The 121,896-nt window shown below is 40.0% G+C and overlaps 1 protein-coding gene across 1 annotated transcript; it reads right to left on the bottom strand.

Moving 5' to 3' along the window:
- Window positions 1-483: 483 nt before the first annotated feature.
- Rc3h1 (ring finger and CCCH-type domains 1) lies at window positions 484-74,091 on the bottom strand. The gene is made up of 20 exons (XM_021656754.2): window positions 73,954-74,091; window positions 48,491-48,898; window positions 42,644-42,764; window positions 40,678-40,917; window positions 39,877-40,052; window positions 33,997-34,197; window positions 28,102-28,234; window positions 23,274-23,392; window positions 20,078-20,190; window positions 18,856-19,134; window positions 18,159-18,373; window positions 17,106-17,473; window positions 16,011-16,175; window positions 11,997-12,149; window positions 9,250-9,463; window positions 8,209-8,299; window positions 7,936-8,068; window positions 6,841-7,002; window positions 6,127-6,242; window positions 484-4,048 (listed from the first exon to the last, which is right to left on the bottom strand). The coding sequence occupies exons 2-20, from the start codon at window positions 48,719-48,721 to the stop codon at window positions 3,898-3,900; spliced, it is 3,381 nt and encodes a 1,126-aa protein (XP_021512429.1). The 5' UTR covers window positions 48,722-48,898; window positions 73,954-74,091; the 3' UTR covers window positions 484-3,897.
- Window positions 74,092-121,896: the final 47,805 nt, after the last annotated feature.

The following is a 121,896-nucleotide window of genomic DNA, read 5'->3' as shown; positions in this document are numbered from 1 at the left end:
AAGTCAAGGGGAAACTGCAGAATGTCAAGGGGTCAGGAAGAAAAGAAAAAAGACAATTATGGGAAACTTAGGAACTAAATTTCAAGCTCCCACACTGAAGCTCATGGGAGTCTGATGAGATCATGTATCCAAGTAGCAAGTGAGAATTGAATCAATCTTCTGCTTTTAGGCAAAAAATAAATATGTGGGGGGAAAAAAAAAGAAGGGAAAGAAGATGAGAGAAGGGAATGGCCCACATTAATGCCGTACCAAACAAGTTCTTATACATTCTGAGTAGTTGAATATTTGCAATTATTATTAAGAGTCCTGTTATTTGAACATTGTTACTAGAAACCTATGCTACAAGTTTTGTTTAATTAGAAAAGTGATAAGGAATGGTTCTTTGGTCACATCAGAATCAGTAAGTTATCCGGGAGAGGGTAGCTACTAGACTTATCTTTTGTCTATAAATTAGGAAAGTGAGTCTAGATATTTCATTCTCAGTTTTGTTTTGTTTTTTTTTTTTTTTTTTTTTTTTACCATTTTCCAGAGACTCATTGAAAACAGAATGAACCAAAGTGCTTTCATATTCACTACAGTAACATGCTGGCTTTGTTTCTGAACAAGTGTGAACAAAATGCTCCTTAACACTTCCAGAATTTTCTGTGTTCATCTGAGATGATTCTCGAAAAAAGTCATCTTCAGAAGAAACCATTTATGTGAAAAAACACATATTGTTGAGCATGCTGAGCACAGCAGCATATGCCTGAAATCCCATTGGAGGCTGAAAGAGAAGGGTCTTGAATCCACCAGTTTGGGCTACATGGTTAAGACTCTGTCTTAAAAGGGGTGCGGTGGCAGTGGTGCAAAAGCTCCACTTCCTGTTGGATGGTTTCATTTTTTAATGTCTCTAAAGACACAAACAAAAATCAATGCTTTTCAGATTTTGACAAAAACAGCAGTTAGTCATGAGTTATGCCTCAATTTATTGTTGCCTTATAACACAAAGTTTGTTAAAGGGAGGAGAAAAAAAAACCCTCAAAGTTGTGGGGAGTTTTATTGAATCCCTAAACTTGGCAGTGGGCACAAACAAATACTCCCCACCCCCCCCAAAAAAAACACACCCAAGAATTGATAAGGGAAAATGACCAAATAACAAATAGCAGAATTGTAGGCACACCATCTTCCACTCTCTACCCAACCCAGATAGGCTATAGAGACTGGGGCTTGGGGAACTCATGCTACCATTTAAGAGACTAATTTTCTCCCTATGTAAGAATACACCTAAAGGGATGCTAGTGCACCGCAGCACAGTGTGCCTTTTAGGGGCTTCACACACATCACAATGGAAATTTACTTTTATTCTTAAATCCAACAAAACCAATACACAGGATTTTTTTCCCTAGCCATTCTAATTTCCAAAATAAACCATCTGCTTCTAAGACTTAAGAATTATCTGACATGTCCAGAGGAGGTAAGATCTGCCCAAAATCTGTCTACTGAAGGCAAGAGGCCAATAATGTGGCATTTTATAGATGTGCAGAAAAATAAAAATCCTGTCAGACATAACAGTTCTTTCCTTCTCTCAATAAATAATGAGTAACGTATAAATGTAAGACATTTTATCCTAAAAAAAAAAAAGGCCAAAAAAGCAAACACACAAATGTATAATATTTAAAATTAAAAGGAAAATGTATGCATCAACTGAGAAATGCCTCACCGTCATTCGGTGCCTCTACCTCCCAATCAGTCATTTTATTGCAACAGCTGCGCTTATGCGAAGAAATCTTTAAAACATACCCGATATATATACAGATATAGCCATGTATATATGTATATATATAATATATATATAAATTTTCATTTAAATAAAAAAGAAAGCTCGAATCCCAAGCCAATATGTGTATATCAAATCCTTGACCAGCCAGGTCTGTAGGGCATAATCAAATTCAATGTGAAATAGTATATAAACACGGTGCCTTGACTGGGCAAATTAAATAATTGCTACTCAAATGAGTGTTCTGTTTGGATTTCCTACTGGTAGGCAATGGCAGGACTATTTTTCCCTTCCCACCCCTATCCCATCCCTACCCCATCCCCACCCACTTGTTTCAATAACAATATGAAATGGACACAGAGCTTAGACTGAGGTAGCTCTGACCTCAGCAGGAGTTAAGGGTTAAGAATATAAGAAATAAGAAAAATATAAACTTTTGCTTTTACCCAACCAAAGCAATGCAGTAACTTATTACATAACCAGTGCTTTCTTGTTTAGAAGTATTATCTAGAAAGGGAAACTGACATCAGACAGTAAGAGGGATGGAGTGATTTTATGAAAATAGTCCCCCACCGAACTCATTTTACAGAGGTTTAGTAAATTAAGCATATAGTGGTAGCATTAGAATATGTGCAGCAGAACTAAATAAAAATCCTTCCTTACTCTTCAACGTTTTCATAAACGTTTCTAATGTCAGAAAAACGAAGTCTACGAAACCTCACTTCAAGTCATTTATTACTAGTTATGCTAGTAATTCTGAGTGGCAACAAGTAATCGATGCATAAACTATCCTGAAGACTCAGGCAGTTTCTATCTGCCAAATCTCTTATGCTTTTGAAAAGAAAATAAAAATTCTACTGAAATAATGTCCCTCTTTATTGCAGTTCATATCAAGTGTTAAGGTTTATTTAATTTTAAAATTTTATTTATATGTGTTTTGTCTGTGTGTATGCACATGCACTCACGTGTGCCTGATGCCCACAAGGGCCAGAAGAGGATTTGAGATCCCTTGGAAGTGAAGTTACTAGCAGCTGTAAGCCTCCCTGTGGGTGCTGGGAAGAACCTGGGTCCTCTGGGAGAACAGCCAATGCTCTTTTGCTGAGCCATCTCACCAAGTTTTAGGACATGGTTCATTGTCCTGGTTTTTCCATTCTAGAGTTTCAAAAGAAGTTTAATTTGTACGCACAGCTCCAATTTTCCAACATGAGCTTAACACAGGAGAACAGGAATTATTTATTTTTATTATTAACAATTTGAAGCTCATTTCTTTTTCTTATTTTGGTTTTCTCCTGCCTCAACATCTTGAGTTCTGGGATTACAGGAATGAGCTATCATGTCCAGTTTAGAGTTCATTCTTAAAGTAATCTTCACTTATATCTAATTAAACACCGTAAGTACTAAATAGGCTTTCAGATTTTGAGGCGAGAATGCAAGGAATCCTTAACATGGAAATGTGTAGCTCAAAATAATCAACTGCCTGTTGATATCTCTAAAAAGTTGAAATTAAAACCCTCAAATAAGTTTTACTGTTGTAAAAAAAAAAAAAAAGTGTCTACCCACAAAGCCAGTGATCCAGAAACAGGGTGGGTATGAGCGGGGTTAAAGAATTGCTCTAATAAAATCAGTTTGCTGCACAGTTTCTAATAACCCAATCTATTACCACAGAATTCTTGGAAACGGTGCTTTTTTGTCTATTTTAGTTTACAGTTGTGAGAGTTGGAAGGACTGGGAGAAAGGAATTATACACTGGGTATGTAATAATACCAAAATACAAGAAAAACCTACTTCATTAAGATCATACAATTAATCAAACAGAGTGTATATATAATATCTTCTTTTTTTTAAAGCCCTGGATCCAAGGCGTCCAAAGTTATTAAAATAAAGTTCATTCACAGAACAAAAACAAATTTAATCTGAATTGCTTGCAGATACTGCTAATTTTCTTTTCTTTAAATTAAAAAAATGCATTAATGTGAACTATGTGCAGGTTTGTTTAGTTGTGGTATTTGTGCACATTGCCTCGGCTGCTTTTCCTGGATTTTGCTGAGCACTCAGAAAGAAAGTTTAGAAGTTATCCATTCTTCTATCTCTATGCCCCACAAACTGATCAGGAGCAGAAGGTAGAAGCAGGCGCCCATATCCTAGGGAGCAGAACTGGAAGTAACTCCTGATCTCTGGGAATCACTGTTATCTCCTCCTCCCTCAGGATCTTCTGACAGGTTCATAGAGCTGGTCTTGTCTGACAGGAGGTTGAGATTCTCTTGTGTCAAAGCTGATCCATTTGGTACATCACTGTTAATTACATGAAAAACAGTCAGAATTTTTAAAAGAAAAAGAGCAATTACTCTGAATAAAATTCAATCAATAGGACATATCATTTAGTACTGTAGAAAAATATAAGCCAGGAGTAGTGGCACATGCCTTTAGTTCAAGCAGGAAGCAGAGACAGGCTGATCTCTTTCAGTTTTAGTCTAGCTTGGTTCCAGGCCAACCAAGGCTACACAATGAGACTGCTTCAAACAACCAAAACAAAGGAAACTATATAAATAGCTTCCAAATTTTGGTTATTAACTCCTCATCCACATTGTAGCATATAGACAATAAACTAAAACTGACAAGCTTCCTGTTCTGGATATACAGGTTTGTCAGAACACAACCTGTCTATTTGCTTATATATCTATTGCCACTTACACTGAGCTAAGGAGTTTACTTGGGAGGCAGGAGTAGATAGTGAGACTCCTTCCCTGCAATTGCCAATATCTCAAAACACCCATACCTTAAAATACTGGCTGCCTGGCATTTAAGAAAAAGTACTAACCTCCAATGTACCAAGTTTATTTGTATGGGAATTTATTTTGAACCTAGGCTAGCATATATTTAAAATAGCCAAAAGCCAAGAAGATAGTAACAGGAACAATTAGAAATTCTTTGTGTTTATTTTGATTTTTTTGTTGTTGTTGAGACAGGGTCTTTCTACATAGCCCTGGCTATCCTAGGACTCACAATGAGTGCTAATATTAAAGGCATGTGCCACCATGCCCGGCAATATTATATGGTCTCATTACAGGTAAAAGTTGGCATAGGACTATGCATTCAAATGCCTCAAATGTGTCAAAGAAAATAAATAAGAATACACAAGCGAATTAAATACCATATTATGGGAGGGATCAAATAAAAACATGGCTAGGGACAGCCTAGAGATGGTCCAATCCCACCTTGTCTCAAAAGACCAAAAAGACAAAAACAAAACAACAACAAAAAGCCAAAAACAAAAAAAACAAAAACAAAAAAAAACAACAACAATTTAACCCCACAATACTAAGCAAGGCTAAATGCTAAACTAAATGACATTAAAAAGACAGGTAAGATATAAATGATGAGAAATGGAAAACACTGGTGTTTAAAAAAGTACATATCTTTAATCTCAGAACTCTGGAGGCAGAAGCAGGTGGATCTCTGTAAATTCAAGGCCAGCCTGGTCTACAAAGTGAGTCCAGAACAATCAGGGCTCTGCTACACAAAGAAACCCTGCCTCAAAAAGTAAAGCAATGCAAAACAAACAAACAAACAAACAAACAAAAAAACTGTCTCAAAAGCAAAGCAAAATAAAACAAAATCAAAAAAGTTCCTATCTTTATAAAAATTCTATCACCCATGGCGTGCATATTTTTGTAACAAAACTGAAATGGGGGAGGAGGAGACAGCTTAGTTTTTGTTAAAATACATGCACAGTATTTTTGTGAGGTTCTGAGTCAAATAGCCAGTATGAAAACAAAATAAAAACAATAACAATAAGAAGGGGATGAGTGAGCTTTTTATCACTTATTAATTTTTATAGTGAGCATATATTCAAAATCATAAGGTTACACTTAAAGCAGTGAGAAGAAGGAAATGTAACCAGAAAATATATTTGTTAGGAATTAACAGATAATTGAACCCTGGTTAAGTGCTAAGTTTTGTGTTGCAAGTGTTTGCCCAGACGAGTCTCAAATTCCCATCTTCCTACCTCAACTTCTTTAGTGCCCACAGCTATATCCCACCCTAGCTCCTGAGGTAAATTTTATAACTGCTAGATTTAGTAAAAACATATTCTTTTCTCCTGCTGAGCAGTGGTAGCATACATCTTGAGTTCAAGGCCAACCTGGTCTATAGAGTGAGTTCCAGGAGAGCCAGGACTACACAGAGAAACCCTGTCTCAAAAAACCAATGTATATATTCATATTATTTTTTCTTTTTATACGAAAACAAACAAACAAACAAAAAACAAAAAAAAAATTTTCATAAAGTCACTTTGGGTATGGTCAGATAATATAATTATTTCTCTTTCATGTATGGTTAAATAGGACTATAAAAGCGTCCCTTTCCTTTACCTGAATGTCAATGTAAGGTCTTCAGCTGGGACCTTGTTTTGTGGTTCTGGCTGTCCATTTTCTGCTTGTTTACTTGTAGCCAATTTGCTTTTCATGTCGACAGAACACTGGTTCTCCTTTAGAAGAAGAAGAAATAAGTCAGTAATCTGTGGTGTAATGGCATATACCAAAATCAGACATGAAGTAATGATCCAAAAAAATCATTCTTGGGTCATTGAGAATTACAACAACAAGGCAGATGATAGAGTATACACAAAAGCATAACAGCACAACCTATCTTCTCACTACCTTTGGAAAATGCCACAAACCAACATGAAAAAAGAGCACAGAGAACAGTGTATGGACTACATTTACTTAATGAAAACAGGCCAATATCGTAAAGGTCATAAGACCTAGCATTTTATTATGTAAACATATCTTAATATTAAAGTCCAAAAGATTAAGCTTCATCCCATCTGCTTTCCTAATGAGTATGTTAAACAAAAACTTTAAAATTTCCAATTAATTGCCTCACCCCCCCCAAAGTCTATGAAAAAGGGCAAACCCAAAACAACAGGTACTAAGAATAATGATATAACCAGGTAACAAATCAAGTTTATAAGAACTACTCTAAATATTAGCCACTCTTCAGGATACCTGGAACGGACTCCAGATGATTCGAAACTCTAAAGGCATACAGAATTTATCTCACCTTCCCTCCCTTTTCCTACTTACCATACTCAATTCCCGGGTTCTCTTCCCAATTTCCCTTTCCACCTGATGTAGTTCCAAGCTTAGCTGCTCACTTGAGATCATTCCAGGCCATTTTGGAGGGGGCTGTGGCTGGCCCGCCAGGGTGTTCACCTCCCTCTGTACCACTAGCCGGTTACTAACAGCCTGGTGCGCAAAGACAAGCACAGGCGTAACTCAGCACACCTCATGCCACAGAAAGAATACTTTATCCCAAGTATTTACCACTAAACTAACCAAGTTTACTATAAAAACAATCCAACTATAAATTAGTTATCTCTTTTTTTAGTAGCACTTGAATAAAAATGGTTTTATTTTCAAGAATGTGTCCTATGTGTTAGCATGTAAGTGCAGGTGCCTATGGATGTGAAAAGAGGGTACTGGATCCCCAGGAGCTGGAGTTACAGGCAATTGCAAAATAGGAGTCAAACTTTGATCCTCTGTAAGAACAGTAGCCATATTTTTAGCACCAAAATTATTATTATTTTTTTTTACATTTCAAGAAGAAGCCAATTATAAATACGTATCTTTCTTACTGTTATAACTCCTATATTTTATCTATGAAAAACTCAATGATAGCAAGTATCCCTCCCCCCCAGGTACTCAGACAATATTCTTTTTTTATTAGTCAAGAACCAAATCTAGTTCTGAGTTCTCTGAAGAATGGATATCTAACACTTAGACGAAGGTTTTAAAATTCTGTGCTTACTGTATCCCGAAAATTACTATTTAAGGGGGCTGGAGAGGTGGTTTGGTGGCTAAGATCACATACTGCTCTGTTTGCAGCATCCATGTCAGGAGGTCTACAATTGCCTGTAACTGCAGTACCAGGCAGATCCAATTATCCTCCAACACCTGTATTCTTGTACAAATATAGGCACATAATGAAACCATTTTTTAAATCAAATTTTAAATCCTTGGGAACTTCAAAACTAGAGCACAAAATAGTTGCAGTGCTAAACAGGTGTATCTCAGTGTAAGCATTAAGAGAGGATCGTGAGTTTGAGGTTAGCTGGGCTTCACAGTGATACTCTATATCAAAACTCCCAACACAATAAAAAGTTATCTGTAGGTATGTACCTCTAGTCCACGTAACTGGGTCTGCTGGCTGATCTGATGATTCAGTTGCTGCAATTCTAGCCGTAGTTGTTCTCTTTCAGCAGACAGAAGGGGTTTTCCATGACTGGCCACTTCTGCCATGGACAATTTCTCTCTTTGGTAAGAAAGAAATAAATCATGAGGTGACTTTTGTGTAAAGTTTTATTTAGTAAAATCACTACTGACTAGAAAAACAAAGCAAAGAAAGCTGAATGCTTTCAAGTATTTATAGCAAGTAAAAAGAATGACTTGTACCTCTCAATGAAGTGTCCCTGAGGAGGTATGTTTGCATGAGGTGAATATGGAGAATCTCCCCAGCCACCATGAGCTCCATATGGACTATAATCTGTAAGGGAACAGTTTATTGTGGCAGGATGTAATTCACAAGTTTGAGTCATCTAAGGTACTGTAATCAAAAAAAAGGCAAACGCACTCTGTTTCTGTAGATCTCTCTAAGACAGTTATCTGCCAAAATGATCATATTGTTACTTGTTTCTTCCCCACTGAACCTTCAGTTTCATATTTTCTTCTCAGTGTGTGCACACTGAGTGTTTGAATGTAGAGGTGATAGCTGATGTCAGGTTATCCTCCCAAAGCACTGGGCTTATAGATACACATGTCTACATTTTATGTGTATACTGGGGATACAAATTCAGATCTTTATCCAATCAGTCATCTCCCCAGACTCCAAGAATTTATTATTTTAATAAACAAGAGCCATTTAAAGATAAAATCCATAGGCATCTTGTTTTTCTTTTGAGACAGGGTCTCTAACCCAGCATAGCCTCCAAATAGTGTACTATGTACTCAAGGCTAAACTTGAACATTCTGATCTTTCTACCTCCATCTTCCCAGTGTTAGGATCAATGGCTCGTACCCTAACACCTGGTTTATGTGGTTCTGGGTATTGAATCTAGGGTTTCATGTATATTAGACATACACTCTGCCAACTGAGCTCCACCCCAGCCCCTCAGGGAATCTTAATATAGAAACAGTTAATTTTAGTTTAAGCTCCTAAAATTCCCTGAGGTATAATTCTTTATGTTTGTTTGTGTTTTGAGACAGAGTTTCTCTGTATAACTGCTCTGGCTGTCCTGGAACTTGCTTTGTAGACCAGGCTGGCCTCAATTGAGAGATCCCCCTGCCTCTGTCTCCTGAGTGCTGGGATTAGGTGGGTGCTACCACACCCAGCTTTGCAATTGCTTTCTTACAGGAAAGAGTTTAAAAATCAGTGCATTTAAGATTTTTAGAATTATATTATATTGAGAGTCATGACTACTATTCTGGGATTCTTACCTGAAATACTAATAGATTTTGTGGGTGCTCCCTGAGGTGCCATAGCCTGCATTGGGCCAGCACCCTGATACAGCGTTTTGGATGTTCGAGAGATGGCACCAAACCGAGATACTGTCGGTCGGTCTCCAAATGGGATGAGGTCATCATCACTAGTTTCCACTGCTCTTCTCTGAAGATCCAATCGCTGGTCTCTCATTCCTTTACTTTCTACATTCTGACAAAAAGCAAAACTGAGATTATGGCTAGTCTCCACTAGCCTTATAGAGAGATTAATAAGAGTATGATGCTCTTATTAAAAAATCTTCACTGTCTTTGGATGTCACATAAACATTGCTTTTAGATGACAGTAGAAAATATATGACCAACTTTAAGTACAGGTGACAGAAGATGATAGATCCACCCGTTCCTAAACAGTATGTATGAACATTAACTTGTTAGGCAAGCACTTTACCTCTGAGCTATATGCCTAGCCCACATATCAATGCTTGAGAGACACTGAGTTATGACTTCTTTCACATATTTGGAAAACTTTTAATGGCATCTATACTATGTTAGCAATTTTGTTATTGTTTACTGATTTAAGGAAATTCATTTTACTTTGCTAATGTTACTTCAGTGTGATAACTTTTTTGAAAGCACCTTACATTACTATTTTATTTCAGCTCATTCTAATGAAAGGTGTCCTATCGTGTAGAAACATACATTTTGCTCATCATTACACAGAAAGTTTGGTTACAATTTAATTTTACCTTATTTGATGGTAGGGACTGAGCCCAGGGCCTCTCTGTGTGTCACACTTCCAGTTCCCTTGCAGTTTGTTTTTTATTTAATTTTTTCCCCCTTTGGCCTGTCATCTACTTGAGTTGGTCTTATCTTAAATCAGCTATGTAAACGTTATCTATGAAACCCTACACAAATCAGTAGGGAACCTTTTTAGAGTCAACAGGAAAAATGATGTCAAGCAATACCTCTCATGCCAGCAATATCTTTTTTTTTTTCTTCTTCTTCTTTTATTGGGGACAGGGTCTCACTATGTCACCCTGGTAGACTAGAACTCACTAAGGAGACCAAACTGGCCTTGAAGTCAGGCATCCACCATCTCTGCCTCCCTAGTGCTAGGATTAAAGGTGTGCACCACCAAATCCAGACTTAAACAAAACAAAACATAGTTCAAGCTGGCTATGATGTCATTGCCCTTTCGCCCCATTCTCTTAAGCGCTGGAATTCTAGGAATGAGTTATCTGGCCAGGAATACATATCTAAGTATAACTTTCAGGGATTGTGCACAAGGAGTCTCTAGAAAGTGTCCATTGACAATATACATAAGGGGCTAGGGAGATAGCTCAGCGCTTAAGAGTGCTTGTTCTTACAAAGGACCCAGCACTCATGTAGCTGACATCCATCCCTAACTCTAGTTCCTGGGTATCTTTTGATTTCTGAGGACACAAGGCATACCTGTCAAACACTGACATGCATGTGAGCAAAACACTTATACACATAAACTAAATAAATAACCCTAAAAAAAAATCTTCAAAAAAATGAAGTTCAAAAATTATACATAATAGTAAAGGATCAGGTTACACTGATCTAACATTGTAGCTATGAGAAAGGCTAAGACAAGAGTATCACAAGTCTGAAGTTAGCCTGTGCTATACACAGTGATTTCAAAGCCAACCCAAAAACTTAAGTGAGGTGCTGTCTCAAAAGGAAAAAGCATTAGCTGGGCACAGTTGTACCTGCCCATAATTCTAGCTACTCTATAGGCCAGGACAAGAGGGATACTTTATCCAAACAATAGGCATTAAACTCAGGGTAGAGGTTACTTTCTAACAGGGAGGAGTGAGGAAGAAAAGGAGTGAGGGGGTTAACTACTTTTATGAAGTTTTATTTCTACCAAAGGGGGGCAATAAATATGTAAAATAATGATATGTAAATACAGAAACATTAAACCTTAGCTAACTAGCTAGTTATTATATTTTCATTTTAAAAAAAATAAAAAAAATTTTTTGTTAAAAAAAAAAAAAAGGATTTCTTTACCAAATAAATTAACCAAGTTGGTTGTTTAAACTTCACACTTGTAAAAAGAGTTTTAATTGTAATTAATAATAAAAAAAGGAAAAAAAAAGTTTTAATTTATTTGGTAAAGAAATCCAAAATCTTTTTTAAAATTATTATCTTGGTTTTCTGAGACAGTGTCTCTATATATAGTCTTAGCTGTTCCGAAACTCACTATGTAGACCAGGCTGGTCTTGAACTCATAGAGATCCACCTGCCTCTGGCTCACAGGTGTTGGGATTAAAGTTTGGTAGTACCACTCCAGGGCAAATTCTTTTAGTTATGTGTCTTTGTACATCTGTGTGAGTATATGCACTGAGTGTGGGTGCTCACGCAGGCCAGAGGAGAGCACTGGATCATCTGGAGCCAGAGTTAAACGTGGTTGTGAACTGCCCAACATGGGAGCTGGGAACTCAGGTCCTTTGCAATGGCAATATGCTCTCTTAATCACTGAGCCATCTCTCCAGCCCTGAAATCTAGGCTATTGATTAAATACTTAAAATTACTTAATTTGGGCTCTGAAAAATTATTGGGAAATTGCTACCTGAAATGATATACAATACATTCTTCTTTGTCAAGATAATAAAACACTTCATACTTAAATGAAACAAAAGCAAAGCTCAATTAGTTGTCCCTAAACTTGAATAGATAAAAATCTATGTATCTAGACTTATATTCACCATTACACATACCATCATTTCCACACTCCCTGCTGCCACAACATCTTTGGGTTTTGCATCTTTGGTTCCAATGTAGGAGCCGATGGTATCACATGACCAAGGAGAATATTGGCTATAATCATTTGCTTTGTATTTTCCAGCTATCTTCAGTTCTTCATCCAAAAACTATAGATAAAAGGGGGGAGGGGATAGAAAATGGGTCTATGAGTAAGCAAAACAGAAAAAGCAGGCACATTTTTTTTGAATTTCGAGACAGGGTTTCTCTGTGAGTCCTGTTTGTCCTGGACTCACTCTGTAGACCAAGCTAGCCTTGAACTCACAGAGATCTAAGAGATCTACCCACCTCTGCCTCCCAAGTGCTGAGATTAAAGGCATGCACTACCACCACCAGGCTGTAAACTTTGTTTGTTTGTTTTGAGGCAAGGTTCCTCTGTGTAGCCTTGGCTGTCCTGGACTCACTTTTGTAGACCAGGCTGGCCTCAAACTCAACAGAGATCTGCCTGCTTCTGCCAGGATTACAGGCATGTGCCCCTGTACCTGGCTCCCTATAAAACATATTCTTACACATATTATTTGACTTGAGAAAAAAAACAAAACAAAACCTACACTCCAATTAGACTCATTATATATAACGAATGAATAAAGTTTGAGACAAGGTTTCATGTATCTCAGGTAGGCCTCAAAGTTGACCTAGAACTTTTGGATCTTCCTGCCTCCATACCCAATTTTCAGTTATGGACTGAACCCAGAGATTTGTGCGTGCTAGGCAAGTACTCTACCAACTGAGCTATATTCTTAGCTTACATTCTCTAATTAAAGAACAAATAAAATCCCTAGCAAAACTAACCAATGAAAAATATTAGTATAGAAATGGAAAAGGAAGGACAACACACATTCATGAGAGCTATAAGCAATATTATGCTGGGCATAGTAACCCACACCTATAATTCCCAGCACTTGGGAAGCTGAGGCAGGAGACACTGACTTTGAGGCCAGCTTGAGTGAATTTAAGATGAATCTGGCTACAATGTGAGATTCTGTTTCAAAAAACTCCAAACCAAAACAAATATATTAGCACTACTTTATAGAAACATAAATCTAGTACTCAGAATTATGGCATTATGTCACATAAACCAAGTATGACCTTGATTTTACTATCTCTCCATATTTGCACTTTTTTAACTACACTACTGGTTTCTTCATTACTGAACTAAAAACACATCTTAATTTATATGTCTCAATTAATTAAAAATTATGCAAATAGGAACAGATAGACTTTTTATTTGTTGCTTTTCTGGTTTTTCAAGTTAGGAGTTTCTCTTGTGTAGTCCTGGTTGTGCTGAAACTCACTCTGTATATAGCACTGGCCTCAAACCCTGCCTGTCTCTGCCTCCTCAGTGCTGGGATTAAAGGTTCAAGGTCAGCCTGTTCTATAGTGAGTTCCAGGATAGCCAAGGCCGCACAGAGAAGCCCTGACTAAAAACAAAAACAAAACAAAATAAACAGAAAAAGTAGAAGAAACAGGTGTAGTACAGAAAGATCACCAAGGTATGTAATCCCAATACTTAGGAAGCTGTAGCAGGACTGCCTTGAGTTTGAGGTCAGCCTAACTCCAAAAAAGACCCCATCTCTAAAAATAAGCCAGCCAGCAAGCAAACAAGGAAAAACTTGGTAAAATTTAATTTTAATACACTTCATTTAACCTATCATATCCAAGATATTAAAAACAAAGACCAGGTTTGATATCACATATTGTTAATCCAAGCACTCAGGAAACAGAGGTAGATATATCTCTATAAATTCCAAGTCAATCTGGTCTATATAAACGAGTTTCAGTGGGGCTGGAGAGATGGCTCAGAGGTTAAGAACACTGGCTTTTTTCCCAAAGGTCCTGAGTTCAATTTCCAGCAACCACATGGTAGCTCACAACCATCCATACTGAGACCTGGTACGCAGGCAAAACATGCAGGCAGAATGCTATATAAATAATAAATAAATCTTAAAAAAAATTTTTAAATGAGTTTCAGGCCAGCCAGGGGTTATAAAGTAAGTCCCTACCTCAAAAGGCAAAACAAAACAAAAAATTGAATGTTAAGATTTTAGTTTTTGGTACTGAATCATTAGATTCAGTGTATATTTTATGTTTATAGCATATCACCCCAGCCACATTTCCTGTACTCAACAACTACATGTGGCTAGTGGCTACCATACTGGTCAGTATGGAGTAATCTAGAGAGTTAATAAATCCTAATAAAACTGAAGCAGATGCTTTTCTTTTGTTTTTTGAGACAGAGTTTCTCTGTGTAGCCTTGGCTGTCTTGGACTGCCTTTGTAGACCAGGCTGGCCTTGAAGTCACAGAGATCTGTCTGCCTCCGCCTCCCTGAGTATACTGGGATTAAAGGTGTGCTGTGAAGCAGATTTTTTTTTTTAATGAAAATTAACATACTGATTCTTTTGTGGGTCTCTGTCTGGCTTTAATGGTGCTGGGAACTGAAACCCAGGTTTCACATACTCTTGTCAAGTCATTAATATTGAACCAACACCCCCCCCCCCCAGCTCACAACTGTTTATGTACTTTAATTCAATACTAGAAAACCTTTATCAGTGAGTCAAGACTTAGGTAAACTACATTAATTGAATGAGGGGTCAGCCAGGTGTGGTACACATATCTGTAATCTCAGCACTCAGGAAGGCAGAGGTAGGAGGATCTCTGCAAATTTGAGTCCAGCCTGATCTACAAAGGGTGTTTAGGACAGCAACGCTACACAGAGAAACCCTGCCTCAAAACAAACAAATAAAAAATTTAAAAAAAAAAAAAGAAAAGGGGGTCACCCAGATGGCTCAAGTGATGCATGTGCTGTGCAAATCTGATGACCTAAGTTTGGAGCCTTGGAACCAAAGAACTGATTCCTATCCTACAAGCAGTCCTCTCACCTCGATGCATGCCCCTCCCGCAACATACACAAAATGAATAGATGATTAAAGGCAGTTCTGGTAAAAAGACAGAAACAGATCAATGAAACAGAAGAGCTCAGAATCATAGTTGGTTATCTATCATTTTTTCAAGACAGGATCTTTCTCTGTCTCTCTATGTAGTGCAGGCTGGCCTCAAAGGTATAATCATTTTTCGTCAACATCCTACTGTGCTAGAATTACAGGTCATCACACCCACCCTCGTTAACTAATTGTAGGATACTGAAAAAAGGATGCTCAAATCATTAAGTGGTGTTAGACCAATAAGCTATCACTACAGAGAAAAAAAACAGACTTTGATTCTAATAGTTCACATAACTAAATTATTACATATATAATGCTCTATCTGCATGTTCACCTGCATGCCAGAAGAGGGCACCAGATCTCATTGTAGATGGTTGTGAGCCACCATGTGGTTGCTGGGAATTGAATTGGGGTCCTCTGGAAAAGCAGCCAGTGTTCTTAACCTCTGAGCCATCTCTCTAGCCCCCTCACATAACTCAATTCTAAATGGATTATGGATCTAAATATATAATACAACAATGAATCTGGGGAGGGAGGGACTGGGAGGGAATGAGGGATCGGGACATGGCTGGGATACAGAGTTAATAAAATGTAACTGATAAAAAAAAAAAAAAAACACACACACACAAAAACAAAACAATGAATCTGGAAGAAAACCAGAAAATAGTCTCTTAATTTTGAAACTTGATGAACATCATAATTTGAAACCTGATAATGAAATCTTAGGAACAGATTTCTCTTTTTCTTTCTTTCCTTCTTCTCCTTCCTTCCTTCCTTCCTTCCTTCCTTCCTTCCTTCCTTCCTTCCTTCTTTCTTCTTCAAAACAGGGTTTCTCTGTGTAATCCTGGCTGTCTTGGAAGTCACTCTGAAGACCAGGCTGGCCTCAAACTCAAGAGACCCATCTGCCTCTGCTTCTGCCTCCTGGGATTAAAGGCATATACCAAAACCACCTGGCTCTCATAATTTCTTAAACAGGCTACAAAAAATGATAATGGTTAAACTACTAAGCAGGATTGAAAATGACATACTTCTTCTTGATGGAATGCAGGAGGCAATGTTGGTGAAGGTGCAAAAGGAGGTGGAGAGATAACCTTTCTTTCTTCTAACTGGGCCATTATTTCCTTCCGTCTGCGATGTAGCTCATCCAGACTAGGATGGGGTTGGGGAGGAGGAAGCCGACTATAGGGAGGCTCCTGGAAATTGAAAGATTATTTAAAATTGACAAAGAATTCCAGAGCACATTAATTAAGCATATATATTTAACTCAGGAGCACATTAATTAAGCATATATATTTAACTCAGAACATATATGTATCTTAACATCTAGAAATATCAACACTAGACAGAATAAAGAAAAACAAAGAAAGCCAATCCAAACTCTCAAGATCTTCCAAATTTTCTAGCTCATATGGGGCTAATACACAAACTAAGAATGTTCAGATTTATGTTTATTTGTTTTTATTTTAGAACCATGAAGATGGCTCAACAGGTGTAAGCATTGACTTGATTGTAAGCCTGACAACCCAGGCTGCAATCTCTGGAAATCACATGACACATATGTAATCCCAGGATGCTTATGGTGATATGGGAGGAATAGACAGAAGAATCAGCTGGAAGTTTGCAGACTAGCTAACCTGAAGTATGCTGATCAGCAGCAGCAACAACAAAGACCTCATCTAACAAATGGGAAAGTAAGAACTTACCCTCAAGGGTTATCCTCTGACCCATATGTGGTATGGCAAACGCGCACCTGTACTCTCTCTCACACCAATTATAAATACATATATATAAAAAATTAAAAAGTTTTAAAAGTCATTTAAGGGGCTGGAGAGATGGCTCAGTGGTCGAGGGCACTGACTGCTCCTCCAGAGGAACTGGGTTCAAATCCCAGCATCCACAGGGCAGTTCACAACTCTCTGTAACTCCAAAATCTGACACCTTTACATAGACATACATGCAGGTAAAACACCAATACACATAAAATGAAAATAATTAAAAAATTATTTATGAAATAAAGATGCTTTCATATAAAAAGAATCAATCAAAAAGGTTATTACCATAGCAAAATAAGAACGTTCATAAATATAAATTAAGTTGAAGTAGTAAGATAAAATATAGCATACCCTGGGGTATGAAGGTCTGATCTGAGCTGGATGAGGGGCCACTGGATAGTAACCCTCTACCTGCTGGTATCGTTCTCTGGACTCGGGAACATAGGATGGCACTGCTGCAGATGGAATCTCAATGGGTATAGGGCTTTCCCGGAAAATCTCCTCTCTTGTATAAGACTGAGCAGGGTATACACGGCGGCCATCATAGTGAGGTGGGTATATAGGTGGGTACTGTTGTGGCTGTGTGCCATACTGAGAGTTTATGACACGATCTTGGAGGTAGGGTGGATAATGATCCAAGTATGGAGGACCAGGTTCAGGAGCAGATGGTGGAGGCCGGACAAAGCGGGATACACATGGTGTTGGAGTATAGTACATACCTGTACAATATAAAAGAGGAACCAAAACAATAATGAGCACTTGTTTTTCTATATAAACTTTTTTCTTTGAAACCATTAAAATACAACGGGGCAGTGGTACATGCCTGTAATCCCAGTAGAGGCAGACGGATCTCTGAGAGTTTGAGGGCAGCCTGGTCTAAAAGTGAGTGCACAGCAGCCAAGGCTACATGAAGAAACCCTATCTCGAAAAGCCCCCCCCCAAAAAAAAAGAAGAGAGGAAAAGAAAGAAAAGAAGAGAAAAGAAGACAAAAGAAAAGAAAAGAAAAGGAAAGGAAAGGAAAGGAAAGGAAAGGAAAGGAAAGGAAAGGAAAGGAAAGGAAAGGAAAGAAAAGAAAAGAAAGGATACTTTTGATGGGCGGTAGTGGCTCAGGCCTTTAATCCCAACATTGGGAGGTGGAGATGGGCGGATCTCTGTGAACTTGAGGCCAGCCTGGTCTACAGAATGAGTTCTAGTCGAGCCAGGATTAAATCATAGAAACCTTATCTCAAAAACAAAACAAAACAAAACAAAAACAAACAAAAAATCAAAACAAAAATAAATAAATAAAACCCAACACTTTTTTTTTTTTCTTCTAAAAGAAGCTACTATGTAAATGATCAATCTTAACTGTATAATCTCATTCGGCTTAAGGAAAAGTGAGTGACATAAATGAAAGATCATTACCCTGCTGATAAGGTGCTGGCTCAAATGCTGGGGCAGTTCCTCGAGGATCCTGATAATAAACATCTGCTTGTTGTGCTGGATATAACTGAGAACCTCGAGGTACCATCTGAATTGGTTTGGTGACTGGCATAGGAGGCAGATCTGTTGGTCCTCTTGAAGGTACAGGATGTGGATTCACAGGTAAGGCAGAAATACTCTTAGGGGCAGATTCCAGCCTAAGGGAACAAAATTATACAAGACAACTTTAAAACCTCTATAATATCTTTAATGTACATTAAATGTTTTATATAAAAGAACTGCCAGTACTTTGAAAACTGATAATTGAATGTTAATCCCTTCTACAAATTTAAAGAAATTACTCTTCCTTAAAAAAATCATTAGTGCAGGAAAAAGAAGTAAAAGGCAACAAAACAAAGGCACAATTTTTATTTTCTGGACCAGGATGTAGCTCAGTTGGTAGGTTCAATCCCTAGCACAACATAGCTGGGCATGGCACTGTAGGCTTGCAATCCCAGTATCCGGGAGGTGGAGGCAGGAGGCTCCAATGTTCAAGGTCATCTTTGGCTACAAAGTGAACTAAAAGACAGACTTTGATTCAAAACAGAAGAACAAACAACAAACCCCAGAGCATTGTGGTTTGAACCAAACATTTCTTTTCCCTCTACTTAGTTTTACAAGGAAGAGACTGAAGACGTACAGGTCAGGAGGGGATCCAGGAGCACTGCTGCTCAGGTGGTCTAGCTTTCCTGGTTTCAGACTAGAATCAAAGCTGGGGTCTGTCCCTCGTGGAATCAGCTGTGTCACTGTGCTCCCTGCCGATACAATTCCATTTGGTAGTGCAGGAGGTTTCCTGCTGGACAAATCCACTGCACTTTCATCAGGAAGTATAGGTGAAGGCAGGCCCACCTCATTAAGTTGACCCAAAGAGGCACTCAGGGGTCTTCTGGGAACCAGACGTTTGTTCATTTTACGAAATCTGTATGAAAAGCAAATGTTTCAACTAAGAATACATTATACAATTAGTAAGAATCAGTTAAAATTGTTAAAGGGGACTAGGATTTTATGTGGAAATGACTCATTTTGACATCTAGCTAATGATGAAACAAAGTTTCCCTTTTATATAAACAATGTAATAAAAACTTAAACTTTTTTTAAATTTATTTATTTATTCAACATTTATTTATTATTGCAACATTCTACCCGCACACCAGATCTTATTATAAATGGTTGTGGGCCACCATGTGGTTGCTGGAGATTGAACTCAGGACCTTTGGAAGAACAGCAAGTGTTCTTAACCCTTGAGCTATCTCTCCAGCCCCAAAAACTTAAACTTTTTATTTTTTTTATTTTTTTTTATTTTTTTTTATTTATTTATTTTTTTTAAACTTAAACTTTTAAGAAAGTACTTCCTATGTGCTTATGAGAATTTGATGATTCTTTTTTGTATTTCTTTTTTTTTTTAAAGATTTATTTACTGATTATGTATACAGTGTTCTGTCTGCATGTACATCTGCACACCAGATCTCATTATAGATGGTTGTGAGCCCCCATGTGGTTGCTGGGAAATGAACTCAGGACCTTTGGAACAACAGCCAGTGCTCTTAACCTCTGAGCCTTCTCTCCAGCCCCTGTATTTCTATTTTTTTATTTTTAAATTTATTTACCTTTATTTTATGTGTACTGGTGTTTTGTCTGCAGATATGTCTATCTGCAGAACTATCTGTGAGAGTGTCAGAACTTGGAGTTACAAACAGTTGTGAGCTATCAATGTGGGTACTGGGATTTGAACCTGGGTCCCCTAGAAGATTGGTCAGTGTACTTAACCAATGAGCCTTCTCTCCAACCCCTTTTTTGTATTTCTTAAAGCCAACAAATTATTCCTTATTCCAAAGCCTGTGTCTCATGGTTTTCATACTTACTTTTCCAGTTCTTCCTGCGAGTGTGCAAATGTACAGCTGGCCCCACGAGGGCATCCTCCCCTCTGCTTCATATCTCGACACATGTATGTTTTGTATTTGCTATGCTGTGGAGGCTAGGACCAAGATCAAAAACCAAACATAAAACAAAGCACACAGTAACAAATGTAAATTTTCTGTTTTCAGCTTATGACTCTAATAGCACAGAATTTAAGCTAATTCCCGTACTTACCTAAACTACCCAGAGCAAAAGTATTACATTTTAATTATTATTATTAGAGAGAGGTACGAGCAGCAGGGGAATGTGGTGAAAGTTCAGAGAATGATTCTGTGGAGTTGGTTCTTTGCTTATACTTTTACCTGGGTTACAGGTATTGAATGTATGTTGCCTAGCTTGCATAAAAGCTTTTGCCTGCTGAGAGATCTTACCAGATCCAAAATTAAAATTTAAAAGAGCTCTAAAAGGGGCTCAGAGTTAAGAACACTGGCTGCTCTTCCAGAAGACCTGGGTTCAATTTCCAGGGCCCATATGGCAGCTCATAACTATCTAGAACTCCAGGTCCAGGGAGTTAGACACCTTCTTCTGGCTTCCACAGGTACCAAGCACATTACATACATGCAGACAAAACACCTATGCACAATGTATAAAAAAAAAAAAAAAAAAAAAAAAGGCGTAGCCACTAAAGCAACACAACCCAAAGGTTGGAGCAGCTCTCTCTCAGACCACATCAGAGAAGTTTCTCAGTGCAGTGGAGGGGACTAACACAGAAACTCACAACTGTGCAGAGAACAGGTGACTATGAAGTGCTCAGTTATAAACAGGACATCTACATGTTATGCACGCATATCCACACGTGTGCGCGCGTGTACGTACACACGTACACACACACACACACACACACACACACACACACACACACTTTCACCAAGGCTTAGAGACCATCATGGAGGAGAGGTCTGGCAGAAAGACTGTAAAAGCCAAAGGTCAGGGAAGACAGAGCAAAACAGTGTCTTTTGAACGTGGCAAGACAAATACACTCAAAATGTCCAGCAGACGTGCGCTCACTTGCATAAGGGGAGTCAGTGAACATTCTGCCATGGAGTGGAAAGAGGCTCGTGAGCCCTCTCCTCCAAGTGAGGAGCTTTGAATAAACAGTTGATGGGTCGTGAAGGAAGAAGACTTAGGGTATGTTGACCATGCTCCAGTAGCTGGCCCCACCACACTCAGAAGTACATACAGAGTAAACTTATAGTTGATGGGTTATTAAATTTGAATTTAAAAAGAAAAAAACATTAAGTCAGAGGTGCAGGTGAGTCTGGAAAGAGTTAAAGAGAGGAGTTGGGCAATGAACATGATCAAAATAAATTGTATAAATTTCTCAAAAAAAAAAAAAGTGAAGTCCTCATTTTTTCTAACATTCAGGAATTCTCAAATATATGTGGCACTAAAACTTAATAATGAGCCAGAGATGCCTCAGTGAGTGGTTAAGAGTACTCATTGTTACTGTAGAGGACTAGGGTTCAGCTCAGTTCCCTGCATATATATGGTGACTTGCAGCCATTTGTAACTTGAGTTCCAGGGGAGCCAATGCCCTCTTCTGAGGGGGCCCCAGGACTGCACATGGTGCACACACACACCAAAAAAAAAAAAAAAAAAAAAATCAGTTTGTTCTTTTTTTCAATAAACTTCAAGGTTCTCTTTTCTTATATAGAGTTTTAAGACTTTAAAATGTATACATCAGACATGGTGGTACATACAAGTAGTCCCAGAATCTAGGGGTAGAGGCAGGAAAATCAAGGAATTAAAAATCTTTATCAACTATACAGTGAGCTCATGGCTGACTCCATCATAAGATTAAAAGCCATCTTATTACAAGGTCAAAATAAGTTCATTCCCATTTTCAAACACTTGGGTTTGACCATGTTTTGACACATTTCCTGGAATTCGGCCTTATGTCCTGATCTCCATGAGATGAAGATAAAAAATCATTGAAAACCCACTAGCCTTGCAGTTTGGGGGCTAATATAAATCCCAAATAATAAAACTGCCTGTGTTTGATGCTATTTTCCCAAACCTTGTTTTAAAGAGATAGATCTACCTGACAGAAAATAAACCCTTCATAATTTGACCAAAGAATCTGTGTAATGGTCTTTATGCCCATTCATATGTGAGGCAGAAAAAATAAAACAAAAAAGACCTTCAAAATGTATACAATTCTAATTATTTCTTTGGTGTTCATATAACATATAATTGTCTCCTAGCAAAAATCGCAAAATCTGGGTCAGCAGGACAGTTCAATGGTTGATGCTACCAAGCTTCCAGGACCAATAAACCCGACTTCTTACCTCCACATATACACGAATAAGTGTGAAAAAAATACTTATTTAAAATCGGAAGATGGTTTGGCACACTAGTGTAATAAACATTAATGAAAATCCTTAAATACTTACATAGAAAAACCATCTACAAAAATACAAAAAGTACTAGTGATACAACATTGGTACCAAAAAGTGACATTATCTAACTGAAATGTAATAGAAAATGAAGAGAGTAATTAGTTTTAAATGGAATAAGCTTTACCACCAAATCTGCTCTTCTCCATCAAATGTTGCTATATCTAATGTGAAATGACCCCAGAACAATCAATAAGAAAGAATGATTGTTGTCAAGCATGTGGCACAGGCCTTTAATCACGCCTGGTCTACAAAGTGAGGCCAGGACAGCCAGAACTGTTGCACAGAGAAACCTTATCTTGAAAACCAAAAAATAATTATTGTCAGATAAAATTACTTAAGCAAAACTAACACACTAACTGCTAGTCATGCTAACTTATAGTTTCTATAGTTAGGGTCCTTTTTTCAACAATTAAAACAGTATATGAATGGGTGTTTTGCCTGCATGTATGTCTGTGTACCAGTGCATGCTTGGTATCCACAAAGGCTGGAACAAGACATCTGATTTCCTTGGAACTGGAGTTATAGAAAGTTGTGAACCACTGTGTGAGTGCCAGGACTTGAACTGGGTTCCCTGGGAAAGCAGCCAGTTCTCTTAACAACTGAGCCTCTCTCCAGCCCCTATAGTCAGAATCTTAAAATATTCATATCATTATTATTTCGCTTTGTATCTGTATCTACAGTGGCCAGTTTCTAGGTATACCCAAAGTAGCTTATCTGAAGATTTCAAACATCAACCCCTTACCTGTTGTTGATCTGCTCCTTTTTTGCTGTGGTTCTGGATATAATCAACCAGCCCATGTACTACTGTACGTACAGCAACCAGGCCATTTTCTAGCTGTTCCCATGTTGGAGGAGGAGCATCTATAAAATTAAAAATTAAAAAACAAAACCTATAATCTTATTCAGTGTTTTATCCAATATTACACCAATGCAATCAAGTCAATTATTATGTGGCCTTCAGATACTTATTTCTCTGTTATGATTAGTGGTACCAACTTAAAAGGACCTAGAATCACCTGAGAGATGGGCCTCTGGCCGAGCTGTGGCAGATTATCTTGATTATGTTAACTTTTACAGAAAGACCCATCTTAACTGTGGCAGTCATCTGTTTCCTGATTATGAATGTGATATGTGAGCTGCTTCAAGCTTCCTCTGTCTTGACTTTGCTGCCATCATAGACTATCTATACCTTGAACTATGAGCTAAAATAACCCTTTCTTATTAAACTGCCCCCAACACACATACACATAATACACTAAAACATACTAAAAATACACAAAATGAAGTGAGAAGACATTTTCATAGATGAATTCTATATAAGACCACTGTTGATGGCATTTGAACTGGGTTTTAAAACACAGATGGCATTTCAACTCTAGGAAGGAGATTCAGGTTTGAAAATACAGGAAAGCCAACAGTCACACGAAAAGACCACTTTTGAATCACTAACACTATCTGGTGTATTATTTTTCTAGTTGCTGGAGAAGTAATGATAATCAAAACAAATTCCCCCATTATACTCAAGATTAAGAGCTAGACAATATGACAAATAAAAAAACGTAAGAGCACTTAGATAACGATGAACTGAAAAAACTGAGCAAAGAAAAGTGGAGCAAATATTTATCGACTATTTAGACAGGGATGGTCTCCTTGAAAATAAGAATGAGGGCTATAGTACAGTGGTACAGTGTTGACTAATAGGCTCCAAGGAACCTTAAACATAAAACTAGAGAGAAAACAAAAAACAAACAAACAAACAAACAAACAAACAAAAACGTTAAACATAGTTAAGGACCTGAAAGACAGGTTTCAATGTGTTCAGTAAAGCTTAAGTGGGAATGTTCCAGTGAGAGAGAAGAACAAGTGGAAAGGCCATGGTGTGAGAGTATGGCTGGCATGTTCCATGGTAATGGAAAACGAGACCATGATCATGGAAAAGACTTTAACTTTCACTCTAAGAAATGGAAATATATTGTAGAATTCCTAAGAAGAGAAGTATCAGCATGAAGAATTGAAATCCTGTGCAAAACAGACAGTTAGTTAGTCCATAGTCTACATGAAGAGATGAGACTTATGCAGAAAAAGTAATAGGAAGTCAATGGATTTTGAATGGACTTGATGGGGTATGGAAATCTGCTGATTAATTGTACATACATAATGAGAAAAAGAAGAGTGGATCTCTCTCTCAGGATGCTGGACCAACAAATGGAAGAATGGAGTGGCTCCTAGAAGAGCAGGGATTAAGATCCCACATTTAAATTGATGAAGTCTAAAATGTTTATCAGACATGCAAGAGAACATCTAGACACTGGGACAGGAACTGGATGGACACACACAAACACAGTGCTTGTTCTGGATTAGACAGAAAAAGATCGTCAACTAACACACATGCCATTATATTTTGTGCTACCAAAAAGGGGGGTGGGTACTTTTTACCTCTGTACAAAGTACAAATTTATTTCAGTTTTAGAAAAACAGGCAACCAACCAAACAAACAAACCACATGATGGCTCACAACCACCCTTAACTCCAATTCTAGGAAATCTAACACCCTCTTTTGACCTCCACAGATACCAGGCATGAAGATAATAGTCACACACACGCAAGCAAAACCTTAATGCACAGAAAATAAAAATAAATAAATAAATAGAAATAAATCTAAAACTGGGGCTGGAGAGATGGCTCAGAGGTTTAAGAGCACTGTCTGCTCTTCCAGAGGTTCTGAGTTAAATTCCCAGTAACCACGTGGTAGCTCACAACCATCTATGAAATCTGGTGCCCTCTTCTGGCATGCATGTATACATGCAGACAGAACATTGTATATATACCAAATAAATAAATCTTTAAAAGAAAAAATCCTAAAACTGCCAGGCACAATGGCACACAACTGTAATCCCAGCACTTGGGGAGGCAGAGGCAGGAGGATCTCTGTGAGTTCGAGGCCAGCCTGGTCTACCAAGTGAGTCCAGGACAGCCAGGGCTACAAAGACAAACCCTGTCTCAAAAACAAAAAGATTCGAAGAGTGACTAATCTCAGATACCCATAGGCACATCCTACATGTACAGACACACAGACACAGTCTCTCTCTCTCTCTCTCTCTCTCTCTCTCTCTCACACACACACACACACACACACACACACACACAATGGGGGAAAGAGATTTTGACAACTGTGCATGCATACACACAGTGAGCTGTGGATTCAGGTGACAGTGGAAATGGTGATCTTGACAAAATAAGTTTGGATGGAATGGTGGAGATAAATGACTCATCAGAGTGAATTTAAGATAGTGCTATTAGAGCCAGGTGGTAGTGGCACACCTCTTTGATCCCAGCACTTGGTAGGTAGATCTCTGTGAGTCTGAGGCCAGCCTGGTATACAGAGCTCCACAACAGCCATGGCTACAAAGAGAAACCCTGTCTCAAAAAACAAAACAACAACAGCAAAAATGTGCTGTTACCACTGGGTATATGGCCCAATGTAGAGCACTTGTCAAACAGTTTATCTGCTGTTATGGAAGAACAGAACATAATGGCATAGCAACAGGAGATATGTTAATATAGAGAAAGTACTGTGGCATTCCTTTATTTTTAATATCTGTCTATCTGAGACAGGGTCTCTCTTTGTAGCATTGGCTGCCCGGGACTTGCTTTGCAGTTTAATTTCCATTCATCCATTTATTCATTCTCTTTATAGCCTTGGCTGCCCTTCACAGGCTGCCCTTGAACTTACCGAGATCCACCTGTCTCTGACTCCTTGAGTATTGGGATTAAAGGTATGTACCGCCACTATCTGGTGGCATTTCTTATTTAATTGATCTGAATGCTAACTAACAATAATGTGGAAAATAATTGTTACACACACACACACACACACACACACACACACAAATGTAAAGATTTGATTTGATTAAGCCATTTTGGGAATTGACCTATAAACATGGAGTGATGATAAGTGAAAACACTCAGATAAAAGAAACACAGCTCAAAGATCAGGCATCAAAGATGAACTCACTTTGAAACACGGAACAGATGATATTGAGTATCACAAAGCATTTATTTGGGAAATGGGTCTGGAATGATGACACTAGCGTTGACAGAACTCTTTGGAAATCTACTCTATACAGAGGTAACACATGATGCTAAGAATCAAAGGAAACAGTTCCAAGGGCACAGATAGCACTGTTGTTGATGAGGTAGGGTGCAGGGATACAAATAAAAACAAAACAGAAGCTTTTTTGTATCAAAGAAGAGTTATCAGTAATTGCTGAAAAGCCAGGAAGTAATTTAAGGACTTAGAAATCATTTCTGGAAGTAATGAGTAGGAAACTATAGTGAATAGTATGTAGATTCAGCCCTGCATTAGCAGTATACTCAAGAGAATAGCAGCTAAAGTACTGTTCACATAACAGGTCACTGGGTATATTTCTAGGTCAAGGAGGACGAGAAAGAAATGGCCAAGTAAAGGTAAGAAAGAGAATCATTAATGGAACAAGGTATTATAAGAAGATGGAATAATGGAAGCACAACCAAAGAAAAGCTGAGAAAACTTGAATTGTGACAAAGATATGAAAAGGGTAAAATACAGCATGCTCTAACAGGAGAATTATGTCAGAGAGCTGTGTGTGTATGTATGTGTACGCGTGTGTGAACGAAGCAGTATAATATAAGTATTAAATGAATTTTAGTTTTAGTGTGTAGGCATAATGCTATTGTGCACTCCTTGTCTGGCCTCAGTGGGAGAGGATGTGCTTAGTTCAGTGACTTAATGTACCAGGGAGGGGTTGATACCAATGGGGGACCTCCCCATTCTCTGAAGAAAAGGACAGGGGAAAATAGGGGGGAGGAGCTTGTGACAGAGGGGACTGGGAGAAGAGGTGGGTTGCAATCAGGATGTGAAGTGACTTATCAATCAATCAAAAACAAACAAACAAACAAACAAACAAAAAGATTCAAATGCTGATTTCTGTGTCCCCGTATCTAGTTGGGACCCTTGTTCTGAGAATCTCCTGTTTCAATGTTGTGTAAACATCACTCCCCAACTGTTCCCTGACATGTCAATAAAGAGGCTTGACAGACAATGACTGAGCAGAGAAGAGTACAGGGCTGGCTTCCTGCCTGCCGGGGAGGGGGCAGGGGAGAGTGGAAATTCAGCCATAAGCAGAAGTTCAGGAGACATCATGAGAGAGCAGCTGAGAGTAGAGAAAGTAATAAAAAGCAAGTATCTCAGGGATTTCAGCTGGGAGGAAACCAGATTAGCTTAGAGGGTTTAAAATAAAGTAATATTGCTCAGTTTTTGTGCCATAAAGCTTCATAAATAAATATAGTAGTCCAGTCTCAATTATTTGGGTGCCAGCAGGGTTAAGAGAAAAACGGCAACACATTTTTAAAACAACAATCAATAGAGATAAACTAATGAGATTAAGAGGATATAATTTGGAGCAAAACCTAAATGTCTGGGAAAGCTACTTTGGGAAACTTTAGAAGAATGTAACAAAAAAGATAACTCAAGAATCACCAAGCAGTACTGAGGTACACATAAACAGCCCACTAACTTCTCTTGGCTTTACCTGGACTAGGGTCAATATTTGCTAGTAGCTCCAAATGGGGTCTTAGTCGGTTCAAGTTTGCTGGGTCTCCAGTCCGCTGGAGAGCAATTGTTAGCTCCTGAACACTCTGTGCAAAAGAGGCAGGGGTCTGCAACTTAAAAGAAAAAGATAAACATTAATTTCCTCAAAGATCAGATAACCCTTTTTAAACACAGTTTATTTACACCTTCATTTTTGCAGTTTATTAAATTTATTTTGTATCTATCCACCAACCTATGTTTTGGCCAGAATGAATTACCTGCCACCTCAACAAGATCTTTCTGTCTAGCCACAGCTTGGTTCACTGTGTATATGACTCCGTTCCTCTGCTATCACACACTTCAAAGGTGAGGCCTTTCTCCCAATATCACCATACTAGTAGGGTTCTCTGTAGTCTGTTGGTATAAATGTTATTGTGAAATGTATATAATTTACCCTTGTTCATTCACATGTTGATTCCTCTACCCACTATCTGGTTTCAATTGGACATCATATTTTGTGTAAACATGCTACCATTTGTTCTTTGTATAGCCAATAAAACAACCAGGCAGTGCTGAGCAATGGAGAGAATAGGGTGGGACATTCTCTCCTGGACCAGAGGGGAGAAAAAAAGAAGCAAGTGAGAGGAAAGGCTGGGAGTGAGATAGGAGAGGAGAGGACCCGGAATCACCAGGAGAGATGAACCATAGCTAAGATATGACTAAAAGCAAATATAATGTGGGAAATCTGAATGGGAGGAAGCTATGTAGGCTTAGAGGTTTAGGATGGAGTAATCATTGCCCAGTATTGTGCTCTAGGTTAACTAAATATATCCTAGTCTCTGTGTGGTGATTTGGGTATATAGCTGGTTTAGGAATAACCGCTGTTCAACTAAAAGATAAATCAATAATAAATATTAATAATCAACAACAGCAGTCCTTCCAAATACCTGAAATTACAAAGTATAATCTAGAGATGTCAAATAATAGTAAGAAAAATAGCACTGAATATTAAATGAGATCAAGTTCTTAAGACTAAATATCATGACACTAAATATATAAATTATATAAACTGAACTTCATATATTAAATAGTCTAAATAATATCCTGTTACAATTTGACTGGAGGACACAGAGAGGTCAAACTGGAACTGATGTGGAACCTTCCTCCTTCTTGGCTAGTTTTCATGGTGCTATACAGCTCTATATAGGCTTCTGGCAGAGACAAGTTAATAATGGTCTCACCCAGCAGTGGAAGCTGCATGCTAACTTGCCCAGGCAAGAGTTGCCATTAATGCAATGTGGGATGAAGGTTACTAGGGTAACCAAGAGGTTTAAAAACTGGAATACAAGCCTGCTCCACATCTGGCATTATAGCTTGTCAAAATCCCTTGGCCAAGATCACACACTATGGGTGAACCTACTCTTGTTTTATTAGATGGACACATCATCAAACTGCTTCAATATTTTTATTTCTACCTACATATCAATGCTTTTCTCAACCCTGTTTGGAAATACTTCTTTCTGCATAGGCAGCAGTTACTTCAGAGACTCCTAACTGGTCAAAGTTCTATAATAAATGACTCTTGAATATTCAGACCTAAACAGGACACCTCTATCACATCACCACTACCACCACCAAAACTCAGGGAATATCAAAGAAGGGAGTAAAGACTATAACAGCTGGAGGATGGAAGAAGCACTCTAAAATGTGTCTTCTAGACATGGCATTATTGTACATGACTCACAGCAACTATAGTTACCCACACAAAGACGAAGGCAGTCATCATCTATCATATCAGAGAGACTTATGAGGCTTACTGCTAGCTGAGAAGTTACTGGCAGCTGATGGCTACCAGGGAAGAAAGGGTTATTTTTCTTCAGAGATTTGCCCTGGTAGGTTGACCATGTTCCTGTTCCTGTGGACGGTCCCACACTCATGTGTTTATAGGTGTCACCAAGTGGACTTGATGGGTTATTGTGAAAAAACAAAAAGAATATGAAGCCAGAAGGAAGGCAGTATTTTGAGTGCGTGAGCAGAAAAAAGGAGAAAGGGTAGCTAGAGTAGACATGATCAAGATGAAATTGTCAAAGAATAAATGTTTTAATAATATTCTGTAAAAAAAAAAAAAAAAAAAAGAATCCTGGGGGCTGGAGAGATGGCTCAGAGGTTAAGAGCACTGGCTGCTCTTCCAGAGATCCTGAGTTCAATTCCCAGCAACCACATGGTGGCTCATACCATCAGTAATAAGATCTGGTGCCCTCTGCTGCCATCTGGCATTCAGGCACACATGCAGGCAGAACTCTGTATACGTAATAAATAAATCTTTCTTTTAAAAAAAAAAATATTCTGATTTAGTTTGGGATTCTTGGAGGTTGTATATTTCTCTGAAACTCAATGAGACATACTCTCACACAAACTCCCCTCTGTTGGCAATGTATATCTAATTTTCAGCTGGAAAAACACTGATTTTATAACAGTAACTATAAGTTCTTACTTGAAAACATTTAGCTTTTCAGCAGCTTAATACAGAGGGCAATTTTCCTCTCTCAAAAGGTCATTCTATAAAATATAACTGTTTTAAAAGCATACATTTTCTAAAAACAAAGAAATTAATATAACTACCATTAGAATCCTGACAGGGCCTTTATATTTTAGTATACTTATAATTTTAAAAATAAACTTAATCAGTATGCATATCTTAATCACTGTTTTGAATGTGAGCTCTGCATCTTCCTGAATGCGAGAAATGAGGCATGGACCACTATGCCCAGATTTAGATGTACATTCTTTATTCACTGCTGAGGCTAAATTCTTTCTTAGCAATTGGATATGCTAATGTATCTTCTTTGTGAATTGCTAACTCATGTTTCTTTTTCCATGTATTCATTAGGATTAATGATTTCCTTGTTATTTCTTATAAATTCTCAATTTCTGCTTTACAGTACAAGCTTAGCAATATTTGGTTATTTAAATTTAAATTACTTAAAAATTTCAGTTCAAAAGTTGCAAAAGATACAAGTGCTTTTTGAGAGATAGGGGGTGTATTTCAGAAGTAGAACTAACAGGCTTGAGGCCTTAGGTTTAATCTTCAGAACTGAGAAGAACAACACAAAGCAATGCTACCACAAAGATTCCTAAGAAACAAAAGCACCAAACAATCAAGTGCCTAATAGTCACTCAATAAAGTATCTCTTGTGATGGTGTACATTAAAAACATTCCCATTGTGACATTCTATCTCATATTGCCTGTATAATTACAAAAGACTTACACATGTTGCACACTTTACTTGTTTGTTTTAAAGGGTCTCTGGATATGAAACTCAACTGTGATGAGAGAAAACTACTGTAGAATACATACCTTAGTTACTGTATGAATTATTATCGCTCAACCCTAGAATCTATATAAAAAATGAACCAAATTTCTCTTCAGAGATAGAAAGCTCTTATGTTAAGATAATGTTACCAGTCAATGCCTATAATCCCAGTAGAGGCAGAGGCAGGCAGATCACTGTGAATTTGAGGCCAGCCTGGTATACAAAGTGAGTCCAGGATAGCCCAGGCTACACAAAGAAACCCTATCTCAAAAAAAAAAAAACAACAAAAAAAAAAACACAAAAGAACCTGATATTGTTACCAGGGTTTCACTAAATTAAAACCAATTAGTTGAACAGCTATAGGTATCAGCTTTTGTTCTAACCTAGGAGCTGCCAGTAATTTAGTTAAAGATTGTGATGGCTATTCTTGGTTGTCTAATTGAGTACATCTGGAATTAATTAAAACAAACAAACAAAAAAAAGTGGATGACACACCTGTGAGGGATTTTTGCTTAATTTAAAGTAGGAAGATCTACTTCTAATTTGGATCTTTGAGGAGGGAAGGCCCACCTCCAATCTGGATCATCCTGCTCTTGGTAGCCTATATAAGAACGTGGAAGAAGGAAGTTTTTGTTCTTACCTTGACAAGAAATTTTTTCCTTCACTGACATTAGAACTGACTTAAGAATTCCAGTATATACTTAAGACCAGCTGAGATAGCCAGCCTTGTAGACTGAGCAATTACTGGATTCTTGAGACTTTCCGTTCACAGCTAGCCTATAAGTCATTCTAATAAATCCCCTTTCTATATATATATATAGAGAGAGAGAGAAACGTAACTATGTCCTGTTACTCTAGAGAATCCCGACTAATACAAAGGTAGTCAAGGAACAGCTGCAAACAGTTATAGACCAAACAGAAAAACAAAATAAAACTCATGTTTCAACAATCTATCAGTTATTCAAAATGTCATGTTTGGGGACAAAGAAAGAAAGACTAGTATGGTAAAAGATTTAATGATTAAAGCCAGCATACCAAGGTTCAAATGACCTTTTTCATTCATAATTGTGGAAATCTGAATAGAAACGACCCCCACAGGCTCGTGTCTGAATGCTTAGTCATTAGGGAATGGTGCTACATGAAAGGGATTAGGAGGTATAGCCTTGTTGGAAGAAGTGTGTCACTGGGGGTGGGCTTTGTAGCTTCAGTATGCCAAGCCAGGCCCAATGGCTCTCTCTTCCTGTTACCCATAGATCTAGATGTAAAATTCTAAGCTATATGTCTGCCTCCCTAAGGATAATAAAATAACCCTCTCAAACTGTAAGTAAGCCCCCAATTAAATGCTTTCCTTTATAAGAGTTACCATGGTCATGGTGTCTCTTCAAAGGAATAGAATACTAAGACAACAACTTAGGTGATTTGCAAAGTGTACAAATTTCTCTGATTCTGTACAGAAGGAATAATATAAGGTTGCTTAAAGGAAGTGAATTACTTAAGATCATCCCATTTAGTAAATGTTAAATATTTTAAAAATACTCTTAGATTTTGACCCTATCTGTAAATTAAATGTAATATAGAGTAAGCAGTCATTTCTGAAATTATAAGCATTTAAGAAAATAGCAAAAACTAAATATTATTTAACATATTACAGTGTTTTAAGACTTTCTGTCCCACCTTCATATATTTTAGGTTGGTATGTATCAATAGTTAGAACACCACTCCAGTTGTAAGAGAAATACATATTTCTGTGTTAGATAGAAATCATAGAGATAGACCTAACAGTCACATCTACTGTAGTGGTCTTTACATCAAAACAGTCAGTCAGGCAGTGGTGGCACACCTTTAATCTAAGTACTTGGGAAGCAGAGGGAGATGGATCTCTTGTGAGTTCAAAGCCATCATGGACTACAGAGTGAGTTCCAGGACATCCAGGGTTACAACAGAGAAACACTGTCCCGAAAAACAAACAAAAAACCTCCTAAACCCCCAAACCACAGCGAATAAAATAGAAACAGGGTTACTGAAAAGTTCATCAAACTCACCATGAGAGGTTATAACTTTCGTATATGTAAAATTATTCTGAGTGAGATCACGAAGCCTCAAGGTATGCATCTAACATGTCATTCATTAGAAGGCCATTACATAAGATTAAAGGGCATTTGGAAACAGGGTTTAGGGGCTGGAGAGATAGCTCAGTAGTTTAAAAGTACTGGCTGCTCTCCCAGACATGGCTCAATTCCGAGCATTCACGTGGGGTAGTTCACAACTATCTGTAACTCCAGTTCCAGGAAATCACAAGCTCTCTGGCTTCTTCAGGCCATAGGTAAAGGAGGAGAGGTGATGACAAGGAACATGGGGAGCACTGGTTGAAACACTGTAACACTAACCCAATGTTTACAGAGTCAGTGTCATTCTGAGAAGACTAGCTACAATAAAATACCTAGCCATACTGAATCTCATTTACAGAAGCCAGACACGCACTATTTATGTTAATATTCACTTGTTGAATAAAATAATTACAAAATAATAAATTATCAAGACTCCAAAATTGTTGATAAAGTAAGAGACAATAAAGAGCCTACCTTGTCAATAATGGATTGCATATGAGATTTGTGAGACTGGTCTCCATAAAGCAAAGAGGACCACTGGTCTGGTGCAATCCTTAAGCCTGCTTCCATAGCGATTTGTACTATCTGGGAGTCATGTTCTCGTCGCAGAGCTTCATAAGTCCTAAATTCTTCTTTCAGCTGCATCAAAGAAGAGTCTTCATCACGTTTGGTGACCTAGAAAGACACACAAGCCTCATACTTTATCACATGTAGAGAAAAAAAAAAGATAACTTAAAAATAGAGTTTATTTTGTGTGTCTTGATTTGATGTGCACCAGATCTAGCACCAACCATACACAGAAGACAACTCCCAGGAATCAGTTCTTTTCTTCCACCATGTGGGTCCTAAGACCACCATTGAGCCATCTCACCAGCCTAGCAATGGAATACACCATCCTGTCTGGAAAACATCTCCCATTATAGATGTCAATATCTTATCTTTTTTATTTTAAAGACAGGGTCTCACTATATAGCTATGGCTGGCCTGAAACTCAAGAGATCTGCCTACCTCTGACCCCAGGCCCTCCAGCCCAGGCCTAAGAGAGGGGATAAAAGATGTGTACCACCACACCCAGCCATAGATGTCAAAATCTTCTTACAAAGAATGATACACGAGGGTAAAAAATTCAGACAGTATAGAATTTATCAGATACATGTGAGAACATATGCATTTTTAGAACAGAGAAAATATTTAATGAACGTAATTATTTAAAAAAACAGTATGCGTTTCTTCTTCATAAATATAGATTGTGACTCTAGGACTTGCCTAGCATTAAGTTATCTGATACTAATAACTAAAGAGCTTCTAATAAGTGTGATTTTAAATATGACTAATTTGAACTTATCTTAATTTCTCCATGGAGTTTTGTGAAACAGAACACCACCAAAAAGTATAGAGCATGAGATGCTGGACTGTAATAATAACAACAATATCTTTTAATAATAAGCCTTGCAGCTGGGTGTGGTAGTACTCACCTGCAATCTTAATACTGAGGGCGTGGAGGCAGGATATCAGAAATTCCAGCCTTGCCAAATAACAAGTTCAAGATCAGGGAGGGCTATAAAACTGTTTCAAACACAAACAACAATAAAAACAACCCTGCTTTTTGTTTGTTCTTTTAAAAGCACTTTTTAAAGGCAGGGAGGGAGCTGGAGTGGTGGCTCAGGTGGTGAAGTACTTGCCTTACAAGCACGAGGATCTGAGCGCAGAGACCCAGTACCAACTAAACAGAGGGTGGGGGCCTTGGATGTCTTTAGTCTCATGTCTATAAAGAGCACTGAGGTGACATAAATGAAATTCCTTCAGCTTGTACCCAGCTACTTGAATCAGTAAGCCCCAGGTTCAGCGAAACACCTACAGAAATTAGATCGCCACTGGGGAAGACACCTCCGTGTGTTATCTGCATGCCACACACACATTAAAAAAAAATTTTTTTTAATGCTAACTTTATCGAATACTTGGTATGTGTTAGCTGGTATGTTATATTACCTGATTAAAGCATTATTATTACTATACTAACTCACTTTAATTCTTGGAGCACATCTGATATACATGCAGTTATTATCCCAGTAACTTATTGAGTCAAACTGGACTGAATAAGGCCAAAGCTTTAAAAATTTAAAATAATTCCAGCCTAGAATCACCAGTTCCCTAAGACATTTTAAAACATATTTGGAGGTTGGAGCTGTAGCTCATGGCAGAGTGGTTAATTCCCCATACTGCCAAAAACAAAACTGTATTGTGTTAACGTTTTATTCCCATAAGAACCCATATCATTATAATAGAAAATTCCCATGTTTAAACTTTCTACCTGGAGCTGGAGCACTGACTCTTCTTCCAGAGGAACTGGGTTCAATTCCCAGCACCCACATGGCAGCTCACAACTGTCTTTAACTCCAAGATCTAACACCCTCACACAGACATACATGTAGGTAAAACACTAAAGCACATAAAATAAAAATAAATAAAATTTAAACTTTCTACTTAAAAACACTTCAAGCTATTTTAGTAAGAAATTACAGATCACACTTAAAAGATTTAAAAATGTATTCCTTTTTATTTTTTCTAAAGTAATACTGGGTTTTATTAAGCAAAAAGTATACAATCTCAGAGAAAGAATCAAGTATGGGTGTTAAAAGAAACTGTCATTTCATCTTTATAACACAGTATGGTCTAACTAAACCTTTCATTATGAAGTCAGGTGAACAAACACAAAATCAAGTACTGTGACAGAAAAACAACTATACTTTGCCATTTTCCAAAGACAAATAAACAAGTACATGAATGAAAATACTTCCTCAACATAACCCTCTTTAGAAGGTAGAATAGGCTTTCTACATGGTACAATGGCTCTCTGAATGTTTAATTTTGGGGTTGTGGATGCTCTGGATTGAACCAAGAGCCTTGGAAATACTATGAGCACTCTGTCACTGAGCTGTATATATCCCCAACACCTTCATCACCCTAACAACAATCAAGAACAATCAAGAGATCTCACATCCAAATACACAAGGCGTAGAATACTGAGAGGTCAAACAGGCCAACAACACAGCTCAGCAGGTTAAGGCATGAGCTGCATAAGCCAGACAATCTAAATTCAATCCACAGAACCCACATAAAAGTGGAAGGAGAGAACCAAGTCCACAAAATTGTTTGTGACTGTCACATTTGTGTCATGATATGGATGTGCCTACACACACCCATGCACAACACACATCCATGTGTGTGCACACGCACACGGATGTATAAACACACGCACGAGGGCATGAACATGTGGGCAAGGGCACTAGCAATAAATTTTTAATTATATATTTTTAAAAGTTTAGGAGCTGGAGAACTGGCTCAGAGGGTAAGAGCAGTTGCTAGTCTTTTGGAGAAACCAGGTTTGGTTCCCAGCATCCTTGTTAGGTGGCTTACAAATGCCTGTAACTGCAGCTTCAGGGAATATGAGACACATATGGCATTCAATCACATATACAAATAAAAGTAATAACTAAACAAAATGACCAATGAATAATTTAAATTACAATTGAATTTTAATTTTTTTTCCAGGATCAGCAATATGGGTCAGTGGATAAAAAGATGCTATTGCCAAGCCTGATGACTTGAGCTCAATTTCTGGGATCTACATGGGGAAAGGAGAGAACCAACACCCACAAGCTGTCCTCTGACTTCCAAATGCACAGTGACACATGCATAACCATCTACCTTTGAATCATCACATTATACAAAATAAATAAAATTTAAGTATATATATATATATATAGGTATAAATACATAATTTTATACCTAGACACAGTGGAATTTATATATATATATATAGGTATAAATATATAAATTTATATATATATATAGGTATAAATACATAATTTTATACCTAGACACAGTGGAATTTAACTATAACTAAGGCAGAAATATTGCTGAGTTATCTATTTCAACCAAACTATACAGTAAGTCTGTCTCAAAAAACAACAGCAAAACAAAATTCCATTTAACAGCTTGTTAATGTTTTATTGGTTGACTGCGACACCAGGAACCCCTCCAGAGCATCGCGCGCTAGGAGAAGACCCCACTTCAGAAAGTCTTATAATTTGCATCTGACTGTTTTTGCTAGTAGAGAACATGTAAAATGGAAAGCACACAGACACTCTGGAATATATTCAAATTGTATTCAGTGAAGAGTTATATTTCGATGTCCATCCCGTTTGCCTTTCTGAATGAAGATTGAGCATTTTACCGTTCTTGATTACTTACTCCTTCTTGATTAGCTTCCTTAGGTGTACAGATTTTAGTATGATTATCCTATATTATATGTCTAATATCCACTTATGAGTGAGTATATACCATGCGTGTCTTTCTGCTTCTAGTATACCTCACTTAGGACGATCTTCTCTAGTTCCCATCATTTGCCTGCAAATTTTATGATTTCCTTGTTTTTAATTACTGAGTAGTATTCCACTGTGTAAATGTATCACAATTTCTGCATCCATTCCTCAACTGAGAGACATCTGGGTTTTTTTCCAGCTTCTGGCTATTACAAACAAAGCTCCTACAAACATTAGTGAGCAAATGTCCTTGTATACTTGAGCATCAGAAAGGCAAATGGGATGGACAGAGGAAGAGGGAGAAAACAGGGAACAGGACAGGAGCCTACCACAGAGGGCCTCTGAAAGACTCTACCCTGCAGTGTATCAAAGCAGATACGGAGAATCATAGCCAAACTTTGGGCAGAGTGCAGGGAATCTTATGAAAGAAGGGGGAGGGGGAGATAGAAACACCTGGAGGGGATAGGAGCTCCAAAAGGAGAACAACAGAACCAAAAAATCTAGGCACAGGGGTCTTTCCTGAGACTGATATTCCAGCCAAGGACCATTCATGGATATAACCTAGAACCCCTACACAGTGTCCATAGCAGCTCAGTGTCCAGCTGGTTTCTCTAGAAAGGGAAACAGAGACTGTCTCTGCCTTGAACTCAGTAGCTAGCTCTTTGATCATCTCTCCTTGAAGAGGGAGCACCCTTACCAGGCCACAGAGGAAGACAATGCAGCCAGTCCTAATAAGGGTCAAATGGAAGGGGAGGAGGACCTCCCCTATCAGTGTACTGGGGGAAGGGCATAGGAGAAGAGGGGAAGGGAGGGTGGGATTGGGAGGGGATGAGAGAGGGGGACACAGCTAGGATACGAAGTGAGTAAATTATAACTAATAAAAAAAAAAAGAATTATATTATTCTTTTTAACCATCACAATAAATGTGAAAAATCTATATTTAGAAACACTGAACTGGAGAGAGTAATTTTGGTTACAAGTCCATATGAAAAGCTGAGACCCCTTTTCAGTACAGTATCAGTTGAATTATAGTGATTTCAGGAATGGATTTCTTTATAGCTAGCAGGACTAGCAGATTACAGGCTACATCAGAAGAAAGAACATTTTATTTTAAGACGACAGGAAATAAATCAGGATGAACAAAAAGTGACACCTGGTGAGTATCAGTGTTTGGGGCAGTCAAGATTCAACTTGGAATACAAGAGAGTATGTTCACAATTATCATTTACACCAAAGCCAAATGGTATGTCTGGGACTGTACAAGTACAATTACATAAGGAAAGAACTCTTAAAAACCTTATTCCTGCTTCAGTGACTCTATTTGGACCAATTTTGCTTAAGGTCTTGGTGGGTGTGCTGGCAGTTTTTTGTCAACTAGATTCAAGACAGTCATTCTGGAAGATGGAACTTCAATTGGGAGAATGCTCCCAGTAGACTGGTGTGTAGGCAAGCCTGTGGTACACTTCCTTGATTAAGAATTAATGTGAGAGGGCCCAGCTCACTGTAGGCAGTGTCACCCCCAGGCTGGTGGTCTTCGGACTTTAAGGTATCAGGCTGAGTAAACTCCTCTATGGACTCTGCTTCAACTCCTACCTTGAATTCCTTTAAGGATGCATTGCTGTGGAATTATATTCAAAATAAACCCTTTCTTACCCAAGTTGCTTTGGGCCTTTGGGCCGTGGTGTTTTATGATAGCAACAGAAACCCTAAGCAGAAATCCTAACTAAGGCAATGGGAAATAACAGATGTTTAATCTATCATGTAAATCTCAGGGTTGAAACTATATTTCAGTAACAGAGTACTTGTCTAACATGTGCAAGGTTCAATCTCCACCAGTGCAAACAGACAAACCAAACAATCCAAACCCAACAATACAACAGGATTTAAATAGAATATTCCACCATCTGCCTTCTTTAAAACGGAAAAATGCTGGTATTTTTTGAAAAGTACAGGCAATTTTATTAATGTTCAAGTTTAATGTTAAGTTTGGAGAAAGGGCAATGCTTCAAGTTGGAGTTTAGGTTCATACCTTGAAGCAGGAGGCTCTGTAGAGGAGCTGAACAACATGTCCAATACTGGTTTTCGATGCTTGAGGAAAACGTGGCTCTAGTCTTTGTACCACAAAGAGAACCAACACTTTCCGTGACAACGCAGAACCATCTTCCAAGGCCAGCAAGACTAGCTTCAGAGCTTCTTCCTGCATTGCTAGGAAAAATGGTACAATCAAAATGTACTTGGAGCAAAGGTGACATAAGTCCACTATCTGAAGAGCGACATAATACCATGGCATTAACAAGCAATACAGTAAGGACGGTAGTGCACATCTTTACTCCAGCACTCTGAACTGGCGCTGAACTCCAGCCTGGCCTACAGAGTGAGTTCCAGAACAGACAACAGACAGGGTTACACAGTAAAACCCTGTCTCAAAAATCAAAACAAAACAAAAAAACAAACAACAACAACAACAACAAAAACCCAAACCACCGACAACCCAAACAATAAAAACCCAAACAATACTATGCATTTAGAACTATGTTTTTAAGCCATGCTTATGGGAAATTCTGCCTTATATAAGAAGATAAGTGATTAATATAGAAAAAAACATTTCAATGAATAACAATAAAATAAACTTTTATTATCAATATAAAAATCTGAATTTTCTGAAAAATTAACACCAAGCCAGAACTGTCAAACTGAATGGTGCTTGAAACAAAAATATAACAAAAGATGAGGATCTGTACATTACTTAAGTTTTTTACCCTATATTTTAAGAATACTTAGCAAGGGGAATGAGCAGACAAAAATCAACAAACAAATTTTAATTACATACCTGGTCCAAGGAACTGGCATCCCCTAGCTCTGACTGCTGCCCAGAGATTAGAGGAGAGTTGCTGAGGATTCTGGTGCTGGAGAATGAGCTCTGTAACTGTGCGCTCACCTAAAGATCGAGCAGCCCTCATAGCACGTATCCTGCCTTCTTCTTCCACTAGCTGGCAGTGGACCAGAGTCACAAGCTTCCTCTGCATTGGACGACTCAGAACACTCTGAGTAGTGCTATTCAGACCTACTCCTGTAGAGAACAAAGAAGCTATTTCTAGGTTTACAACACAACATTATAATCCAGGAGCACTTCCTTTGGAGTGGTTGATTTGTGGGCTAGTTCCCAGTCCTATTATTGGTGGCACACCCCTTTAATCTCAGCACTTGGGAGGCAGAGGCAGGCAGATCTCTGTGAGTTCAAGGCAGGCGTGGTCTACAGAGTGAGTTCCAGGGCAGTCAGATCTACATAGAGAAACCCTACCATGAAACACCAAAACAAGCAAATAAATAAAACTATATAAGACTAGCACTTAAAAATAAATACCCTCCACACCCCCACCCCACCCCCAGTGAGGAACAGCCTTGCTAGGTCACAGAGGAGGACATGGCAGTTAGTCCTGAAGATACCTGATAAGCTAGGGTCAGATGGAAGGGAAGGAGGACCTCCCCTAACAGTGGACTTGGAAAGGGCCAGAGAGGAGATGAGGGAGGAAAGGTGGGGTAAAAACAAAGCTGTCTAAAGATGAAAGTCCGAGCCGGATGTGGTGGCTCAAGCTTTTAATCCCAGCACTTGGGGAAGCAGAGGCAGATCTCTGTAGAGGCCAGCCTGGTCTACAAAAAGAGTCTAGGACAGCCAAGGCTACACAGAGAAACTCTGTCTCAAAAAACCAAACACCAAAATAAAAACACAAAAACAAAAAACTTCTAAATTACTATTGTATACAGTCATTTTTACAGTCATTTATATTTTATCTCTTCATTTGTTTGTTTTTCAAGACAGGGTTTCTCTGTGTAACAGCCCTGGCTATCCTGGACTTGCTTTGTAGGCCTCAAACTCAAAGAGATCCACCTGCCTCTACCTCCCAGTCATTCATATTTCTTTTTTTTAATTTATTTATTTTTATTAATTACAGTTTATTCACTTTGTATCCCCCCCATAAGGCCCTCCCTCTTCCCCTCTTGGTCCCATCCTCCCTCCCCCTTCTTCACACATGCCCTTCCCCAAGTCCACTGATAGGGGAGGTCCTTTTCTCCTTCCTTCTGATCTTAGTTTATCAGATCACATCAGGAGTGGTTGCAATGTCATCTTCTGTGGCCTGGTAAGGCTGCTCTCCCCTCATGGGGAGGTGATAAAAAAACAGGCCAATCAGATTATGTCAGAGGCAGTCCCTCTTCCCATTATTATGTAACCCATTTGGACACTAAGATGCCATGGACTACATTTGTGCAGGGGTTCTAGGTTATCTCCATACCTGGTACTTGGTTGGAGTATGAGTCTCTGGGAAGACCCCTGTGTTCAAATTTTCTGGTTCTGTTGCTCTCCTTGTGGGGTTCCTGTCCTCTCCAGATCTTACTATCTCCCACTTCTTACATAAGATTCCCTGACATTCATATTTCTAATGCCACATAAACTCTGGATTTAGTACTACTTTATTTGTTGTGGTTTATAATAGTATTTAGCATGAAGAAGGTTTGGTTTACAATGAATAAATAAATTTCATTAGCCTTGAGTAGGGCTGCAGTATAGATAGCTCAGTGACAGAATGCTTGCCTAACACTGAAAACTAAGTGGGGGAGAGTGGAAAAGAAGAGGGCATGAGAATCCCAGCACTTGAGAAGCAGAGGTAGATGAATCTTTGTGAATGTGGCCAGCCTGGTCTACATAGAGTTCCAGGCCAACCAGGGCAACATAGTGAAACCCTGTCTCAACAAAGAAACAGTTGTTTGTTTAGCATGGGTTTTATAATTACATTTACCTCTAGCACTGCTAAGTGGCTTCAGGTACAATGCTAATTCTTCTACGCATTTCTTGGCTTCCTCATAATGCTTTGTATCTTCAACCCCACTACACAAAGTAATGGGCTGTTGCTCAGGGATCTAGAGACCAAAAGAAAAGTTTTGAGTGTTTCATTAATTTATTAAACATTTTATTGAGTACAATTTATCCACTGATATTCCTGGTGCTTGCAACATTAAAACTACTAAATTTGCTAAATGCTTTAAAAAAATTTTATATATTTATATACACTTTTATATATACACACACATATATAAAACATATATTTTATAACATCCACTTTTATTTCCATAACAGCCTTATTAAAAAGAGAATTCAAATACCATTTAATACTAGATAGCTTATACAATTCAATGATCTGTAGTATTAGTAAATTTACACTTGACTAACAATAACAACAAAGCTGAAAAATATTTCCTCACCCCCCCCAAAGAAATCTCAAACCTTCCCCCACCCCCCGAGACAGAGTCTCAAGTACACAGCCCTGGCTGACCTAGAACTTGCTGTGTAGACCGTGCTGGCTGTCTGCCTTTGAAATACTGGGATTAAAGATGTGTACCACCACATATAACAACATCATATTTTCAAGGGTCAACCAAGTTATGGTATGTACCCATTCTTTCTTTTTGGGGGGATGGTGGACCAGAGGAAAACCTCAGTGGTCATTTCTTATACACCTAGAGATAGGGTTTTCCACTGGTTTAGAATTTACCAAGTAGGCTAGGCTGGGTTTCCAATAAATCCCAAGGATCTTCAGCCTTGACATTATAAGTGTCACCATACTCATATCTTTTTTATAACATTTACTTAATGTTTATTGTTGTTTTGTCTTTATATATGTCTACATACCATATGCACGAGTTACAGATGGTTGTGAGCTGCCATGTGGGTGCTGGGAATCAAGCCTGGGTCCCTTGGAATATCAGTCAGAGCTTTTAACCACTAAGTCATCGCTCTAGCCTCCCACTTCTATTTGAATTTTGGGAATTAAATTCAAGATTCTATGCTTGCAAGGAAAGTGCTTTACCAATTGAACTATTTCCTCAGTCCTCAAGAGCTTGTTCTCTCTGCTTAAACAATAATAAAAGTGTATATGTATATAAGAAATGTTTTGAGACTTGCTAGATGTGTATGTACTTAATCCTTTGACAACTCAACCTGATTTTAAAAATGGCATAGAGGATTAAGAGTTTAGAATCTTCAATGAAAGAGAATGAAAAATGCTTGAACTGAAACATGCAGTTGGCAAAAAGCAAAGCTTTTTTTCAGCATTGTAGACAACACCAAAGCTAAGTATTTTGGATTAAGCTGTACATAATTTAAACATTTAAAGCTTTATTATAAAGAACTTGTAAACAAGCATCACACATTGAAATGAACAGGTTAATTGTTTAAAGTCTTAAACTTCCTTATGTGTATGGGATCGCTAGTAAGCATGCATGCCAGATGACAGCACTGGATCCCCTGTACCTGTATTTACTGGTTATTGTGAGCAGCACTGCCAGATGTGAGAGCTGAGAACTCAGGTCAGCAGCAAGCATTTGTAACTACTCAACTATCTTTTCCAGTCCCTAATCTGTAAAATTCGATGGATTGCCTCCAGGCCTTTGTTTTTCAAGAAGCTTGTGTATGTGTGGTGTATGGTACCAGGTAGGAGGAAAGAATTTAATAATTTAAGGGGTAGGGATATTTTTTTGTGCCACTGGAGAGAGCTTATACAACAAAGAAATAGAACAGCCAACTGGAAGCTGTGCGGGAATATATACCTCAATCTGTCATACAAATCAGTATTTTCTAAGAAAAACCTGTGTTTTCAGGGTCAAATGTATTATTCAAATATAAATGCAAGCTCAAGATTTAGTAGTTTGAGTTAAAACATCTATACCTGGAAAATTTTTCAGATAAGGTTGAGGCCTAGGAAATGTTCTTCCATTCAACTACAATACCCTCTGGGAGGACGTTCTGATGAGAACATCTATCAGTATAAACACATTTAAGATATCCTGGCATGAAAGATTCAGATTCTAGAGCTCAGTGGCTTTGGTGGAAAAGATGTCATTTTGTCTATGCTTTTCCTGCTAAGTGCCTTCTTGAGATGGTATTATGAGTTCCCCTTGACTCTTCACATTTCCCATTATTAATATACATATTAACAATCCTTGAATATCTAGTCATGTGTATGTTAATTTAAAGAAATTACTGGTATGCTAGACTTTGTCACTGTATTTTTTTTTTCAGGTCTATTTGTTTTGTTTTTGAGACAGAGTCTCAAAACATCCAGAGTTCTGGATGTCCTAGAACTCACTATGTAGACCAGGCTGGTCTCAAACTTGTGGAGATCTGCCTGCCTCTGCCTCCCAAATTGTCTTTGGCTCTTAAAATCAATTTGAGGGCTAGGATGTGGCTCAGCAGAGTGTTTCTTCATATGTAAAAAGCCCTGAATAGCACCACAAAACCCAGTTGTGGCAGCACATGCCTGTAATCAGGAGGTCAAGGTCATACTTGGTTACCCAATGAGTTTACACCAGTCTGGAATACATAAAATCCTGTTTTAAGAAACAAATATTCTTGGGAGGGAATGAAAGAGGGGGCTACAAATGGGATACAAAGTGAATAAACTGTAATTAATATAAAAAATAAAAAGTTAATTAAAAAAAGAAGCAAATATTTGTTTTGTTTTTTACATAAATTTGTGAGGATTTAGGAAATTTCTGCAAATGCACAGTATTCTGTGGAACAGCCTGCACAGTGAGTCAGCTCCCATGTTAGGATATTTGTAATCTGACACTTTTCCAAACTGCAGTGACATCCCTCTGCAGCTCTCCCTTGTAAAACCATCTGCTATAGTTACAGGGTTTTGTGTATTTTCCATTTTCTTTCTTTTTTTTTTTTTTTTCTTTTTGATTTTGGAGATAGCCGAGACAAGTTTTCTCTGTGTAGAGAGCTGGCTGTCCTGGACTCACCTTGTAGACCAGGCTGGTTTTGAACTCACAGAGATGGGCCTGCCTCTGCCTCCCGAGTACTAGAATTAACAGTGTGTGCTACCATGCCCAACCCATTTTTATTTTCTAGAGCCTACCAGTTTGCACTCGCCCTAGCATGCGCAAGAACCTTGCACTTTCAGGTCCATGACCACTACCAGTCAGACACTGGTTTGTGTCAAACTGAGAAGCTTAAAATAACAACAACAAAACCCTATTATCTAAGCCAGCATTTTTCTGATTACCAGTTAGAGGAAATATTTTTTCCTGGTTAAAAAACAAAGCAAAACAAAAAACAAATTTTTAAAAGCATTTAAATTTCAGAAAAATGGCAAAGACAGCTCAGAGAATTCTTATCACCACACAGCTCATTCTCACTGTATGAGAATGTTCTGTTGGTAGGATACATTTACAGACATTAATATGCCAATGTTAATACACTATCGTTTATGGCTTAAAATCTGGATTTTATTCAGAATGCCTTACCTTTGCCTCTTAGCCTTCCTGTGTTCCAGAATCTCATCCAGACACCTAACTTATTACTTTTTGTTAAATTCTAGAAGTTGTGACACTTTTCTAGTACTTCCTATATTTTGATGATTTTCAATTTTCTGGAGTGCTGGTGATGAATGTAGTATACTGACTTTTGACAAGATCTCATTTTTCTCATAAGGTGACTGAATTTATTTATTTTTTACAGTAAGTACACAGGAAAATAATGCCTTTGTCACCATAGCATTACAGCCAAAGATCCACTATCAGTGATTTATTTCTGTTCATATTAATCCAGTTCACCTTGATGAGACAGCATTTGCTGAATTTCTTTAACATAAATATTTATATTTGATTTAGCTACTCAAAGCTACTCTTTAACTGTAGCAAATACATGTATTATTTAAATGAACAAGTGACAAAGCCAGAGGTTATATATATTTTCAGAGCTGTGATAAAGTTTAAAGATGTAATCTGACATAGCTCAAAGGCTGAAGGTGCTTACCACCCACCGACTCTGAAAACCCGAGCTCCAGGACCCACAAAATGGAAGGAGAAAGCCAAATCTTTGCCTGTCCTCCATGTCCCCCCGTCTCACAACAAGAAATAATAAACAAAAATATAATTTTTTAAAAGAGGTATAATTTAAAAGAAAACATACTTAAAAACAAAACCATAAGAATCATTCACCACAATAGTAGTCAACTGAAAATTTTATTTTGGGGTAATTTTACATTTACAGGTTAAGAGTTTCTAACTTATTTTTCCATCTCGAATGGAAAAATAGTTTTCTTTCCATTTTTAAAATACGTGATCAGAATTTATTGGTATGGCTGTTCCTTGAAGGTCTGTTTTCGGAGTCTTTATCATGGTCTGAGTCTTGTGTTTTTGTTTTTTTTGTGTTTTGTGTGTGTGTGTGTTGGTTTGGTTTTTCAAGACAGGGTTTCTCTGTATAGCCTTGGCTGTCTTGGACTCACTTTGTAGACCTGGCTGGCCTCAAACTCACAGAGTTCTGCCTGCCTCTGCCTCCCTGAGTGCTAGGATTAAAGGCATGCCCCAACATGCCTGGCTTTCCTTCCTTCTTTCTTTTTTTGGTCATCTCTTAACATGTTTTCTGTATTCATGAATATGCTACACAAATATTTAAGGAAGGTCTATGCAGCTCTTACTGATACTTTAGATAAGAGTTACTGTGGTTTTATCAAAATGGAGGTTACACGGTCAATCCACTTTCCAATAAAACATATTTAATAACTTCTTAAAGTGTTAGGAAGATGGCTCAGCAGTTAAGAGCACTTGTTGCTTTTCTGGAAGATGCAAATTCAATTCCCAGCACCCACATCAGGTGGATCATAACTGCCTGTACCTCCAACTTCAGGGTATCCAATACCCTCTTCTGGCTTCCAAGGGTACCTGGACACAGGGTTTATAGTTAAATAAATTAAAATAAAATGTTCTCCTGCCCACCCTTTTGAGAGGTCTCACTACTGTAATCCTGTTGGCCTGGAACTCACCTGCCTGTCTCCCTAGTGTTGTGAATAAAGGCACACAACCACAATATCCAGTGAAAATAAACTTTTTAAAAGCCAAGAAAGAAAAAAACAAAACAAAAAAAAACCCAAAAAAACAGTAAATAACGACTCTCCTTAGATAAAACAAAGTGCACTTTACCTTTCTTTCTATATATTGTGCAAACTGAGTCAACCTGAGAAGAGAACTGGGTTCAAAGTCAGGCATAAACACCAGGGTTCTAGGACAATGGCTTTAAATTTCCTAAATGAAATAAAATCACAGGTGCAAAAATAAAATAGAATTATGAACACTTAAGCAAAACTATAGCTGGATCTTTGTTATTGTTCATTTAAATTTTATCTATACAGAGCCTTTGATTCTTTTTTATACTGTTACAATTCAATATTATTTTGCTCAAACCCTTCTAGCTTTGGCCACTGACAGCCCTTTCAACCAGCTCTGGTATGCCTTTGACCTGGTCCCAACACTTTGAGTATTTGCACAAGACACTTGCTTGTTTTGTGTACTTGGTGTCTTACCCTAAGAACTGACATTCCTCCCAAGAGTTCTGGTTCCTTTTATTGGAGAATCTAAACAGGACACACATACATTGCTATTGGAATTGTGGTGTCTGTCCTTAAGATTATCCTGGCCAACTGGAGAGGAAATATCCAAATATAATAATCCAGTATATAAACTTTTATAAATATTTCTATTTGCAACCACCTGTATCAATATTAAAATATACACACCCACACAGAGAAACATGTAACTACAAACTTCAATTAAAGACAATAACCAGTATTAAGTTACTATCTTACCTGAGCACCCACAAGCTGCAGTAATGCTGAGTTCACAGGAAGGAGCTCAATGTCTGTATTGATAGTGGTCTGGTCAAATGGGCAAGCCTTACGGTGGAGTTTATTCAGGCACATTTTGCAAACAGTATGGCCACAGCCCAAACTGATGGGTTTTCGAATTGTTTCGTCGAAAGTCTGAGTGCAAATTGGGCAGGAAAGGAAATCCGTCCATTGTGGAGCTTGTACAGGCATTGCTTCTGGAGTTACAATTCACTAACACACACACACACACACACACACACACACACACACACACACACACACAAATCTAAAGCAAAGATTCCACTGGAATCAAAATCTTGGAAAAAAGTTTATCTTTTTTTTAAATATCTTCTGTAGATACAGTCAGCACATAGTGTGAAATATAACCTGGAAAACAGAAAAAGGAACAAAATTAGAATAATCTGCTTTTTAAATTAAAATAGTTCAAAAGAAATAAGTCTAATCTTTCTGCTACAACACTCTACCTACATCGCTTTATGTCACAATAATCTATCTTTTTACATGCTATGATAAAAACAACCAGTCAGTCCCATCTACCATTTTAGGGCAGACATATTTCCCAGATAGATAAATTAGCTTGCCCAAAAGTGTAACCTTTGAAGGCTGTAGGTTAGAATTAGGACCTCACTTAAAGACACACACACAGTCACAGCCCTTTTTTTTTTTATTGTTTTTGCAAGTTTCTCCATGTAGTTTTGGCTGACCTGGAACATGCTAGGTAGAGAAGAATGATCTCAAACTCAGAGATCTGCCTGCCTGTGTCTCCCTAATGGTGAGATTAACCGTCACAATGTCAGGACCTCACATTTTCCTTTTTAAGAAAACTAATAACATCCCATTTCTTTTTTTCCTCCCCTCACCTACTTCTCTCTTCTTCTTTTTTTTTTGAGATAGTTTCTCTATGTAGCCCTAACTGTCCCAGAACTCTCTCTGTAGACTAGGTTAGCCTCAAACTCACAGATCTCTACCTGCCTCTGCTAGAATTAAAGACATATGCCACCATGCCCGGCTCTAGAAATACTGGGCCAGTGCAATGGCTCAGCAAGTAAAGGCATTTCCCACCAGGTCTGACAATCTGACTTCAATTTCCAGGACCCACAGGGTGGGAGAAGTTGTCCTGACCTCATACATAAATCATGGCACTTGCACATGCACATGCATACATTTACACACAAATAAATAAATGTTATAATAAAATGTTTGTAAAGTTGGTTAATTAATAAAGTATCATCTATATTATCTTTTCTGAGAATCTGATCCTGTCAGGCATGGTGGCACACGCCTTTGATCTCAGTGCTCAGGAAGGCAGAGGCAGATCTGTTCTACAAAGCAAGTCCAGAACAGGCAAGGCTACACAGGAAACCCTGTCTCGGGGCATGGGGAAATCAGATCCTATACAGATATTCTATACAAATAGTTCCTGCCTTTTTGCTACTATGGGTTTTGTAGACAACAGTGCTTTAAATGCTTTAACACTCCACAAATCCCAAACACAATTCACCTGATGGCAAATCACTTATTTTTTTTTTATCATTTATGCAGCCAAGTGCCAAACTATACTAAATGCTTCACAGAGAGCAAATTATAAAAAGTATGCACTATTGTCTCTCCACTTGATAAGAGAAATGGAAATTTAGGAAGGCTGTATATAGATACACATATACATACATTAAGAGTTAGCAACCAAGACAGTCTGGCTCAAATCCCAAAGTGTTGGGGGTGGATAGGATGGAAACATATTGTGTTAATTAAGTATATAAAACTGTCAAATAATAGATCTTAAAGATATTCTTTTAAAAATAAATTATTGCTATAAATCTTCCCTTTTAGTAAAACTAAACATTTATGCTTAACATGGTGGCTAATTCTTTAATCTCAGTACTAAAAGGCAGAGGTAGGTAGATCTCTCTAAGTTTGAGGCCAGCCAGGACTACATAAGGAGATATGGTCTTTCTTTATTTTTAAAGAGGCATTTTTAGTTTGGCTCTTTTGTTCTTTGCTATGTCCAGTACTACAATTACAGTGGCAATCAAATTAAGTCACATCTCTACATGTCTCTTGCTGCATATATAAACAATCACAAAGTTCAACTATGCAAATTGTGGTAAATCTATGAATGGATGTTACATATACAAGATGGAACTGTATCAAATTCAACAGGGATGTGTGGGATGTTATGTACTAAAGTAATATTTACAATGAAAATTAAAAGATATGGTAAAAAAAATTCCTACTATTTTAGGTAAAGGAAAAGGCATAACCATATATTTCTGAGAGTGATTGTAAAATAAGTGAAAGACTAAAGAAAAGGTAAAGCCAAAATATAGTAAACAACAAGAAAGGTTAAAAGATGGTGAGATGGGTCAGTAAGTATAGGCATTTGCCATCAAAATTTGAGAACCTAAGTTCAATCCCTGAAACCCACATGGTGGAAAAAGAAGATTTCTACAAGTTGTTATCTTGTTTCTGCTAGTACACCACAACATACACTCCACATTTAAAAGGGGTGGCGGTGCTGAGGGCACTTGCTGTCCTTCCAGAAGACCTCACCTACATGGTGGCTCACAACAGGCTATAATTCTAGATACAGGAAAGTTGACATCTTCTGGTCCCCATTAGCACCAGGCATGCATACAGTACACAATCATAAATGAAGACAAAACACCCCTCACATATATAAATATTTTTTTAACTTAAAAAGAGAGTGGTCACACAAAATAATTAGCAAAGATCAAATAACACAAGACATTCTAACTCAGGGTATTTGCTTACTTGGTAAGGAGTGGAGGAATTTCATGCATCTACAGCCAACTGATATTTTATCAAGGTGCTAATAGAGAAAGGACAGCTCATATACACATACATGAATAAAGTGGAGATAGAAGAGATGGTGCTTGCTGGTCACCAGCCTAGCTCCAGGCTCAACAAGAGACCCTATCTCAAAAGAATAGGGCAGCAAGTGATAGAGGAGGCTACCTTAAGTTCTCCTGTGATCTCAAAGCTCAAATGCACATGTACCTGGACTCATAAACCATATACATTCATATTCTCTCCCTAATTAAATTTTCTTTAAAAAACCCTTGTAAGCCACTCTTTGATACTCTATTGCAAGAACTATAAACTACAAAGTGCAGATTTTTAGATATTTTTTGGAGACTCAAAGTTTGAGCTAATTGTAGAAACTGATCCAAGAATTTCTACTTCTTCATTGTTTTTCTTTCTCCAACCACATTTAAAAAAAATATTCAAGCTTATCAAATAGTTGTTCACATCATATTTAACACACACATACACCACGGGATATATGGTTTAATAAATGTAATAAACAGTCTTCTACTTGGGCTAGAAGTAAACACATGAAATAATATTATTAAAATACCAACATCCTGATTCTTGGACAAAGGAATGACTCACCTCCCAGATGGTATATTTCATCATACTATTCAGAATAGAGTATAAGTGGAATCCTTGTTTACTATGCTGATCTACACTACATATGCTACCTGTTTGTTACTTAATAGCCACCTTGGTTGTCAAGATACCCGATTCAGAGAAACATCAAACTTCAAATTTATCAAATACCTGTTCTAAACTAGTTCTTCTGAGGCATCATTATAGCTACTTATAATGATAAACACTTGATGTTGGGCAAGGGGCTGACACAGAGGCTGACTATGTAGCCCTCACTAGTCTGGAACGCATCTTGTACCCATTTGTGTTGAGTAACCTCTCAATAAATGGTCCTAAAGTATAAAATCAGTGATGCAAAGGAGGTATCAATTATCAAAGGGCATGAATTATGTAGACAGGTTGTATACTAGCCACTATCCATTGAACAGTACTACCTACAATTTAAGGCATGTGCTGGGGGTCTTGAAATGTATCCTTCAAGGATAACGGGATTGCAATGAAATGCTATCAATGCTGTAATACAGTTATTACCCAATTAAAAAATTTAGAAGGCTTCACATAAAGAGGTACTCAGAGTAAATGGCAGGGCTATGATTCAGGGAGGCCAAACTTCTAAGTAGTTATTTTTGTTTTGTTTGGCCTTCTTTTTTGAGACATGGTTTTTCTGTGTAGCCTTGCCTGTCCTGAACTCACTTTGTAGACCAGGATGGCCTCAAACAAAGATCCTCACAAAGATCCACCCACCTCTGACTCCCCGAGTGGTGGGATTACAGGTGTGTACCACTATGTCCAGCTCTATAATGTGTGTCACCTTACAAGTGAAACTTTTTTTGGGGGGAGGGGATGTTGACACAGGGTTTCTCTGTGTAGCCTTGGCTATCCCGGACTCATTTTGTAGATCAGGCTGACCTCGAACTCAGAGATCCCCCTGCCTCTGCCTTCCCAAGTGCTGGGATTATTGACGTGCTCCATTGTGTATAAAAGAGATGGAACTTAATAGTAGTTGGTTAACATTAGGAAATTTTTGTTAATGATGAGAAATCTCAAACCAGATGATTGTGACAGTTGCACAGCTCTATAAATTAAAATCAGTTAATTCTACACTTAAGTGAACTTTATTTTCTGTAAATTTTAGACAATAAACCTGCTAAAATCATTAAAGGTCTTTTTTTTTTTTTTTTTTGCTTTATCAAAATTTAAAATGTCCACTGGTCAGGTTTTTCTATGAACACAGCAACAACCCTACTGAACAGCTAAATTATACTGCTGTGAAATGTTAACTATAACACAACCATATTACCATCTCTTACCACAAAATTATGAGTTTATTTTATATGTCCCTGATTCAAAGAAAAATAGAAACTAAAATTCATAAGTAACTGTTGTAAAAGAGTTCTTCTCCTGACATAAGTATACCTGTTTGTAGATGATAAACCCTTGATGGTGGGCAGCTTTCTCAGCCCATGGCTAATTAACTGTTGAGCTGGATTAAAACACAGGTTTTAGGTAGGTTAGATTTAGGCTGCCTTTTAGAAAACTATTAAACCAAACAAAACCTTATTATATGTAAAAGAAAAAATTCTTGGATCACTTCTCATACTGCCCCACGTGATAACTTTTTAAGAATCATTGTTCTTGACCTTAATCTAACTTGCCACTTCTCTGGAACATTTCTATTGCAACCAGCATGAAGGGACCACATCAGAGATGAGAAAATTTGTAACTACCCTGAAAAGCTAAGTAAGTAATAACACAAAGAAAACCAAAGGGTTATTATTACACTCTGTGTCATAATTCCCAGTGGAGCATCAGTAACTTACAGGGAAAATTATAGTCTAAGATTTGAAGACCAGAAGTTTTAGTAATGAGCCCTTTTGAGGAGACACAATTGTGACTATAAAAATATTTCTTCATAAAATATATGGATTGAATTCTACTTACAGCACACAACACACTACATGTAATTCCATATACTAATGTTTCTATACATGTACAATTACCTGAGACCTACATGAAGAGAAAAGGCCTGGAAGCCAGAACTTGGTTTATCAGACCCCTTAGGGGAAAAAGCTAAATGGGCTGATTCAATTGTTTTTGTTTTTGAGACAGGGTTTCTACATGTGCCCTGACTAGCCTGAAACTCCCTAAGTCAGCAGTTCTCAACCTCTGGTCTATCCTTTTAGGAGTCAAATGACCTTTCTACATGGGGTCATAAATCAGATATCCTGCATATCTAACAGTAGCAAAATTACAGTTATGAAGTACCAACAAAAATAATTTTATGGTTGGATCACAACTATACTGAGGAACTATATTAAGGGTGGCAGCATTAGGAACGTTGAGAACCACTGCCCAAAGTAAATTAGATGTTGAGCTCACAGAGATCGGCCTGCTACTGCCTCCAGCTGGCTAAGTGGCTTAATTTTACTGTGTCCAGAGGCAAAGAATCATGTTTAGATCCAACATAGACCAAACATAGGAAGAAAAGCAGTAACAAGGGATAAAAACCTGAGGAAGTGCAGTGCCCAAGAAAGTATCTAACTTTGTGTTCCTGTAGATTCAAGTCATAATAGATTATGTAAAATGTACCACACTGAAAAAGATAACAGTAGTTACTATAGAAGCGTTAGCATGAAACAGCCAGATTAAAAAACATCATCTTAAAAGGAAATTTAATTTAGCTGTAAGGAAAATTACAGATATCAAAACTGTGAAGTTATTTTATTTTTTAAGCTTTCTATGTCAGTATTTTATTATTTATTTTATTCTTTATTCCTATACCAAACAGAGGAGCACATGAAAAACAATGTTCTCTACATTTAACGGTAAGCCAGTGAGAACTAATTACTAAAATTGGTAATATTTTAAAGCATTCACTATGCATTTTTATTTATTCATTATCTTTTTTACTGCTTTTAAATAAAACATGAATTCCTAAAACTGGCTTTCTTTGTGAAAGCTGTTGTCATTTTCTTTTTAATTTTCAAAAAGATTTATTTTTAAATTATGTTTCTGTGTGTCTGTGGGTGTGTGTGCATGTGAGCTGCAAATGCTCATGGAGGCTGGAAGGGAGTGCTGGAACCCCCCCCCCCCCAGGTGCTGTGAACTGTCAGACACCAGTGCTGGAAACTGAACTTAAGTCCTTTGCAGAGCAACATAAACTATTTATTTTTGGCTTCTCAAGACAAGGTTTCTCTGTGTAGCTCTGGCTATCCTGGAACTCACTTTGTAGACTAGGCTGGCCTCCTTTGCCTCCCTGCCTGGCTATTTAACTTTTAATAGCTAACCAATCTCTCCATCACCTTTCTACTTAATTACACAGCTTTCCTAAGTCATAATATTCCAAAGTAAAAGATTCATGAACAAAGCTTGGATATTTTAACAGAGTGTTAGCAGTTCAAGTAATCTTTTAAAATCAGCCCTTCTCTGCTAAATATATTTTGTTTTTCTTAGGCAGGTCTCACTGTAGCCCAGGATAGCCTCAAATTCATACTTCTTTCCTTAGCTTCTTAAGATTTAGAAATATGTCATCATGCTTGGTTTGTGTTTGTTTTTAAGAGTCCTCCACTGTCAAAAGTTATTTTTACTCACAACGACAAATCTGATTGGCAAATAATAACTTTGAAAGTAGAGACAAATACATACAATCTAATTACAGCCAGTTCATTTTTCAAGTTGATGAACACCAGCTTTTAATTCTGTGGTGTTTCTTCAATTTGTCCCTCCTTATTCTTGCCTAACAGTGTGTATAAATGACTGCTCAGAACTGGGGGGGGGGGGGGAGATGTCTCCAACCTTTGTTTCTTATTTTAGGGGGAAAAAAAGAAAAAAGAAAGAAAAAAAAAAAAAGAAAAAGAAAAATGTCCTTGGGCAATTTCATCCCTGCACTGGGGAGACAGAGGCAGGTGATGTCTGTGATTTCCAGACCAGCTAGCACTGCATACTGAAACTTTGTCTTAGCCTAAAACAAAACCCTCCTTCAATCTCTGCCAATCTAGGCTCTGCCATTTGTCTTCTCACTGTCCATGTTCAAACTAGCATTCTACCTACTTTAACTACTAATTGTAACAACTCTTTAACACATAAAGAACTTTTCTTGTAAAATCATTATTACTCTTCAATTCTTATTTTAACTCTTTCTATACTACAAATGCTACCCATTTCTGGCTCTAATTCAAAACCCTGTCTAAGAAGATACTGAACGCCAAGGCAACTTGACTCTGGTGTTTCTTCTCTTTCCGACATTGGATTGATCCTCAAAATTTCAATTCTCTTTTCTAAATTTTCTTCAGTGGTTTAGTCTATTTTTATGCTTTCTACTACCAACTAGGTTCTGCTAACTTTGAAAACAGCATCTTAAGTGCAGGTATCTCTTGAATACCAGGACTATAGTATACATATTACAAAGCAAGGTACAGAAGGGGTTTGACCCTTCCTATGTATAAAACCACCTCATCTCTAATTAACCTGCTTTTCTTTTCTTTTTTCTTTTCTTTTCTTTTCTTTTCTTTTCTGTTCTGTTTTGTTTTTTGAGACAGAGTTTCTCTGTGGGGTCCTGGCAGGCCTGGTACTCTCTCTGTAGACTAGGCTGTCCTGGAACTCACAGAGATTTGCCCACTTGTGGCTCCCAAGTGCTGGGACTAAGGCATACGCCTTTGCTGAAGAATTACCTTTTGTTCTTGTTGTCAAAAGCACACTGACTACCTGTGACAGAAGCATAAAGAATCATTTTTGAGTACTTTTTCCTCATATCACCAGATAGCAACTTTAAGGGGTAAACCTCTCTTGCCCTTTTCCTTCCTCCTTTTTTCAGTTCTGGACATTGAATACAGAGCCTTTCACAAACCTGACAAGTCCCCCTCTATTTTTGAAACAATGTCCCATGAATGGTAGGTCACCATTCCTGACCTCGTGAAACAATTCTATCATATAAGTAAGGAAGGCAAGTGGGAAGAAACAAGAAAGAGAAGGCTCAGACTTACAATCCTTAACATATGGTAGGCTGAGTATAAAGGACTGCTGTAAATCTGAGGCTAGCCTGGGCTACATAATGGACTCCAGGCCATTTTGGGCTTCAGTGTGACACCTTGTCTCAAGAACAAGCAAAATAAAGAATAAGTTGGAGAGATGGCTCAGAGGTTAAGAGCACACTGGCTGTTCTTCCAGAGGTCCTGAGTTTGATTCCAAGCAACCACATGGTGGCTCACAACCATCAATAATGTGATCTGATGCCCTCTTCTGGCATGAAGACAGAACATTCACACATATAAATCTTTTTGAAATTTTTAGTTTTACTTATACATTTATTTATTATAATTTTTTCACTTTGTATCCCTGCTGCAGCCCCCTCCCTTGTCTCCTCCCAGATCCACCCACCCTCCCTCTACTCCCTCTATGTATGCCTTTTCCCTAGTCCCCTGACGGGGAGGACTTCCTCCTCTTCTGTTTGACCCTAGCCTATCAGGCCTCATCAAGGCTGGCTGTATCATTTTCCTCTGTGGCCTGGCAAGGCTGCACCACCCCCACCCCCCGGGAGAGATGATCAGAGAACCTGCCACTGAGTTCATGTCAGAGACAGCCTCTGTACCCCTCAATAGGGCACCCACTTGGAAACTGAGCAGCCAATGGGCTTCCTTTGAACTGAGGTAAAAATAAATAAATCTTAAAAAATGAGAAGTTGACAAACTTTTAAAGACACACTAACCAAGAAAATCGAGAGGCTATACAGATTAGTAGAATCAGAAATGTAACAGAAAGCATTATTACTAACCTTACAATAACAGAACAGGGAAGAAACATGCAATCTGAGGACGTTTAGCAGCTGGAGAGTGAATTAACAACCACAACACTCCCCAGCTGGGTGTGGGACCAACCACTTGAGACAGGAAGATTACCATGAATTCAGGGACTGCCTGTACTACATACATTTATGGGCTCCAGCCCAATCCCAGTTAGAGGGATACTCAAACAAAACAAAACTACCCACTACCCACACACACACATGTAAAACCTCAGGAGCAGATGAAGTCACTGACAAATTTTATCAAAATTTGGAACACTAATTCTTCATAAACTTAAAAAGAAATTAGAAGGTACACTATCCAGCTCATTCTCACAGACCAGTATTATCCTGATACATAATGAACTACAGAAATTTACAAGGGGAAAAAAAAAACCTTTGAATATGGATATATGTTTAAAAACAACAAGATCAAGAAAAATATAGTTTAAATATATACTATGCCCAAATTGGATTTATCCTGAAATGCAAAGTTAAATAAACAAAAAGCAACACATACACCACAACAAGAAAATAACCAAACAAAAAACAACAATCGTTTCAATAAAAATAGGACATATATTTGACAAAATTCAATGATCTTTTATAATAAAAAAGACAAAGAACTTATCAAAAGAAATGAATTCCCTCAATTTTTATTTTAAAAAATTCACCAACATCATACTCAAAAGGAAGGATTAAAGAATCCCCTTTAAGATTAGGAACCAGGGGCTAGAGAGATGGCTCAGCAGTTAAGAGCACTGACTGTTCTTCCAAATGGACCTGGGTTCAATTCCCAGCAACCACATGATGACTCACAGCCATCTGTAACTACAGTCCTGGAGGATCCCTCCTCTGTTGGTTCTGCATGTATGCTGTCCAGTCACACAGGCAGGCAAAAATGGCCATACTCATAGAAATAAATAAACATTTGAAAACAAATTAGAAATCACTAAGGATGCCTGCTTTCACCACTGCCATATAATGTATTATAAAACTTAAGAGCTATAAAAAAGAAATAAAAGGCAGCCATGAGGAATAGAAGAACCTCTCTTCTCACAGATGCCATTACCCTCCAAAAAATAAGAACTAATAATTTGACACAGTGCAAAGTTCAAAATCAATACTGAAAAACAAACTGTTTCTATGCAACAACAATGAATAATCTGAAAAGAAAATGTCTAGAATCAAGCTGGGAGGTGGTAGTGTACACCTAGGAGGCAGAGGTAGGTTGATATCAGAGTTCGAGGCCAGCCTAGTCTACAGAGCAAGTTCTAGGTCAGCCAGGGCTACACAGAGAAACCTTGTCTCAAAAAAAAAAAAAAAACAAAAATGAAAATGTCCAAATTCATCCTGGGCTGGGTGTAGTGGCACACACCTTTAATCTCATCACTGGGGAAGCAGATGCAGAGGGATCTTCATGAGTAGGAGACAAGCCTGGATAATTTCCAATTTCCTGCTTTTGGAATGTCAAGAAGCAAAACCTCTTAAAACAGTATCTTAAAGTCTATGAGTATAGCTTAATAGTAGACCACTTACACACATGATGCTTTAGGTTCAATCCCCAACATCCTCTGAAATCAAGAAAAATAAGTATCCTTACCTCAATCCCCTCTTTCCTGCTATTCCACCTCACTGAACAACAAGCTATATCACCACTACTAAAACCCAAGTTTCATAAGTACAGAGGCTCTTCAACAGGTGTGGTGGCACTTTCCTATAATTCAAGCACTTAAAATGTAGAAGCAGAAGGATCTGGAGTTCAAAATAATCTTTAGTTTCATACTGAGTAAAGGCCAGCATAAGCTACAAACCCCTTGTCTCAAAACAGTAACAAAAGATAGATGAGTACTTGCTCTGTTTAAAGAGTAACTCTAAGGCTGGGCACCTTTAATCCTAGTACTAGGGAGGCAGAGAAAAGTAGATCTTTGAGTTCCAGGACAGCCAAGGCTACATACAGAAACTGTCTTGAAAAAAAAAAAAATCAAAAAGAAAGAAAGGAAGGAATGTATTACATGCGCTATCTAATTTAATTCTTACAATTACCCTAAAAGCATTACTGTATTTTATACATAAGGAAACTGAAGCAAAGGCAATATGCTGTGGCATTTTAACATTTAAAAGCTATATGGAAATTAAACATATATTCTTCTTTATTTGGCTATTTAAGATAGGCTCTCTAGTAGCTCTGGCTGACCTTGAACTTTTGATCCTTCTGCCTCCACATCCCAACTGCTGGCAAGACAGGCCAAGTATTAACACATCCAGCCATTTTCCTTATTTTGAACAATTTTTTTTTCTTTGCTGATAACACTAGCCAGCCTATCAATGTACACTATCTGATAATCATTCCTCTCCTACTTAATTCATTTTTTCTTTGTTAGGAGAAGGGAGGGGACATTATCTCTTACATCAACATCCTTTCCCATCACTTTCCCATCCAATCATAGTTGAGAGATACTCTTATTCATAAAAAGAAAAAAAAAAAAAACCAGCAAGAACTTGAATATTTACTATGCCCAGTGCCCCAGGAACTGCTACATCCCTGAAATTCTCCACCCTGAATTTAGTGGCCTATTAACTGATCTGTATTCAATCTTAAAAAAAAAAAAGGATTTTTTTCAAATGATTAAAATATAATTAATATATCTTTATAATTCCAGGTCCTCAAAAGCAATTACAGTAGTTAAGAATACAGTTTGGAGTCATTATGATGGAGGCTAACTTGAAAAACACCTCTAGAGAGATAGAACCCCACAGTGCTATGTAAAAAGTACCCTCAAAGTGTTATTTTTTTTTTTCCACATGCAGGAAGCAAGCTGGCATGTACCCCTAGCACAGAGGAGTGGCCTCATCATGGTCAGGAAGGCAGCTCCCCAGGGCTGCATTGCCTCCCTCCCTCCCACTCTCTTGGGATGCTATCAGCCTTGTCTCCCAGCTTATGGTTTACTACAATTTTGTTCATTTCAAATACATGAACATTCTCGAAAAAGAAATCAATGCAATTTGGTTTAAATACCAGTTTCTTCAAGAACCTGCTATCTAGGTACAAATCATTCAGGCTCCTCTTAAAAAGAAAATTCAACTTCCTCATAATCAACTATTTGAAAAAGGCACTGTTACAATGGCTCAAAAACATTCTTGGAATATGTATGACAGATTCAGTCCAGCGTCTTCTAACTAGCATATATCATCCTTCCCTATGTATCTCCTCTTTCTGTGTTAACCTTGAACTTTGCCTCTTTATTGTGATACAGAAACGCATGATGAACACTAGGATAGTAAAAGTCTCGAAGAAGGTACAGACCATAACCACAAGAATGCCTTTGTAGCTGCATGCCAAAATTTGAATTCTGGAAGCCTTCAAATGAAGGTACAAAATTCCTCATTCTGTTTGGTTGGTAATTAAGAGCTATTATCTAAGTCATCCATCAAGGAATATCCTCCGGAGAAAGGAAGCTATGAAAAGGTTTAGGTGGTAAATTCCCAAGGTATAGGTTACAATGTACCAACCCTGTAACAGGTAAACTCAAATCGTATAGAACTCAGGCCCAGCATCAGAACCCACCAGATAACTGTAAAAGGGGTAGACTTCTCCGGCCAAGACTGATAAATCTGTCCAAGCTGTATGAAAAATCTATACACCACTGAGAGCTTTCCATGGGCAAAGTCTCCAACAATGTCCTCTTCCAACACTGTATAACTGGCAGATGCAGGCAAGCCACAGTCTCCCACACCTACATGGCTGAAGGAGGAGGATGGCAGGCAGGGTAGTTGTCTGCCATGGCATAGCTGGGGATCTAGGAACCTGCCGCCTCCAGCAGTCAAGAATGGATTTATTTACTTTTATATAAGTGTTTTGCTTTCAGGTACCTATGTGCACCATGAGTGTGTGTGGTACTCAAAGAGGCCAAAAGGAAGTGTACAATCCACTGAAACTAGAATTATAGATGGTTGTGAGCCTCCATGTAGATGCTGGGAATTGGACCCAGGTATTCTTGAAGAGAAGCCAGTTCTTTTAACTGCCAATAATACTTTAGCTTCAAACTTAGCTCTGCCTAGCCTGGGCCCCATTTTGAGTTTCACGGCTAGCACAATGGCTCATCAAGTTAAAAGCACTTGCCCTCAAGTCTGACAACCTGAGTTCAGTCCCTTGAACTCACATGAAAAAGAGGATTAACTCCCCAAGTTGTCCTAGACCTCCACACATGCACCATAATACACATGCAAACATACATGCCAAATATAAAAAATATTATAATGAAGGAAAAAATATAGGTGTGTGTGTTGAGGAGAACAGTGAGTTAGCCCTGAAGGCACACACCCGTAATGCAAGTACTTAAGAAGCTGAAACAAGAGAATTATGTGTTCTTGCCAGCCTAGGCTACAAGGGGACAAATGATCTCAAAATAAAACAAAAAGTATTACAGAGGAACTGAGAACATTTCTTCTAAAATCAAGAACGAGACAGGGTTGTCCACTCTCCTTTTTCTTATTTGATATAGTGCCCAAGTCATAGTTATAGCAATTAGACAAGAGAATGACATAAAGTGGATAATAGGAAGAGAAGAAGCCAAACTATCCCTATTTGCACATGAGATAGTTCTTTACTTAAAAGATCCTATTGGGTCTATTAGAAAACTCTCAGACTAACAAAATATTAACAGCAAAGATGTAGGATACAAAAATCAATGTAAAAAAGCGAAGTAGCCTTCATGTATACCAACAGTGTACTCTCAGAGAAAAAAGTCAGAAAAGATATTTTATTCATAATAATGCCAGAAAAAAATTTAAGTATTTAGGAATATATCTAACCAAAGAGGTGAAAGGGCCCCTCCCCATAACAAACTTCAAGATGTTGAAAGAGAAATTCACAGAAGATACTAGACAAGAGAAATACATTCCATGCTCCTAAATTGGCAGAACTAATATTGTGAAAATGGCTATACTACCAAAGTTAGAGTTAATATAAAATCTATCAAAATGATGTTTTGATAAGTTTAGCAAAAACAATTCAAGAATACATATGAAACCATTAAAGTCCATGAATAACTAAAAAGGAAAAAGAACACTGTTAAAGACATTACAATGTTCAACCTGAGTTTTGTAGTCATAAGTCAGCCCCTAAATTTTTTACAAAGGAGGCAAAAACATATACTAGAAAATATAGTCTGTTCAAATGGTGTTGGCAAAACTGGATTTTCTGCTGTCAGAATAAATTTAGATTCTCATCTTTCACCTTGTACAAAAAAATCTACTCAAAATTTGCCAGGTGTGGTAGCACACACCTTTAGTCCCAGCATTCGGAGAGTAGAGGCAGGTAGATCTTTCTGAGTTTGAGGTCAGCCTGGTCTACAGAGTGAGTTCCAGGACAGCCAGAGCTACAGAGAGAAACCCTGTCTAGAAATTCCCTCACCAAAATATTGGAAAATGGATAAATTAGGATATTTAATATTAAACAAGATCACATAATCTTGGAAAGAAAAATAACTCATGTTCTCCCTCATGTAGAATCTAGCCAATAATACATAATAATATATTAATATAATTAACATACTATTATATGACATGTAAATAAATATACATGTAGGTACAGTATAACATGTAGAGAACATAACAAGGCTAAATATTAAATAATGGGAAGGGATTAATGTAGGCAATGAACATGAATTATGAAAGAACTACAAAGTTAATTGTTTTTCTAGTTCTGTCATGGATTTTTTTGTTGTTGTTCATTTGTTTTGCTGGTGGATAAGCACATGAAATATATTTGCTACTTAAAGTATAAAATCCAATGTGAAAAGCCAAGCACAGTGGTGCACACCTGTGATCCTAGCACTCTGGGAGGCAAAGACAGGCAAATTTCTGTGAGTTCAAGGCCAGCCTGGTCTACAAAGTGAGTCCAAGACAACCAAGACTACATAGAGAAATCCTGTTTGTTTGTTTTGGTGGTTTTTTTTTTGTTTTTTGTTTTTTTTGGGGGGGAACCACAACCAAACATCAAACAAACAAAAACCTAAAATGGGAAAAATATGAGAATGGCAATAGTAAAAATTACTTCATTTCTGACCATTACTTCTCCAAACACAGTTATTCCTAAACTATACAAAGACTTTTTTAACTTAATAACTCAGTAGAAATTCATTGAGTTGGGTCTGGTGTGTGATTTTTTTTAATTCCTACTATTTATTATAATAAAGTTTAAAAGAAATAAGTATATATGTGTACACACACATACATGAAGTATTATCTGTTCTTTTGACACTAAAAATGGATGCCAGTTATTCTTACATGTATTTAAAAAGACTTAAACACGACATTATTTTGTCCTAATGACTTTCATACATCAAAAAATGTCAAAAAATTTTTTCTACTGATAACAAGTAAAGGGTTTCTTTTTTCTGATTTTATGAGCAAGTTCATTTTTTTTCTTAATTTTATTTTTCTTATTAGTTACATTTTGTTAACTCTGTATCCCAGCTGTATCCTGCTCCCTCATTCCCTCCCAAATCCCACCCTCCCTCCCTCCCTCATCTCCTCCCTGCCCCTTTCCAAATCAACTGACAGGGGAGGACCTCCTCCCCTTTCATCTGACCCTGTTTTATCAGGTATCTTCAGGAATGGATGCAATGTCCTCCTCTGTGGCCTAACAGGACTGCTCCTCCCTTGAGTGGTGGGAAGGTCAAAGAGCCTGCCATTGAGTTCCTGTCAGAAATAGTCCTTGTTCCCCTTACTAGGGAAAACCAATTGGTTACTGAGCTACCACGGGCCACATCCGAGCAGAGGTTCTAGGTTATATCCATTCGTGGTCTTTGGTTGAGTGCAAGTTCATTTTTTTAAAGATTCATTTTAGTTTTAAAAATTGTCTGTGTGTATCACATATGTGTACAGGTGTCCAAGGAGGCCAAAAGGTGTATCAGACTCCCTAGAGTTGGAATTACTGGCAGTTACAAGCACCAACCTGGATTCTGGGACTCAAATTGGGGTCCTCTGAGACATATTTTTAACCACAGAGCCATCTCTCCAGCCCCAATGAGCAGACTTTCATCAGCAGGAGACCTACATAATAAAATGGCATTTCCTAAAACAAAAGAAAAATCCATAACTTTTATTTTTGGAGACAGGGTCTCCCTATGCAGTCCTGGTGGGGCTGAACTCCCCATGTAGACCCGACTGGCCTTGAACTCACTTGTCTGCCTCTGCCTTTGGAGTGCTGACACTAAGCCATGTGCCGCTACACCTGGCTCAAAGCTGCAGCCACTAGCTATCTATAGCTACTAGTCCTTTGAAACATGCTGGTACAACCAAGGAACTAAATTTAAAATTGTATTTAACTGAAATGTATTTAAATGAAATAGAAACCAATTAAAGAATCTACTGTTAGGTGTAATGACACACACCTTTATTCCAGCACTAGCCAGGCAGAAGCAGGTGGATCTCTGTGAGTTTGAGGCAGCCTAATCTACATAGTGAGTTCTAGGACAGCCAGAGCTACACAGTGAGACCCTATCTCAAATCATCATCATCATCATCATCATCATAATAAATTAAAATCCATTTAAAGGTTTCAATTCAAGGTGCTGGAGAGATGGATGGCTCAGTGGTATGAGTATTTGCTGTGCTGCCATGAGGACTTGAGTTTAAATTCTCAATTCCAACATTTAAACACAAAACGAAATAAAGCCTAAGCTCTGGACACATCTGTCAACAAGCCAGGCATTCCCAGATGCAAAGGAGGCTCTGAGGAGCCTGCTTGTCAGCTAGCCATCCAGCACAAAGCAGTCAGTCAGGTTCACGTCACTGGGCAGAGAACAATAGAACAATACCCAACGTCCTCCTCTGCACATCACATTGCCTGCACTAGCACTCTCAAACGTCATGTAGCTAACAGCAGATACCGAACAACAAATTCCAAAGTAAAAGTCAAAGACTGAGGGCTGGAGAGATGTCAGCAGTTAAGACACCTGGCTGCACGCTCATCCAGAGGACCCAGGTTTGATCTGCAGCACCCACATGGTGCTTCACAACCTTCTGTAATGCTAGCTCACACAGATCTGCCTGCCTCTGCCTCCCAATACTCTTAATCACTCACTGAGTCATCTCTCCAAGTCCTATACAAAGATTTTTAAAATGTAGTTTGAATAATAATGCTTAAAATGTTCTCAAATAGTCTAGATGAGTATTCCTAAAATTATTGTATTGTCAGGATGAAGAGAGGAATATAATATTTATGGAATGGAATTGGGAACCAGGTATAGTTTAAAGATATACTTGTGCCATCTAAACTTCTAAATAATCTTTAAAAAAAAATGTATCACCATTTCTCCTTCTAAGGATGAGGGATTATAAAATGTAAGCCTTTTCTTTTTTTAATTTTATGTATATGAACACTGTTTTCATGCACAGCAGAGGACAGAATCAGATCTATTACAGAAAGCCACCAAGTGGTCGCTGGGAATTGAACTCAGGACCTTTGGAAGAACAGCCAGTGTTCTTAACCGCTGATCCATTTCTCCAGCCCCAAAATGTTAAGTCTTAAAAGATAAGCACTAAAGCTAGAGAGTTGGCTCAGGGGTTAAGAGGACTCACTTCTCTTGAAGAGGACCCAAGTTCAGATCCCAGAACCCACATCCCAGTTCTTATTAACTTCAGCTCCAGGGGATCCAATGCCTTCTTCTGAACTCCACGGGCACTTGCACCCATGTATTGTCCATTCATACCCTCAGGCACACACACACATAAAAAAATTTAAGTCATTGGAAAAAAAGGACACTTGGATAGTTTTCACTTGAATGTTCTAGCAGTTTCTGTCTATGTAGTTGAGGAGGTGATTCAGCTAGCAGCATACTTGCTTGCCTAGCATGCATAAGACTAGGGTCATGGAACATACCTGTAATCCCAGGACTTAGGAGGTAGAGGCAGAAGGATCAGATGGTGGTAGAAGGGCAAGAAGTTAGTCACACAGCAGCTTTTGAGGTCAACCTTGGCTACAGGATACTATCTCAAAGCAAAGCAAAACAAAACAAAACAAAACCTACCTCTATTTTCTGCTCTACTATACACTCCTATAATTTTTTTTATTATTCTCAACATTATAAAAGTATTTAAAAATTTCTGCAGTGAATTTATTATCAGGATTAACATATGGCAATATATAATATTCAATGGTATTCTCAAAATTCTATAGGCACCAGGCAGGGAGGTGCTGCTCTAGGATAACATGGGGGTAAAGGGTTGTTGTTGCAGGTAATTTCTTTATTTTTTATTATTCTTCTTATTTAAATTTTTTTGTTGTTGTTTGTTTGTTTGTTTTTCGAGAGAGTTTCTCTGTGTAGCCTTGACTATCCTGGACTCACTTTATAGATCACAGCAATCTGCCTGCCTCTGCCTCCCTAGTGCTAGGATCAAAGGCGTGCATCACCACACCTGGCTTTGTTAAATATCTCATCTATAGTTCTTCTACTCTCATATTTGATTGACAACTTTTATTCTGCTTTAGAACTACACAAAAAGGAGTCACATTTTGCATGATTATAAATAAGACATTTTTCAAAGAAACTTAATTAAGTCCTTTGGTCTGAACTGGCTGGAAACATTCTATATACCCTAGACAGACCCCAAACTTGTCATCCTTCTTACAGCCTCGCCAGTGCTAGGATTATAGGAATATACCAACAGGTATGGCTCCTTTGTCCACATTTCAAGATTCCTGTATGCATTAAGAAACACTGGAAGAGGGGCTGCAGGGATGATCAGCACTTAAGAGCCTTGTTGATATTCCAGGTGATCTGGGTTTGGTTCTCAGAACACATACTGGGTAATTCCAACGCAAGGGGATCTGACACCCTCTTCTGTACTGAGTACCTGCATCTTACAGGTACATACCATACGAGACAGAGACAGAGTCTTATTTTATCTTTTAAAAAGGCAGGCAAGCAGACAGACATACAGACAGAACAGGGCTTGAGGAAATGACTCAATGCCATGCAAGCATGAGAACCTAAGTTTAGGCACCCTAGAACCTGAGGGCACAGAGGCATATGACATACGAGCTGGTGGTATGAGACGGCAGAACTGCGAAGCTTATCGGCCAGCCAGTCCAGCTAATAATAAATGAGCTTCAAGCTGACTAAGAGACCCTGTCTTGGGCTGGGTGGTGGTGGATTTAATCCCAGTACTCAGGAAGGCAGAGGAAGGCGAATCTCTTGAGTCTGAGACCAGCCTAGTCTAAAGAGTGAGTTCCAGAACAGCCAGAGCTACAGAGAGAAACCCTGTCTCAAAAACAAACAAACAAAAAATGAGACCCCGTCTTAAAAATTAAAGGTGGACAGGCTGAGAGATGATGGCTTAGGGCATAAAGACCCTTGTCACCAAGCCTGACAACCTGTGCAAAACCCCTGGGAATGACAAAGTAGAAGAGAACCAATTCCTTCAAATTGTCCTCTGACCTCCACATGCATGCTGTGATATGCATACACCCCCCCCCACACAAAGGTCATAGTAATACTGGAAAGAGTCTCAATGCCTTTCTCTGGCCTTCACCTGCATGCACACACACTAACAAGTATATTTCACATAAACAAATAAATAAAAAACGCTACGTTAAAGAGCAAACATGGTCTGTAGGGCAACACTGCTGCAAACTGATAATTTCATGCCTGAATATGCAAGGAATACCTTAAGACACTCTGAAGTAAAAACAATTTCTGTATATAAACATTTGATAAAACTATTCTTATACTCTAACCTCCAAAGAGAATTCAAATCCAGCTTTGACCAAGAGATATTAAGTTGAAGCATACTGATTTTGAAATCTGAGTGTTCTAGTATAGGCCAATCTGAAAGAGAAGTCTTTCTGAACCCTATCCTGAAGAATACCTAACTCCTAAGCATAAATATAATCAGAGCCAAAGCTAAACCAGGTCAGAAAACTCTGCCAAGGAACATCTTGACCTGAGACAGTCACCAAACAGGGATCACTTAACAGTTTGTTCTTCACTTTGTGGGAGACTCATCACTTTATACATACATGAAAAATAGACTAATTAGACCCCATCAAATTCCATATTAAAGCCTTAAAGTCTTGAAGACATTGCAGAATTCTAAATGATCTATGGCATAAAGGGGTCGGGGGGGGAACTTATCAATGAAGAAGCTCAAGTATCAGGTGACCTAGTTTTAACATCATTAAATATTATTAAAGTTATTTTTAATTTTCCATAAAGTAATTCAAAGGTACAATTTAGTAATTATATAATAAACTGAATCAATGCCAAAAAAATCTGTCTTGCTAAAAATATTAATGTCTAGGGGTTGGAGAGATGGCTCAGAGGTTAAGAGCACCTGTTGCTCTTGCAGAGAACATGAGTTTGGTTCCTAGTACCTATAAAGCAGCTCACAACCATCTGAAGGATCTGAAATCCTTTTCTGACTTCTGCAGGAACCAGAACAGTGTACATAATACATATACTCAAACATAAAATAAAAACTGAAGATAAAAATATGAATGTCCATATTTTATAGCATTTGGACCTGCTAAAAGGGAAAATAAGCATTTCTTTAAGAATTCAAATTTAGCCTTGGTGCGGTGGCAAATGCCTGTAATCCCAGCACTTGGGGTAGGAGGGGCAGGCATCTCTGCATTAGAGGCCAGCCTGGTCTACAAAGGAAGTCCAGGACAGCCAGGGCTACACAGAGAAACTGTCCGGAAAAAACTAAAAACAAAAGAATTCAAATTTATACCTTCTTGATCATAGGTATTCAGCAGTGTACAAATAACAGAAAGTTAGGGGTCAAGTACAATACTATAAAACATATTTCACAATGGGAAAAAGATATGTCGATACAGAAGATGCTTCTAGGTTTGGTAATGACACACATGATGGCTGTGGTAAAGCAGCTAATTTGTGTCTCAACACCTAGATGTGAGTACATTCTTATCTATTAGTTATGTGACCTTTTTGATATACTTAGCTGCTTCTAGCCCTTGATTCTGTATATGTGAAATAAGGATAACAATGCAACCACTAATGCAACATAACTAGAAGGACTAAATAAATGTTTTTAATGAATATGCTTTGAAAAATTATACATACATATATACATACATACATTTGTTTGTTTTCTTGAGGTAAGACTTCATTCTAGTCCAGACTCATCTGGAACTTACTCTGCAGCCCAGATAAGCCTCAAACTTGCAGTGATATTCCTGCCTCTATCTCTACAATGCTAAGAGCCATTACCCAGAGCTTTGGGTTTTTTGGTTGATGATGATAATGTTTTTATGTGCTGTGGCTAGAACCCAGGCCTTCATGAATGTTAGGCAAGCACTTTAACACAGTGCCATACACTCCCTAACCCTGTAATTTTTTTAATGATATACAATATTCTCCTTTCCAATCTCTTTACAGGAATCAAGCATATCTTAACTCTTAATATTACTATGAAAATGCAAATCTGTGGTTCAGTGGTTAAGAGCACTGTCTGTTCTTCCAGAGATCCTGAGTTCAATTCCCAGCATGGTGGCTCACAACCACCACTAAGATTTGATAATCCTCTTCTGGCATGCAGGTGTACATGCAGTGTGCATTCATATATGTAAAATAAATAAATATTTAAAAAAAAAGAAAGAAAAGAAGCTGCAAATCTGAGGCACAGTGGTACAAACCTTTCATTCCAGCACTCAGGAGGCAGAGGCAGATGGTTCTCTAAGAGTTCAAAGCCAGCCTGGTGGTCTACATAGCAAGCTCCAAGAAAGTCAACCTATACAGTAAGATTCTATCTTAAAAGATAAACAAAAGGGAGCTGGAGAGATGGCTAGAACTTAAGAATACTGGTCGTTCTTCCAAAGGTCCTGAGTTAAAATTCCCAGCAACCACACGGTGGCTCACAACCATCTACAAAGAGATCTGGTGTCCTCTTCTGGCCTGCAGGTGTACACATGCAGGCAAAATACTGTATAAATAATAAATTAATCTTAGAACAAACAAACAAACAAAAATAGCCAATCCTAGCATTTGGGAGGCAGAGACAGGCAGATCTCTGAGTTTGAGACTAGCCTGATCTACAAAGTGAGTTCCAGGACAGACAGGCCTACACACAGAAAAACCGTATCTAAAAAAAAGACATAATAATAATAATAATAATAATAATAATGAAAATAAAAAATTTAAAAAGCAAACCTAACTTAACATTTTTCTTTTTTTGTCTCACCTTATAGTCCAGGATAGTCTCAAACTTGTGGCAATCCTCCTGCCTGTCTCAAATGTGAGGGTAAAGGCATGAGCCACTACACAACTGTAAATCTAATCCATAAGCTACAGTCTCAAAGCTTCGTAAAGTAAATGTTTACATATTTCTTGAAAAATATAAGCTAAAAAACAAGGATATACTGATACTGAAGATATGAAAACTGAGACATTTTAAATTGATCAATATCCAATTTCAAATTTAAAAAAATCTTAACATTTAATGATTTAAAACGATTTTAGCCTGGCAGTGGTGTGGTACCCCTTTAATCCCAGCAGAGGCAGGCAGATATCTGTGAGTTCAAGGCCAGCCTGGACAACCAAGGCTACACAAAGACCCATCTCAGACACCCCACCCCGAAAAAAAAAATTTCTAGTGTGTGTATCTATATGCAGATACATCTATGTGCTCATTGGGAAGCCACAGAAGGTCTCTGGGTGTCCTGCTCTGTCCCCCTATGCCTTATTCGAGACAGGGTCTCCGAAACCTGAAGCTAGGTTGGTAACCAGCACAATGCCAGTGATCTTCCTGTCTCTTCCCCACCATAACACTGAGATGACAGGCATGCACAGCCACACCCTGTTTCTCCACATGAGTGCTGAGGACTTGGACTTAAGTCCTCACCAGTACGCAGCAACCACTCTTGCCCACAGAGCCATCTCTCTCTGGTTCCCTCGTTCAGAAAATTTGTATCAAATGAGATTAACAAGTCCTGGATGAAACGAGGTTTTTCTCATAACTTAAAGTTTACAAACTCATAAATTAGTATTATGTAGTTGTTGTAATATATTTAGGGCCACAAGTGAACTTAAATATCATTACAATATACATGATACTCTATCTGTGCCTAATAAAATTCAATAGGAAAACAAACAAAACAACAAAAAGAAAATGTTCTGAAATCCTCAGCCACCCCCCCAAGTCACACTAGCAGAAACCGTTTCTCCAAGATTCAAAAGATCAAAGCATCCATGACAATACTATGCTAGGCATAAAATAAGTTTACAGATAATCTACTACTACTGTACTCCAAATCCTAAACAGATGTTTACATGTTTTATATAATTATTCACCATCAATTCCTGCAATAGAACTAGAATCTAGTATTGCTAATTTATTTTCATATTACTGAACAATACTTTTAACATGGCCAGAGATAATTTTTTATATGAAAGATATTTATTGGATGGAGGTAGAGAGAGAGGGAAGAAGAGAGACATGGTAGGGGGAGAGGGCACCCCGACAGAAAAAAGGGAGACGGCAAAGAGGAGGGTAAGAGAGCAAGCCAGAGATAAATTGTAATTAGGAATTTATCCTAGAAATTGGCAAAAGCTACCCACCAATCTTTTTCGTACAAGTCAACTTTCCTTTTAAGAACATGAACTCAGCCCAGCCTTCAGGATGCTAAGACAGGAAGATTGTTAATTCCTGCCCAGCCTGAGCTTACAGCAAGACCCTTTCTCCAAAACAATAAAAGGAAAGGAAAGGAAAAAATACAAAGGCCCTAGATAGATCCTACAAGTGAATATTAAGCAGTCTTTTTTAATGCATTCAAGGTTTTTAATCCAACTTTCTGTATACACAGGTAGAAACTGGAATATAATTCACCTCTTTCCCCTTCACTTGAAAATGTACGTGTTAAATGCCTTGAAAAATTACATTAGGAAAAACAGTTAACTTTTTAAGATATTACTGCAGTATAATATACTAATATAGAAGGAGGGCTGTTCTCATCCTAAGCCCTAGCTACTTAAAACAGAGTCACAACTGTTCCTTGTTTTTGAAAATTATCAGTAAAAGTTTCTATTGTTTTGGTGTTGTGGTTAGTTGAGTTGGGTTTTTTTTTGAGACTGGTCTCCTCAGCCTTGAACTCAGGATCCTTCTGTCTCAGCCTCCGGAGTGCTAGGATTCACTGGAGTGCTAGGATTCACTGGGCATGCATCACAAAGCCAGTCAAAGTTTCTGAAATCTTAGAAAGTAGGTTTTAAACATGAAATTTCGAACAGGAAAAAAAAGGGGGGGGGTTCTTCTCCAATTTTAGGGCAAATTGGAGAAAAGTAATATTAGAACATGAGACAGATACAAGAAATCCTAGGGGACAGATGAACCACTTCCCTCTCCTGAGTAAATGCTTCTAGAAGAAACACACTTTACCAGTAAGGTTATTTCCTATGTCTTACACAATTCAAAATGGCTAGTTGGAAAAGTTCTGTCTCCGCGTTGCCAGTAAGTGGCTTTGTTTCCAGTTTCACAGACTATTCTGGGATGTCAAGAGTTATATTATTGCTGCTTCAAGAGAGCCCTTGTTCACTCTCACCACAGATGTGAATACAGTGATGTTTACAAAGACCTGATGTTTAGAATGATGGTAGGAAAGGTCCACCCCTTACCACTCCATCCTTTACCAACAACCACATCTTGTGTTATTTGTTGTTGTGCCACTTAGGTCTTTTTGAAAACGGCACCTGCACATGGTTTCATCTTGGCCAATAGGGTTTATCTCCAGGAACTCCAGGGAAACCGACACCCTAAAACCCACTTGGCCAAAAGGAGGAAAGGGGCTGGGGAGGGAGCAGCCACGCCTGGCAGCTAGGCAGGAGCGACGGCTGTTTACAGGCGCCTTCTCCCTCCCCCCCACCGCACAGACAGGGGTCTAAACATTTCCTGCGAGCAACTCTCCGCCCGCTCGCCGTCCTCCGAGGAACCGCGGAACCGGCCAGGCTCGGACCTCATCCCGCCTCAGCCTCCCCAGCCTTCCCCGCGTCCGGGGCGGCGTCCGCACAGCCCCTCGGCCTACCTACCCCGGCAGGCCCTCCGGGTGGCACGCGGAGGCCTAAGGCCTAAAGGACGCCGGCCACTGACAAGCCCCGGGGCCGGTCCCGAGCGCAGGGCGGGTGAGGACAGCCCCATCCTCGCCGCCGCCGCCTATTGTTCTCGGCCGCGGCCGCTCCGCTCCCCGCACCGCCGCCCTCCACTTTCTCACCGCGCTGGTCCGAGCAGCAGCTCCTCTCAGCTCCGAGTCCCTGCGGCCGTCGCCACCGTCGCGGCAGCCGCCGTCGCCGCCGCTGCCACCATCGACTCTGACTCTGTCCCAGGCCGCCGGACCACGGCCGTCGCCGCCACCGCCAGCGCCGCCTCCAGCCCCCCACCTGCTGCTGCTGAGGCTGCTCCTGCAGCAGGGGCCATCTTGTTGGTCGGCCTCCCCTTCCTCCTCCGCGTCCTCCGCCGCCCGTCGCTCGTTGTCCTCGTCCCCTTCCTCTTCCTCAGACTCCGGCCCGCCCCGAGACTGGGGCGGAGACGAGGGCGAGGCTCCTCCTCATGGGGTGGGGCCAACGGAGCAAAGGGCGTGGCTAACGTGGCGGGGCGTGGCCGTCGGAGGGCGGGGCCCGGAGGAAAGCTCTGAGTCACTGGCCCCAACGCCCAGCCTGGGAGCGGGCGACGCGCCCCGCCCGTGTCCCGAGCGCAGTCGCGCCCCGAGCGGAGAAACTGGTCTCACCTCCTCCCCGGCCGCCCGCCGGGCCCGTGGCCACGGTGCCTTCGGTCCCGGCAGGCGAGAAGTCAGTCGATGTGCGTACGCTCGCCCCTACCGAGTCTCGCACTGCCTCTGAGCTTGTCGGTTTCTCAGGTCTGGACTAGTAGACCAGGGCCCCGAACTCAGAAGTGTGACTTCCACTGCCTTCCGAGTGTTGGGATTAAAGGCGTGCCAACCTGCATCCCACCTCTCCCCAGCCCAGAGTGTGTGTGTGTGTGTGTTTAGGCTCTGGACCCCTGCTCTACTCTTTCATCTTTTTTGCATCTTACCCCTCCCAGTACCCTATGGAGTGTGTGTGTTTGGGGCGGGGTGCGTATGCACGCGCGTGTCCAGCCTCTGCTTCCAAGGCATGTGCCGGACTTCTCCAAAATGTCTTAAGAGCTGTACGAACAGTGAGGTACTCTGTACCAAAAAAAAGTACCGAAAGGACGGAAAAAGATTTGGAGCAAAGAACTCCTAACTTCGGGCTTTTCTGCAGATGTTTTTGACTCCTACTGGAATAAAGATGCTGGTTTAGTTTGGGAAAATGGACACATCTTTGACAGAATTCCGTTTAGCCCCTCAACTTGCTCTGGAGAACTGAAATAAATGGAATTCTAATACCATGCAGTATGTACGCATTTCACATTAAAACTCTCCTCAGAGCCAGGCTGGTGGCACACACCTTTGATCTCAGCATTCAGGAGGCAGGGGCAGGTGGGTCTCTGTCAGTTCGAAGTCAGCCTGATCTACAATCAAGTCCAGGACAGCCAGAGCTTGTTACACAAAGAAACAATGTCTCGAACCACACCACCTCCTTCCCCCTCCAAAAACAAAAAAGCTGTCCTCAGATCAATAGCATTTTAATACTCCCCACTCAGATACTGTGCTTTTGCTTCTGGCTTTAGCTACAAAAGCATAGAATTGGTTGTTCTGTTCTTCCTTTTTTGTTTTGTTGGCTTTTGAGACAGGGTCTCTCTAGTATGTAGCCTTGACTGTCCTGGAACTTGCTCTGTAGATCAGTCTGGCTTTGAACTCACAGAGATCCACCTGCCTCTGCCTCTGCCTCTGCCTCTTGAGTATAGGGATTAAAGGCGAGTCCGCCATGCCCAGCCTGTCCTTTCTTCACTGTAAACTCACTAACATCTACTTAAATGAAAATGTAGAAGCACTTCTTTCTCTCACTCAATAAACAATTACTGGGAAGTTGTTGGTTTTGTTGTGGTTATGCTGGGTTTTTTGTTTGGTGGTTTGGTTTGGTTTGGGTTTGGGTTTGTTTTGTTTTTAATAACAAGGTATCCTGGAGCCCATGCTGCCCTAGAAGTCCTTATCTTCCACCTCCTAGGAGCTGAGATTATAGGTGTATGCCATCATGCCTGGCTAGGTTTTGGTTCTTGAGACAGGCTCTACACTGTAACCGGGGCTGGCCTGGAACACACAATGTAGCCTTGAGTCTGGCCTCCCACAGTTTTTTTTGTTTGTTTGTTTTTGTTTTTTGCTTTTCGAGAAAGATTTTTTTCTGTGTGTAGCTTTGGCTGTCCTGAAACTCACTCTGTAGACCAGGCTGGCCTCAAAACTCAGAGGTCTACTGCCTCTGCCTCCCAAGTGCTGGGATCAAAGGGTGCGCCACCACGGCCAGGCCAAATCTTCCCACCTCTTAACTTCCGGATCGGGGTAATAGGTGTGAGCAGGCACAGCTCAGGGGGGTTTTATATTATCTCTAAAATGTCACACATTTTCCTAAACAGGAAGAGTTCTTTGTAGTTGATTATAACTTCATGGTGCTAAGATTTTAGCTTATTTTAGACTTATTGGTGTCTTATTGACTGTGTTCGCTGCTTTGAAGTGAGCTAAATCTGTAATCTCTTTAAACTACTAAATACAGTAGTCCCTACTTATCTGAAATTCGTATGATTTCAGTTACCCCTGAACAGCTGTAAACCAAAGATATTAAGTGAAGCATTCCAGAAATAATTCATGAGTTCTCAATGAATTTCTGTAATCTGATATAATTGTTCTATTTATCATTAGTTAGCTGTGTCCAACTTGTAAATTAAACCTAATTATTCTAATGTGTAAGTAAACACATAGAAGGTTCTGTACTGTTGTCCCTCTGTTCGCTCATCTGCTGAACACCTGGGCACGTACCCCCAGATAAGAGCTCCACTCTTGCAGTAAGCCCGGACCTGATTTCCAGCAGCCATAGGGTTTAGGCCAGCATGTGCTAATCTAAACACTATCTCTTGGAAAGCCTTTCCCTCCTCACACAACCAGCCCTCTGTCCCCTGCTAGGAAAAGCAGATTAATCTATTTATCCTGCTTCTCCCGTCTCACTCCTAGGGAACTTTCCACAACAGAAGGTTTTAGCTGCTGTTGCTAGGCACACATGCCAACTTCTCTGTTTAGGTGAAAGCAGCTCAGCTCCGATTACAAACAACCTAGTGAAAGTTCCTTAAAATAGGAATAGTGATACCTGAGCTGGCAATTTTTTAAGTTACATTTGTTTCAATATTTCAACTAAGATCAAGCAAAAAACAGAGGCTTCTCAAAGTTCATTTTGATGATATGATTAAGCAAATACTTGTCAAAAAAAGAACATTTTTGAAGAAACAAGTGCTTATAATAAAGATAACCTCGATGGCCTGGCCCATTGGTGCATACCTGTAAGCCCGGCACTCAGGGAGGAGGCAGGAGGATCTCTGTGAATTCAAAGGCCAACCTGGTCTACAAAGCAAGTCCAGGACAGCTAAAGCTACACAAAGAAACTCTGTCTCAAAAAACTAAAAAAAGAAAGAAAAAAGTAAACTAATCTTTCTTCCCCTAATTTTTCTGTTTAAGTTTTAAAAACATTGCTAGGGTATTAAAATTAGTTAAGAATTAATTAAAAGATTGAATTAGTATGTTGAAGTCTATATGCATTTTTTTTTTTTTGTTGTTGTTGTTGTTGAGGCAGGGTTTCTCTGTGTAGTCCTGACTGTCCTGGACTTGCTTTATAGACCAGGCTGGCCACGAACTCTCAGAGATCCCTCTGCCTCCAGACTGCTGGGATTAAAGGCATGAGCAACCACACCAGGCTGTGTGTATAATTTATACTTCAAAACTTTAGTCACGGTGGTGCATGCTCGCCTTCAATCCAGCACTCAGGCAAAGGTAAGCATATCTCTGTGAATTATAGGCCACCTTGGTCTACATGAGCCCTGGGCCAGCCAAGGCTACCTAGTGAGACCCTGACTCATAACCAAACAAACAAACAGACAAAACTTTTAAAATTATTACATTAAAAATGTATTCATGAAGACTGTCAGGTATAGTGGCATAGGTTTTTAGTCTCTGCACTTAGGAAACTGAGGCAGAAGGGCTAAAACTTCAAGTCTGCCTGTGTAGAGTAAAAGGTCTGAGACCACTTCTGGGTTTAAAAACCTACCCAAAATCATGGATTCCTGAGCATGAAAAGAATCCATTGATCCCTGAGCTCAAAATCCCACCAATCCTGGGCTTGGCTTTGGAATCTCACCATTCCCCACCGTGGAAGTCTCCACCCTGAAAAACTCTGCCCCTAAGAAAGCCTGTCACCTGCTCAGTTCCTGCTGTTTCTTGCCCCAGTAGAGGCACCCGCCCACTCGTGTCTTCCCCAATAAATCTCTTGTGTGAGGTTTGTTTTGTGGTGTGACTTTGTGGTATTCCTTGGCTCCCAACGTCCAAGATACTTTTCCCTTCAGAGCTGCAACCCTTGTGTTAGGGAAACCTTCCCCTTGGAGCAGAACTGTGACACCTCCATTGGGGAACCTTTTCCCCTCAGAGCTATAACATGTCCACTGGGGAAGCCATTCCCTTCAGAGCTGGAACACTCTCACTGCAAATCGCCTTTCCCCTCAGAGCTGTAACACTTAACAGCCTGGGTTATAGAGTGATATTGTCTCAGAAGTTAATTAATATAAAAAAAAATATGCCTCTGCTAGGTGGTTGTGTACATCTTTCATCTCAATACTCAGGAGCCAGAGGCAGGTGGATCTTTGTAAGTTCAAGGACATCCTAAGAGTTCTAGGACAGCCAGGGTTACATTGAGAAATGCTGTCTCAAAAATAAACAGATAGATAGATAGATAGATAGATAGATAGATAGATAGATAGATAGATAAAATACCTGTTACTAAGTACATGCTTTTAATTACAGTACTCAGAAGGCAGAGGCAAGCAGATCTTGGAGGCCAGCCTGGTCATGTAACAAATTCTAGGCTACAATAGTGACACTGTCTCAAAACTTACTTAGGACAATTCAAATGTTTTATAGTCATGTTGTGATTAGAAATCTATGCCATTTAGCTTTATTTACTGTTTTATGTAACTTTAATGTAGAATGCCTAGGTTCTTCCCTCTTCTCTACTACCGACATACTACTGAACAAATCACTTTGTGTAAAGCCCTTGGTTTGCAGCATCGAGTAAAAACCCAGCAAATCCTTCTCTCTCTATTTTCCTCTATGATTTTTGTGCTTTGAGGAAGGGCCTCTCTATGCATTCCTAGTTGGCCTGAAACTCACTTTGTAGAACCAGCTAAGCTCTAACTTGCAATAATGGTCCTGCCTCTACCTCCTACATGATAGAATCTCAGCTGTGCAACGCAATATACAGCTCAATAGATACTTTCAAGAAGTCATTGTATGTGCATCATTAAAATATCTTATTGATGGAAACAAACGCAAAAAGACATGGAAGGCAGGGCGAATGACACCTTTAATCCCAGTACTCGAGAGACTGGGGTGGGAGCATTGCTCCCAGTTTGAGGCTAGCCAAGGCTGTAAAGTAAGATCCTGTCTCAAAGCAAAACAAAAAGTAAATAATGAAAAGCTGAGCAGTGGCTGGCTCGTACTATAGTCCAAGGATTCAGGAGGCGGAGGCAGAGGGATGTATAGTTGAAGACTTATCCCAGGCTAGGCACACAGCAAAACAAAACAAAACAAAACAAAACAAAACGACAAGGCAGCAACTACAGTTAGTTCTCATTGCTGTTCTTGACAGGGTTTTGTAAAACCCAGGCTGGCCTAAGGCTCGCCATGTAGCTGAGGTGACCTTTCACTCCTGAGTCCCCAGCCTCCACCTCTCAAGGACCAGATTACACAGGCTTGCAGCCCCCACCCTATTGACAGTTCTGTTCTTACCTTGGACTCTTAAAGAGATCAGTGCTATTTTTAGCCATACGAAAAATCTGTCAACGCCTTGTGAAATTTTCAGTATGTTTTCTAATATACCTGTGCTATCCCATGTTCCTTCTTTGGTTTAAGGGCTGAAAAAGAAAGATTAACTTAGGCTGCTAGTGGGGAATGTAAGATGGTATAGCCACCATGAAAACCGGGATGGAGGTGTGGTTGGTTGAATGGTAGAGATTCCCCACGGGCCGGTATTTGAACACGGATCCTCAGTTGGTGGCTCTCCGGGAGGAGGTGTAAATCACACTCTCAGGACTTTGAGAGCAAAAAGTCTCAGGCTAGTCGCTGCCCTTCCTCCTTTTTGCCCTCTCCTCTACACTCTTACCTCCTATCTTTACATCTGCTTCTCCACCAAGACAAACTCTTAATCTTCTGGAACCCTAAGCCAAAACCAGGTCACGGTGTTTTAGCATAGCAACAAAAAGCAAATCAATATAGAAGGTTACAAAAAAAAAGTCTAAAAATAGAACTACTTATATGATCCAGCGTTAATAACCTAGTTAGAGAAACACAAGATACACATTTGAACAACCAGAGCATGAAATGTAACAGGAGCGCTGGTGATCATCTAGAAGTGTACCAAACTCATTTACCAAAACAAAGAATTGAAAGTCTGGGAAAGATCTGGAAAAGGGAAAATAAAATAACGGATTTTTTCCCCCTTCAGATAGGAGGGTCCTAAGGCTGGGACTCCCAATGGGTGTTTCATAGCCCCCTCTCCCACCCCCAGAACCTCCCTTTTCCACTATTTAGATACTGGCCCCTGTGTCTTTCCACCCTTTTTCCTCGGAATGTCTTCTGAGAGCAAGAAGCTGTCATCTCGGTGGCCCCACTTTGACTTTGTCTATCCATATCTCTCTAACTCTCCCTTACAAAGTGGGAAGAATCACACAATTTTACAAGAGTTAAGAATGTTTCAGAGTCTTCTGGCCTGTGACAATACTTTGACATGCCCCTGAAGTTCTCAGTTGGAGCTTTCAGGGAGATGAGAGAGGACGAGGGAACTAGTATCAACTGAAATAACACCTCATCTTGTTCTCACTCACAGCGTCTGTGGTGTCCTAATCTTGTCTTTTGGATTAGGGACCACTCTCACGATCTCAATTTTACCTTAATTATTTATTTTTGTATTTGTTTGTTTGTTTGTTTTGATTTTGTTTGTTTGTTTGTTTGAGACTGGGTTTCTCTGTGTAGCGCTGGTTGTCCTTGAACTCAGAGATCCGCCTGCCTCTTCCTCCAAGTGCCTGGATCAAAGACGTGCGTCACCACCGCTGCCACCACCTGGCCCAAATGATATTTTGTAGCAGTAATACGTTTTCAATATCTTTTAGCCGATAATGTTCAGTTTAATTTGTTTTAGATAGCCATTTTTCTTAAAAGGACATTTGTAAGCCATTTGGGAAATAAGAATTTGGAAGAACCTGTGGTTTGAATATAGTTTAACCTTGTGTCCATACCTTGTATTGCAAGTTTGGTTTCCAATAGGAAGCTGTGAGAGAAGAACCTGTCAGAGGTAAGACCTAGACTGACCTAGAGTGAAGTGGTTCAGTCCCTGGGGTGCTGGCCTTGAAAGGGATCAGTGATGCCTCAGTTCTAAGAGGCTGAGCTGTTTTTAAGAGGCAAGCGTGGCTTTGGGCTCTTTAGCTTCCTGTCCTGCACATGACCTCTTGCTGTTGCATGTACTCACCATGATGCCTTCTGTCAGGTTGTGCCTACTGAGGGGACCCTCAGGAAATCAGAATATTCATACTGTATTTCTGTATGTCCAAAATTGTGAGCTAAGTAATTGTTCTTTCTAGTTACTCAAACCTTTCTTTTCTTTTTGCTTACTTAACTTCTGGTATTTTGTAATAGAGGAATGGAAGCTAAATTAATCCAAAATGTGCCTTTCAAATTTGGAGAGAATACTTTTATTTATTGAATGCCTTACTTTTTACATCAAAGGGAAACCTTTGATGACTTCTTATTATTTTTAAAAATTTTTTAATTTTTAAAAAAGATTTTATTTTATGCATATTAGTGTTGTGTGTGCATGCGCACCTGCACCCCAGAAGAGGGCAGCAGAGGGTATAAATGGTTGTGAGCCAACATGTGGTTGCTGGGAATTGAACTCAGGACCTCTGGAAGAGCAGACAGTGCTCTTAACCGCTGAGCCATCTCCCCAGCCCAAGTTTTTAAGAATTAAAAAAAAAAAAAAAAATTTTTTTTTTTTTTTTTGAGACAGGGTTTCTCTGTGTAGCCTTGACTATCCTGGACTCACTTTGTAGATTAGACTGGCCTCAAACTTACAGAGATCCACCTGCCTCCCCCTCCCTGGCTTCTTCTTCTAAAATTTCATTTTTAGCCAGGCATGGTGGTACACGGCTTTAATCCCCCAACTCAGGAGGCTGAGACAAGTGGATCTCCGCATTCAAGGCTAGCCTGGTGTACAAAGTGAGCTCAGGACAGCCAGGGCTCCACGGAGAAACCCTGTCTTGAAAGGCAAAAATAAAAAGAATTATTTTTATACTATGTGTACATGTGTATTCACGTGAATGTATATCTGGGAGCCCATGAGGCCAGAAAAGGGAACAAGAATTGTAGGCCGTGATTGGGAACCATGCTCTTGAAGGGCAGGAGTGCTTTTTACTGATGAGCCATCTCTCCAGCCCCTAGACCTCTTTACTGCGATTGCTGTTTCTTTATGGCAGACCATGCGCTGGGTGGGAAGACAGGCCTACAGCAGAGACCTGAAGATGGATACTCAGCTTCATGCTTACTACATATGTTTACTCCTTTCTGTTTTTCCCTTGGAGTTTGAATCAAGTTTTCTTTGAATGCTCTTCTCTCACCTGGGCTGTTTATTCTGCCAACATACCAGACCAGCCATTTTCCCTCAGACCGGAGTAGCAATGGTGACAGTAATAGCTTTACCCCCCACCCCCCAGTGCAAATCTCACAGGGGAGTCAGAGCCCTGTGCACCTTGTTTATTGTCTCTCTGTTCTCAGTCTCAACAGATGAAACGAGTCCAAACTCTTGTTCTCCTACCTATTAGTTATGTGGGTATGTGATTTTGTTTAAGTTTTTATGTTTATGTGTGTGTAGGGGAGATATTGTACATGTGTGTGCATGTCCTCGGAATCCAGAAGAGAGTGGAGGACCCCCCACAGATCTGGTAGGTGGTTCAAGCTGTCTCATGTAGGTGGAACTCTGGTCCTCTGCAACAGCCGTACATAAGCTGTACTGCTGAGCCATCTCTGTAGCCCTGCTATGTGATGGCATTGGCTGTTACTGTGATTAAGAGTTAGCTTTAGGAAAGTTGAATTATTTTATAATAAGTATTATAGTATGTGTCTTACGGATATTAAAACTTGTAGTACATTGCTTGATATCTGTTAAGTAGTTGATTGGGAGTTATTAAAATAATATAGTATCTTTACAGTTTGTAGATTTTTATGGGTGATTTTTTTAGGTAAGAGCCTCTGACATAGTGGTCACCAATCTTCTGTGACAAACGAACTTAAAGTAAATACTTTAGGCTTTGCAGGCCATATGGTCTCTGTCAGAGATACTCAGTTCTTCACTGTACTGTGGGAGAAGTATAGATAATAGGTGAATAAATAATAATGACTGTTTCCAATCAAACTTCATTGATAAAAATAGTTGTGGGCTGTATTTGGACTCCAAATCACTGTTTGTTGACGTTATGTGAAGAAAGATTTTATTTGCTATAGTTGGGGAAAGTATATTTTGTTACGTTCAGTAACATTCACAGTCTCATAGATAATGGCAAACATGGGTGCTGTGTACAGCGAATCAGGCAGACAGGGCTCTTACCATCCAAGGAATCAAAACTCTACTAAGCAATAGAGCACAGACACAATATTCATAACCCTGAGCAGATAGTTACCATATTAATATGGAAGACCAAGGTAAACTTGAGTTCATAAGACATCAGATTTTTCTTTTCCTTTCTTTCTTCTTCTTTTATTTTGTTTTGCTTTTTTTTTTGAGACAGGATTTCTCTTTATAGCCTTGGCTGTCCTAGACTAACATCGTAGACCAGGCTGGCCTCGAACTCACAGTGATCCCCCTGCCTCTGCCTACCAGAGTGCTGGGATTACAGGCCTGCACCAACAAGCCTAGATTTTTCTAATGCTCTTGGTTTCCAAATACTGGGTAATACAAAAAGAGGCTATGAGATCATCCAGGATTGTATGTGAAGAACAAAAGGAAACCTTCGCTTGCTTAAAAAAAAAAAAAAAAAAAAAAAAAAAAAGTGGCCTTAGGGAGCATTTCACAACATTTAGATACTGAAGTTCCCTCACTTTGACTTCCAGGAAAAGAGCTGAATTTGCCTTCTCTAAGTCTTAATTTAATTTCTTCTCAAATGCATTGGTATTCAATTTCTCCTCTTGAGTTTAGGGGCTATGCTATAGTTTGGCTTTAATGATGCCAATAACATAGGCTTCTTTAGTTGGAACAAAGAAATGGCAGAATTAGAAGAGGTAGCAGAATTAGAAAAAAAGGCAGTGAGTCTGTTACTGTATCTGCATATATACAAATGGGTGGCTCTGCCCGAAGTTTTACAAACTAGCAATTTAGTGACATATTATCTGCTGTTGTAGAAATGAAGTAACATTTCTCTGTTGGAAGGACAAGCTTCTCACATATTCTGGAAAGATGGGAAACCGTGAACACCAGTAAGTTTGAGACTTCCTAAATTCTGGCCCTTTCCTCCTTCCCTGAGAGCTCTCCACTTTGGAAATGCCAGCAAGTTCAGACACACGCCTGGCTTTTCCCAATCTCCATTCAACACCCAGTAGACTCTCAGCCAGCAGAGGAAAAGTGATCCATGATTGTTCAGCTTTATGTCCTTGCTTTGGACTTTGACTGAATCTGCAGTGAATTACAGGAAAATAAGTAGAAGTCCTACCAGAGCAGATGGATACCCAGAGGCTAGCAGGAAGGCCACCATAAGCCAATGGCTGCAATGCCTGGAATCATGGCTGCCATCAGTGACACCAGACCATTTCAAGGCTAAGCTTGGGCTTCTCACTTCTGGACTTTAAAAACCACCAGTTACTCCATCTTGTTCCAGAAAATTCCCCTTCTGCTTAAGTTAGACACTGGGGTGGCTTAACAAATACAAGGAAAAGTGCAAAATTCAAGAGAGTACAGAAATAATGTGTCTTTCCATGTCTTAATATAGTCCCTTTTCTCAACTTAGTGGAATTGTCTATATTTTCTTGTCTGTGCTTTGATTTTTATGACCTTAGCCGTCAGCCCTAAAACTTAGAGCTTCATCTGGATTCCTGTCATTGTAACTGAAATGAAGGTATTCAGAATAACATGTTCCCTCCTGTCAACTTAGCTGATTGACTATCTCTAAATATAATAACTGCTTTTCTCACAATTTGATTTGGATTTTTAATTCATCAGCCAAGACTATCCAGTCTCTAATTTAGAAACCAACATTGCAGATTTCTCAAAGGGGAGAGAGCCGTCTGCACCTCTTGCTGAAGATCATTGCAAGCACAGTGCGCTTTTTATTCCTTTTGCCAACAAGGAATCTCTTAATCAAGCACTTCATCTGGGCCAATCAAACGTTCCTCACTAAAATTACATGTGAAAAGGTTCGTTTTTAAGTTTTTGCAAAAATATTTAAATTACCGAATTGAAATGTTTGTCTACAGTGTGTGTGTGTGTGTGTGTGTGTGCGTGCAGAGATTCTTAACCTTGTTTCTGTAGTATCTAATCAAAGCCATAATTGTTCTCTAGTGAATGCATTTAAAAAAATCATAGAAATTGAGACATGGTCTTGCTATGTAGCCCAGGCTGGTCCAAAGCTCATGAGAGTCCTCCCTCAGACTCCGAAGTGCAGAGATCGAAGCCTTATGTCACCACGTGTCTTAGTTATTTTTCTACTGCCCTGACAAAGCACCATGCCCAAGGCAACTTATTTTTAAAAAGCATTAAGTCTGGGGACAAATTAACAGATACAGAGGGTTAAAGGTCCATGACCATCATGACCGTCATGACAGCAGCCCAGCAGGAATGGCGCCGGAGACTAGCTGAGATCTTATGTCTTCATCCAAGGCAGAGGAAGCTACTGCCCAAAGCCCACCTCCAGGGACACACCTCCTCCAGAAAGTCCCCCCCCCAATCCTTCTCAAGCAGCCATGGGAGGTTTGAGAGAGGAGGAGGGACAGTGATGAGATTTGCTTGTTGAGGGAAATTACTTTGTAACTAAAGAGTGGGAAATGAACTGGAGGCAAATGAGTATGTGAGAAGATCTTTATCACCACATTTCTCGAAAATCTTTCTTCCTTTGACTCAGGAAATTGCACCTTTTTTTTTTTTTTTTGTTCTGCCTCTTGGCCAACTACTTTTCTTTAAGGGAATCCATCTCAATTAGACATTTAAATCTTTGTGGTCTAACACTGGCCACACAGGAAGTTGCAGAGATGGGGAGCCTCTAGCTCTCTTAGGAATTGTTAGTGGGGAGTGAAGTGCTTTGAAAAAGACTCTTGTAGCAGGGCTTTGTTCTGTTTTGCTTTTTGACTTTGATTTATTGTTGTTGGGAGACGTGGTATTGTATAGTCAAACAAGGCTTAAAACTCTTGATCCTCAGATTATAAGTCTGAACCATCACATTCAGCTCCTATCTATCTATCAATCTAGCTAGCTAGCTAGCTATGTAATTTTCTGTGTAGTTTTAGCTCATGGAACTTGTTCTGTAGACCAGGCTGTACTCAAACTGAGATCCGCCTGCCTCTGCCTCCCTAGTGCTGAGATTAAAGGTGTGCACCACCATCATGGATCATGGCCAACATTTTTTTTTTTTTAATAAAAATAAAGCATCGGAGCTTAATGGAAGTGGCACACACCTATAATCCCAGCACTCTGGGAGGAAGAGGCAGGTGGATCTCTATGAGTTCAAGGCCAGCCTGATCTACAAAGTGAGGCCAGGACAGCCAAGGCTGACAGAGAAACCCTGTCTTGAAAAACAAAAACAAATAAGCTAAAATAGTAAATATTAAAGCATCAGGTACTGGAGAGATGGCTCTGGAGTTAGAAAAGTGTACTTGCAGAGAACACAACTTTGTTTAGAGAATCTATATGAGGCAACTATACAACTGAACCATACACTTAAAATGATTAGGATGATGAATTTATTTCTTTGTTTGTTGGACACAGGGTCTCACTCTGTAGTCCAGTCTGGCTTGGAACTCTCTGCGTTAGACCAGGCTGGCCTTGAACTCACAGAGATCCACCTGCCTCTGCCTCTGCCTTCTGAGTGCTGGAACTAAAGGTATACACCACCATGTACAGCAGGATGGTGAATTTTGTTCCTTGATTTGTTAGTGCTAACATTAAAGAAATACCAGTGTAAGGTATTGTAAGGGGTCTGAGCTTGAGGCGAGCCTAGTCTACAGTTTCACATCAGCCTAGTCTCTCTCTCTCTCTCTCTCTCTCTCTCTCTCTCTCTCTATATATATATATATATATATATATATATATATATAAAGTTCTAGGCTAGCCAGAGTTCCATCCTGTGACACCCAATCAAACAAACAAGCCAACAAAAGAAAACAAACAAAAGACTGTTGAATGATCCCCATATTCTGGTCACACAAGGGACTTCCTTCACTCCTTTGGACCTGATCGCCATATCATGTAGAGAACCTTACTGTGTCAGCTGTCTTCCTGACAAGTCTGACTGATGGAATGAGTTTAGAGAGCAGCAGGAAAATGCATCCAGGTTCTTCCCTATCTGATCCCCTCCCCACATTGAGGTGCTATCAAGACACCATCTATAACCTCCATAACAGTCCACAGGTAATCTTCAGCCATCAGCTCTTTTCATTCTTCTTTCCTGTGTCCCTTTAGCCTGGTGTTGTTAGTGGCTAACCTCTGGGTTGCCTTTTCTAACTCATATCCTTTGGAAGCCTGTTTGTTTTTGATATTTAGGTTACCTTCTAAACTTGATAGGGTTCCACCTAGTATAAACATTATGTTGGCCAGCATATCTCACAGATAAGATATTGATAGTTTGAATTGAAGGTTTCCCTCTTCTCATCCTGCTGGGGAGAGCCTAAAATTATTATTATGATTGCAATTTGTGTGTGTGTGTGTATGTGTGTGTGTGTGTGTGTGTGTATTGTGGGTCTGTGTTTGGATGGACTTGAGGGTGGAGTATATGTGTGTACACACGGCTGCAGAGGCCAGAAACCAACTCTGGATGTTATTTCTTGGGTCCTGTCCTGTTCCGTCCATCTGTCTGTCTATCCACCTATGTATTTATTTAGGCAGGATCTCTTTTTAGCCTGGAGCTCAGCAAGTAGGCTCAGCTGATTGGCCAGGAAGACCCAGGACTCTACCCGTGTATAAATTGACAACATGACTGCTCCATGTTACGGTTAAGGGGGAGGTTTTCATTGTAAATATCAGAAAGAGAGAGAGGGGAGAGCAAAAGAGACAGGGAGAGAACATGTCCATATGGAGAGAAATAACAGGGTTGTTAGGAGAATGAGTAGCTGTGGGGCAGGAAGCCCATGAGCTGGAGAAGTGAGAAGGGCTAGGATGCTAGCACAGACTTTGAAGAGTGTAACAGGTCCTTGTGGTACTGAGGGAGCCTGGAGGCCAGCATGAGCTTTGGTATGCTACCAGGCACCACAGATAGCCAACCGTTTGGAGCGTGAAGGAATGGAGTTAGTTTCCTTTGGATCTGACAGCCTGTCTCTACCTCTCCAGCTCTGGGGTTCCAAGCACACTGTACCACAGCTGACCTGTTACCTAGGTTCTGGGGATCAAACTCTAGTCAAACCCTCGTGCCTGCTGAGCGAGCCCTTTGCTGGCAGAGTGATCTTCCTACCAACATTGCTGTTATCTTTTCAGCTTAAATTCTTGAAATTCCATCTTAAAAGCTTGGAATTCTGCCATTAATAGTAATACAACCAAACCCCCCCCCCTTTTTTTTTTTCCTGTGCATAGGTGTTTTGCCTGCATGAATGTCCATGTACCATGTTTCTGCAACTGTCCACAGAGGCCTGAGAGGGTGCCACATCCATTGGAACTGGAGTCACAGACAGTTTGACAGCCACCACGTGGGTCCTGGGAATTGTACCCTGGTCCTCTGGAAGAATGGTCAGTCCTCTTACTCAATGAGCCCTCCAGCTTTGTACCAAAATATTTTTTTACACATTCCAAATGTACTGAAGAACAATCAGTTTCACTTGAAGTAAAAGTTGTGCCCATATTCTGTCCATCTGTTTGACTATGTCTTTAAAATTTTCTTTTTGAAAGACTATTTTATTTGTATGTGTATGAATGTTTTGCCTGTATATAAGTCTGTGTTCCTTGTGAGTGCCTGGTGCTCTTGGGAGCCAGAAGATGGCTTCAGATCCCTTAGTTCTGGAGTTACAGCCAGTTGTGGGTCTCCATGTGGGGGCTGGAAATCAAACCCCTGAAAGAACAGCCAGTGCTAGTGGGGCATCTCTCCAGCCTTCATCCTAATCTCTTCCTTAAAATCTTTCTCGAAGTCTGCTGCGGAGAGAGCCTGGGGCAGGGCAATCAGTGGGTGTGTGCACCTTTGACTCATCATGGCTACCACAAGACAAGACCTCTGCCGCCTTATTTCACTCAGCCTGAATCTGGTAGGAGGGCTTTGCTGTCAAGCCCATAGCAACAATCTGTCTCATGTTTAAGCTGTAGATTTCGAAGACCAATTAGCTGGCAGTTAGAACAAGGGTAGTCAGTCTGAGAGAAATTGATGCAGAGAGAAAAGACACAATGTCGGTAGCTGAATATTCAAGAAAATATAGGCAAATGCCTAGAGTAAGGTTTATGTGTGCTGAGCCCCAAAGGAACTTTTAGGTCAGAACCACAGTACAGACTACTTGGTTGGCTGTACTCAGGCTTTTTTGTTTGTTTGTTTTAATTATTTTATTTCTAATTATTTTAATTATTTCCTGCCCCAGTGCTCAGGATTCTCCTGCAGGATGCGATAATCTAGCCATTTCTTGTTTTCCTGGCTGGCTGAAACCTGTGGCTAAGGCTTTACTTTTCTTTGTGAACGTTTCCATGTAGCCAAATGACTTTCACAAAGTCATTGACTAAGTACCCAGAATGAGACTAAGGCAAGCTAGGAAGGCAGGGACTTGTATTCCTTTATACAGGAATATAAAGAAGTCCCCATTTGGGAATGTGGCTGGAAGCCAGAAACTGCCACACAAATGCCCTCATTGAAATTGCCCACAGAGATAATGCTGTCTTCCAGAAGACATCGCAAACCGTGGCACACAGCAATTAAATATACTTTCCAAGGGCCACAATGTGTGTGGCCTTGGGTCCAGAGATTAGCATTTCTCTCTCTTCGCCTAAATAATTTGCCTCAGAAAACCTTACAGCTTCGTTTACAAAAGAAATCCTTAATATTAAAAAAAAAAAAAAGTGTACCAATTCCTCCATTGTAGCATTAGGGTGAAGGTGTCAGACCCCTTGGAACTGGTGTTACAGACAGTTGTGAGCTGCCATGTGGGTGCTAGGAATTGAACCTGGGTCCTTTGGAAGAGCAGACAGTGCTCTTAACCACTGAGCCATCTTCACAGCCCCCATTATTAGCATTTTAAAGCTTAATTTGAAAACTTTGCTTAATAGTTAATTATTAATTAATTAATTAAAAAAATTTTTTTGAGACAGGGTCTTTTCAGATAGCTTTGGAATCTCTGGAATCTCTGCTTAGACCAAGCTGGCCTTGAACTCACAAAGACCTGTCTACCTCTGCCTCTGTAGTGCTGGGAATAAAGGTATGTGTCACCACCATTGGCTTTTTAAATTTTTTTTATACAATATGTTTTGTTCAGATTTTGTCTCTTCCCCCAACTTCTAATTTTTTTTTTTTTTCTGAGACTGGGTTTCTCTGTGTAGCCTTGGCTGTCCTGGATTTTGTAGACCAGGCTGGCCTTGAGCTCACAGAGATCTGCCTGCCTCTGCCTCTCTGAGTGCTGGGATTACAGGGGTGTGCCACTGTACCCGGCTGCGTATCATTCTTTAAATGCCCAAACTTGTAGCTATCTGAAACATCTCTGCTTAATTAACTTGTTATCTTTGCTTCACTCTGACTCCTCCTGAATTTCTTTTCTTCAGGGTAGTCAAGGGTCTGGCTTTACCTGAATGGAGGCCCCTAACGGGAAAACACTCCTCAGGCTGCTAGGGGCAGTGCTAGGCTGCATCTTCCCGTTGCCTTCCACAGAACCACAGCTCAGATGCTCTGCCACTGGTCTGTAATTCCCGTGAGCACACAGGCATATACTACCATCCATGGTTCACACAGTAGGAAAATAGATGTTCAGGTACGGTAAGTGCCAGACATTCACCATTAAGTAGCCAGGTATCTTTTGAAATCATGGAAATTTTACATTTTTTGACATCTTTTATGATCTGTTGTTGAACACAGGAAAGATCAAGTTAAGTTAGATATTCTACAAGTGGGCCACATGCATCTGTTGAATCTATTTCAGAAACATTTATTGGAAAAATATTCTGCGGTAAGAATTTCTTAAGTGTTGAGAATACAGAGACGAATGAAACATCCTTGCCCACAGGAATTTTCATCTCAAAGCAGGACTCAGGCTAGCCCGGTGTATAAAGGAAGTCCAGGACAGCCAAGATTATTACAGGGCAACCTTGTCTCAAAAAACAAAACCAAACAAAAGGTTCCTTGAGAATTTTATATAATATGTCCTGATTATATTTATCCCAACTCTTCTCTTTAACTCCTCTGAGGTCCACCCTACCTCCCTGCCCCAATGTCCCAGCCTCATATCTATTATCATTATTATTATTATTATTATTATTACTACTACTACTACTACTACTATATAATCCATCTACTCAAGTTTGTTCTGTCCATATCCTTCTGGGTATTGGGCCATCCACTGTAGTGTGGTCCCTTTACCAAGAGTCACAGCCATAAAACATACACTCACACACACACACACACACACACACACACACCTGACTCTCCAACCCCCAGAAGTCATAACCAGCCCATAGTTCCTTCCATCGATGGGGCTTATAAACTCCTTCCCGGCTCATGCTAGAATGCTGACTGGCTTGGTTTTTATGCAGGTCTGAAGCAGGCAGCGATAGCTGTGACTTCGTGAATGCAGGAGGCACAGTTTGGCTCTGATCCTCTCTGAACTCTGGCTCTTACAACCTTTCTGCTCTCCTCGCTGAGGTGGCCCCAGAGCTGTGGGGAGAGGTTATGATACAGATGTCCCTTCTGTGGCTAAGCACTCCACACACTTATTCTCTGCACTGTGACCAGTTAGTTGTAAGTGTCTACATTAACATCCACTGCACAAAGAAACTTCTCTGATGAGGTCGAAGAGCAACCCTGGCTTGGAACTGTCCACCCCGACGGTGCACAGAAACTGATGGGGCTGCTGACAGATGTGGAACTTCCCAGGTGCCTGTGGGTCTAAACAAGACCCATGTACAGTCCTCACGCTGGTCTGCAACATCTAGCTTTCTTTTATAGCTTGGGCCCGTTGGCCTGGGGATGGTGCCAAATACAGCAGCCTTCCCACATCAGATCATCAATGACAACAATCTCTGGGTGTTGGAGAGTTGGCTCAGAGGTTAACAGCACTGGTTGTTCTTCCAGAAGACCAGGTTTTATTACCAGCATCCATACAGCAGCCCACAACCATTTATAACTGCAGTTCCAGGATACCCAAGTGCCCTCTTCTGGCGTCCACAAGCACCACATACTCATATAGACAGACATAGATGCAGACAAAGCACTCATACATACAAACTAAACTATTTTTTAAAATATTCTTTAAAACAAACAAACGGTCTCTTACAGACACAGCCAAAGGCCACTTTGTCGAGGGTCATTCTTCAGCTGAGGTTTCCTCTTGCCAGGTGACTGCAGGTTGTGTCAAGCTGACAAAACCTAGCCAGCACCATTATTATCACCAGAGTAAAAACAAGGAGGTTGAGGAAATAGAAAGGCTGTTACTTGTCCAAAGGTCAAACATCCCCGAAGTGGCAGAACTGGTAACTGAGTCTTGGTAATGGCATTCAGCATCTGGACCATCAGTGCTGCCGAAGCATAGGAGCAAAAACACCTAACGTTGCTGCTGGATATGAAAAAAGAGAAGAGGAAAAGAAAGAAAAGTACACTTAATGGACATTTTGAAACTAAACCAACAGCTCAACTTGTTCAGAAGATGTTGACGGCCTAGAAATGTTTGTTGATGGTCAGAGTGCATTTGACAAACATCTATCAGTGTTCTAAATCACCCAGAGAATCCATTAGATGCGACGTATTTCAACTCTGTGGGGAAGTTTTCACTAAAAGCATTCTTGGTTCTTTATCAAGAGCTCACAGCTGGTGGTGGTTGTGGTTGTGGCACACACCTTTAAGCCCAGCACTTGGGAGGCAGAGGCAAACAGATCCCTGAGTTCGAGGCCAGCCTGGTCTATGTACGGAGTGAGTTCCAGGACAGCCAGGACTATACAGAGAAACCCTGTGGAAAACCAAAAAAGGAAGGAAAAAAATAAAAGAGCTCACTTGTATTATAAACAATTTTATAAACTAAATTTATAAATTTTATAAACTAATCTATCTAAAAAATGTAGAGTTGACAGAGAGAGCAAGCTTTGGGCCCATCTTTAGTTAAAACAGAAGTTCATGAAGTATTTCTGAAGGCCCAGTGACCCCTCTGGACACGTAGACACTTCTCTCTTCTCTGGGGTTTGCGTCATTCGTTCTGCATTCCCGTGGTAATCATAAGTGCCATTACACCTGTCTAAAGCCCAGAGACCCTTATCTTTTACTGAATTACTTTTAGTCCATGGGAAAACACATTTATAGTCAAAAGAAATTGAGGACACACCAGGAAGTAACAAATCTTCAACAAATTGTAACAAGTCCGGCAAAGCTATTCTTTATGTTTTACCAACATGAGTCAGTAGGTTGGAGCCAAGCTAGTTTTGCTATTGTAATCTTTTTTTTGCAGCTTGTTTTTAAGTGACTGGTATTTATTAGCTTTTAGTCAGTCACTTTACATATACTAACTCATTACGGTCCTATTTCATATGAGGAAACAGTCACAGAAGGATTGGCTGCTGGCCTAATGTGGTTGTTGTAGTTTATATCTTAAATATCCACCACAAAGGCCCATGCTTTGGAGGATACTAGAGGTACCTTGTGCAAACTTGAGGGGCAAAAGGCCTCAGGTCATCTGTGGAATGCCCTTGAACGGAACTGTTGAAATGTAGCCCCTTTCCCTCTCTCTCTCTCCGATGTATGATGACATGAATGTTTCTTTTTGCTATGCATTCAAGCCATATGCCACCGCCTTACCACAGGCCTGAAAATACTAGGACCAACCAGACGTGATCTGAAATCTCTGCAAATGAGAGCCAGAGTCAGTCTTTTCTCTTCCTAAGTTGATTATCTCAGGCATTTGTTTTGGTGACGGAAATCTGACTAACACCGTGACTTAGTAAATCACAGTCATCCATGAGTCACAGTTCATAAGGCTGTCTGGCTTTTAATGCCTGTGGCCTATCTGGAGTAGCCCACGCCAGGACAGATGCTCTGACAAGCAGAACTGTGGGACAGGTTACTGCGCTTGCTCTCTGTTCTGAGGGAGGTGGTTGCTGCTGTGTGAAGCGAGCTGTAAACACCGATTGCTCAGGAAGCTTCTTTGACAGAATACTTGGAAAGGTCACAGTTGCCTTGGTGGTTGCTCCTTCGCTTTGGAGATTCATAACTTGATTTTCTCAGTTAACCAGAGATGATATATATCTTGAAGGAAATCTGCTCTGACAAAATTCACAAATGCATATTTTTTTCCAGTCTGAAAATACTTTCTCCCTACTGGAGATTCAGTCTTCTTGCTTTCAGGGAACCTGGAAAGCCTGGGAGTTTTTGTTAATTTGTTTATTGTTTATTTATTTTGTTTTCTGAAACTGGGTTTCTCTGTGTGGTCCTGGAACTCGCTCTGTAGACCAAGCTGGCCTTGAGCTCAGAGATCTGCCTACTTCTGCTTACCAAGTGCTGGAATTAAAGACGTTCGCCACAATCATTCAACTGCCTGGGAGTTTTTAATGAGAGTGGAATTGGAAAGAGAAAGAGAGAATTTAGGGGTAATATTTCCCTTAGATATCAGGCACAATGAGTGAAACATTCATTCTTTGTCAGAAAACACAGCTGAATTCAGTCTTTCTTCATGAGTCAGAAATTGAGGTGGACAAGTCCAATGTGTTTCAAAATTTTTGTCCAGTTTTTTAAAATAAAGACTTTACCCACATTGATGATGCTATGTAAGTTATTAAACAGCAGGACATGCTACCATGTGTATAAAGAGTGGTCCTCACATACAGGAAGTTACAACCTCACCCCAAAGGCAAAATTAACAAACAGGAAAGCCTGTGGTACAAAGCCTAGGTGGCCAGAAGCCAACTAGGATAGAACAGAAAGATTACTGAGAGCTAGACTAATCATGGAAAGCTTAAAACATTGACAGGAAACCTTAGGAAAAAGTTGAATTTAGACTAATGATGGGGAAATATGGGACACCCCGAAGATATCAGAGTTGTGAAAGAGGCCATTCTTCCCAGGAGAACAATGTCAGTAAATAGGTGCTCACTTTGGGATTGGTGGGACGGGCTTGCTAACAGGCAGGCTTTCTAAAGCAGAAAGGGATTTAGACATGATTAATTGGGAATGCAGGCTTAAACTTAGTTCAGGTATGCAGCCAGGGAGCTGCTGAGTACTCAGATCTCAGATGCTGAGGAACCCAACTGAGGCAGCCGGGACTGGATGCCTAGAAGGTCTTATCATCAGAGGAATTTGGGGCTAGAGAGATGACTCAGCAGTTGAGTGTTTTGTTTGCTGTCTTGTGGAGAACCTAAGTTTAATTCCCAGCATCCACACTGGGTGGCTCATAACTGCCTGTGACCCTAGCTTCAGGGAATCTATACCACCTCCACATGACACAACACACACACACACACACACACACACACACCCCACAGTGATACATATATTTACTAAAAAATAAAAATTAAAAATAAATCTTAAAAAATGGGTAAAAAAAAAACAAACTAGTTTCTTTCTGAGTGATCATAGTACACACCTTTCATCTCATCACCTTGGAGGCAAAAGCAGGCAGATCTTTGCTAGGATAGCCAGGGCTACACAGAGAAACCCTGTCTTGAAAAACCAAGCCAAACAAACAACAACAAAAACCAACTGGTTTCTCCTATGTCCACTGAAATTTATGTTTATCCAGTTTTTCTTCCTCCTGTTTCTTTAAACCTTTTCCTACTTACATGTAAAACTATGAGGAATAAAGCTGGGCACTGTAGCACACACAGAAGCAGGCAGATCACTGTGAGTTTGAGGCCAGCCTGTTCTACAAAGAGAGCCCAGGGCAGCCAAGGCTACACTGAGAAACCCTGTCTTGAAAAACAATCAACCAACCAACCAAACAAACAAACAAATAAAACAGCAAAAACTATGAGGAATAAAGGGTTCTAATAAATTAGGTCCAAACTATACAGTAAATATTTATCTCAATGGAGAAGGTCTCAAGAGTCAGTTTTGGTTTTGTTTTGTTTTTGAGACAAAGGTCTCAGGTAGCTCCATGCTGTCTTTGAATTCTTTCTGTAGCTGAGGAGGTCTTGAGCTATTGATCCTCTGGTCTGCATTCCCTGAGGGCTGGGATGCCAGGTGTGTGCCCCGGCTCTGGGTGAAGGGTCTTCATTATTGCTTATAAGCTGCTTTCTTTCATCAATGCTCACATCCCCTGCCCTTAGCTTCTTTCCTTCTGTCTTTTTTCTTTTTCATATTTACTATACAAAAGCTAAATTCTATAATACATTCTTTATCAATTGTACATTCACCTGAAAAAAAAAATCTCTTGGTATTCTTTCAAACGCGATTGTATTCTATTTTCAACAATTAGAAAGACAAGGCAGTTAATACACAGGGCAATCTTTTGTTCAGAAACCTCCCTAGAATTCTTTATAATGTGTCCCAGTGCTGTTATTCTGTGCAGACACACTGCATTTCATCTTGTGCCTTTCATCTGAAGATCATAAAGCATGCAGCAAACATTAATTAATTCTTATGACAACCTTCTGAACTATAATTTGTATGCATACACAGTGGATGAATCACCCAAAAGATCAGCAAAACATAGCTTTTATGGGGAAGGATAGGCTTGGCACAACTTAATGTATAAGCAATCTAGTAAAATACTTTAGGGCAGAGAAGGAGGCATTATTATTATTATTTTATTTAAAATAAAAAAAGAGTTTGGGTGTGGTGAATACCTGTACTGTCAGCACTCAAAAGGCTGAGGTGAAAGAATTTTGAGTTCTAGGCCAGCCTGGGCTTACATTGGGGGTGGGGGTGGGGAGGGAAGGAAAAAGGGAAGGAAAAAAAGGAAACAAATGGGAATTAATTAAGGAAATAACCTACATAGAGACTTCTGTAGGTCCCAAGCATCAACTAGACTCTTGCAACAAATACCATCAATAAAACAAAGAGGTGTCAAAGGCTGTTGATGGCTACCCCTTTAATCTTATTGTCGCTCCCAAGACAAGCTCTTTAGAAACAAAGAAAGCCTTGCCCTTAACTGAAGCTTTGATTTAGGACCACACAGAGAAAGTGTGCCACAGGGCTGACTCATCAACATTTGCTCCCTGCATAGATTTCCCTGGAGTCTCTCCCTTTTGGGTGTACAGAAGCAGGCCAAGGCCAATTTAGCTGAAGTGAGAGAAAAATCTTCATTACTGTTTTTAGGCTACTTGCTTTAAGCAAACAAACAAACAAACAAACAATCATAGAAGACTGGGAGAGACGGCTCATGGTTAAAAACTCTTACTACTTTTTCCAACAACCTGAATTTAGGTCCCAGTGCCCAAGTCAGTTGGCTCACAGCTGCCTGGTGCTCCAGCTTGGACCTGATGGCCCTCTGCCATCTTCAAGTAAAGATACATGTGGTACAGGCAAATACACAAATAGAAAGGAATCTTAAACAAAATGAAACAACCAAGCTCAGTGTGGCTGAGGGGCAGAAGGCAGATCTCTGTGAGTTTGAGGCCAGCCTGATCTATATAACAAGTTCCAGGAAAACCAAAGCTGTATAATTAGAGAGACCCCTATCTCAAAGACAAAGACAAAAACCAAAAGACCTCAAAAACTAATGGTGTATCTTTAAAGATTTAATTGTGTGTGTCTGTATGTCTGTGTAATATATGCTCATGAGCACAGGTGCCCTAGGAGGCCAGAAGAGAGTGTTGAGTTCCCTAGACTGGAGTTATAGGCACTTGTGAGCCATCTGCTGTGGTTCAGGGAACTGAACTTAGGTCTTACACAAGAGCAGTATACACTCTTAACCACTGAGCCATTTTTCCAGCTCCAATACTTGAATTTATAAAGAAAAATATTTACAAGAGATCAGGCTCTTACTTCTCCACTCATTGAACAATCAAGATTACATACCAACAAATGCTTTAGTGTGAAATGGAGTTGATATTATTTTCCTTTTGGAGAAAGCTTATCTTCACTCTAGCTTTAGAATACAGAAAATTTTAAATATACAGAAGGCTATCATAAAACCCAGAATATCATCCTTTAAATATAACAATTGTCTCTTTGGCCCCTTAATCAAGCATAATGACTAAGAAGTGAGCAGTTTTCAGAAATTTCCAATTCCTTGTTTTGTCAACAGCCTGACAGCCTGAATGCCAGAAATATGGGCATTAAAGTGGGAATCTTGAAAGCCAAAACTTAATTTATTGAAATTGAGTTTATAAAAATACATATACATTCCATAATTTATTTATGTGTGTATTCAACTTTTTGCTTATTTTTTTCAGGACAGGGTTTTCTCTGTGTAGCCCTGGTTTCCCTTCTGGAACTGGCTCTGTAGACTAGGCTGGCCTTGAACTCAGCCTCCTGCCTCTGCCTCCCAAGTGCTGGGAGTAAAGGCTTGTACCACCACTGGCCAACTCTCCATAGTCAATTTATAAGATGAGAAACACGTTGCCAAACACTGAGGCAAAGGTCCAAACTCTAAGTAATAAGATTACTTTGTTACTTGCCATTTATTAAATCAGGTGTGATTTATTTTACTAAGCTTTTACCCAAATGCTTGCCTTTTATTTAACCTTTTCTATAACATTATATGGTAAATATTAATATCCCGGTGTAAAAGGTGAGGACTCAGAGATTTGGAGAAATAAGTGACTTACAGTCAAAAAGCTAATGGCAGTAGGATTCAAAGCTAAAGTATCTAATTCCCAAGCTGCTTCTTTGCTTTACAAACTAAAGAAGATTCTCTAAGGCTGGATTAGAAAAAAAAAAAAAAAAAGAAAAAGTTATTGTTAAAAGGAGAAAGAAAGTGGTTACTTAACACATCTCATAAAAGCTTTCATAATGTATCACTAAAGCCAAGGTGAAGGAATGACTCAAGTCTCCCTTACCCCATGAAAATCAAAATACTCAGTGTAACAGGACCTAATGAGTGCATGTATCATTCATTAATAATTTAAAATGTCCGTATTTGCCTAATAAAGTACAGTTTAGCCTTGCTCACCGTCACCAGGCTAAATCACAAGTTGTGTAAACCCACCATTAATTAGTCCATTCTTTGCTTCTATGGTTCCAGCACAGAGCTGGAGTTTTATTGGCTGAGTTGGGCTTATCTTGATAAACTGTCAAGGTTCCAGTAAGTAGGATTTTGGTTGCTGCACTTTTCTTTTTTCTTTCCATTTAACTTTTGAGAACTTCATACGTGAACACTGCATCCACATCATTCCTGCCCCTCCCACAATCCCCTCCCCCGCCCCTCTCCAATTCATGTTCTGCTCTTTAATATTATTGTTCCATGTATACACGTATATGTATATGCACACATTTCTGTATAACCTACTGAATCCTTTAGCTCTGCTCATATGTACATGTTTTCAGGGCTGACCACTTGGGACTGGACAGCCTGTGTGGGAGCTCATCCTGCGGGAGACTGGTTCAACCTTTCTCAGCAGGCATTGTCCACCTATAGCTCTTTATCTAGATGTAGGACTGTGCCCACACTGGCATGTCAACTGCTATTGTCATTGTGCTGTTCTTATTCAGGCAACCATATTGTTGAGGGTTCATGGGTGCAGCTTTTCTGGCACATATAGAAGACACGGCATCACGGCAGACATCCTGCTTCTCTGGCTCTTAGAATCATTCTCTACCCTCTTCCCTGAGCCTGGGGGAAGAGTTGGGCTGTTTCAGTTGTGTCCTTTGGAGGCGGATGTTGTACTAGTCGTTTTTTTATTCATTTATTTTTGTCAACCTGACACAAACAAGAGTCATCAGTTGGGAAAATGCCTTCATCATATTGGCTTGTAGGCAAGTCTATAAGACATATCCTTTTCTTGCTTTCTTTCTTTCTTTTTTCAAAGATTTATTTATTATTTATACAACATTCTGCCTACACACCAGATCCTACTATAGGTGGTTGCTGGGAATTGAACTTGGGACCTTTGGAAGAACAGCCATCTCTCCAGCTCCCATTTTTATTTTAAAGATTTATTTACTATTTACTCTTTTTTTAAAAAATATTTTTGTTTGTTTGTTTGTTTTTTGAGACAGGGTTTCTATATGTAGCCTTGGGTATGCTGGAACTTGCTCTGTAGACCAGACTGATCTCAAATTTAAAGATACACCTGCCTCTGTCTCCCAAGTGCTGGGATTAAAGGTGTGTGCTACCAGGCTGGACTTTGGGGGTATATTCTTGATTATTGATTGATAGTGATATGGGTGGCCCAAGCCCACTGTGGGCAGTGTCACCCCCGGAACAGATGGTCCTGGGTTATAATAAATGTAGTTGAGGAGCTGGACAGACAGCTTAGTGATTGAGAGCACTGACTGCTCTTTCAGAGGACCTGGGTTCCATTCCCAGCATGCACCTCATGGCTCACAGCTATCTATGATTCCAGGTCTAGGGGATCTATGCCCTTTTCTGGCTTCTACCGGGCACTGCACAAACATGGCACACAAACACCCATACACACAAGCATAGTTAATTAATTAATTAATTAAAGAGAATGCTTAAGTAAAAATAAACAATAAATAAGTGTAGCTGTCATGGGGAGCAAGCCAGTGAGCAGCTTTCCTCCATGGCCTCTTTCAGTTCCTGACTACACATTCCTGCCTTGAGTGCCTGCTCTGATTTCCTTTTATGATGGACTATAAGCTGTCAGATGAAATAAACCCTCCCCTCCCCAAGTTGCTTTCGGTCATGGTGTTTATCACTGTGATAGAAAGCAAGCTAATGCAATCACCCCACAGCCACGTTTTTAACATTTGACTAATTGTGGTCTATTTCGAAAAGAAGTTTCTCTGACGAGGGGTGGGAGCGACACTTATTTTTAGGTATAAAGGTAAGTATTTAGAATATAGTTAGAAATGTATTGGTTTGCCCTGTGCCCCAGCACCTGGGAGACAGAAGGAAGTGGATCTCTGTGAGTCCGCTCTGGTCTAAAAATCAAGTCCAAGATAGTCAGCGCTCTGTTACACAGAGAAACCCTATCTCAAAAAAACAAAAAGACAGAAAGAAAAGAAAAAAAAAAAGAAAGAAAAATATTGGTTTAGAAAAATGGTAGTAGTCACATTTTAAAAATTATTTTATTTATTTTATGTATATGAATACTCTATCTGCATGTACACCTGCATGCCAGAAGAGGGCATCAGATCACATTGTAAATGGTTGTGAGCCACCATGTGGTTGCTGGGAATTGAACTCAGGACCTCTGGAAGAGCAGACAGCGCTCTTAACTGCTGAGCCATCTCTCCAGCCCAGTAGTCACATTTTTTAAAATAAAGGATCCACTACCATTTTGTGTAGTCTCTATTGCTATGAATCTTTTTTTTTAATATGTTGGTAGAGCAGTTGTTTTTTTCTCCAGCAGGGGTAGTGCTGGAGGCTGGCCCTGGCGGTGTGGCTGCAGGAGAGCTGGCTGGCTGACCAGGTCCAGATTCAGGAATCTGAGCTGGCCCACGCCAGCATCCACCGGATCTGAATGAACTCCTGGGGCACGTGAAAGGGCTGGTCCTGCAGATCCAAAGATGCAGCACTTCCATGACGCAGGGCAGCAGCAGAGGAAGAGTCCCAGGGAAGATCCAGTATTGATAGCATAGCAGAAGCCAGAGCCCTCGAACCGGGCCAATGACTCATTGCAACGAACGTTTGCAAGTGAAGATGTGTCCCCAAAAGGGAGTACTGTGTGACACACTGTGACACACGACAGCTTCCACAACAATGGAATGTGGTTTGTGTGTGTGTGTGCTTTGTTTTATTTTTTTTTCTTTTCTTTTGTAAGGACAGAGGGCAGATACAAAGGAGAGGTGTGAGATAGGGGTGCATGATGCGAAATAAGTAAATAATTAAAATATTTTTTTAATTGAAATATACACTAGTTGTTACAATTTACATTTTCTCACCAATGGAACAATAAAAATGTACATTAATGAAAATATATAGACCATGATAATACTTTACATTTTAGTTTTTACTTTTCTGTTTTGCTCTTTCTGGTATTTTAATGTAATTATTTGTGAATTTCATACATTGTATTTTGATCATATTCACTGCCTCTCCTCGTCTTTTGTTTGTTTGTTTTGTTGTTGTTGTGTTTTTTTGTTTTTTTCAGAAAGCGTTTCTCTCTTGTAGCTTTGGCTGTCCTCAACTCCCTTTGTATCCCAGGCTGGCCTCAAACTCACAGAGATCCTCTTGCCTTTGCCTCCCTGAGTGCTGCGATTATAGGCGTGTGCCACCATGCCCAGCTTCCCTCCCCCAGTTTATTTATATTAAGTTGTTTGCTTTTGTTGGGAGAGAGAGAGAGAGAGAGAGACAGAGACAGAGACAGAGACAGAGACAGAGACAGAGAGAGAGAGGTTCAATTTCTCTTATCCACATGGTACTTTACAACCTTTTGTTCTTCCAGTTCCAGGGGATCAGATCTGCTTTCTTCTGGCCTCCATGAGTACCAGGAATACAAGCAGTACACAGACGTACATGCAGGCAAACACTCGTACAAATTTTTAAAAAATTTGAGCTGAAATACTGGTTCTTTCTTTCATTTCTCCTAGATATCTGTGAGGAGAACATAAACAATTTTGTGGCAGAAAACTATATTTAGAGTGAAGAAGAACAAAGAACTAGGAAATAATGAATGGAATAAACATATAGGGGGTTGGCTATTTTATTCCATATTATTTTTATTTTGTCAAATAAAAATATTTTGTAGGTATTAGTTGGGTTAGCTTTTTTCTTTTATTTCTAAGACGAGGTTGTACATATCCCAGGCTGGCCTGGACTCACTTTGTAGATGAGGCTGACTCTGAACTCCTTAATCTTCCTGTCTCTACCTCCCAAGTGCTGAGATTACAGTGAATGCCACCATGCTCTCAACAACTTCTTAAAGGTGGTTAGGCCAATCCTATTTAAAAGTCAACAGTGAAACAGGTATGGTGTTGCACACCTTAATCCCGGCCCTCAGGAGGCAGAGACAGGTGGATCTCTAAGTTCAATGCCAGCCTGGTCTACAGAGCTAGTTCCAGGACAGCCAGGACTACACAGAGAAACCCTGTCTAGAAAAATCAAACCAAACAAACAAACAAACAAAAAAAATCCCAACCTAACCCAAAAGTCAGCTATGCTGTAATGATGTAAGATAACCACTGCAATGAAATATAACACATTCATAGTGCTCTGTAGGAGTGTAGAATTTGGTAGGCCATCTTAGAATCTGCCAACTGCAGAAGTGTGGACATATTCTAATTTGTGATCCATGTTACACCTCCTATTTCAACCTCTGGAAGCTTATAAAAATTTCCACTGTCCTCAGGTTTCTGAAATTTTATGACATGATTTTGTATGAGTCTATTTTTATCGATTGCACTGCATACTGTATGAGCCATTCCAATATGGAAATTCACATCCTTCAATTTGAAAATTTCCACTCAGTATTTCCTCTGTTGGTCTATTTGGATTAGCTTCTCGGATTCTAACCGCCTCTCTGCTTCTTGTTTCCATTTTTTTCCCCCAACATCGTCTTCCACATAGTGAGTGTCTTCATTTGGTACTCAAGATGTTAATTTAGATGACTTGGTTTTCTTTTTAAAACTTATTCTGTTATTTTTGTGTCCATGTGTGTATGAAGTCCAGAAGAGGGTGTTTATTGGACCTCACAAATGTTGACATGGGTTCTGGGAACCGAACTCAGGTCATCTGGAAGAGCAGTATTAAGTTCTAGCTGCTGAACCCATAACAGTGGATTTTCTTGGTTCTATTTTCTTCATTTACATCATTAATGCTTTATGACATGAGGTCATTTTTAATGGATGGAATGCTTCCTCATGTGTTTCTGAGGATGTTAATAAGGACTTCCTTATTAGAATGATTCTTCATCCCATATACTCTGCTTTCTCTAAGTTTTGTTTTTGACACAGGGTCTCATTCTGTAGCCCATTTTGGTCTGGAAGATACTATGTAGTTTGGATTGGCATTGAACACGTGGATTCAGTCTTCTGACTGCTGGGAGTATAGACATGTTTTTGTAGTGCTGGCGATTGAATCCTTAGCCTTGTGCATGTTAAGCTCCTTGTTGAATAGGGATAATATATTACAGTGCTATGAGCCACATTTCAAATAATTGCAAAGATGGAAAGGATTAGTTCTAAGCAAGTCAACATTCAGTATATCTGGGCGTGGTGACATGTGACTATAATGCTAGCATTTGGGAGACTGTAGTAGGAAGATTCTAAGTTTGAGCCCTATCTGGACTTCCTAGCAAGACCCTGCTTCCACCCCTCTCAATAATAATAATGAAAAGATCAGTAGACAAAGAGAAGCCAAGAATGTATTCCAAGTACGTTAACAGGTGTAGAAATAGAAAATCAGGGCTGGAGAAAAACTGTCCCCAACAGTTCAAATGTGTAGATATTATATGCTTTTCCACTTACTTTTAGGATCACCCATCTTTCATAAAGGCAGGCACTATCAAATTATTATATGTGATACATAATATAACATTATAATACATCTTACACATGTAATATATATATATTATGCTTTAGAAATATACATATTGATAATATATTTCTGGTAGAAGTCCTGAAATTCAAAAGCTCCTCATGTTTCATCATCAACATTGATATATGCTGTGGTTTTCTTTTCTTTTTTCTTTCTTTCTTTTTTTTGGAGGAGGGGGGGAGATTTTGAGACAAGGTTTGTCTGTATTGCCCAGGGTATCCTGGAACTTTCTCTGTAGACCAGGCTGGCTTTGAACTCACAGCAGACCACATGCCTCTGCCTTCCAAATAGATTAAGGGTGTGCGCTACTACCTCGCAGCTGGTTTTTTACTTTTTCTTTTCTTTTTTTTCCCCTGAGACAGCGTTTTTCTGTGTGTAGCCTTGGCTGTCCTGGGCTCACTTAGTAAGCCAGGCTGTGTTTTCTATTTTCTATTAAAAATTATTTTATGTACTGGAGAGATGCCTCAGTGGTTAAGATAGGTTCCTGCTCTTCCGGAACACCTGAGTTCATTTTCCAGCACCTGGTTTGGGTGCCTCTCAGCTGCCTGTAACTCCAGCTCCAGGGGATATGATGCAGTCTTCTACCCACGTACACACATATTCATGCAGACACACATACAAACACATAAAGAAAAATAAGTATTCAAACATATAAATACAGAATAAATAAATTAAAAGTTATTTTAATTCATGGGGAGTTAGTTTGTCTGCATGCATGTCTGTGTACCACGGGTGTACCTGGTGCCTGAAGAAAAAAAAGAAGGGCATATGATGCCCAGGGACTGGAGTTTCAGGCAGTTGTGAGCCTCCGTGTGGTTGCTGGGTCTGGGGCCTGGAGCCTCTCCAAGAGCAGCCAGTGTTCTTAACCGCTGGGCAGTCTCTCCAGCTCCAGGTTTCTATTTTTTCGATCTGGTGAAGAGAGGACAGTTCGGCCCAAAGCAGCAAGCTGTGCACAGCTCAGAAATTTCCTCTGAGGGCAAAGGGATGGGGAAGCCTTCTCTAAGCCCACAGGACCCAGCTGGCATCTTTCGTGGTGTTAAAACTCTCACTTAGCATTAATGAGGCCCTCTGTTCAGTCCTCAGTAACTTACACACAAACGGGGGAAGCTGGATCCAACTTCAGTGTTCAGGAGTAGGGCCCTTTCGGAGTGTTTAGAATTAGGGCAGAGTCCTCATGATGACTTTTACAAGAACAGAGAAAGAGATCAGAAGTGGCAAGGATTTTCCTGTCTCTAACCGTGTGATGTTTTGAACCTCTCTGTGTATAAGGACATGCCAGAGACAAGGATTTCCCAAAATGTGATCCCTGTGACATTACCCCTCCAGGACCATGAACTGAAAATTAAATTGAACTATCCTCCTGGCCTGAGAAGAGCAGTCAGCATTAGGGAGGCTGAAACCAATGTGTACCAGCCCCAGGGTGAGAAGCAGGCATGGAGGTCAAGGCAGGTCAAACATAGAGAAACCTAAACGTGTAGAGGCAGGAAGTCTGGCTCAGGCAGTAAAGTATCCCGGGAAGAGGTATCCTATCCCTCATCTTGGTGGCGAGGAGCTGAACACATCACCTGAGAATAAATTTGGAGGATGACAAATTTGTTAGCTCTGAGCCTGGAGTCAGCTAGTAGAGCATTTCTACAAACCTATTTGCCAAGAGGCTGACTGCTGTAGAGACTGAAAATTCTGAAGATCCAATGGACTATTTGATATATACAGATGTTGACCTGCATCAGGAGAACAAATGCTTACCAGATTTGCTTGCTTGCTTGCTTGTTTGCTTGCTTCCTTCCTGCCTGTTTGTTTTACTTTGCTTTGCTTTGCTTTGCTTTGGTTGTTGTTTTGAAACAGGGTTTCTCTGTGTAGCCCTGGCTGTCCTGGAACTCGCTCTGTAGACCAGGCTGGCCTTTAACTTAGCGATCTGCCTGCCTCTGCCTCCCTAGTGCTGGGAATAAATGTGTGCCGCCACCACCCGGCTGCTTACCAGGTTTTCAAAGCAGAGACTGCTCTAATTATACTGCTCAAAGGGCTGTAATTGCTTCTCCTACTCTCAATGCACTTTGGAGATGAGTCTCCCCAGACAGAAAATTAGCCACCTCAGAGCTTATGGAGCGGGTTTTGTGTGTGTGTGTGTGTGTGTATGTATGTATGTATGTGTGTGTTCCTGTGCCTGTGCGTGTGTGTGTGTGTGTGTGTGTGTGTGTGTGTGTGTGTCAGGAAGGTAAGAGAATTGGCCTGGCACAGGGACTGCAGACCTAAGCATTGTCAGTAGAGGGAAGTAGAAACTAAGGTGAAAACAACTCTGAGATCAGAAATTGCGCAGCACCGGCATAAACCCAAGGAAAGACAAGAGCCCCAGATGGAACAAATGCCTCTCCCCACTGACAGACTCCAATTTTATAGGATCCAGGGAAAAGATGGCTCTGACATTGTTGATCTTTTCCCCTGTAATTCTTTTTTTTCTCTTCTCTTCTCTCTCTTTTGTTTTTTCGAGACAGGTTTTCTTTATATGGCCCTTGCTGTCCTGGAACTTACTCTGTAGACCAGGCTGGCCTCAAATTCAGAGATCCACCTGCCTCTGCCTCCCAAGTGATGAGATTAAAGGTGTGTGTCACCACAGCCTGGCTTTTTTTTCCCCCCAAGACAAGGTTTCTCTGTGTAGCCCCGGCTGTTTTGGAACTCACTCTATAGACAAGGCTGGCCTTGGTAATTTCTTTTATTTTCACTGCACTTTCAACAGCATTTTTATTTTACTGAAAATGTAACATTCTTATGGTTTTTGTAGGTTTTTTTTGGGGGGGTTGCTTTTTAAAATTTCCCTTCATTAATGTAATCTTACTTATTTTTCATTATTGGGTAATTAAAATTTTTCTTTCTTTTTGGCCCCCTGTATTTCATTATTTTATCTTCTTTATATTCACTAGTATTTTGACTATTTTTTCTTTTAAGAATAGTTTCTACTTTGTGTTCCCTTACATTTATCTTATTTTTTTAATCTTTTTATTTTCCTTTCTTTTTTCTTCCTTCCCTCCTTCCTTCTTTCCTTCCTATGCTTGTGCATATGTGTGCATGCAGGTGAAGGCCATAGACTAAGGGACTTTCCTGGATCATTTCACAGCTTTCTGTGTGTAGTGGCACTGTCTTAGTCGCTGTTCTGGTGCAGTGAAGAGACACCGTGACCAAGGCACCTTAGAGAAGAAAGCATTTAACTGGGGCTTGCTTGCGATTGTGGCAGGTTAGCCCATCATCCTAATGGTGAGAAACAGGCAGTTGTGCTGCTGGAAAAGTAGCTGGGAACTTTCCGTCCTGATCCGAAGAGAGCAAATGGAGAGACAGAGAGGCAGAAATGCACTGGGCCTGGAGCACACAAGTCTTCTCTTAAGTCCATATCTCCTCAAAGAAGCCCATCCCTCCTAATCTTTTTTCAGGCTCTTTTTCAGTTAGGGACTGAGCATTCAAATATATGAGTTTATGGGGGCCATTTTCATGGCAGCCACCTTATCTACACATGGAGGTGAAAGGACAATTTTCTTCTTATGCCACGTCAAGTCCCAGGGAGAGACCTCAGATCATCAGGCTTGATGGCAAGTGTCCTTACCTGCTGAATCATTTCATTGACCTGAGAGAGGTGGAGAGATGGCTCAGAGATTAAGAATACTTGCTTGTCACTCTTGCAGAGGACCAGGGTTCAATTCCCAATGTCCACATGGTGGCTCATAGTCACCTGAGTAACCCCAGTCTCAGGGCATCTGATATCCTCTTCTGGCCTCTGTGGACATTAGGCATGCATATGGTCCATTTATAGATACACGAAGGCAAAACACTCATATGCATAAAGTAAAAACTGAATAACTCAAAAAATAAATATGAAAATAAATAGATATGCCAACACAAGAGACATTTAGAACCTCAAATAGACATGACCAGAGAAGAAACTCTCCCTGAATTAGTCCAGATGTTGAAAACACAAAACAAAGAAATGATACAAAACCCATAAGATAGGCAGGTGTAATGGTGCATGCCCATACTCCCAAATAGCAGGAAGCTGAGGCAAGAGGATTGTATGTGCAAGGCAAGCCTTGGTTACACATAATGAGTTTAAGTCCAGCTTGTCTGGCCTCAAAATGAATGAACGAATGGTGCAAGAGAAAAATGCCAGTTCACTCAATATCAAACTGACATCAGCAACTCTAAAAGATATAAGGAAAAAGATTGCTTTTGCGACAGCTTCAAAATAAAATTCACAGAGGTAAACTAAAGAGATGAAAGAGCTTTAGAAATTAAAACTTTAAAACTCCCAAAAGAGAAACTGCTAGTTTCTCTTTAGAGACAGTAGACAATAGGAAGACCTCATGGATTTGTAGAATTAATAGTTTAGAAATGGCTGTAGACATAGCTTTAGAATCCATCCACATCATCAATGCAACCACCATAAAATATTATATATTTTCTTTACATGTAGAATACTAATTTAACTGTACACAGATACATATGGCATGACAGTGAAAAGAGCTGGGCTGCAGAGATGGCTCAGGTTAAGAGCACTGGCTGACTCCTGGTGAGATCTGATAGACTAGGATCAGAAGGAAGGAGAGGAAGACCTCCCCTATCAGTGGACTTGGGAGGGGCATGGGTGGAGAAGGGGGAGGGAAGATGGGATTGGGAGGGGATGGGTGAGGGGTTTATGAGGGGTTACAAAGTGAATAAAGCATAAGTAATAAAAATTAAAATAAATTAAAAAAAAAAAGAGCACTGGCTGTTCTTCTAAAGGTCCAGAGTTAATTCCCAGCAATCACATGGTGGCTCATAACTACCTAGAGTGAGATCTGGTGCCCTCTTCTGGCCTGCAGGTGTACATGCAGGCCGAACACTGTAATAAATAAATCTTTAAAAATATATATATATATTTTTAATAAAGACAGTAAGAAGAACTATGAGTATGAAGGAAGAGGACCAGCAAAAATAAAAGAGGAAGGTCAGGGAAAGGTAGTTAAAGGCAATTGATAGATTCTAAGTTGTTATTCCTCATGTTTCATTTCTATATAGCAAATCTCCAATTGTTGGGGTTCTAAATGTGTGCCACCATGCCTGTATTTTAAGGAATCTTTGTGTTCCCACAATTAGAGAAACTTTTTGAGCTTTGTGTGGGTGTAGAGAGAGGAGGATCAATGTCATCCTCACGTTATAATGAGTTCAGTGCCAACCTGGGCTATGAGGCCTTGTCACAACAACTCCTTCAAAAAATTTTCTGGCAGCCCAAATTTTTATCATATGCTTTCTCTCTGTCCTTAGTAAAAAAATTCTGCCTTATATTACATTAAAAAGTAGATTATTAGTGGGACACAGTGGTGTACACCTGTGATCCCAGCACTTGGGGAGGCAGAGGCAGGCAGATCTTGGTGAGTTTGAAGCCAGCTTGGTCTACAAAATGAGCCCAGGACAGCCAAGGCTATATACAGAAAAACCATGTCTCAAAAAACAAAACAAAAAAGTAGGTTATTTTCAAATTGCTTTATTCAGGAAGATTTTTGTTTCCAAACGGGCTTGTATTTTTAAGGAAGAGAGATATTTTTCAAGTTTCCTTTTTTAATGATTTTATTTTTATTGTTTTTAATTACGTGTGTGTGTGTGTGTGTGTGTGTGTGTGTGTGTGGAGGCTTCAGATCCTCTGGATCAGGAATTGTAGGTGATTGTGAGCTGCCAATGTGGGTGCCAGGAACTGAACCTAGACTAGGAAGAGCCGTGAGTGCTCTTAACCACTAAGCCATCTTTCCTGCCCCCAGTTTCATTTCTATAGATTTAGAGGGTAATTCAATTAGTCTGCAATAAATTGATTAAACATAATTTTTACATGTATCTGCTTGCTTATTTGTATGTGTGTGTATGTATATGTGTGTTGGCAGGTATGGGTAACAGTTTATGTGTGGAGGTATGCCACAAACAGTGGGGTTCAGTTCATGAAACAAGGCCTCAAATCTGGAATGTGAATTTTCAGCAGGGGAGGCTAGGGATCCATAGAGCAAGGAGAAGCTTTAAGGATCCAGCTGAGCTTTTATTAGGATCAAGTACATGCGAAGATACTATTTAGTCACCAAACTGTGTTTACAGGAATAGAAGGTTTTGCTTACAAGATCATGAAGGAGAACAAAGACAAGGACATATGAACAGAAAATCCATGGGAACGTAAGAAGACTTTATGTCTTAAGACACTAGCACATTCTAGCTTGCTCAGCTGGAAAGCCACTGCGCACACTATTTCCTTCTGTCACTGGTGTGTCAAAGGTCAAAATACTTTCAAACACAGAATGTATTTCTTTCTCAGACAAGGGTGTTGGCAACAGAGGTCAGACAGAGGACAACTTTAAGGAGCTGGTTCTCTCTTTTCACCATGTGGGTTCTGGGAATTGAACTTAGGTCATCAGGCTGAGCCATCTTGCCAGATCCTTCACTTCATTATTTGAAAAAGGGTCTGTCGCTGAACCTGAGCATCCATTGCTTAGACTGGATGACCTAAGAGCTCCAGCCATCTGAAGAACCAGCCTGCCTCCATCTTAGGCGTAAAAGCCATCTTATAGTGAAAACAAACTAGGTTCATTTCTGTTTGTGGTTAAACCTCTATTTTTCAAGGATTGGGCTATGCTCCCCTGTAACCCAAACTGCAAGTGGTTTTCTACTGCCTGGTCCAGGAATGGCATTCATGTCTTTGTGTCAAAAGTGTTTATAACCATCTTGCAACCTTATAAAGGATTGTTATGAATACCTACCTTGTTGCACCCACCTTGAAAGCATGTCTTTGTTTCAGGAGGTCCTAACTTGCTGTTATGCTCTGCCCCTGTAAATTTATCTATTTTGCCTGATAAATCCTGCATTTGGAAACCCCTTCCCCCACCTCTGAGCTATAAAAGCCTTGTCTTTCTCATATACAAAGCTGACCTTTCAAATCATGCCATAGGGGGAGGCAGCCTGTGTACATGAATAAAAAAAAAGTTTGCTCTAATTAATTGCTTGCTTTAACTAATTTGGCCATGAAATTTGGGCTGGTGGGATTAGCAGATCCTCCCGTCTCTGCTGCATTCAGCTCAGCTGTTATAGGTGTGCACTCCTGTGCCTGGCTTTACATGATCCACAGAAGCACTTTACCCACTGATCCATATCTTCCTGTTTTCACTCAGAATAAATTCTATGTAGCCTACAGAACTCATTTTGAAACGCGGTATGGTGGCACAGTCCTGTAATTTCAGCACTCAGGAAGCTAAGGCAAGAGGATTGAAAATTCAAGACCAGCCTTGGGTAAACAGTGATAGGATATTAACATTAAAAACAATAAAACTCCACTAGGATGTGATGTCAATTATACTCTTCAACCGTGTTTCAAGTCATTCTTCTCCCGTGTGCCGTGCACTCTCCACTTTCCTTTCAGTGCTTCAGGGATGTTAATCTTCATCTCCTAAAAAACACTGTATTCCTCAGCTCAGAGGAATTGACAGCATCTTTTTTAGACTTGACTTCCTAAACAGCCTAAGGTTTTCCTCTGTTCTTTATTGTTTTCGTCACATGCTTATTTCCTTTATAAACTTTTCACTATTTATAATTATACACACACATATGTATGCATATATATATATGTATTTTTCTGCACCCTACCCTCATTCCCAGTATAAGCTCAGTGAATGGGTAGGGGCTGTGTTTGTCTTCTCTCACTCCCCCTCTTCCATACACAATGTGCATATCTCTATCACCCCCCACAGGGTCTATCTATAGTAACTGTTCGGAATACATTTGATTTCATTAACAAAAGAGTAGTAGAATATGCAGAAAGCTAATTTCCCAGCAGTTCTGTGCTTTTGTGGTTATTAAAAGGCAAACTTCCTTGAGTGATGCTATTTCATTTTAAGATAATCATTTGATCTTGTTCTAAATTTTGGCACATATAAATAAAGCAATCATAGCCTTTGTTTCTGGAAACATTACTCACGAAGGCAATGCGGATGTGACGGTGAGTGTGCATACAGATAATCAGTTTGCAAATGACCATGGGTGTTGTTTAAGAAAATAAAAATAGGGGGCTGGAGAGATGGCTCAGTGGTTAAGAGCACTGACTGCTCTTCCCGAGGACCAGGGTTCAATTCCCAGCACCTACATGGTGTCCCACGACTGTCTGTTAACTCCTGTACCAGGGGATGCGATACCCTCACATAAATATACACGCAGGCAAAACTCCAATGCACATAAAATGAAAAATAAATTAACAGAAAAAAGAAAGAAAATAAAAATATACCAACTACAAGCGCTTTCCCCCCACAAACTGCAAAATTTCTCTATGCAAACAGATGAGAATGTGTCTGGGAACAGCAGATGGTTCTGTGATAAAATGGTTCTTCAGAAAATATTCATGAAACTGACTTGTATTTCTTTTTCAATGCGGAAAAGGGGTACACAAAATACTACCACGGATCTGGGTGTGGTGGCCTATGCCTATAATTACAGCACCCAGGAAGCTGAGGCAAGAGGATTCCCATGAGTTCCGGGCCAATCTGGGCTACAGAGGGACACCACAGTCCCCAAACAACATAAGCAGCAGCAGCAGCAACGAACGACAACAACACGTTAAGAAGGAACTGGAGAAGGTATCCTGGACCGGGCACCGTAGATTTCTGTGGATCTTTGCTTCAACCAGCACGATACACATGACTGCTCGTGTAACCAGTCAGCTGTCCGAGGGATATTTTGCTCTCTCTAGGTAGGCGCTGCGGATGGGAGCGAAGTGCCTCCAAGGCCCTACCTAGGCCCTTGAGTGTTCAAAGTCTAGGTTTCCGGCTGATAGACACCGAGTTCCAAGCACTGAGGACCCACAGTGGCTTATTGCGCTATCCTTTAGAAACTAAAGATTTATAGCCCCAGACGCTTAGCTTGGAAGCTTACTGAACTGACTTTTAAGCACCAATAGCCCTAGAACTTGTCAACCTTTGTAACCCTCAGTTTCCAAAAACAGTGCACTAGTTGCCAAAAGCAGCGGCGGCGGCAGCGTTGGTGGCCAGCGGTTGTGCCTTCTGGTATTACAGCGCTCTGATGGGCCTTCGCCGCTGGAGCCCTCAGCGCCACAGTCCCTTCCAGAGACCAGTTTTTCCTCTTTAGATCTCACAGCCCAGACTGACGGTGAGGTCTCAAAAAACCGGGTACAAAGGGCTGAGTTGCCTGTTAACATATCAAAGCGACGCTGTCTGCCAGGTCCTCGCAGTACCTCTCAATTCCTACTAGTTAGTCTTTCTGGCTGGCCCACCCTGCCCCTACCCTAAACTTCTCCGGCTCAGGGACTTGGCTGGGACTTCTCTTTCCCCAGCTTCCCTGATTCCCTTAGAACCCAGCCATTTTTGGTTACCCTGTCCCTTGGGCTCTCTTAGCCAGTCTCTTGACCCAGGCCTCCGGTCTTGGTCGGTGCCTCTCTCTCTCTTGCTCTCCCTTCCACGCTCTTCTCATACGGCCTGGCTCAGTCTGGCCACGTTCACTCTGGACTGTCCTACCTACTTCTGCTTCTGTCTCGGTCTCTGGCTCTGCTCGCCTTCATATCTACCATAAACCTTCACCTCTACCGTACCTAGGAGCAGTTATGTCCTCCTTTTATTTTTGAAAAGGCAATTTATTTATTTATTTTTATTTAAGTAACTGCACATAGGAAACCAGAGAGGGTCCCCGGCTGGAGCAAACACTGGCCACCCCTTCCCTACAGAACACGGGGAGACGGTGGGTGGCCCTACACCCTTTCCCATCTAAGTGGGCCCCCATCCTCACTCTGCTGCAGCATCCACGGGGCAGGGCCCCCATTCCCTGGTGTGGGGTAGTCTGTGACCAGCCTCCTGCGCCCCAGCCCCCCCCCCCCCAGAGTGTCTTGGGGAGGAGAATGCAGACAAAAAAACGGGAGGATAAATGTTGGAGCTGGTAGCAGCAGGAATGGTGGATGTCTGCGAGTGAACACTGAACAACAACAACAAACCCCACAACTGTCCAGAGGTAGTTTGTGAACAGAGGAAAAGCTGGGACCAGAATCTTGGGGGCCCGGGAAGGAGCAAAAAGAGGGGGCAAGGCTCTGTAGTATCCGCTGCAGGAGGAGCAGGCGGAGGCGAGTTAGTGCACCTCTGTCTTAGATGGAAGCCGGGAGAGGACTTCACTCTGGAGATGGGTGTTAACTTCCACCCGTCACAGTCCAGGTGAGAACAAAGTGGGTGGGGCTGACACCTGTTCTACTTCCTGTAGCCCAAGGGGAGGGGCAGAAGGGACTGAAAAACCCACCTGGTGTCAGTTTCGTGCGTGTGTGTGTGTGTGTGTGTGTGTGTCCATGCTGGGACCTAAGCATCCTCTGCACTGACCACACCTGCTGCAGCTGGGTCAGCCAATGGGGCTTGTCAGAAAGAGGAGGCTGGGGCCCCCTAAGGCCAGGGAATGCTCCCAGGACCTCCTGCAGGGAAGCCAGGAACAGCAGAGCAGAAAGGCCGGCTAGATAAAGAGCCCGGAGAGCAGGGTCTCTAAGGGAGGTGAGCAGCAGGATGGGAAGTTAGCCTTGTCAGGAGAGGGCAGGTGTGGTGGGGAGGAGGGTGCAGGGAGTGAGCCAAATCCTGCTGGGTTCCGTGGAGCGGGCAGCTAGTGCTGTGGTGTGCAATGGGGCCGAGAGGAGGGGGTAGGGTGGGAGGGGGGACCCGGGAGAAGGGTTTCCAGTCCCAGGGACTGGTGGCTAAGGAGCAGGCGGCACTGCATGTGGTGGTTACTGCTCCTCCTCCGAGGACTCCTGGGAGATGCCCTCTTCTTCTGCCTTCGCCAACTTCTTGGGTCGGCCCGTTGGTTGGTTTCCTCTCAGGAACTGTGGTAGTCTTCCGTATCTTGGTGGTTCCCTTATTTTTGCTTCCTTTCGGTTGGCCCAGGTCGCTTCGGTGTTGGCACTTCACTGGGCTCCTCTGGAGGCTGCTTCCCTGGCCTGGCCTCGCTTCTCAGTCCCATCCGGACCCCGAGTCGCTCATCTTCCTTCTCTATTGACCAGTTAAGAGTGGTTGGGTCTTCTTGGAGTTGCCCCAACACCAGAAATGGCCCCGATTCGGTGCCCCAATTAGAGCTTTTACTTTTTTTTTTTTAATGTAAAGACTTATTTATTATTTATTTATTTAGTTTTGGGTTTTCGAGATAGCCTTGTCTGCCCTGGAGCTCACCTTATAGACCAGGCTGATCTTGAACTCACAGAGATCCCCCTGCCTCTGCCTTCCTGAGTGATGGGATTAGGGACGTGCATCACCACGCCAGGCTGTAAAGATTTATTTTTTATTGTTTTTAATTATGTGTTGGTATATCTGTCTGTATGTGGGTATGTTCACATGAGTCAGGCGCTCAAGGAGGTCAGAAGCATCAGATCCCCTAGAGCTGGAGTTTCAGACAATTGTGAGTTGCCTGATGGGTGCTGGGAAGCAAACTTCAGTCCTCTGAAAGAGCAGCAAGTGCTCTTAACTGCTGAGATGTCTCTCCAGACCCCGGTTAGTATAGAAGAGTGTCCTCTGTTTGCTCCCAAAACATGCTGGCTAGGCTAGCCTGCTTAAGAGAGCCAGAGGGGTATGTGGCAAGGATATTTGCACCAGTCGCAACAAAGGAAGACTGCCTGAACACTGACCAATCAAAACAGAGGAAGACTGCGTCAGCTTCAGACCCAGCCCAGTCCCTAAACATTGACCAGTCCCTAAGGTCCCTCCTTCATACCAGTTACAGGCTGGGCCATCCAGTGAAGTCCTCTAGCTCTGGTTTGGGTGAAAATGTCTTCATGGTGAGCAGGGTCATCTAGAATTCATGGTGGCTTGTGATGGCGCAAAGTCTGGTCTAAGCAGTTTGAAACAGGCATGGCCGGCACAACCTTGGTGCCTTCTGAGGTTAGAGCTGGCCTTCAAGGGGAAGCAGCTTAGACTGGAGTGAGGGCGTCTGTCCTGAAGGTGTCTGTAGAGAGTTCAAAACAGCTGCTGTTGGCATGATGGAAGTCCAGCTGGCTGCCCGGATAACACTGCTTTGTCCAAGGCAGCCAGGAAACAAGGGGACCGGAGATGGTTCTGACAGCTATCATTTAGGAAGCCAGATCACCCCGCTGCCAACATCTCAGCTTATCTAAAATAAATATTAAGAGGGTTGTTTACAATAAAAACTTATCACTAGCATTAAAAGTGCTTTGGCAGTCTGCAACCGTGCTTAATTCCTGTCCCCATATCACTTAGATCTGTCTCGTTAGAAGACTGCAAAGTCAGCCTCTGAGCCTGGAATCAAAGGACCGTATGTAAGGCTGCATTTTGTTTCTGGGATTTCTCCCCCCTCTTCTTTTACATTTATTTAGTTAGCATGTGTGTATGTGCATGTATGCACACTCATGTGGAGATCATAGGACAACTTGCAGAGTTAGTTCTTCTCTTTCTGCCGTGTGGGTTCTGGGATCAAAGCCAGGAAACACACACACACACACACACACACACACACACACACACATACGCATGCACACATGTGCGTGCCTGAGCCAAAACCAACAACAAAAAGCAATATTGTGTGCGTTTACCACTTTACCACATTTTACGTTATACATTAATAAGCAGAAAAGAAATTGGCGTCACTTTTCTGTTTTGTTTCGTTTTAGATAGGGTCTCACATATGTAGCTCTAGTTTTCTTGGAACTCATTATACAGAAGAGGCTGGCCTCAAACTCACAGAGATCCACTTGCCTCTGCCTCCAGAGTACTGGATTAAAGGTATATGGCACTATGTCCAGCTTGGCATCACTTTTTTTGGTATAGAAAAGGAGATTAACTAATTTTCTAACCCTTTATCATTAGTAAGTGGCGAAGACAAGAAGGGAGGAAAAAATTCTCTCAAACTCTCCAACCTATTATTTTTTATTTTTTATTTATTTTTGCCTCTAGTCTAGGGTCTATTCCAGTAGCCAAGCCATAACTCTTTTAAGTGCTAGATGCTATCTTGACATTTTATGTTTATCTGAGTAGAAGCTTGCAGGTAAATGATAGAAAGCATCTTGTATGCAGAGCAACTTCAAACACCCAAAATTACGAAACATCTAGAGCATTGACATGAATGGTCTTGCCAATGTTCATATTTCAAAATTCCTCTCTTTCATTCATGGGTCACTCTAGTTTTGAAACATTTGATGTTTTAGAAAACCATGGCTATGCAGTTGCAGAAGATGATTCTCTTAACTATGTTGTCACCTGAAGTTGGAAGTGACCTAGTGTCCTCTGCTGTAGGAACCACAGTAAAACAAATGACTATCATACTCCATCCAGGATCTAATTTCTACTAAGAAACTGATCATTGCCATTACATATCAGGATAGCAAAGGGATCCAAACTTTAAAGCAATTCTTCATTTATAGGCATATTCTATTATAAATAAAATTTTTATTGCTAATACTTAATTTAGTGGCCAACTGAGAGCACTTTAAAAATTCAATAAATTAACTTGTTTGTGCTTTGGTTTATTCTGGTAGTACTCACGTGTAACCTTCTATGGCATTCTATGACACTTTTAATTGGCTCTTAGTGACAGTCTGTTCTTCCAGAGCAGCGGCTCTCGACCTTCCTAATGCTTGTACCCTTTAATACACTTCCTCATGTTGTGGTGACCCCCAATCACGAAATTATTTTTGTTGCTACGTCATAACTTTAATTTTGCGACTGTTACGAATTGTAATGTAAATATCTGTGCTTTGTGCTGGTTCTAGGCCACCCTTGTGAAAGGGTCATTCAACCCCCAAGGGAGGTCCCAACCGACAGGTTGAGAACCACTGTTTTAGACTCTTTCCTCAGGACTTGGCAAGTCCCTTTTACTCAAAGTTTACTTTTACTTTTACTTAAACTACACTGAATGTTTATAAGACCTTAGATGTTTCAGTAAGATATGAGTTTAAATCCAGGCTCTGCACTTCAAATTATCTTTATTTATTTATTTATTTTTGAAACAGGGTTTCTCTGTGTGGCTTTGGCTTTCCTGGACTTGCTTTGTAGACCAGGCTGGCTTTGAACTCAGTGAGCTACGCCTGCCTCTGCCCCTCCCAGTACTGGGATTACAAGGGTGCACCACTGCCTCTGGCTCAGGTTACTCATTCTTTAAAAGGTTTTGTCTTAGTTAGGGTTTCTATGGTCCCAATGAACACCATGATCAAAGCAAGTTGGAGAGGGAAGGGTTTATTTGGCTTACACATCCACATCACTATTCATTACCAAAGGAAGTCAGGACAGGAACTCAGACAGGGCAGCAACCTGGAGGCAGGAGCTGGTGAAGAAGCCTTGGAGGACTGCTGCTTACTAGAATGGTCCTCATGGCTTGCTCAGCCTGATTTCTTATAGAACTCAGAATCACCAGTCCACAGGTGGCATCATGCACAGTGGGCTGGGCCCTCCCCCACCAATCACTGATTAAGAAAATGCCCCACAGCCTTGTCTATAGCCAGATCTTATGAAAAAATTCTCTCAACCAAAGATCCTTCTTCTCTTTTACTCTAGCTTGTATCGAGTTAACATAAAACCAGCTAGTACAAGGTTACTGTCTGTAGGATGAGGAAAAGAATCCAGTTTAACATATAGAATCACTGTGAGGATTTAAACGGCATAACACAGAGGGCTCAGCACATACATAGGACCAGTTGCTCAGCTGTTATTAGCTTTGTTTTTTTATAATATATGCTGACTTAGGTAGGCTGTCTTGAGTATTTTGTTTACTGACTAAGTGAATGTTTTGGAGGACCAACCTGATCATTGCTGTTCTTGATAACATTTGCAAATTTTTAAAATGAAAAATCTGTCTCAAAAGGGTTGTAAAATTCTGTGTTCTGGGCCTGGCACAGCCAATGTAATCATGTAATCTAGTTGCTGTGGCTGCCCACAATGGGTCTGTGCAAAAAACGGGCCTATGAGCGGTCAGGCAGCAACCAGGGAGAGTGCCACAGGGCATTGCCTCTGATAACATACTGGCTACTGATGGACTCTGGTCATTGTCTACAGCGGTGTACCGGAGAAGAAACCCACCAGGCTCCAATGGATAACTCTAAACCACGCTTACATAGAGTTTCCTGGTTAAACTCAGTTGGTCTAAGAACAAAGCAATAAAACGTGAATGTGTCTTTTAGGGAGGGAAGGCTTACTCGAAGTAGGAGGAAAATGAGTGTGGGTGTGTGTGGGTTATAACAAAACAGAATGCACTTTATATATTACGGAATTGTAAAAGAACAAATTCAACGAAAGCTATTTTAAGAAAAGATTTGTGGATGCAAACAAAGTCTATCTCCAAGAAGGAAATTTCCGAATTAAATCCCTATGTTCTACAGTTCTTTTTTATAACTCATGTTCTAATAATTTTCAGCTAAAAGACGTGCCCCAGATCACTCATCCTGTTAGACCTCTTTATACTTGTCAATCATCTGTTATTAGTTCTTCCTCCTTCCTTGTGCAGGTCGGAAAATAATCTTCATTTAATTAAGTGTGAGGGACCTGGAACACAGAGGAGAAAAAACCCTGCACCATGGAACTGGAACAAGGCAGGGACACACAAGCGTTATTGCTTATTTCCAAGTACTGGTAGGAAGGGGTCGCCTGCATTTTAATTTAATATTACTGTAACAAAAGAAAAAGAAAAAGCTTCAACTTGTTGCTGTACTTATTTACTTTTGCAATGTCAGCCTGCTGCAGTGGCGTACACCTGAAATCCCAACACTTGGGAGGTAGAGCCATCTTGGGCTATGCAGTGAACTCTAAGCCGGCCTGGACTACGTGAAACCCTATCTCAAAACACCCTCCTTCCAAAAGTCAACATTAATGCCTAAATGTAGCTTAAAAGGCCAAACAGTAAAATTTGTTATGAAAAATGTGATCTTTAATTCCACCCAATTCTCTCCCTCAGACTGCTTCCGCTCTCAGGGCTCAGTATTGCGCATCTTTTAATTAGGCAAGGTATCTATATATGACCATAATATATTCCTATAAACACACACACACACACACACACACACACACACACACACACACACGTAAATTTGCTGTGAAGAATTAATCCACAGAGGCCAAAGAAGATATTGTAGCCCCTGGAACTGGAGTTACAAAGGTTGTGTGCCACCACGTGAGTACTAGGAATTGAACCCAGGTCCTCTGGAAGAGCAGCCAGTGCTCTTAACCACTAAGCCGCTGTGCAGCCCCTGTTGTCATTTTAATATCCACATTACTAATTGAATGAAATCTGAGAAGCTGTTGTTTTTTTTCTTTCTGGTGCTAATTTTGTTTCAGTTAATAGTTTCCTACTGCCTCAGCTTAGTTGGCACTATCACAATATAGCTAATTATTCTCCAAACTCTGAGAAAGAACTGTACATATTCTTTCAGAGTGTTAAATATATCCCGGGTAAATTGGCTCCCTTTTTGCTTTTTTAAATTTTAAGGTATTCATCATGTAATTCTGCAATGTCTTGTTTCAATTTAGACTCTACTACATGACAGTCATCCAGTACTTGGCTATAGCTTCAGGTAGAGAAATTGCTTTGCCTTGGTGGTTTGCTGGATTTACCTGCCCCTGAGCTAGATTCCACTTGTCCTGTTTCCCTAGCCTCTCTCTCTGCCTTAGTCTCCATTCTACTATGTAAGATCCCTAACAGCCTCATGATCCCTTTAACAGGATAGGTCTTTAACAGGATAGGTCAGGGGGAAGAGCAGCTGCAGACTTGGGCTGAAAAGAAAAGATGAGAATTTGGGGTGTATGTGTTATGTGTGTGTCTATATGTGTGTATATGTTGTGTGTATTATATATGTGTGTGTGTGGTGTGTGTTATATGTGTGTATCTGTATGCATCAGTGTATATGTGGTATGTATGTTATATGTGTGTGTATATGTGATGTGTGTGTTATATGTGTCTATGTGTGGGGTATGTGTGTTATGTGTGTGTATCTGTATGCATCTGTGTATGTGTGGTGTGTGTATATATGTGGTATATGTGCTATATGTGTGTGTCTGTGTATGTGGTATGTGTGTGGTACATGTGTGTATGTGTGTGGTGTTTTTTTGTGTTGGTGTGTGTGTGTTTGTGTGTTTTCTTTTTGAGGTAGGG

Source organism: Meriones unguiculatus, chromosome 11 (genome assembly GCF_030254825.1).
Source record: "Meriones unguiculatus strain TT.TT164.6M chromosome 11, Bangor_MerUng_6.1, whole genome shotgun sequence".
NCBI classification, from domain to species: domain Eukaryota; kingdom Metazoa; phylum Chordata; class Mammalia; order Rodentia; family Muridae; genus Meriones; species Meriones unguiculatus.
The sequence above is the reverse complement of the archived record's forward strand: the minus strand, read 5'-3'. Positions and strand labels throughout refer to the sequence as shown.

What these genes read in the sequence shown, in the direction of transcription:
- Rc3h1 (XM_021656754.2), bottom strand. Translation starts at nt 48,721, where the DNA reads ATGCCTGTACAAGCTCCACAATGGACGGATTTCCTTTCCTGCCCAATT. An exon ending in TGCAGCTTGTGGGTGCTCAG is followed by an intron (nt 42,765 to 48,490) that starts GTAAGATAGTAA and finishes TTTGGTCTCTAG; the next exon opens with ATCCCTGAGCAACAGCCCAT. An exon ending in GAACCCGGGAATTGAGTATG is followed by an intron (nt 6,243 to 6,840) that starts GTAAGTAGGAAA and finishes CTTCTTCTAAAG; the next exon opens with GAGAACCAGTGTTCTGTCGA.